The sequence below is a fragment of the Phyllobates terribilis genome, unplaced genomic scaffold (assembly GCF_046119375.1).
Source record: "Phyllobates terribilis strain yellow unplaced genomic scaffold, ASM4611937v1 Scaffold_5__5_contigs__length_657084704, whole genome shotgun sequence".
Classification (NCBI taxonomy): domain Eukaryota; kingdom Metazoa; phylum Chordata; class Amphibia; order Anura; family Dendrobatidae; genus Phyllobates; species Phyllobates terribilis.
The window spans coordinates 638,561,927-638,706,105 of NW_027362765.1; the positions used below are offsets into that span (position 1 = coordinate 638,561,927).

Here is a 144,179-nt window from a genome sequence, read left to right on the forward strand (position 1 = left end):
GGGCCCCCCGGAGCCCCGGGCGGTAGCCCAGATTGCCCTCATTATAATCCGCCTATGGTGGAGAGGCACACAATCCAAGCTGCTTGAGGTCTAGTGTGAAGTTTCCACAATCAGTGATGGTTTGAGGAGCAATTTCATCTGCTGGTGTAGGTTATTTTGTCCCCATGGCTGTGGCTGTGATATAGGGTGCTGTTGAGACGCTGTCTCTTCACCTTTCTTACATGGAAGCGATGGTTGCAGATAGCTTTAACCCCTTCGCAACCCTGGGATTTTCAGTTTTTGCATTTTTGTTTTTTGCTCCCCTTGTTCCCAGAGCCATAGCGTTTTTATTTTTTGGTCAATATGGCCGTGTGAGCACTTATTTTTTGCAGGATGAGTTGTACTTTTCAACGTCATTACTAGTTTTACCATTTCGTGTACGGGAAAACGGGAAAAAAATTCCAAGTGCGGTGAAATTGCAAAAAAAGTGCAATACCACAGATGTTTTTTTTTTATTTTTTTTTACCACGTTCACGGAATGCTAAAACTGACCTGCCATTCTTATTCTCCAGGTCATTATGAGTTCGTAGACACTAAACATGTACAGGTCCTTTTTTATTTAAGTGGTGAAAAAAAATTCCAAAGTTTGCTAAAAAAAAAAAAAAATGGCGCTACTTTCCAAGACCCGTAGCGTCTCCATTTTTCGGGATCTGGGGCCGGTTGAGAGTTTATTTTTTGCGCGCCGAGCTGAAGTTTTTATTGATACCATTTTGGGGTAGATCCGATGTTTTGATCGCCCGTTATTGCATTTTATTGCAATGTTGCGGTGACCAAAAAACGTAATTCTGGCGTTTAGAATTTTTTTCTCATTATGCTGTTTACCGATCGGATTAGTTTTTTTTTATATTGATAGATCGGGCGATTCTGAACGCGGCGATACCAAATATGTGTATGTGATTTTTTTTTATTATTTTATTTTGAATGGGGCGAAAGGGGGGTGATTTAAACTTTTATATTGTTTTTATATTTTTAAAAACATTTTTTTTTTCATTTTTTGCTTGCTTCTATAGTCTTCATAGGAGACTAGAAGCAGCACCTGTATGATCGCCTCTGCTACATAGAGGTGATCAGCAGATCACCTGTATGTAGCAGAAATGGTCCTGTGCTATGAGCGCCGACCACTAGGTGGCGCTCATAGCGATTAGCTCATGACAACCACTGGAGTCTACTGCAGACCCAGGCTTGTCATGCCCACGCATCGGTGACCCGCGATCACGTGACGGGGTCACCGATGGGTGGGGTAAGTGACGCGCTTCCGGCGCTGTGATGTTAAATGCCGCTGTCAGAGATTGACAGCGGCATTTAACATGTTAACAGCCGTGGGTGGATCGCGATTCCACCCGCGGCTGTTGCGGGCACATGTCAGCAGTATAAATCAGCTGACATGTGCACGGTTCAGTGTGGGCTCAGCGCCGGAGCCCTCACTGAACCGGGGTTTAATGCCTGGTGCGTACTAATACGTCCCAGGCTGTTAAGTGGTTAACTCTGCTACAAGCAGGCACGTTGTGAAGAATCCAGAAGAGTCTTTATTTTATTTAAGAATTCTTGTTATAATGCATACAGGAGCAGGTAAAAAGGAACTTTCCTCTGACAGGCTGAAAGCACATGAGCTTCTGATGGAGCAAAGATGGAGAATGAGGAAAGACGAAAAGGAAGTGAGGGGTTAGCTGCATTAGAGTCACATGAGAGGGAGACCGGGAGAAAGAGAAGGGACAAACTTAAGGAAGGTGAACATTACAGCAATGCAATAAAACAGCAGTGCATATCAATTGTAAGAAATCCAAACATAGTCCATAAATTTCCTATTCATGGGACATGACATTGGTCTTGATAAAACACAGTGGACCTAACTCAGCACAGCCGTCTACCAGGAAATTTTAGAGCACTTCATGCTTCCCTCTGCCGACAAGCTTTTTGGAGATGGAAATTTAATTCTCCAGCAGGACTTGGCACCTGTCCACACTGCAAAAAGTACCAATACCTGGTTTATAAACGACAGTATCACTGTGCTTGATTGGCCAGCAAACTCGCCTGACCTTAACCCCATAGACAATCTATGGGGTATTGTCAAGAGGAAGATGAGACACCAGACCCAACAATGCAGACGAGCTGAATGCTGTTATCAAAGCAACCTGGGCTTCCATAACCCCTCAGCAGTGCCACAGGCTGATCACCTCCATGCCACGCTGCCGCATTGATGCAGTAATTGATGCAAAAGGAGCCCCGACCAAGTATTAAGGGCATTTACTGAACATACATTTCAATAGGCCAACATTTCGGATTTTAAAAACAATTTTCAAGCTGTTATAAAGTATTCTAATTTACTGAGATACTGACTTTTGTGTTTTCATTGGCTGTAAGCCATCATCATCAACATTAACAGAAATAAACACTTGAAATAGATCACTCTGTGTGTAATGACTCTATATAATATATGTGTTTCACTTTTTGTATTGAAGAACTGAAATAATTAACTTTTTGATGATATTCTAATGTAGGTCTAAAGTATGCTGGGATTCATAAGCATCTTGAGGTGCAATAGGGCCATTAAGTAGGCTTCCAGCTGCCATGGAAAGTCATCGGCAACCCCGCAATAGTTTTGAATGGGGAGGGGATGGAGTTTGTGATTGGAGCCCAGCACATGTACAACGGAATCATTTAAATGCCCGATGACTGACCCCCCCACCGATTGGATATTGATTACCTATCCTAACCATAGGTCAACAATATAGAATTTCTAGACAACCCCTTTATGGACCAGGCCTATTTGGGTTTTAAAGACCAAGTATATGTATAAAACATTTCCACTATTTAAGGAGATTTACTCTGTGGGTCAGTACAATTTATAGTTTTAGGGCAAGTTTAAGTCACCATTTTCTGAGAACCACAAGTTTTACCTTTTATGGCCTTTGCAACACTGAGACAGCATAGATGTGCTTGTAGTGCAGACCCACATCACCCTCCGGCCCAGCCATGTCACCAGCACCACAGTTCATTAAATGGGAACTGTACTTTCAATAGACTTTGCATAAAGCAATAGTACAAGAGAATAAAAGAAACTATGCAATATATCTTATCAGAGAAATCAGCTTTTTTCTCTACTTATGAACGACGTCTTCCCATCCTCTCAGGGTATGTTCCCACGGTCAGAAGCCACTGCGGGTTTGACGCTGCGTCAAACCTGCAGCGTCCAGCTGTTACAGTGGGCATGGGATTTGTAGAAATCCCATGCCCACTGTCTGTGCACCTGCGGATCACCTGCGGACATGGACATGTGGTGCGTCTTTCCAGACGGCAGCATGTCAATCTCTCTTGCGGAGTCGCTAGTCTCCACAAGAGAAATTAGATCACTACAATGTACTGAATGCGGTGAATCCGCAAGGTTCAATGAACACATGTGGATTCACCTGCGTTCATATAACGTGTGCACATACCCTTAAGAACAGCAATTCTGGCATTTGCCCTTTTTTTTCCCTTTCTTTCACTTTACGGCTTTGACTGTGTGGATTAAACTTTATATTTTCATAGAAGGGACTTATACAAATGTAATTATACCAAACAGGTTTATTTTGTTGCTTCTTTATTCATGAATCTCACGTCACTAGCACACTCTGTTGCTTCCACCCACCAGAGAAAAGCTAGTGAGGAGGATGCATGAGGTTAGCACAGGGCCTGATCCTGCATGATGTCAGCGGTTGCTCTGAGGCACAGTATAATTTATTTACCGTATTTTTCGCACTATAAGACGCACCCCAAATTTTGGGGTGGAAAATAGAAAAAAAAATATTTTTTATAAGATGGGGGTCCATCTTATAGTCTGAATAGGTATGGTATCTTACCTGGGGGGCAGTAGAGCGAGGGTCACAGGAGGCAGGGTCCCTCAGGAAGTCGGCGGCTGCAGCAGAAGAGGTCAGATGCTGTGGAGCCTGTGCTAGGGGCTGTGGCTGAGGCCTCTGGCTGGAGCCTGTGGCCTCTGGCTAGGGCCTGTGGCCTCTGGCTGGGGCCTGTACCGGGCTGAAGCCGGGGCCTGAGGCCTGTACTGGGCTGAGGCTGGTGCCGAGCTGTGAGCTGCGTCGGGCGGCCTGCGCAGGTTTCCAGTGTGCGCGGCCATCTTCCTAGAGCTGTGATCTACAGGAAAATAGCCGCCGGAGCTACCAGTCTGCGCATGAGCCGGCTCGGGCGGCCATTGTCCTGTAGATCACAGCTCTAGGAAGATGGCCGCGCACACCGGAAACCTGCGCAGGCCGCACTACTTTGCCGCCCGAAGCCACTCACAGCCCGACAACGGCCCTAGCCCCAGTACCGGCCAGGCACAGGTCCCGACCCCAGCCGCTCTGCCTCACCTCTGCTGCTGCCGCTACCACCTGGAGGGCCCTGCGATCCCACTAAACCACCACCGCAGGTAACTTTCGGACCATAAGACGCACCCCCCATTTTCCTCCTAAATATTGGGGGAAAAAAGTGCGCTTTATGGTCTGAAAAATATGGTAGGTTTCAACCTCCTCACAGAACAGGTTGTGCCGACAGAGGGAGTCATAGGCTCCAGCGACACCCAATCTGCAGGAAAGTTCACGTTGCAGCAATAACTCACAGTGAACCTCAGAGCAACAGCAGATACCAGTATACAGCATCTACAGTAGGGGTGCACAACATTTCTTAGTCTAAGAGCCACATTGTCATACCGAACCAAGCTGTGGGCCACACTAAAAATTAAAGGGGTATTACCTTCTGTGACATTTATGTTTAACCGTATTTTGACAACATTTTTCAAACTCAACAATATAGATGCAATAACACAGAGAAGAATGAATACAAGGCCACACAGGGTCCAATGGAAAGAAAAACATATAGAAGAGAAGAAGAAAATGACGTACCAAGCTCACTATGGGTGTGTGAGAAAGTTAGATCTACTGCATTGGGGGTAAGAACAAAGAAAATACTATACCATGACCAGCAAGGTATAGATCTCCTGTGTAACGGGCTTTCCACAGAGAGAGCCTCCCTCTAAGCCGAATCAACATCATCTAATAAAACAAATTAAGGCTACGTTCCCACGATGAGTTTTTGGTGAGTTTTTTTAAGCTGTGTATTTTCGAAAAAAATGTAAGTAACCTTCTGGTTTCCGTTAAGTAGGGCATGCTCATCTCCTTGGAACCTATTCGATAAAGAAGGCTAGTCCGAGACTGTGACCGAGGGGATATGTAGTGCAGCTATGAAAGTGGGTATACCTCTTGGGTGATTGAGAATATGCATTCTTGATGAACCCTTAAGCAAAAGAGGAAAGCCCCAGGTGTAAGAAATATTGTGAAGTAATAGTTACATAGTTTATAAGGCCGAAAAAAGACAAGCGTCCATCCAGTTCAGCCTATTTCTTGTGCACTGCAGCTATTCCGGAGCGTTGATCCAGGGGAAGGCAACAAAAAACCATGCGGTATAGGCCAATTTATATCACTGAGGAAAAATTCACTTCCCGACACCAATCTGGCAGTCAGATTAAATCCCTGGATTAATTAACTAAGCATAAGATGTAATTTTATTGTTCTCAAGAAAGGCGTCCAGGCCTCTCTTGAACTCATTAAGTGAGTTGGACATCAGCACTTCCTCTCCCAGAGAGTTCCAGAGTCTCACGGCTCTGACCGTAAAGAATCCCCTTCTATGCTGGTGCAGGAACCTCCTTTCCTCCAGACGCATAGTGTGCCCCCTCGTCTTTGTCACCATCCTTGGTATAAACAGGTCATGGGAGAGATCTCTGTACTGCCCCCTGATGCATTTATACATGTTTATGAGGTCTCCCCTAAGCTTTCTCTTTTCCAATGTAAATAGGCCTAATTTTGACAACCTCTCTGGGTATTCTAGTCCCTCCATTCCCTTTATTACCTTAGTCGCCCTCCTTTGTACCCTCTCTAGCTCCAATATGTCTTTCCTGAGCACCGGAGCCCAGAACTGTGCACAATATTCTAAGTGCGGCCTTACCAGCGCTTTATACAGAGGAAGAACAATGTTCTCATCATATGCCCCTATTCCTCTTCTGATGCATGCCATGATTCTATTTGCCTTCGCAGCTGCTGCCTGACACTGGGCACTCCAATTTAATTTGCTATTAACCAAGACGCCCAGGTCCTTCTCCATGTAAGATTTCCCCAACGGTTTCCCATTTAATATGAATGGGTGACTGCTGTTTTTCTTTCCCACGTGCATGACCTTACATTTATCGGCATTGAACCCCATTTGCCATTTTTTAGCCCAACTCCCCAATTTATCTAAATCCTCCTGTAGATGTGCCCTATCCTCATCTGTATTAACTACTTTACAAAGTTTAGTATCATCTGCAAATATTGCTATTTTACTATGCAACCCTTCCACTAGATCATTAATAAATATATTAAATAATATAGGGCCCAAGACAGACCCTTGAGGCCCCCCGCTAGTAACCCTGACACCCCCTGAGCTTACTCCATTGATAACCACCCTCTGCTTTCTATCACTCAGCCAGCTATTTACCCACTTGCACACATTATCCCCCAGACCAAGCATTCTCATTTTATATACCAACCTTTTGTGTGGCACGGTATCAAACGCTTTGGAGAAGTCAAGGTATACAACATCCCATGTTTCTATAGGGGATGTCTGTGCCTTTCTCTTTTGTAAGGTCCATCTAGATAAATCTGTATTTGTATTGTTTTACCCTGCTGCTCTGTATGGTCTGCCTTACGTGCCTGTGATATTATGACATCCCTTTTGTTGGTATCTATGTACTCGGCCTATCAAATCTCTTGGGTTGTCAGGATCCAAAGGTTTAGGTCTCAATGATCTATGTGCTGTCAAGCTCCAAGGGAGAATCTAGAGGAACATTCAGTATAAAGTTGAAAAGGTGGCAGTGCTTTTTGTCCATTAATTCAATTGTTTCAGGGAGATCTGAAATTCTGATCTTATTTAATCGGAGAGTCTATTTTGACAGACATAGTAGACATTTTTACTGCTGTAACCATTTCACCCCATTGTTGCACTTCATCTCTCAGGGATGCTAGTTCAGGTGTGTAATAATTCTCTAGGCGTGAAAAGTAACATTCCGTGTCATCCTTTGTAGGAATTGCCTAAGGGTTTGCTCACATCTGTGTATATAAAGTAACAAAGATTCTCAACCAGAACAGTTGGAGTTTGCCAGGCGAGTGTCATGCATTTTTTCCCTCACCTAGCATCCGTATGACATGCTTATGCAATCTGTTTTTAACATCAGCTTTTACCTACAGTAATTCTCTGTCATTTCAATCTATCAGCTGAGGGCTGATATTAAAAGGCTGGGAAGGGGCCATGGATCTTGGCCCCCTCCAGGACAAAATAATACCAGCCTTCAGCCATCCCAGAAATGGCGCATCCATTAGATGCGCCAATTCTGGCGCTTAGCCTTGGCTCTTACAGATTGCCAAGGCATCGGGGTAATAGTCTTGGGGTTGACGTCAGCTGTCTAATGTCCACTGACATCATGCCCAGGGGTTAGTAATGGAGAGGTTTCTATAAGACACCTCCATTATTAATTTTGAGTACGGGGTTAGTAAACACACACATAGGGAAAAGTCTTTTAATTGTAAAATGTACTTTCTGGTACGCTTTTACCCATTTATTACCTTTAAAAAATAAAATACTCCAAACGGGTCTGCCGTAAATCCATAATTAGAGCGTCCCACGACGATCCCAGACTTTGCTACAAACTCACAAACAAGCAACAACTGAAGTCAGCTGCAGCAAAGGCCTGGCAAAATATGACAAAGGACCAAACCCACAGCGTTTGGTGATGTCCATGGCGTTGCTACATCCAAAATATTCTCTACAAAGTATTAAAAATGAACATTTATGGTAAAAGTTAAATTTGACCAATTACTTCTGAGCCCCTGAAATGAGGAGGCTTTGTAGAAAAATGGTGGCAATTCCTAAACGTTTCACAGGATATTTTTGTTCAATCCCTTTAAACCTGAAAATCTATACTTCAATTGTATCTTAATTATTTCATTTTAAATAAAAAATGTTGGCACGCAGAGCCAACATCTCGAAGATTCGGTCACTGTCCAAGTATTTCTAGACCTTATTGAATATATTATCCAGTATACTGTACGTAATATACTAGGGGCACAGACCGATGTAATATACAAGATAATATGACTGGTAGAATAGCTGATGTCTGTAGTAATAGTATAACAGTAGTAGTAGTAGTAGTAGAACAGTCACATATAAAAAGAAAAAAATAATAATTACATACAATCAGATGTTATACATAGTAATATGCACCTGGTGTAATATCTGATGTTCTGTAGTCGCAGTGTATCATATACCAGCCATGTATTCTCCTGTATACTGTATGTGCTATACTATATATACACAGACGCTTAGGTTTTAAGCCAAACCAGAATCTCAATTTGCAGACACAGTGTTGCCCCTTGTCAATGCAAAGTATGAAATCTAATTTGGTGGGGGGAGAAGCTTAGAGTTTGCAGAATCCTTTTTCCATTGATGACCTATCCTTATGTCATCAATGTCTGATCGGTCCAACACACGGTACCCCTGCTGATCAGCTGTTTTTGGTGTCGGCAGCCACAACTGCTCGATTGTGGAGCTGCTCAGTCTTCTGATAGTACCCTGTCAAGGCCACTATCAGAAGACTGAGCAAATCCGCAATCCAGCAGTTCTGGACAGTGACCGCCGACATCGAAAGCAGCTGATCAGCGGGGCTACCGGGTGTCGGACCGATCAGACATTAATGACCAAGCCAATGAAAAAGTATTCGAGAACCTCTAAGCCTCTCACTCCGCCAAATCAGATCTCATACTTTGCACTGACGAGATGCAGCACCCTGAAACACCAGCATCTGCAAATTGAGATTTTGGTACAGCTTTTATCCCAAGACATATGGCAAAGCTCGTTAAAGGGTCAATATTGAATTTTATGATTGTTACTTTCAATAGGTGGCACTAGAGTTCAAGTCCTCTTCATCTTTGATGAGGCAATTTGTACGTGTTAATATAGTCACTTATCGTTGCCTTTTCTGGTATCCAGCATATTCCTCTCCTTTACAGAGTGATGTCACCGATTTTCTGACTTTCTGGGTAACACTGTGCTCTATAAGTGAGCTGGAAGTGGCTTTTACAATGTAAGTCTATGGAGCCTCATCCTGACACTCCATAGACTTACATTGTATGGGTAAGTTCACACGAGAATATTTATATAAAAAAAAAAAAAGTCAGCGATTCATCAAGAAAAGTGGGACAATTTGTTTTCTCCCTTGTGATCTGTATTCAATCAGCAGCAATTATTAATCATTTACAGTTTCCTATGTTACAGAATTACAATGTGTTCAACTCCTACCCTTTCCTATTATTTTGCGTACGCTATATTGGTTAAAACTTTAGGACATTTTAAAATGCTAGTGACATTAGTTGTACCAGTAAGAATTTTATATATCAGACATGACAATCCCTCATTCTACAACACCATCTCTTCTTTCGTGAGTGGCCTAATGTTTTCATAGTAGAGACCTTCTTTGAAAACGTTTTTCACATTGTGTACAAGTATATGGCTTTTACTTTGTATGAACAATTTTGTGTTTAGCCAAGGCAGAGCTACTTTTAAAACTTTTCTCACATTCCACACATGAATATGGTTTATCTTCCCTGTGAAGTCTTCGATGTTTGGCGAGGTCAGAAGTATTGGTGAAACATTTCCCACAAGTTAAACATGAATACGGCTTCTCCCCTGTGTGAGTTCTTTTGTGTATGACAAGATGGGAGCTACTAATAAACTTTTTCCCACACTTGAAACAAGAATATGGCTTCTCTCCAGTGTGACACCTATTGTGAGCAATTAGGTTTGATCGACACAGAAAATATTTCCCGCATTCTGTGCAACAAAATGGTTTCTCTCCTGTGTGAATTCTTTTATGTTTCACAAGAGTTGACGTGTTGGTGAAACTCTTCCCGCACTCTGAGCAGGAATATGGTTTCTCTCCGGTGTGAATTCTTTGGTGCCTGTTCAGATTTGAGCCATTAGCAAACCTTTTTCCACAAACAGAGCACGAATACGGCTTTTCCCCCGTATGGATTCTTAAGTGGAGGGAAAGCTTAGCATTACATTTGAAACTTTTGCCACATTCAGAGCACATAAAAGTTTTTTGTTTGGGTGAATGGGTCTCGCAATTCTTTTTATGTTTCTTCACGGTAGCAACTGTATTTTGAAAGTGTTTGAACAGGGGAAAAGAGTTTGATCCAATGAGATCTACTTCTTTATAGAGCACCATATCTTCCTTACTGTATGTAGGTATATAATCCCTTTGAAAGATATTTGTATGCTTGTGCTTGTCAGCATTGACCAGGTTCTCTTCTACATACGAGATGGAGTTTAATGCAATATGAGGTGCTTTATAAGGTTCTGTATTATTTACAAAGGTATCAGTATCTGATTCGGTGATATCTTTCTTACATGAAACAGATTCTCCCTTCCTTTGTGTTGTGCCATGAGATATACGATCAGTAGGCAAATCAAAGCTTCTGAGATTCTGCGGCATATTAGGGTCTGTTACATTTCCTCCATTACATGACACCGGTTCTTCATTAATAGTGAAGGTCCATTTACCATTTGCATCTTTACAGAAAAGGGAAAAAAAGATAAAAAAAAAAAGTAGGAACAAATTGGTTACTGTAACTATTTCAAACAATTAGAGATGGTCAAATTTATTTGAGCGGAATTGAAGTCCTCTCCAATTTTACAAACATCTGCATTCTGGAAAATATGTAATTTTATTATTTTTTTTAAATCTGGTCAGAGGGAATTAAACAAAATAGTGGCCAGCTGTGACCACTATCCTGCTGAACAGTAGAGAGCAGGCAACACACACACACACACACACACTATCCTCTCACACCCTGCTGCTCCCTGTCCACTGTCTGTTTCGCATTTCTGGTCCCATGTTCACGCTGGGGCCTATTATAGTGAACACAGGGGTGCAACTTCTGGCCACAGGCCCCAGTAGTAACTGCGCATTGGTAGTTAAGTCTGCTCACGCCCGGTAGCCCTGACCCAAAGATGTGATGCAACGGAAGCATGGGGTAAGGGACAACGAGCACCTGAAGAGAGGAGTATAAGTATTTTTTTGAAATTTTTACATTAACGTCCCTTATGCTCTGGAGTCTCTTCAGATCCCGGAGCATAATAAATGTATAAATTCACGGAGAAAAACTTCTCACAAATTGAATTTCCTGTGAAAATCCGAGTGAACAGGCAAATTTGAATTTTGTTTGACTCCCTCATCTCTAGTTCCAATTTATTAGAATAAAATAATTATTCTAATATAACAATAATTCCAAAAGTGGAAACAGATATCTCTAACTGTCTGCATTACGGCTCTATACAGTGGTGACCAAAAGTTTTGCCTTTTTTCTAAAAAGTGTGATTACATTTTCCCGGTGATTTTAGTAAACCGGAAGCAAATTGTTGTCAGCTATGTGGATGAAAATGGTGTTTGACATTGTTTTATCCCTTTGTGTGTTAGTTTTCAGCATTTGCTGGGCCAAATGTTTTGCATATTTTGTCATGGGTAGTTAAATTTTGCCTAAATTTTATTATTTTTGTATGTGTTTTTTTAGGTTAAAACATGGCAAAGACCAAGCCAAATTTATCACCAGATGTTAGGAAGTTTATTATTCTGAGAGTGAAGTCACGCAAAAGCCAAAAAGAGGTATCTATGGAATTCAACTGTTCTCAGAATCAAGTGTCACATATATTAAAGATAGAAGAAGGTTATGGAACAACTGACAAACCTAGAAGTGGGCGACCACGGAAAACTTCCTCCAGAGTTGATCACATTAAGTGCTCAGTGATGTTCATAAAAGTGCTGTACAGATTTTGCACAAAATATGGGGTCAAAGTGAGTCACCAAACTGCGGTGCGACGGCTAAGAGCAGTAGGGCTGAATGCACAAGTTCAAGTCAAGAAGCCTTTCTTCTCAGCAAAGAACCGGAAGGTCCAACTTGAGTTTGCCAAAGAACACAGCCAATGGAAAAGGACAGACGTAATGATGTAAGGTACCAAACACCTACAGGGAAACATGGTGGTGGCAATGTCATGGTTTGGGACTGCTTTTCTGCATCTGCCATTGGCCCTCTGCATAGAATTGATGGAAATATGAAAGCTACCATGTACATGGATATACTGGTGAATGTAATGCTGCCACATGGTAAAACCAAAGTAGGCAGAGGATGGAAATTCCAGCAAGACGATGATCCCAAGCACACATCCAATTTAGTCAAAAATTGGTTAGTAAAGAAGAAAGGTTCGCCTGTTGCAATGGCCAAGCCAATCATCCGATTTAAACCCTATAGAGCACTTTTGGGATGAGTTACATCCCTCAAGATGTCTTGAATACCCTAGTGGCTTCAATGCCCCGTCGGTGTGGTGCAGTAATTAAAGCAAGAGAATATGCTGCAAAATACTAAGTTATGGCATTGTAAACAATGAATTACTCTCCATGTTGTGATCAATAAATAGTATATGCAAAACTTTTGGCAGTCAGTTTTCTGTAATAAAATGACCAGACCTATATTCAAGAGCATATCTGTTAAAATTAAGGTCTTTCATGATGACAACTTCATGCACTTTCAATTCATCACCAGAAAAATGATATCACAACAACCAGACAGAAGCAATCACACATTAAAAAAATAAATGCAAACTTTTGGTCGCCGCTGTATATATTGGCATTCGGATTTTTATTCTCCATCCACCTGTGTCTACCTTGATATACATGAATTGGCACTAAACTCTTTACTCTCAAAACAGACACCGGCTTATATGTATGTGCATGCTAAACTAAAAGATGGTCTTTCAACCTATTTGATAACCTGGTTTTGGTGAGGGATCTCTGTGTTCTACATTCTCTTTTACTATATCTTATTTTATCATCTTTGCCATTAGGTCAACTAGTTAATAAAGTTTATGACTTTTTTGTATTTGGGCCTTTTTGCTTCACGTCTTCTTTGGATTTAATACCAATGCTTGTCTATGGAGATTGCATGGCTGTGTGCTTGACTGTATACACTTGAATCACTTGAACGCAAAAAAGTGGAAAAATGAAAGTCGTCCCCACATGATATTGCTTTGCTTATGTCAGATATAATAACTGAGTGCTAAAATATTTGAAATATCCATTACCTGCCAATGTGAGAGGCTGGCAATTCTCCATCGCAATGTCATTGTACAGATTCTTGTGTTCTTCTAAATACTCCCACTCCTCCAAGGAGAAATAGACGGCGATATCCTGACACCTTATAGGAACCTGATATATACAATGATACAGTCATTATCCACATACATTATCCCTTGTGTTACAGTGTAATGCAGCCAGGTGGGAATTAATGAAACTTAACTTTTACTAGTGTATATATATGTATATATATATATATTTTTTTTTTTTTCATTAAAACAGCTAGGCAATATAAAATGAAAATACCTCCGTTTTCTTAGATACAGATTAAATGAAACAGACAGCCACACTCTTGGATGAAAAAATGGAAATCTCTCACCCAGTGTTGTCCGCAATGCAACAAGAAAGATTCCTCCTCATCCAGTGGATCAGGTCTGAAAAAGGGCAGAGACGGGAGCATTAGCCCTATTACTCCTGCCCTTACAATAGCAGTCCACAGCTTTCCCTCAGCTGGAGATAGCCCTGCCGTCGCGTTTCTCCGAATAGGTCATCAGGGGGACCTATGCACATATTATATAGGATCAAGGATAAATGTCCACTGCCCACCCTGCTGTTTGTCAGAATAGTGTGGCAAGAAAAAGGTTCATCTAAATACCTGGTTAGGAGTCCCCTCTGTTGCCTGTCCCTATACAACAACTAGCAAAACCTTTTTTAGTAGTGTCACACATAAGGAATTTGTGATCAGTGACTAAACTGTAGCACCAAGGGACTCGTGTACAAGGCCACTTGTATTAGCGGCCTCGAAGGGAGGCACGCAGGGCTATTTAGGGCAAGTCCTGCTGAGGGAAAGCAGTGGAGATTTCCATTTTTTTCATCCAAGAGTGTAAATGTTGGTATTTTCTCGCGTACCTCCATGTGTACTGTATATGACCACTCATTTCCAGATATTCTTCTGTGGAGTATGCTCTCACAGGTCTATTTCATATACAGTTATTTTGTCCACCACTGGCTGTTTGTTTCATTTAATCTACAGTATATCTAAGAAAACAGAGGTATTTTCATTTTATATTACCTGGCTGTTGTAATAATTATACTAGTAAAAGTTAAGTTTTGTTAATTCTCAAGTGGCTGAATTAAAGGATTGGGGGCCTGACAGCCCTTGCCATCTTGTGGCATTTTTGTATTTTTGCAGTATAATGTCCCAGCAGCGCTCACCTCTCCAGTCAGCAGCTCAATGATCTTACTGGTGAGATCCAGGATCTTCTGCATTGGAGGGTGAAGAAGAGGAAGCGCTTGCATTGCACTTTGTGTATTGGTCTGTTCTTTCGGAATATAAGAGGCACAGCTGGTCCCAGGCTTATCAAATACTCTGGTCTCAATGAATTCCTATATATATGAAAATAAAAAAAAATTCCACTAAGCCATATGTCATCTCTATAAATATCTTGATTAAGGCTTTAAAGTGCATATGCTAAATGGATCCACGTTTTTTTCCCAAAGCTGTAATTATCCCTTAATCACTGCGATCTTAGCATTGAAAGAACAGACAAGGAGATACATTGATGCCTGAGTCCTCAAACCTCTAACAATTCCAAATGACAAAGAGCTGTGTAATCTGGAGTTACACTACTTGGGGGCATTTTTCAGGAAGAGCATTAAAAAAAACAAAGGAAAAAAAAAAAAAAAACACTATTGTGATCATGAATCAGACAAAGCTTTAAATCAGAATCGGAGTCGGTATAAAATGGACCAACTCCAACAATGTACACTGTTCAAAAAAATAAAGGGAACACTCAAATAACACATCCTAGATCTGAATGAATGAAATATTCTCATTGAATATTTTCAACTTTGCACAGAACAATGTGCTGACAACAAAATCATCAATGGAAATCAAATTTATTAACCAATGGAGGCCTGGATTTGGAGTCACCCCCAAAATTAAAGTGGAAAAACACACTACAGACTGATCCAACTTTGATGTAATGTCCTTAAAACAAGTCAAAATGAGGCTCAGTATTGTGTGTGGCCTCCACATGCCTGTATGACCTCCCTACAATGCCTGGGCATGCTCCTGATGAGGCTCAGTATTGTGTGTGGCCTCCACATGCCTGTATGACCTCCCTACAACACCTGGGCATGCTCCTGATGAGGCTGAGTATTGTGTGTGGCCTCCACGTGCCTGTATGACCTCCCTACAACACCTGGGCATGCTCCTGATGAGGCTGAGTATTGTGTGTGGCCTCCACGTGCCTGTATGACCTCCCTACAACACCTGGGCATGCTCCTGATGAGGCTCAGTATTGTGTGTGGCCTCCACGTGCCTGTATGACCTCCCTACAACGCCTGGGCATGCTCCTGATGAGGCTCAGTATTGTGTGTGGCCTCCACGTGCCTGTATGACCTCCCTACAACACCTGGGCATGCTCCTGATGAGGCTCAGTATTGTGTGAGGCCTCCACGTGCCTGTATGACCTCCCTACAATGCCTGGGCATGATCCTGATGAGGCTCAGTATTGTGTGAGGCCTCCACGTGCCTGTATGACCTCCCTACAATGCCTGGGCATGATCCTGATGAGGCTCAGTATTGTGTGTGGCCTCCACGTGCCTGTATGACCTCCCTACAATGCCTGGGCATGCTGCTGATGAGGCTGAGTATTGTGTGTGGCCTCCACGTGCCTGTATGACCTCCCTACAATGCCTGGGCATGCTCCTGATGAGGCTCAGTATTGTGTGAGGCCTCCACGTGCCTGTATGAACTCCCTACAACGCCTGGGCATGCTCCTGATGAGGTTGCGGATGGTCTCCTGTGGGATCTCCTCCCAGACCTGGACTAAAGCATCCGCCAACTCCTGGACAGTCTGTGGTGCAACGCGACGTTGGTGGATGGAGCGAGACATGATGTCCCAGATGTGCTCAATCGGATTCAGGTCTGGGGAACGGGCGGGCCAGTCTATAGCTTCAATGCCATCTTGCAGGAACTGCTGACACTCCAGCCACATGAGGTCTGGCATTGTCCTGCATTAGGAGGAACCCAGGGCCAACCGCACCAGCATATGGTCTCACAAGGGGTCTGAGGATCTCATCTCGGTACCTAATGGCAGTCAGGCTACCTCTGGGAAGCACATGAAGGCTGTGCGGCCCTTCAAAGAAATGCCACCCCACACCATTACTGACCCACTGCCAAACCGGTCATGCTGAAGGATGTTGCAGGCAGCAGATCACTCTCCACGGCGTCTCCAGACTCTGTCACATGTGCTCAGTGTGAACCTGCTTTCATCTGTGAAGAGCACAGGGCGCCAGTGGCGACTTTGCCAATCCTGGTGTTGTGTGGCAAATGCCAAGCGTCCTGCACGGTGTTGGGCTGTGAGCACAACCCCCATCTGTGGACGTCGGGCCCTCATACCACCCTCATGGAGTCGGTTTCTAACAGTTTGTGCAGACACATGCACATTTGTGGCCTGCTGGAGGTCATTTTGCAGGGCTCTGGCAGTGCTCCTCCTGTTCCTCCTTGCACAAAGGCAGAGGTAGCGGTCCTGCTGCTGGGTTGTTGCCCTCCTATGGCCCCCTCCACGTCTCCTGGTGTACTAGCCTGTCTCCTGGCAGCGCCTCCAGCCTCTGGCCACTACGCTGACAGACACAGCAAACCTTCTTGCCACAGATCGCATTGATGTGCCATCCTGGATGAGCTGCACTACCTGAGCAACTTCTGTGGGTTGTAGAGTCCGTCTCATACTACCACGAGTGTGAAAGCACAACCAACATTCAAAAGTGACCAAAACATCAGCCTGAAAGCATTGGTACTGAGATGTGGTCTGTGGTCCCCACCTGCAGAACTACTCCTTTGAGTGTGTATTGATAATTGCCAATAATTTCCATCTATTGTCTATTCCAATTGCACAACAGCATGTGAAATTGATTGTCAGTGTTCTTTCTAAGTTGACAGTTTGATTTCACAGAAGTTTGATTCACTTGGAGTTATATTCTGTTGTTTAAGTGTTCCCTTTATTTTTTTGAGCAGTGTATAATAAATTGGGTACAGTAGTTCAATGCAGTTTGTGGGGAATATTTTTCATAAGAATTTGGGAAAGTTATGAAATGTCCTATAAATGTCTGTCCTATTCCTGATCTAAGGGTCTGGACTTTTAGCTGAGATGAATCTGTGCTACAGTAAATTTATCACTTAAACATGAGCCATGTATGAGGGAGTCGGTGTCATGGAAATTGAGGAGGTTTGGCTTACCGACTTCACAGCCCTGGAAGATATGACATCAGTGAATTGTCGTCACATCTCCAGTGTCAATGTGGCTGTCAGTTTAGGTCAGGAGACACATTTTCAGTCTGGGTATTTTGGTTTGTACACGGACGCCCATCTAAACCCATGTTCCCATCAAATCTGACCAGCTTCACGGTCCCTAATGAAGGAAACCATCCCCACAGCATCATATTACCACCACCACGTTTGAGGGTGGGAATGGCGTTTTCAGAGTAATGTGCAGGATTAGTCTTCCACCACACAGTGTTTTTTATTTATCCCAAAAAAGTTCTACTTCGGTCTCATCAGACCAGAGCACCTTCTTCCACATGCTAGCAGTGCACCCTACCTGGCTTTTTGCCAAACGGGACTTCTTATGGCTTGCTTTCAAAAATGGCTTTCTTCTTGCCACTGTTCCATAAATGCCAGATTTGTAGAATATACGACTAATAGTTATCTTGTGGACAGATTCTCCCACCTGAGCTGTGGGTCTCTGCAGCTCCTTCAGAGTGACCATGGGCCTCTAGGCTGTTCCTCTTATCAGTGCTCTCCTTGCTTGGGTTGTCCATTTAGGTGTGTTGCCATGTCTTGGTAGGTTTGCACTTGTGCCATACTCATTCCATTTTTGGATGATGGATTGAACAATGCTCCGTGAGATGTTAAGAGCTTGGGCTATACATTTTTTTTTCATAGCCTAACCTTGCTTTACTGTTCTCCACAACTTTATCCCTGACCTATCGGGTGTGTTCCTTGGTTTTCATGAAGCGGTTTGCTCGCTAATGTTCTCAAACCTCTGAGGCCTTCACAGAACAGCTCTGGTTATACTGAGAATAAATCACACACAGGTGGAATCAAATTACTAACTATAACTTCTGGAGGCAATTGGTCACTCAGGATTTTATTTAGCAATATCAGACTACAGGGGGCTGAGTACAAATGCATGACACAATTTTCAGATTTATATTTTTCTAAATAATTAGAAAACATGTATCATTTCCCTTTACACTTCATAAATACTTGCTACTTTATGTTGGTATATCACATAAAATCCCCCCAAAATACATTTAAGTTTGTGATTGTACCATGAAAAATATATGTGGAAAAGTTCACAGGGTATGAATACTATTTCAAGGCAGTGTATATGCCAATAAGGCTGTCAAGTTCAGGCCAGGATTCCCGTAGCCGGTCCAGGGATCATGGTCCGTGCACAACAGCTTCTTTAGACCTTTCCATTTGAATAGCGCAAACATACAGTACAGACCAAAAGTTTGGACACACCTTCTCATTGAAAGATTTTTCTGTATTTTCATGACTATGAAAATTGTACATTCACACTGAATGCATCAAAACTATGAATTACCACATGTGGAATTATAGACTTAACAAAAAAGTGTGAAACAACTGAAAATATGTCTTATATTCTAGGTTCTTCAAAGTAGCCGCCTTTTGCTTTGATGACTGCTTTGCACACTCTTGGCATTCTCTTGATGAGCTTCAAGAGGTAGTCACCGGAAATGGTCTTCCAACAATCTTGAAGGAGTTCCCAGAGATGCTTAGCATTTGTTGGCCCTTTTGCCTTCACTGTGCGGTCCAGCTCACCCCAAACCATCTCGATTGGGTTCAGGTCTGGTGACTGTGGAGGCCAGGTCATCTGGCGTAGCACCCCATCACTCTCCTTCTTGGTCAAATAGCCCTTACACAGCCTGGAGGTGTGTTTGGGGTCATTGTCCTGTTGAAAAATAAATGGATGGTCCAACTAAACGCAAACCGGATGGAATAGCATGCCGCTGCAAGATGCTGTGGTAGCCATGCTGGTTCAGTATGCCTTCAATTTTGAATAAATCCCCAACAGTGTCACCAGCAAAGCCCCCCCACACTATCACACCTCCTCCTCCATGCTTCACGGTGGGGACCAGGCATGTAGAGTCCATCCGTTCACCTTTTCTGCGTCGCACAAAGACACGGTGGTCGGAACCAAAGATCTCAAATTTGGACTCATCAGACCAAAGCACAGATTTCCACTGGTCTAATATCCATTCCTTGTGTTCTTCAGCCCAAACAAGTCTCTTCTGCTTGTTACCTGTCCTTAGCAGTGGTTTCCTAGCAGCTATTTTACCATGAAGGCCTGCTGCACAAAGTCTCCTCTTAACAGTTGTTGTAGAGATGTGTCTGCTGCTTGAACTCTGTGTGGCATTGACCTGGTCTCTAATCTGAGCTGCTGTTAACCTGCGATTTCTGAGGCTGGTGACTCGGATAAACTTATCCTCAGAAGCAGAGGTGACTCTTGGTCTTCCTTTCCTGGGGTGGTCCTCATGTGAGCCAGTTTCTTTGTAGCGCTTGATGGTTTTTGCAACTGCACTTGGGGACACATTCAAAGTTTTCCCAATTTTTCGGACTGACTGACCTTCATTTCTTAAAGTAATGATGGCCACTCTTTTCTTTACTTAGAATTTGTATTATGGCAAGAAAAAAGCAGCTAACAGTCTATTCAGTAGGACTATCAGCTGTGTATCCACCAGACTTCTGCACAACACAACTGATGGTCCCAACCCCATTTATAAGGCAAGAAATCCCACTTATTAAACCTGACAGGGCACACCTGTGAAGTGAAAACCATTTCCGGTGACTACCTCTTGAAGCTCATCAAGAGAATGCCAAGAGTGTGCAAAGCAATCATCAAAGCAAAAGGTGGCTACTTTGAAGAACCTAGAATATAAGACATATTTTCAGTTGTTTCACACTTTTTTGTTAAGTATATAATTCCACATGTGGTAATTCATAGTTTTGATGTCTTCAGTGTGAATGTACAATTTTCATAGTCATGAAAATACAGAAAAATCTTTAAATGAGAAGGTGTGTCCAAACTTTTGGTCTGTACTGTACATGTGCCTGCTGCAGAAATGACCCTATTCAGATGAATGGGATGGATTTCCACAAAAAAACTGACGCATGTGAATATTTCCATAGACCTCTTTCAGATGGGTGTATTTGTAATTCGGATTTCCACTAATTTATGATCCAACAAATACATATTTTTCATTATCTGTGTGTCTTACAGACATAATGCTCATGTGAAACACGCCATGCTGCTCCTTACATCTAATAGGAACTGTAAGTAAAAAGTAATGGCATGGGAAATAATTCTCAAAATCCCTCACCTTTCCAGTCAATAAGCAGATGATCTCCAGGGTAAGATTTAAGATCCTTTCAGTTCTGGTCTTCCTGTCATTTTCCATCTTCAGGAATAATTCTGGTCAGAGAGGTGACAAAATGTTAAAACATTTTAAGGGAATTTCCATTTTTATTATTTGTAGAGCTTAGGCTGGCTCCGTTTAACAATAAGTAACTTGTAACATCTGTGTTTCTACTTTGGCCACTAGGTGGCGCTGCACCTTTGTTGTGGGCAATCCTGTATTATTCCTGGAATTTGTGTTTCTGGCCGGGGTTAATCCTTTTGGTGTCAGCACTTGGCGGGGCGGTTACCATATAAACCCCAGTTCCCTGTCAGTCAATAGTTCAGCTGTCCTGGTTTATACCGCTGTGCTCCTGCGTTTTGTCCAGATTATAAGGGTATGTGCTCACTGTCTGGAGCCGGCTCCGGCCCTAACGCTGCGGAATAGCCGGCGGCGGCTTCGCTCATTATGCAAATGAGCGGCGCCAGTTTTTGTTTTTTTTTCACCTCCAGACTTTGCTCATAGAGGTTAGGTCTATGGGGAAAGCCCGCATGTGGACCCACCGGAGAAATTGACATGCTGCGGTCTGGAAAGACACGTCACATGTCAGTTTCCACGGGTGATCCGCAGAAGCACGGAGACGAAGAGTGGACATGAGATTCCTAGAAATCCCATCCATTATGTTGTAACATCTCGCCGCTGCGGGTGACGCATAGTTATGCAGTGTGAAACCCGCAGCGGCTCCTGATCGTCGGCACATACCCTTAGAGTTCTTTGACCTTGGCTTGACATTTGACTACCCACTTGTTCTAGGCTTCTGCTCCTGACGTGATCTTCTGAATCTGACCTAGCTACCTGAACACCCTTCTTGCCAGCTTGCGCCACTGAACAGCAGCTGACTGTGGCCCTTACCCTGACACTCCTGTATAAGTCCAGATCCTAGTACAGGGGTTAAAGGGTGAAGGCCAGGGCAAACCCTGGGCAACGGAGGAGCTTGTACCAACCCTTTGTGGTAGCCATTTTGGAGCTGCCAGGTGACTACGAACAGTGCTCGCATGACATAAATCAACCTTACATGCCCACTTCCACACCGCTTCTCTGCTGCCACCTGTCTTTGTTTATATGGCAGCAGCGATGTCACAAATACAGCATGTGACCGCTGCAGCCCCTCATAGGGCTCATCAGGCTTGTGCCATCTACCTCAGCACAGCTGAGCTCAGTGTTTGGCTGCTATACAAGCAATGGCTGACGGCAATAGCTTTGAGGAACTGCTGGAGAAGCAGAAGATAAGGAAGAGCGATTTGCTTATTTCTTACATAGAGCAGGCTGCGCGCTAAAAAAATAAAAACCTGGAAAATAGAAATAATTTGGAATTAAAAAAAAAAAAAAAAAAAAAAAATTGGAGCACACTCACACAGCCCATGGCTCAGCTCCATTGACTATGGTTAAAAAGGGATTAGTCTACAGGTTTTACTATTCAAACTGTATACATTTTTAATTAGATTTCTTAGACCTTATGAGTCTGGTGGATTTACTTTGAAAATCCACTTCAGAATGACCGTATAATCCTGATAGTAAGCATTTTATGGCTCCAACTACAGAATGAAATATTAAATGAGTTCAAGTATATTTAGTCTTCTACTGAGCAGCAGGAGAGACACTAAGGAGACAACAGACTAGACGGGAAGATCTTCAGCTACATTTTCATAGGATTATACAGCCATTCTGACATGGATTTTCAAAATAAATACACCAAACTAATCTGGTGTAAGATCTATTTAGTGGTGTATAATAATAATTTTTATTTATATAGCGCCAACATATGTCGCAGCACTTTACAGTTAAATCGGGGACATGTACAGACAATAAAAACAATACAATGTAACATATTTCAACAGTTACAGGAGGAGTGAGGGCACTGCTCGCAGCTTACAATCTATAAGCAAATAGGGGGACAAAGTAGGTAGAACGTACTCGTTATGTACGGTCCAGCCATCATTATAATAAATAAGGGTATTCATATTAAGCTGCATGATCCGGTCATCCGCCAGTATCGGTCTAAGACCACAGCCCCACTATCAGTATCTGGTCAGTATTTTTTCTCAGGAGTGGGAGCCAAAACCAGGTGAGGAACAATCAGAGAAAAGGTATAATAGAAACAAGTCACCAATTCTGCATTTATCACCCACTCCTGGTTTGGGCTCCCACTCCTGAGAAAAAATACTGACCGAATACTGATAGTGGGGCCGTGGCCTAACTGCAGTTATGGTGCATGGAGGATGTGGACACAGATGAATAGGCAGGAACAGATTCTGATTAACATTTAGGAGGGAACAGAGGAGAGTTAGGTTAGTGAGTTGACATGATATCTGTTTAGACAAGCCTGTGTTTTTAAAGCAAGCTTAAAAATATGGGTGCTAGATATTAGTCCGATTGTTTGGGGTAGAGCATTCCAGAAAACTGGTGCAGCACGAGAGAAGTCTTGGAGACGGAGATGCGATGTTCGGATTATGGTGGAGATTAGCCTTCAATCAGTTGCAGAACTGAGGGCTCGGGAAGAGTGATCAAAAGAAATGAGGGATGAGATATAGGTTGGTGCGAAAGAGGAGTTTGTATTGTATTCTGTAGCGAATGGGTAACCAGTGCAATGACTTGCACAGGGTAGAGAAGTCGGTGAAGTGGCCTGTTTGAAATACGACCCTAGATGCTGCATTCAGTACGGATTGGAGAGGAGAAAATTTGGTTAGAGGGAGACCGATTGGACGAGAGTAGCAGTAGTCCAGATGAGAGTGAATAAGAGCGACAGTAAGTTTTTGCAGTTTCACAACTGAGAAAAGGTCGGACTCTGGAGAGGTTTTTAAGGTGCAGGTGAAAAGAACAAATGAGTGATTTGATATGGGGAATAAAGGAAAGTTCTGTGTCAAATATGACCCCAAGACAACGAGCTTGCTGTTTGGGAGTTACGGTTGCACCACTCAAGGAAATTGCAAAGTTGGGTATAGATAGGTTAGTACAGGGAGGAAACACAAGGAGTTCAGTTTTGGAGAGATTCAATTTAAGATAGAGGTAGGACATGAAAGTCAGCAGGCAGACAATCCCTGGTATTTTGTATTAAAGTGGGGGTGATGTCAGGTGAAGAGGTGTCATCAGCATAGAGATGCTTGAAATCAAATCTGCACTTGGTTTGTCCAGGGGCAGTGTATAAGAAGAAGAGGCGGCCTAGGACTCAGCCTTGCAGGAGATTTTTCTGCACCAAATACCAGAGTCTTGGCAGGAAAAAGTAAACTACGTGCGTTTTTTTCCCCCATTGATTTGAACAGGTGAAAAATGCTGCAAAAAACGCTGAAAGTATTGACACGCTGAAGATTAGGAATAAATGAGGGTTCAAATCTGCAAGGAAAAATTGAACAGCACGTGCATGACATTTCAGAAATCTCATTCACTTTGTGTTTTTTTTCCCTTGGCAAAAATACATTGGGTGAACAAGCCCTAAAAACTCAAATTGCAATGTATGAAAAGAGGTTGAAAAATTAAGTGTAGGGGTTAACAGAAAAGCACAAGCATTACTTCAGGTCTAGGGGACATATTTCAGTTATGCAAAATTACCATTTACTCTGACTCCAAAATTAATGCAAAGGAACAGCCGAATCATGTACTAAATAGATGTAGCAGAGCTGTGCGACATGAAATCTACATCTTGTGGTACAGCAGACTACATAGATACAAGTGGGGGGGGGGGGGATCAGCTCACTGAGTGGGCTCTCAGACTACATGAGCACACAGCAGGGAAGGTCTGACACGGCAGTGGGCGCGGAGAGCTGTCGCCTGACTATAAGACGCAGGCACATTTCAGCATGATTTTTTTGGCTGAAAAGTGAGTCTTAGGTTAAGTGCCCACGATGCAGAAATGCTGCGGAGCGTTTCTGCATCTCACTGGCAGAAAAAACACATGAGGATTTAACATGCATTTTTTCTGCCAGGTAGAAGCGTTTGTGAAGCATTTTGATCATGCGATTTCACATGCTGGTTGTCAAGCGATTTTAGCATCACTTGGAAAAGTGCTTGACAACTTGGTCACACTATATAAATCCATGCAAACAGCATGAATTTATATAGTGTGACCAAGTTACGGTGCTGCAAATGCAGCATCAATAGTAAAAAAAACCAAGGAAAAAAAAAAAAAAAGAATAAAAAGGTTGAAAAATAAAAAAAATTATTATACTCACCTTCCAATAGCTTCGGTCTCCACTACGGTGCGTCCGGCGTCTTCGGCGGCTCGCGGTGCTCTAAAAAGGAACTTCCATTACATCATTTAGTCATGTGACATGTCACGCGACCGTCGATGTCAGCGGTCGCGTAACCTGTCACATGACTAAATGACGTCAGGGAAGGTCCTTTTACACCACCGCGAGCAGCCGAAGAGCCAGTAGCGCCGTCGGAAGCAGACAGGGGGACATCAGAAGGTAAGTATATGTTTGTTTTTTTTTATTTTAATTCTTTTTTAACTACAGGTACTATGGTACCCAAGAGTCTCCTCTTCTCCAGACCCGGGTACCATCCGCGCATTGAATCGCATGTGTACGTGTAGTCATGCGGATGTTATGCAGTCCAATGGCGGAGATTTCGCAAAATTAACCCTTTTAACCCCGAGGGTGTTTTGCACGTTAATGACCGGGTCAATTTTTACAATTCTGACCACTGTCACTTTATGAAGTAATTACTCTGGAACGCTTCAACGGATCCCCCTGATTCTGAGATTGTTTTTTCGTAACATATTGTACTTCATGATTGTGGTAAACAATCTGCAATAGGCAAGCAGCTTGATGTGAAGAAATCAACTGTGGGAGCAATAATTAGAAAATGGAAGACATACAAGACCGATGATAATCTCCCTCGATCTGGGGCTCTACACAAGATCTCACCCCGTGGGGTCAAAATGATCTCCAGAATGGTGAGCAAAAATCCCAGAACCACACGGGGGGACCTTGTGAATGACCTGCAGACAGCTGGGACCAACGTTACAGAGGCTACCATCAGTAACACTACGCCGCCAGGGACTCAGATCCTGAAGTGCCAGACGTGTCCCCCTGCTTAAGCCGTTACATGTCTGGGCCCGTCTGAAGTTCGCTAGAGAGCATCTGGATGATCCAGAAGAGTATTGGGAGAATGTCATATGGTCAGATGAAGCCAAAGTAGAACTGTTTGGTAGAAACACAACTCGGCGTGTTTGGAGGAGAAAAAAAAAAAATGCTGAATTGCATCCAAAGAACACCATGCCTACTGTGAAGCATGGGGGTGGCAACATCATGCTTTGGGGCTGTTTCTCTGCCAAGGGACCAGGACAACTGATCTGTGTACATGAAAGAATGAATGGGGCCATGTATCATGAGATTTTGAGTGCAAACCTCCTTCCATCAGCAAGGGCATTGAAGATGTGACTGGGTCTTTCAGCATGACAATGATCCCAAGCACACCACCAGGGCAACGAAGGAGTGGCTTCATAAGAAGCATTTCAAGGTCCTGGAGTGGCCTATCCAGTCTCCAGATCGAAACCCTATAGAAAACCTTTGGAGGGAGTTGAAAGTCCTTGTTGCCCAGCGGCAGCCCCAAAACATCACTGCTCTAGAGGAGATCTGCATGGAGGAATGGGCCAACATACCAGCAACAGTGCGTTCCAACCATGTGAAGACTTACAGAAAACGTTTGACCTCTTTCATTGCCAACAAAGGATCTCTCATCTTTTTAAGTGGGAGAACTTGCACAATTGGTGGCTGACTAAATACTTTTTTTCCCCACTGTATTTATTGATCACAACATAGAGAGTAATTAATTGTTTACAATACTATAACTTAGTATTTTGTGGCATAACTTCTTGCTTTAATTACTGCACCACACCGACAGGGCATTGAAGCCACTCGGGTATTCAAGACATCTTGAGGGATCTTGCTCTATTCCATTTGCAAATCTGCAAACAATTCGTCTTTATTGCTATGGGTACGGGCCCTAACTCGTCGCCCTAACTCATCCCAAAGGTGCTCTATAGGGTGTAAATCAGGTGATTGGCTTGGCCATTGCAACAGGTGAACCATTTTCTTTGCTAACCAATTTTTGACTAAATTGGATGTGTGCTTGGGATCATTGTCTTGCTGGAATTTCCATCCCCTGCCTACTTTGGTTTTACCATGTTGCAGCATTACATTCTCCAGTATATCCATGTACATGGTAGCTTTCATATTTCCATCAATTCTATGCAGAGGGCCAATGGCAGATGCAGAAAAGCAGTCCCAAACCATGACATTGCCACCACCATGTTTCCCTGTAGGTGTTTGGTACCTTACATCATTACGTTTTCCAATTGGGCGATATATATAATGCTTGCCATCACTACCAAACAGATTAAACTTGGATTCATCTGACCACAACACCTTAGACCAATCTGTCCCTTTCCATTGGCTGTGTTCTTTGGCAAACTCAAGTTGGACCTTCTGGTGCTTTGTTGAGATGAAAGGCTCCTTGACTGGAACTCATGCATTTAGCCCTACTGCTCTTAGCCGTTGCGCCACAGTTAGGTGACTCACTTTGACCCAATATTCTTCATTCATTTCGTGCAAAATCTGTACAGCACTTTTATGGACATCAGATACGGACTTTTTCTTAATAATGTGATTATCGTCCACTTCTAGGTTTGTCAGTTGTTCCATAACCTTCTTCTATCTTTAATATATGTGACACTTGATTCTGAGAACAGTTGAATTCCATAGATACCTCTTTTTTGGCTTTTGCGTGACTTCACTCTCAGAATAATAAGCTTCCTGACATCTGGTGATAAATTTGGCTTGGTCTTTGCCATGTTTTAACCTAAAAAAACACATACAAAAATAATAAAATTTAGGCAAAATTCGACTACCCATGACAAATTATGCAAAACATTTGGCCCAGCAAATGCTGAAAACTAACACACAAAGGGATAAAACAATGTCAAACACCATTTTCATCCACATAGCTGACAACAATTTGCTTCCGGTTTACTAAAATCACCGGGAAAATGTAATCACACTTTTTAGAAAAAAGGCTAAACTTTTGGTCACCACTGTATAGAGCCGTAATGCAGACAGTTAGAGATATCTGTTTCCACTTTTGGAATTATTATTATATTAGAATAATTATTTTATTCTAATAAATTGGAACTAGAGATGAGGGAGTCAAACAAAATTCAAATTTGCCTGTTCACTCGGATTTTCACAGGAAATTTTAATCTAAAAACACACTAAAAAATAAAAAACATTTTAGGCAAAATTCGACTACCCATGACAAAATATGCAAAACCGTTTTTAACGTTTGCTGGGCCAGATAACACAAAGGGATAAAACAATGTCAAACAATTCTCATTCTCATAGCTAACAACAATTTGCTTCAGGTTTACTAAAATCACCAGGAAAATGGCATCAAAACAACCAGACAGAGGTAAATCACACTTAAAAAAAAAAAAACTTTTGGTCGCTACTGTATGCCTGTAATCACAGCGACTGAAGCTTACTTTGATTGCAACATTTAAATGGTTAAACTGCAGCAGTCAGTCGCCGACAACTGCGTGTACATAAAGTCATTGCTGGTGCATGCACACAGGCTTCAGTAACAGAGGCTTTACTATAGTAAGAAGGGCCTTCTGGAGGCACCCAGTAGCACCCAAGTTAGTCCTCCTGTGAAGCTGGGCTTCATAGGAGAACCGCAGTTTCACAATATAAAGTTATCAAATGCTTGCAAGTTCACGTTCCCTAGGAGTACATACATCTATATTATAAATTAAACAGTCCAACGCTGTTTATAAGAGACTTCTTTGCATAGTCTGCACCTTGGTTCTTGTCTTGTATAGTAGATCCCTACTTCTATGGATCTGGTACTTAGGCACTGATCATAGCGGTACAAGAACAGGCGCTCAGTAGTGTATTGGAGTCCAGCTTTCTCCAGCCATTGGTAGGATTTTCTCATATCAATCATCCCCGTTATCTGTTGATGGTACATCCCATGCGGTTTATCTTGCCATGATATTTCATGTTCCTTTTCTTCCTTCCAGGATTGTCGTTGCTGCTGCTGCCTTAGGCTCTCTCTCAGCATCTCATCCTTTGATGCCATTTTTCTGATATATTCCTGGACACTCTTTGTTTCGTTCGTGATGGTGGGTTGGACACTTATCAAGCCTCGACCACCTGCTTTTCTGTTGGTATACGATCTTTGTGTGTTCAACTTGGGGTGGAAACCTCCATGCATTGTAAGGAGCTTCAGGGTCTTCACATTTGCAGCTTCCATCTCTTCTTTTGACCAGCATACTATGCAAGCCAGGTATCTAATGACTGGCAGGGCATATGTTTTGATGGCACAGATCTTATTCTTCCCATTGAGCTGGGATCTGTCTTACCCTTTGATGGTATTTGGATGTTGCCACTTTCCTTTCCTCTTCATCATGGTTACCGTATCCCTGTGGGATGCCAAGGTACTTGTAGCAGGTCTGTACATCTGCTGTATGCCCTTGCTGGTAGTTCCACTCCATCAGTCTTGACTACCTTGCCTCTCTATTACCAACCAGCCAAACGTCTCAGTCCAAAGGACATCCTGATGTCTTCGCTGTAGATCCGTGAATCAATATCTAGTTCATTTTTTGCATACAGCTTGATGTCATCCATGTAGAGGAGGTGACTGATTGTACTTCCACTCTTGAATTTGTAACCATAGCCAGATTATGTGCTAGTTGTCTTGACTTCCAGTGTTGTCCTCTATAGCCCCATTGAGTTTTTAAGGAAAGTTCTTAATTTCATGTTGACATTGTAGAGCATCAAGCATTTACAGATCTATGTGTGTGGCACGGAGTCATAGGCTTTCCTATAGTCAATCCAGGCTGTGCTGAGGTTGATCTGTCTGGTTCGTGAGTCTTGAGCGACTGCTCTATCCACAAGCAGCTGGTACTTGGAGCCTCTGTTGTCGTTCCCAATGCCTTCTGAACTGGGTTCATGTACGGATTCATATGGTTCTGTAGCTTTGTGGCTATGAAGCCTGACCGGAGTTTCCATGTTGTAGTAAAACAGGTTATTGGGCGGTAGAGTTCCATTGTGAGGATTCTTCATGATCAGCATTGTTCTTCCTTGTGTTAGCCAAGCTGGGTGATGGCCTGCCTCTAACAGCTGGTTCATCTGTTTTGCCAGCCGTTCATGTACTGCGGTTAACTTCTTTAGCCAGTAGATGTGGATCATGTCTGGGCCAGGTGTAGTTCAGCTTTTCATGTTCTTGACACGCTGTTGGATGTCTGCTTCTGTAATGGTGACTGGTTCGTTCATGTTCTAGGTTATGGTGTTTCAGTCTCAGATCTTGCAGCCACTTTGCGCTGGTGTTGTGTAATTTTTCCTTCTCCCAGTATTGTGCAGTCTCTGCTATTGATTGAGTTGCTGCCTCTGTGCTGTTGCTTTGCAGTTGGGAGAGATTATTACATATACACACATATATAAGAGTCATAACCCTTATTTTTCCATCGATATAACCTTATGAGCAGGGCTGTGGAGTTGGAGTCGTGGAGTCTGAGTCGGTATAAAATGGACCAACTCCGACTCTTAAAATATATAATAAATTGGGTACAGTAGTTCAATGCATTTTGTGGGGAATATTTTTTCATAAGAATTTGGGAAAGTTATGAACTGTCCTATAAACGTCTGTCCTATTCCTGATCTAAGGGTCTAGACTTTTAGCTTATATGAATCTGTGCTACAGTAAGTTTATCACTTAACCCCTTTCCAACCCATGACGTCTTAGTACGCACTGTTATGCACACGCCCGGGCTAAGCGGCGTGTGCGTGTGATTGGTAGTGATTCCACTGGACCGTGCCGGAGAGTGAATGCCTGGAGGGGCGTGACTAAGTATTCACCCGATCCGACCAGGGTCGCACGACGGCATACGACGCCAGTGCACCAAGGAGGAACCGAGCAGAGGGACCAGGTGCTACTCCAGGACAGACCCCGGACACGGCTGTTGACCCACACAGGGGAATACAGGAACAGGCTGGTAGGCTGGCACACAGACTGGAGGGTATAGGCAGGCACGACTGGTATGCAGGCAGGCGGGTATGCAGGCAGGGGGGTAAAGGCAAGCACAACTAGAGTGCAGACAGGGAGGCACTAGCAGGTAGGAACACAGGCGGGATAGGACCCAGTACACACCGGGACTCAGGAACAATACAGGCAGAGGGTTACAGGCAAGCACAGCTAGAGTGCAGACAAGGCTGAGCAGGGAGGACAGGGCTCTGTTCACACGGAACAGACAGGAAGGGAAAGACAGAGCCAGATACTCACACAGTACTTGCAGAGACAACAAGCAGGAGTTAGGTACGAGTTCAGACTCTGCAGAAAAAGGAAGGGAACGGACATAGAGGCAAAACAGGTAAAGGACAGGAGAGAGTTCAGACTGGAACTGAGTGTACGGAGGAGACCGACACTGCAGAGGGATACAGGAGCGAGTCTGGGAATACGGCCCCCAGAGAGGCGGAACGAACAGGCAAGGAGCGTGTTCAGACAGGACAGACCAGACACAGGAGCGGGTCTAGGAAATCGGCCACTAGAAGGCGGAACGAACAGGCAAGGAGCGTGTTCAGACAGGACAGACCAGACACAGGAGCGGGTCTAGGAAATCGGCCACTAAAAGGCGGAACGAACAGGCAAGGAGCGTGTTCAGACAGGACAGACCAGACACAGGAGCGGGTCTAGGAAATCGGCCCCTAGAAGGCAGGAGGAACAGGCTGGGAGCGTGTTCAGACAGGACAGACAAGAGAACACAGAAAGGACTCAGTTCAGACACGGGAGCTGATACCGCAAAGCAGGAGACATACAGGACTCAGTTCAGACACGGGAGCTGATACCGCAAAGCAGGAGACATACAGGACACAGTTCAGACACGGGAGCTGATACCGCAAAGCAGGAGACATACAGGACTCAGTTCAGACACGGGAACTGATACAAAAAGCAGGAGACAAGAGACGGGACCTGGCACCTTCAGAGTGCAAGCACACACTGAAGGAAACACTATGCTCAGGCAGGGATAGAAGGGAGCTGCTGAGCTATATACCAAGTGACAGACAGCAATAGGCTGAGGACGCACAAGGGGTGTGACCCACAGCAGGTACAAAAGGCAGGAAGTGATCGGGCGCCGCCCTTAAGCAGCAGAAACAGACACAAACAGACAGCATGGAGGGAAGCCAGAGAGACATTCTGGACAGGAGATCAAGTGCGCCCTCTTGCACAGTGGGAGATGGACCACCATGCAAGGACGCCGCCAGGTATGTTACACGCACATCTGCGTACCCCTGGTTCAGTGAGGGCTGCTGCACTGACCCCTCACTGAATCGAGCACATGTCAGCTGATTCTTACAGCTGACATGTGCCCGCAACAGCCGCGGGTGGAATCGCGATCCACCCGTGGCTGTTAACATATTAAATGCCGCTGTCAATCTCTGACAGCGACATTTAACGCACGCTTCCGGGTTGCGCGTCATAAGCCCCGCCCATCGGCGACCCCGTCACGTGATCGCGGGTCACCGATGGGTGGGCATGACAACCCAGGGTCTGCAGCAGACGCCTGTGGTTGTCATGATCTGGTCGCTATGAGCGCCACCTAGTGGTCGGCGCTCATAGCACAGGACCATTTCTGCTGCATGCAGGGGATCTGCTCGTCCCCTGTATGTAGCAGAGGCGATCGGATAGTTGCTGCTTCTAGTCTCCTATGGAGACTATTGAAGCATGCAGTAAGTGAAAAAAAATGTTTTTAAAAATATAAAAAAAATATAAAAGTTTAAATCACCCCCCTTTCGCCGCATTCAAAATAAAATATAAAAAAAACCCCCCACATACACATATTTGGTAGCGCCACGTTCAGAATCGCCCGATCTATCAATAAAAAAAAAAGAATTAATCCGATCGGTAAACGGTGTAACGAGAAAAAAATTCTAAATGCCAGAATTACGTTTTTTGGTCGCCGCAAAATTGCAATAAAATGCAATAACGGGCGATCAAAACATCGGATCTACCCCAAAATGTTATCAATAAAAACGTCAGCCCGGCGCGCAAAAAATAAGCCCTCACCCAGCCCCGGATCACGAAAAATGGAGACACTACAGGTCTCGGAAAATGGCGCTATTTTTTTTTAGTTTTTTTACCAAATTTTGGAATTTTTTTTCACCACTTAAATATAAAATAACCTATACATGTTTGGTGTCTACGAACTCGTAATGACCTGGAGAATAAGAATGGCAGGTCAGTTTTAGCATTCAGTGAACATGGTAAAAAAAATAAATAAAAAACAACTGTGGTATTGCACTTTTTTTGCAATTTTACCGCACTTGGAATTTTTTTCCCGTTTTCCCGTACATGATATGGTAAAACTAGTAATGGCGTTGAAAAGTACAACTTGTCCCGCAAAAAATAAGCCCTCACACGGCCATATTGTCCAAAAAATAAAAACGCTATGGCTCTGGGAACAAGGGGAGCAAAAAACGAAAATGCAAAAACGACAAAACCCAAGGTTGCGAAAGGGTTAATCATGAGCCGTGTATGAGGGAGTCGGAGTTGGAGTCAGTGTCATGGAAGTTGAGGCGTTGGGAGTTGGAGGTTTGGCTTACCGACTCCACAGCCCTGCTTATGAGGGCTTATTCTTTGTGGGTAGAGTTGTAGTTTTGAACACCATTCATTTTACTATAAAATCTACTGCAAAAATGGAAAAAAAATCCAAGTACAGTGAAATTCGCTAAAACAACTTCACAATCGTTTTAATGCATTTATTGTGTTGTAAAACTGATGTTTATTTTTTTCAATTAGAGGGAAATCCAAATTTTTTTTTTTTACTTTATTTTCGTCCCCAGCTGAACCCTGCGATTGCTTATACTGCTCTACAGTATTGCAGTAAATTGTGAAAAAGACATTCTTTTATGAAGTTCACCCACAGGCTGGGCTTTACAAGAGGACCAAGAAGGGAGCAATGGGGGTCCTTCAGCACGTCCCCGGCAGCGTGGATTGTAGAGAGCTGGTGACTGTGCAGCGGAACAGATATCATTTAAATGCAACTGGCAGAGATTGACAGCGGCATATAGGTGGTTTAACTACAGCAATGAGAGTGTACTCTGGCCTCTGCAGTCACAGGCAGATGTCAGCTGTAATGACAGCTTAGCTGAGCCTGCTCTACACACCGGCACCCAACATAAGACGCATTAATATGTTTTATGTCGGGTGCCAGTGTGTATATAGTATATGCAAAAAAAATTAAAACACCATAACTGCCATTTTTTTGGTCTCCACATTTACCCCCAAAAATGCAATAAAAAGTGATCAAAACGTACCCCAAAAATTGTATCAATCAAAATGTCAGCTCAGGGTGCAAAAAACAAGCAGTTACCTAGCTCCCCCGATAGAGAAAAAAAAATAAAAATATGGTGCCAATTTTTATAAATCACAAAATTTCAGAATTTGTTTTCACCACCAAAAAAAAAAAAAAAAAAAAGAAGAAGTGCAAAAACAAAAAATGTCCAGGTCCGTAAGGTGGAAACAAGTTAAAATTCCAAGGATAGCAGAAAACTTATTGTTTGGTGGAGGTCCAACTTCTGGGACCAGCACCAACTGGCAGAATGGGGAATTTTTATCCCATCAGTCCCACAGGAATGAATGGAGTAGTGGTTAAGTATGTGCTCCGACTGCTACTCTATTTTAGCGAGGATAAAAGTTCATCATTCTGATCCAAGTACAGGCGCATCATGGCGAGGTCAATCTATATACACCTTCCACCTGCTCGTTTTCCCTGTATCTCTACCCTTCTCTGGCTCTATGAAGCCAGAGCTGTCAATCAAAGAGAGGTCCTGCCTGACTGAAGTCTTCTAAATCCTGACAGGGTGCAGTGTTCTCACTAGGAATAACAGGGAGCAGTTACAGACTGTCACAATTCAGAAGTCTGCAGTCATAGAGCAACTGCAGACATTTATCAGAAGCCCAGACAACTCCTTTAAAACGGAATGTGTAATCAAACATTTTTATGAAACCATTAAAAAAAAAACAGCATTAATGTTTATTAAAAAAATACACTTTTTATGGTATAAAATATGAAAAATCATTTTAAAAGTTTTCAACTTTTGAACACTGTTGAAGGGAGGGGAAGCAGCTGCTGATATTTGCCAACAAAACCTAGTGTACAACTAGCTCACATTACGACTGCAGTAAACGTGGGCTGGATCTAAATAAAAAACACGCCAAATATGTCACTTTTTCATCATACTGACTCACAAAAAAGTGAATAAAAAGCCATCAAAAAGTTGTATGTTAAAAAAAAAAAAATAAAAAAATTATTATATAAAGACGGCAAACCGTCCCGCAAAAAACAAGCCCTACTATGGATCATTCGGCAAAAAAAGTAAAAAAAAAGTTACAGCTCTCAGAATGTGACAATGCAAAAACAAATTTGTTTGTGGAAAATATTGTTTAGTCTGTAAAAATAGCAAAGCATAAAAAAACTATATAAATCTGGTATCACTGTAATCGTACCGACCCAATGAACGTCGCAAAAAATAAAAACAACTGAATTGTTGGTTTTTGATCATTCTCTGTCTGAAAAATCTAAATAAAAAGCAATCAAAAATTACTATATGTCCCAAAAGAATCTGCAACTTGTCCCGCAAAAATGAGCCCTCAGAGTGCTGTTCGCCAAAAAAAGAAAGTTACAGCTCAGAATATGATGACGAAAAAAAACTACTTTTTATAAAAAAAAGTATTTTTACTGTGTGATAGCAGCAAAACCTAAAAAAAAAAAAAAAAAAAAAGACCCAAAAAACATAAATATAACCGCACGTCCCAAAGAATAAATCCGCCTCATCACTTACACCACAGTGAACCGCACAAAAATAAAATTCCGAACTATTCCGGCACTGCTGTCTATTTGTTCATTCTACCTCCCAAAAATCGGAATAAGGCTCGGCTCACATTTATCCTGCACTCTGCGCTGAGCGCTTACGTCGGGGTTTCCGTATAAATTCCCCAAAACCACAATTCAGACAAAACCCTCGACAGAACCACTCACTTATGAGGCAGATGGAGTCACTATGGACTGGTCTCAGTTCCGACGGCATCCCATCATTTTAGGCTTTTTTTTTAGTGCATGCCTAAAAAGATGGACACCACCGAAGCAGAAGCCAAACGGAGTACGAAGTGTCTCTATCTGCCTCATTATGGTGGGTGGTTCCATGAGCGGTTTTGTCTGAATTGCATTTTTGTGGTATTTACACAGAAACCCTGACGTAAGTGCTCAGCATAGAACACAAGAATGTGATCCAGTCTTATTCTGGAAGCGATCGAAAAATATTATGTACCCCAAAATGTTATCAATAAAACCCCTAATCTATCCCACACAAAACCAGCCTCACTTAGGTCCATCATCTGTCACTGGATCTATAGGGGGTCCCACGTTACTGGTAGAACAAAGACTTTGGAGAAGCGACAGCATCCACCTCCTCAAATACAATCCAGTGAATTCTGCGCTCCCAAATCCAAATGCCTCCTCCTTCTGAGCTCCACTAAAACACAGTAAGCGGCCGCATGTTTGGCATTATTGTATCGGGGAGAGCGCACTTAATTTACAGGGTGTGTGTCACCAGCAGAAATGTATGGGGGCACTACACATTATGGGGCCACAATGTATGGGCACTAAACTGGCATATTTGCAATTCTCCAGAATAAAGCCTGGCGTGGATATTACATAATAGTCACTGCAGCAGTAGACTAATTCATTGAGATGTGTAATTTATACAATGGGATCACTTTTGGGGTTTTTCTGCTGTTCTGGCACCTTTGGGGCTCCGAAAAATGTCACCCACAAACTACAAAAATCTATGCTCCAAAAGCCAAACAGTGCTCCTTCCTTCTCAGCCCTGACGTGTGGCCTAACCTTAATTTCTGATGACATCTGGGGCATCGTCACGTTCGGGAGAAATTGCATAAATTATGGGGTTGGTTTCTCTTATTATCCATTGTAAAAATTACAAATTTGGGGCTAAAACTACATTTTTCGTGAAAAAAAAAAAGAAAAATTTCAATAGGACGACCTAATGTTATCAAATTCTGTGTAGTGCCTGTGGGTTGAAAATGCTCACTATACCACTGGATAAAATCCTTGAGGGGTTTCCACTGCTTAGGCACATCAGGAGCTCTCCAAACGTAACATTGCATCCAGTCTCAATTCCAGCCATTTTTGCATTCAAAAAGTCAAACTGTGCTCCTTCCCTTCCGAATCCTGCCGTGCACCAAAACAATGGTTTTTCCCCCACATGTTGGGTATCGGCATACTCAGGATCAATTGCACAACAAATTTTGTGGTCCATTTTCTCTCGTTACCCTTGGGGTAATGAAAAAAATTGGGTCTGAAGTAAACATTTTGTGAATAATGTTAAAATGTTTATTTTTTCCTTCCACGTTGCTTCAGCTCCTGTGAAGCACATGAAGGGTTAATAAACTTCTTGAATGTGGTTTTGAGCACCTTGAGGTGTGCAGTTTTTAGAATGGTGTCACTTTTGAGTATTTTCTATGATGTGAAACTCGGCACTCAAGGTAAATTTTCAAAGATTTAATAAGCCAGTGAATTACGAGTGTTTAAACAGCAACGTTTCGGTCATATAGACCTTCATCAGTACACTCTACAATAATAGAATCAAAAGAAAACAAATAAATAAAAATATACAAGAAAATTACATTTCAGTCATGCATATTTTTTGATACAGCAAAAAAATGTATATTTGAGAGGTGGAATACATAAAATAAACTAAACCTAAATTCAATTCATGGGAGGTCACAGTAACAAAGCTGTAGTAAGCTCCCATATAGATACTTTTCATGACTAGTAACATGGAGAGTCAACTATCTTTGGCGTGCGCGGCTAATGAATTTACCGATCTAAAGAATAAGATAAAATCCACTATCGGCCAACATCGAAGTGACACAGAGCAGAAGAAAAGAGTTCAATTTACTAGGGACGCTGAGGACTATGAACTAGACATGGTGTATAAATGGCAGGACAAATTTACTCCCAGAAGAAATTTCTACAGATTAGACAATTTTCATCCGAACGATCCACTTCAGATTCGGACTTGGAACGCAGACATCCTTTTACCAATCCTTCTCTTTTTTTTAGGACAGCGCAAACGCCAGCCCAGGCGAAGAGGACCTGGAGGGGCGTCCAGCACAAGAGGACATATGGAGTTGTCCCGAGTGACTCGATCCCAGGTACATCACTGCTGATGAATATTTCCTCCCGTTCCCTAGGCATAGTGGAATTATCTATTAGAAAAGGGATTGAATTTTTGTCCGATGTATAGGTATGAGGTTCCGTGCCCATGATGCGTTTTTCAAGCGTTTATGTTGCGGAATTTTTGCTGCGTAAACGATTGTAAAATGCTTGGTAATCCTTCCCCCATGGTCCCCAATGAAATTCCACAATTTCAATGCCCATGCTGCGGAATTTTCCGCAGCGTTTTTGATGTGCGGAAAATTCCGCAGCATGTCCATTATTTGTGCGTTTACGCATGCGGAATTGCCATCTCAGTGCATTAGAAAACTCAAGGCAATTCTGCATGTGCAAAACGCTTAAAAAAAACGTGCAAAAAACGCATGTCAAATTCCGCCCGCGTTTTTCCAGGAAAGGACATGCAGAAATGAAGAGGAAATTTTCCGCTTCATTTCTGCATCGTGGGCACATAGCCTAAGACCTTCTCTTTGGATATGGACCTACAGAGGTTCTTTCGTACACTCAGATTGAAGGTCCACTTCTCTGATTCTCCTCCTTCCATCCAGGCCCCTGTCACCCCTGCCCATACACTGTGCATCATGGCAGGCCAACTAGGCCTCTTTTCCAAAAGCACCCATCGCCCCCCTCGGGGGAACCCTGCCCTAGAAACATTCATCAGCTTCATTGATAGATTCTTTCAAGATCTCAGCAATAAAGTTAGGAGAGGCAAACTCCATTCTAACCATAATTTTACTCCCTTGGACAGGCAAGCCCTTAGATCTTTGAAAGAGGATAAATCCATCATTATCAAACCAGCCGACAAAGGCGGGGCAATTGTAGTAATGGACAAAGTGGATTATGAGAAAGAAGTCATGAGACAGTTAGGGGATAGATCAGTATACACCAAACTCCCACAGTAGAGTTTAGCTCTCAGATTTTGGTTATTTTGGAGAGGTACACTAGAAATGGTACCATTTATCAAAAAACAAAAGGATTACCTAACAAATAAGCATCCCATGATTCCATTGTTTTACATCTTACCCAAAATCCATAAGTCACTAGTGAATCCTCCCGGTCGCCCGATAGTGGCGTCGACGGAATACATATTTTCCCCACTGTCCAAATTCATTGAGAAAATTCTTACCCAAATTACCAAGACTTCCTCCTTCTTGCTGGATACTGGTGATTTCCTCCATCATATCTATGACCTACAACATATCCCTGCCGATGCTATCCTGGTTACCATGGATGCAAAAGATTTATATACATCTATCCCACATATCAAGGGAATAGAATCGATGAAGGATTTACTTGAGCACTCACAAATTGACCCCAAGGTCAGTGAACTCTGTATCGAGCTCCTGACAGTGATTCTTACAAAAAATTATTTTGTTTCAAGATTCCTTCTACCTTCAGAACAGGGGTACTGCTATGGGCTCAAGTGTGCCCCCCCCCCCCATATGCTAATTGTTTCATGGCTTCCTTTGAGGAACAGGTGGTGTATCCAAACACGCTCTTTCAGGAAAATGCCATCCTGTGGAAGCGCTATGTAGATGATATTTTTTGCATATGGAGGGGGGGGGGGCACATTGGAGTCCTTAAAAATGTTCTTCTCTACCCTTGACTCTACCTGGCCTTTGTTACGGTTTGTTATGTCACATGACAACCAGCGGATGAATGTTCTAGATACCATAGTAATCAAAGATACCAGGGGTCCCTTATCCACAGACCTATATTCAAAACCTACTATGGTCTTCTACATTACACAAGCCTTCATCCACCTGCAATGACTAAGTCCATTCACAGATCTCAATTTAAGAGTGTACAACGGATCATTAAAGATCCTGATCTGTGTGCAACCAGACTTGAGGAAATGCAGTCCAAATTCAGGAGAAGAGGATATCCGGATAGGATACTAAAACCGATCATCTCCACACGCCCTCCAGTGACAGATAGACTTCCATTTGTACATACATACCATCCCTTTGCTTATATTATACATCGCTCTATTTGTAAACACTGGAGTATTCTGAGCACCGCATTACCCCATATTAGAGGAATTTTCACATCCTTTCCTCCCATGTTTCAAAAGGGCTCCTCGTGCACGCGGATTTTGGCACTACACAAAGCAGAAGACAGAGGGTCCTACAGACACAGAGGACGGGAACTTTTCCATGTCTACAATGTAGACAGTGTAATAACATACAAAGGGGCAACCAGATTAATCATCCCCACACGGGTAAAAAATATCTGATTAGGGACGATACGTCCTACGTGGTATACCTTATTAAATGCCCATGCGGCCTCTTGTACGTAGGGGAGACCACGCTACCTCTGAAGGAAAGGATTTCAAAACATAAATCCACAATCAGATGCAAGAACACCCTGCTACCAGTCCCACACCATTTTATTTCATCAGGCCATAATGTTTCATAATTGAAATTTGTGTACCACTGCTGCCGGCAGCCGGGACCGAGCGAAACAAGCCAGCGCGGGCCATCGGAGGGTAAGTATATATTTATTTTTTTATTTTTAACCACTCTCTCGGTCACACTATATAAATCCATGCCGTTTGCATGGATTTATATAGTGTGACCTAGTTGTCACAAGCACTTTCCAAGTGATGCTAAAATAGCTTGGAAAGTGCTTGACAACCCGCATGCGGAAATGCCAGTGAATAAACGCTCCATTTCCGCATGTCCCTGGCAGGAAAACGCATGTACAATCCGCATGTACAATCCGCATGCGGAAATGCATGTGAAGAACGCTTCACATCCGCTTGTCCCTGGCAGGAAAACGCATGTACAATCCGCATGCGTTTTTTTCTGCCAGGGAGATGCAGAAACGCTCAGGAAAAAATCCTGAGCATTTCTGCATCGTGGGCACATAGCCTTATAGACCCAGAATTAATATTCTTTTGTTCTCCACCCTACTCCCCACTTTTGGGGATCATCATATGTTTTTCCTGTTGGTCCCATTGATGAGGAACTTCTCTTTACCTCACTCCGCCTTTTATATCCGCCTATATCCACATCCCTAGTTGTATATAGCCTTGGAACGCAGGCACTGACATCGGTGGCACGCATACAGACTTGGAGCGCACACTTCCGCATGTGTGGAACGCAACACAGTGATCACCTGACCTAACCAATTTACCTAGCAACTAACTGCGTCACTTCCGCTGCGGGCGCGATTTTACCGCGTTAGGACGCTGGACATCTAATAGGCACCTCAACTTAAACTTTCTGGTAGGTGTTTACCTCTCACTTCTCTGGGGCAGTCAACAACACCTTGGATACTTACCTGGTATCACATTACTTTGCAGAATAACTTCATGTTTGTGAGGCACTGACTCCCACATTTATTCCTCTCACCACACAGCCATACAGGTACGCTCCTCCTACTCCTATGTCTCTCTTTTTCCCCTTTTTTTCCCCCTCTTTTTCTTATGGGCCCTCCTTTTCTTTAGCCATGAAAAGTATCTATATGGGAGCTTACTACAGCTTTGTTACTGTGACCTCCATGAATTGAACTTATGATTAGTTTATTTTACGTATTCCACCTCTCAAATATATATTTTCTGCTGTATCAAAAAATATGCATGACTGAAATGTAATTTTCTTATTTATTTGTTTTCTTTTGATTCTATTATTGTAGAGTGTACTGATGAAGGTCTATATGACCGAAACGTTGCTGTTTAAACACTCATAATTCACTGGCTTATTAAATCTTTGAAAATTTACATCGAGTGCAGAGTTTCACATCATATACCTACTGGCGTTGGACCCTGCTCGAGCACCACGTAAAGGAAGTGCAGCGATTTATTACTTTATTTTGAGTATTTTCTGTCATATAGACCCCTCAAAGTAACGTCACCTAAAAAAAATGGTTTTGTAAATTTTGTTGAAAAAATGAGAAATCGCTGCTCAACTTTTAACCTCAACTTTCTAACAAAAAAATTTTGTTTCAAAAATTGTGCTGATGTAAAGTAGACATGTGGGAAATGTTATTTATTAATTATTTTGTGTGACATATCTCTGATTAAAGGACATGAAAATTCAAAGTTTGAAAATTGCAAAATTTGTCAGATTTCCGTTTTTTTTCCACAAATAAATATAAGTCATATCGAAGAAATCTTACCACTATTATGAAGTACAATAAATCACGAAAAAACAATCTCAGAATCAGGGGGATCCGTTGAAACATTCGAGTTATTACCTCAAAAAGTGACAGTGATCAGAATTGTAAAAATTAGCCTGGTCACTAAGGGTACCAAGACAGCACTGTAGACTAGTCAGACAACCACTGTGAGTCACACATATCTCTCACAGACAATATAGCTAGTGCCTGATACATGCTCATCAGATCACGGTCAGCATGTATCAGATCAGAGCCGGCTCCAGGTTTTTGTGGGCCCCGGGCGAAAGAGTCTCAGTGGGCCCCTTTAACACTTGCCACGATTCAAGATGAACCGATACAGCAGAGAAATATATATATATATATATATATATATATATATATATATATATATATATATATATATATATATATATATATATATATATATATATATATATATATATATATATATATATATATATATATATATATATATATATATATATAGTACAATGCCGAAGATTTCACTTCTTACATTAGCAATATCTATTGTAAATTCTACAATAGCTCAGAAACCGGCGAATCTCTCCATACAGGATACTGGCCCGCACATAACGCCCCATGCAGGCTGTCACCTCTTCCCCTCCATATAACGCCCCATGCAGGCTGTCACCTCTGCCCCTCCATATAACGCCCCATGCAAGCTGTCACCTCTCCCCCTCCACATAACGCCCCATGCAGGCTGTCACCTCTGCCCCTCCATATAACGCCCCATACAGGCTGTCACCTCTACCCCTCCATATAACGCCACATGCAGGCTGTCACCTCTGCCCCTCCATATAACGCCACATGCAGGCTGTCACCTCTGCCCCTCCATATAACGCCCCATGCAGGCTGTCACCTCTTCCCCTCCATATAACGCCCCATGCAGGCTGTCACCTCTGCCCCTCCATATAACGCCCCATGCAAGCTGTCACCTCTCCCCCTCCATATAACGCCCCATGCAGGCTGTCACCTCTGCCCCTCCATATAATGCCCCATACAGGCTGTCACCTCTTCCCCTCCATATAACGCCCCATGCAGGCTGTCACCTCTCCCCCTCCATATAACGCCCCATGCAGGCTGTCACCTCTCCCCCTCCATATAACGCCCCATGCAGGCTGTCACCTCTCCCCCTCCATATAACGCCCCATGCAGGCTGTCACCTCTCCCCCTCCATATAACGCCCCATGCAGGCTGTCACCTCTCCCCCTCCATATAACGCCACATGCAGGCTGTCACCTCTGCCCCTCCATATAACGCCCCATGCAGGCTGTCAACTCTGCCCCTCCATATAACGCCCCATGCAGGCTGTCACCTCTCCCCCTCCCTTACAATGCCCCATGCAGGCTGTCACCTCTCCCCCTCCCTTATAATGCCCCATGCAGGCTGTCACCTCTCCCCCTCCCTTATAATGCCCCATGCAGGATGTCACCTCTCCCCCTCCCTTATAAGCCCCATGCAGGATGTCACCTCTCCCCCTCCCTTATAATGCCCCATGCAGGATGTCACCCCCCCTCCCTTATAGTGCCCCATGCAGGAGGTCACTCCCCCCTCCCTTATAATGCCCCATGCAGGAGGTCACTCCCCCCTCCCTTATAGTGCCCCATGCCTCCATACATAAAAAAAATAAAAAAATCAAATACCTCACTTCTCACCTGCTGCCACTGCTCCAGACTCCTCAGCGTCACCGGCGTCTTCCCGCTCTGCACTGTGACGGCTCAGGAGAGAGCGCGGTGGAAAGACGTCACCGCACCCTCTGAGCTGATACATCACAGTGCAGCAGCCGCAGAAGAGACCGGCGCTGCTGCGGAGGCACAGGGAGAGTTAAGTATTGTGCCGGGGCTCTGAGCAAGCAGGGGGGGAGTGGGCGCTGACACCGCTCTCCTCCGTTCATGGGTCCCATAGCGTGGCAGGGTGCCCGATGGTGAGTGGGCCCCCCCCCCCCCCCCCCCCGTCTGCTCAGGGCCCTAGCACTTGCCCAGGTGTGCCAGGCCTGTATCAGATGGCAGGTTCCTTTTACCAGGCTGCTTTCTGCAGTTTTGATTAAAAACTTATAACTGCTGCAGACCTACCAGTTCTCTGAACACTGAGCTCTGCCTAACTCTGCCCACACTTCTCAAGTGTTCTGTGTACACTGTGCATAGGCAGAAAGCTGCCAATTAGTGGTGGGGGCGTGGTTGGACTACATAGCAGCAGGTTTACTAGTCCTCTAGTGAAAATCTGCTGATAAAAGTGCTGTTATAAAAACTGCAGCAAGCAGCTCAGTAAGTGCCACATTGCTGGAATCAAGTTCTCTGTCTCTACAGCATGCTGCTCTCAGATTAGGTGGGCAAAATCCTGGAGACAGGTTCCCTTTGAAGGGAATCTATCACAACCCCAAACACTATTAACCTGCAGATATGAGGTTAATAGTGTTCTAAAACGGTACGGCCGCTGCACTTAAAGCACAACTATCTTGAGAAAATGAAATTTATACTGTTTAGCAGCTTCTGATTTTCAGCCATAGAGGCGCAACCAGCATGGCATCAGTCACGGAGCAGTAAATGAGCGGCAACTGTAAGGACACCCTGGTACTGACAGCCGGCTCTGTACCAGTGCACTGCTGAGCCGGCCCTCAGTCAGTGATGGGACAAGGTTACAGCGGCTGCTCACCATGTACTGAGTGGCGACTGAATCCGCGCTGGCCTGGCTAAAGTCCATTGCATCAAGGAAGCAGGGATTTCACTGTGGCGGCCGGGCAGCTTTGGAACACTTAACCTAAAGTTTAAACCCATAGCTGCTGGTTAAGTGTTTAGGGACGTGACAGGTTCCTTTAAGAAAGCAGCCATGTTTTTCTAAACTTGGGTAATCTAAACCAGGGTTCCCCAACTCCAGTCCTCAAGGCCCACCAACAGGTCATGTTTTCAGGATTTCCTTAGTATTGCACAGGTGATGGAATTATTGCCTGTGCAGGTGATGGAATTATCACCTGTGTAATACTAAGGAAATCCTGAAAACATGACCTGTTGGTGGGCCTTGAGGACTGGAGTTGGGGAACCCTGATCTAAACAGTTATTCATTCTGATCAGCGATGAGTGAGCATGCTCGCCACTGCTCAATACAGCATTGAGGTGGCCGGTGCTCGATCGCCATGCTCGAATACCCGCCCCACATTTTGCATCTGTTAGTCAATAAACATGCGGCAATTGCCTGCCATACATGGTAATGGCCGGCTGCATCGCGTCATCAGGTCTTAAACAAGACCCGGTGATGTGAGGCTTCGCGCACTCCTCTGGAAGCAATTCAGGGAGAGTTGATCTAGGAGGGAGAGCTTAGATTAGAGCTGGAATAGGCAATGTTTAATTGCTATTGCAGAACTCATACCACTGCTGCACAACTAAGACAAAAGTTATTTTCAGGGCTACATACTGTCCTTTCTCTATTTAAACGCTGTTCCCTGCATTCAGTGTAGGGATAGGGTGGAGAAGGGATAGTTTTGACTAAGGCTGTGTGCCCACAATGCGTTTTTTAAGCGTTTCCGCGGCAGCAAAAATGCTGCAGAAAGGTTTAAAAAACGCATGTTAGAAGGCCTGCCATGTTCCCCAATGATAATCCGCATGTGCTGTGCACATGCTGCGGAAATGTCCGCTGCGGATTATCATTGCGGAAAAAAAGCAGCACTACCAATTATTTTGCGGAAGTGCTGCGTTTTTGCCGCCATTGACTTGCATTAGAATGCGCCAATTCCGCAAGACTGCATCTGTACTTGCGTAATTGTCGCGTTCTAATGTGCGGATGGTACCCGGGTGTGGAGGACAGGAGAGACTCCTCCACACCCAGGTACCATTAAAAGCTGTAAAAAAAAAATAAAATAAAAAATAAAGATTATATCCACCTTCCGACGGCCCCCGGACTCCTTCCCTGTGCTGGCTGCCGACAGATCGCGCAGGACTGAAGGACCTGCGGTGACGTCACAGTCATGTGACGGCAGGTTCTTCAGTACAGCGTACCGCGATCTGCCGGCAGCCAGCATAGGAGCGCAGCAAGACTGCAGGGGCCATCAGAAGGTAAGTATAAGTTTATTTTTTTTATCTTTAACCATTCTCTCGGGTCACACTATATAAATCCTTGCCGGTTGCATGGATTTATATAGTGTGACCAAGTTGTCAAGCAGTTTCCAAGTGATGCTAAAATCGCTTGGAAAGCGCTTGTCAACCCACATGCGGAAATGCATGTGACGAACGCTTCACATCCGCATGTCCCTGGCAGGAAAAACGCATGTACAATCCGCATGTACAATCCGCATGCATTTTTTCTGCCAGGGAGATGCAGAAATGCTCAGGAAAAAATCCGGAGCATCTCTGCATCGTGGGCACTTAGCCTAAGAGAGTTATTCCCATGCAACCCTTCTCACCCCAAAAAGGGTTAATGGTTTCTTCTTTTTCTTGTCCTCCACCATATCAACAGGGTCATCATGCAGCCTTCGATCAACTTTTAGAGCGTCATTATGAGACCCTCGCTCTTAAATTTTGACAGGATGTGTATGAGGCCCTCCTTCCTACCTCTACAATTCTCTAACATGCATATATGTATACCCCCAGTGTGTCTGTGTCTATCTATCTATATATACACACACACACATACATACATAGTACAGACCAAAAGTTTGGACGCACCTTCTCATTTAAAGCTTTTTCTGTATTTTCATGACTATGAAAATTGTACATTCACACTGAAGGCATCAAAACTATGAATTAACACATGTGGAATTATATACTTAACAAAAAAGTGTGAAACAATGTAGCATCGGCGTCCGGGCGCCGTCCCCCTTACCGCCGCGGTCCTACTCCGGCATCTTCTGGCCTCCCTGCAGCTGCTGCACGCAGCTTCCCTGGCTCTGTGCTTAGGGCACACGCGCGCTCCCTCCCTCTTAAAGGGGCCGCGCGCGCCGTCCTAAAAAGTCCCCGGCTAATGGCCGGAGGACTTCCCCTATAAAAGGCACCTTCTCCAATATGGAGGTGCCCGTGCAAGGTTGTAGCTTTGTGTGTTTTACTCTGCTTCAGCCCTCAGGTCCCGCTGCTAGCCTGACTACAAGGCCAGCCCGCTTACCTGGAAGCACCTACCCGTTACCTGCCGTGTGTTATGAACAGCTACAAGCACTAAGGAAAGATAGGAAAACTGTCCCTACAATAGGACTAAGCTGAATCCCTACGATGCAGCCAAAGTCCTCGGCTAGTCTGAACGCAGACCTATAGATATAAGGAAGGGGTCCCTACAAGAACTAAGGACTGGGATATAGATGGACACCTCCTAGCAGAAATTGTAGCAGAGCAAAGACAAACAAACAAAAAGTACTAGTGGTCCAAGGACCAAGCAAACTACAGAGTTAGGTACAAAGGCACCTGGCTAGCTTGAGAGTAAATGAAACACTGAAGTCCAGCAAGGCCAGAAGGGCGGAGCTGGATTATATAGGCAGAAAGTCATGTGACCAACAAAATAGAAAAAAGACTAACAGGAGGGTTCTAACACCGTGCCTGCCAGCCCGCTTACCTGGAAGCGACTGCCTGTTACCTGCCGTGCCTACCAGCCAGCCTACCTGGAGGCTCCTGCTTGTTACCTGCCGTGCCTGCCAGTCCGTCTGCCGTGTTCATCTGCTGTACCGGTCAGTCCCTGCCTTCTGACCCGTGGGAGTCACCTGCTCTCATACAAGGTCAGTCCCCAGAGTAGCACCTGGTCCCTCTGCTCGGTCCTTCCCTGGTCATGGAGTCGATTGAGCCGCCGTACGACCTTGGTCGGTCCGAGTTGATACCTGGTCCCTCCTTGCACCGCAGCACAGAGCTTCCACGACCCGGATCCGTAACAGTTTGCACGGGCCATGGAACCCGGTGGCCCCCAGGCCCCTTCGCTTACTGCCCAGTACCAGGAGGTTTCTCGTCAGAGATCCCAACAGGAAACCATCCTGACCTACCTGCAGTCTGTCAACTCTCGCCTGGACACGCTGTCTGTCCCACCTGTGTCCGCCTCAAGTCAAGCGACACCCGCTCCGGCAGTGCCGCTACCTACCAATACCACGGCATCCAGCCTAGGACCCGGGGCTTTCTGAGCCAGTGCACGCTGCAATTTGAACTTCTGCCACATCAGTTTCCCTCCGACCGGGCCAAGGTGGCGTTCATCATGTCTCACTTCACCGGGGAAGCATTGGCATGACTTAACCCTCTATGGGAGAGAGGGGATTCCCTGGTGTCCGATCTTCCGGCTTTCCTCACTGCCTTCCGGAAGGTCTTCGATGAACCCGAGCGAAGGATCTCTACTGCCTCCTCATTGCTCCGTCTCCGCCAAGGGAGTCTCACCGTGGCCCAGTATGCCATAAGGTTCCGTACCCTCGCTTCTGAACTTGCCTGGGACAACGAGGCCCTTGTGTTCACCTTCTGGGAGGGCCTTTCCAGTCGGATTAACGACGAGTTAGCCGGCCGGGACATTCCTACCACCCTGGATGACCTGGTGTCACTAGCAACCCGGATTGACATCCGTTTCCTAGAACGTGCTAAGGAGACTACCCGGCAGAGAAGATTTCCTCGTCTTGCTCCTGCTTTCCAGAGACCTGCTTCCCAACCTGCAACTCCCCGGGCACGCTCGCCCGAACCTATGCAGATCGACCAAACCAAGATGGTCAAATCTCGCCAAGAGACACGCCGAGCTGAGGGGAGCTGTTTCTACTGTGGCAGTAAGGAGCACCTGATTCGTTCCTGCCCGGTGAAGCCGGGAAACTCCAGTGTCTAGGACCGCTCGGAGAGGTCGTCCTAGGCAAAAGTAAATCCTCTCCGTTCTTGACTTTATCAGTCTCTATTTCCTGTGGCGAGAACCGCTTCTTTGAAACCGCACATCTGGATTCCGGAGCCGCTGGGAATCTCATATCCTAGTCCCTTGTAGAGAAGTATCAGGTTCCTACCAAACCTCTGGCCGAACCATTGGCAGTCGCTTCCATGGATGGTAGACTCCTTCCGCTGACCATCTTACTCGTCACAGAGCCCGTAACCCTGCAGGTGGGAATGCTGCACTCAGAGAGGATTTCCTTCCATGTGCTTTCCGGACTCTCTCACCCCCTTTCGCTAGGTCTACCCTGGCTACAGAAACATGAACCCGTTCTGAACTGGCAATCCGGTGAGGTGCTCCGTTGGGGGCAGGATTGCCATGAGACCTGCCTGGTTCCGGTTCACCCGGCTCGACCCCCCATCTACTCCGACTAATTTACCCGGTCTACCGGCACCCTACTGGCCCAATGCTGATGTCTTCGACAAGAAGGAGGCAGAGACTCTGCCACACCATAGGCCATATGACTGCCCTATCGACCTGATACCAGGTGCTACTCGTGGGCGTATCTACCCGTTGTCGTTGGCCAAAACCCGGGCTATGTCGGAGTACATCGAAGAAAATCTGGCTAGGGGATTCATCCGGAAATCTTCCTCCCCGGCTGGAGCCGGATTCTTCTTCGTTAAAAAGAAAGACGGTTCTCTACGTCCATGTATCGACTATAGAGGACTCAACCAAAATCACTGTCAAAAACAAATACCCCCTGCCGCTCATCTCTGAGCTGTTCGACCGCCTTAAAGGCGCGAAGGTCTTCACCAATTTCGATCTTCGTGGGGCGTATAACCTGGTCCGGATCCGCCAAGGAGACGAGTGGAAGACGGCATTCAATACCCGGGACGGTCATTATGAATACCGTGTGGTGCCCTTCGGTCTCTAATGTTCCCGCCGTCTTCCAAGAATTAGTTAATGACATCTTCCATGACCTCTTATATTCTTGCGTGGTGGTGTACCTGGACGACATCTTAGTCTTTTTCTGGATCTTCCCTCACATCGGAGGGATGTTCGTCAGGTCCTGCTTAGACTCAGGCAGAATCACCTATATGCAAAATTTGAGAAATGCCTCTCCCAGCAGTCCTCTCTTCCTGGGCTATATTATCTCTAAGACAGGTCTACGAATGGACCCCCGAGAAGGTCTCTGCCATCTTAAAGTGGCGCCGTCCGGAGGGGTTGAAGGCGATTCAGCGATTCCTGGGCTCCGCCAACTATTACCGTCTCTTCATCCCGCATTTCTCTTCCCGGACTGCTCCCATCTCTGCGCTCACCTGAAAGGGAGCAAATCCTAAGGAATGGCCGGCCGAAGCGGAGGAGGCCTTCCTCTCTTTAAAACAAGCCTTCTCTTCTGCCCCTGTGCTGCACCGTCCGGATAACAAGAAAATTCTTTCTGGAGGTTGATGCTTCCTCTTCCGGAGCGGTGCTCACCCAGAAATCTCCATCCGGGAGAATAGTAACCTGTGGCTTCTTCTCCTCGTCTGAGCGCAAATACTCCATAGGAGACTGAGAACTGCTAGCCATCAAATTGGCGCTGGAGGAGTGGCGTTACCTGCTCGAGGGGACTCTGCACCCGGTGGTCATCTATACTGACCACAAAAACTTGGCTTATCTTCAGAACGCCCAAAGACTCAATCCGCGTCAGGCCCGGTGGTCTTTGTTCTTCGCCCGCTTTAACTTTACCCTACATTACCGCCCGGCGGACAAGAACGTTAAAGCAGACGCCTTGTCCCGATCCTTCCTGTGTTCCGATCAAGAGGAGGAGCCTATGCATATCATCGATCCCTACAAAGTGATGAATGTGGCCCCCTTGGATCTGTCTCGTCTCCCACCCGGTAAGACGTTCGTAGCGGTTCCGGATCGTAAGAAGGTTCTTCACTGGGGTCATTCATCCAAACTAGCCGGCCATAAGAAGACCTTCCTGCTCATTACCCGGTGTAACATACCTGGCGGCGTCCTTGCATAGTGGTCCATCTCCCACTGTGCAAGAGCGCGCACTTGATCTCCAGTCCAGTCTGCTTGCCTCTGTTTCTGCTGCTTAAGGGCGGCGCCCAATCACTTCCTGTTTCTTGTACCTGCTGCAGACACACCCCTGATGCATCCTCAGCCTATTGCTGTCTGTCACCTGGTATTTAACCCAGCTCCTCCCAAGAAACCCTGCCTGAGCATTGTGTTTTGTCAGTTGGCTTCTGTCACTGATGTGCCAGGTCCTGTCTATGTTTCCTGCCTTGCGGTATAAGTTCCTGTGTCTGAACTATCTTCTAGCCTGTTGTCTTCTGCCTATCCTGGAGGCTGTATTTCCAGGCCAGTGTGAACACGCTCCTAGCCTTCTAGGGGCCACATACCAAGACCCGTTCCTGTATCTTGCCTGTTCCTGTCTGAACACGCTCCTAGCCTGTTCATTCCACCTTCTAGGGGCCGCATACCTAGACCCGCTCCTGTATCTTGCTGCGGTGTCTGTTCTTGTCTGAATTCTCTCCTAGCCTGTTACCTGTTTTTCTCTATGTCCGTACCTTCCCTTTTCCTGCAGTATCTGATCCCGTACCTAACTCCTACTCGTTGTCCCTGTACTCCTGTTTGTGAGTTTAGAGTCCACTCGCTACTTCATTGCTAGTATCCGGTGTGTACCTGGTTCTGCTTTTCCCTTCCAGTCTGTTCCGTGGAACAGAGCCCTGTCCCCTCTGCTCTGCTCTGACCCTTTGCTTGCTGCTCCGGCAGTCTCGCTCTGCTCTGACCCTTTGCTCGCTGCTCCGGCAGTCTCGCTCTGCTCTGACCCTTTGCTCGCTGCTCCGGCAGTCTCGCTCTGCTCTGACCCTTTGCTCGCTGCTCCGGCAGTCTCGCTCTGCTCCTCTCTCGCTCACCGCTCCAGGCAGCCTTGTCCTGCTCTTCTCTCGCTCACCGCTCCAGGCGGTCTCGTCTTGTTCTGCTCTTGCTCGCCGCTCTGGGCGGCCTCACTCTGCTGTTTGTCCACCGCGTCTGCGGTTCTGTTCCTGAGTCCCAGTCTGTACTGGGTCCTATCCACTCGGTGCTCCAACCTGTCGTACCTGCCAGTACCTCCCTGCCTGCATACCAGTCGTGCTTACCAGCATCCGCCAGTCTGCATACCAGCTGTGTCTGCCTATACCCAGCAGTCTGTGTGCCAGCCTAACCTGCCTGTTCCTGTATTCCCCTGTGTGGGTCAACAGCCGTGTCCGGGGTCTGTCCTGGAGTAGCACCTGGTCCCTCTGCTCGGTTCCTCCTTGGTGCACTGGCGTCGTATGCAGTCGTGCACCCTGGTCGGATCGGGTGGATACTTAGTTACGCCCCTCCAGGCATTCACTCTCCGGCACGGTCCAGTGGAATGACTACATATACACGCACACACCACTCAGCGTGTGCATTACAGCCGGCATTACTGGTGGCCTACCCTGCGCCAGGATGTGGTAGACTTAGTCACGGCCTGTTCGTCCTGTGCTCGCAACAAGGTTCCCAGACATCTTCCTGCCGGCCGTCTCCTGCCTCTTCCCTTACCTGCTGCCCCGTGGCAACACATTGCTATGGACTTTATTACGGATCTCCCCGTTTCTGCCGGTTGTACGATCATTTGGGTGGTCGCTGACAGCTTTTCTAAAATGGCCCACTTTATCCCTCTGCCTGGTCTCCCGTCTGCATCTGTGCTGGCTAAGGACTTCATCCATCAAATCTTTAGTCTCCACAGCCTACCCCTCCACTTTGTGTCTGATCGGGGGTCCAGTTCACTTCGCGCTTCTGGAGAGCTACGTGTAAGCTGCTGGATGTCACCCTGGATTTCTCCTCCGCTTACCATCTGCATACCAATGGCCAAGTGGAGCGCATCAACCAGATCCTTACCAGCTACCTCCGGCACTTCGTCAATGCTCACCATACCGATTGGGTGGAGCTCCTACCTTGGGCCGAGTTCTCCTACAACAACCATGAGAGGGAATCTTCTTCCAAGTCCCCGTTCTTTGTGGTCTACGGTCAACATCCCCGGATTCCGTTTCTGTGGACAACCCGGCCGCGGAGTCTCTGGTCAGCGAATTTTCCACTATTTGGGAGGACACTAGATCCGCACTTCTTCAATCCTCCGAGCGGATGAAGAAGCATGCCGATAAGACGTCTGGATCCACCTCAATTCCGTCCAGGAGACAAGGTTTGGCTCTCCTCCAAACATGTTCGTCTCAAAATACCCTCCTATAAGTTGGATCCACGGTTCACCGGGCCATTTGAAGTCCTGAAGCAAATCAACCCAGTAGCCTACAAGTTAAATCTCCCGGCCACCTTATGGATTCCCAACTCCTTCCACGTATCTCTCCTCAAACCAGTCATGCGTAATTCTTTTTCCGATGATCCAGGTACCTCCCCAGCTCCGGTCTCCGCTGAGGACGTCTATGAGGTAGAGAACATTCTGACCACCAAGAGGGTAAGAGGAAAAAACTTTTTTTCTGGTGGATTGGAAGGGGTTTGGCCCAGAGGAGAGAACTTGGGAACCCAGGGAGAACATCCACGCCCCGCTTCTCCTTAAAAAAATTTCTTGCTGGCCTGAAAAAGAGGGAGCATAAAGAGGGGGGGGGGAGGTGTACTGTAGCATCGGCGTCTCTGCCTCCTGCCCGGCAGAGACGCCGCCCCACTTACCGCCGCGGTCCTGCTCCGGCATCTTCTGGCCTCCCTGTAGCTGGTGCACGCAGCTTCCCTGGCTCTGTGCTTAGGGCGCGCTCCCTCCCTCTTAAAGGGGCCACGGGCGCCGTCCTAAAAAGTCCCCGGCCAATGGCCAGAGGACTTCCCCTATAAAAGGCACCTCCTCCAATATGGAGGTGCCTGTGCAAGATTGTAGCTTTGTGTGTTTTACTCTGCTTCAGCCCTCAGGTCCTGCTGCTAGCCTGACTACCAGTCCAGCCCGCCAGCCAGACTACAAGGCCAGCCCGCTTACCTGGAAGCACCTGCCCGTTACCTGCCAGCCCGCTTACCTGGAAGCACCTGCCTGTTACCTGCTGTACCTGCCAGCTTGCTTACCTAGAAGCGACTGCCTGTTACCTGCCGTGCCTACCAGCCAGCCTACCTGGAGGCTCCTGCTTGTTACCTGCCGTGCCTGCCAGTCCGTCTGCCCGGATCACCCGTCAGCCTGCCTGCCGTGCTCATCTGCTGTACCGGTCAGTCCCTGCCTTCTGACCAGTGGGAGTCACCTGCTCTCAAGCAAGGTCGGTCCCCAGAGTAGCACCTGGTCCCTCTGCTCGGTCCTTCCCTGGTCACAGAGTTGATTGAGCCACCGTACGACCTTGGTCGGTCCGAGTTGATACCTAGTTACGCCCCTCTGGTCCCTCCTTGCACCGCAGCACAGAGGTTCCACCACCCGGATCCGTAACAAACAACTGAAAATATATGTCTTATATTCTAGGTTCTTCAGAGTAGCCACCTTTTGCTTGGATGACTGCTTTGCACACTCATGGCATTCTCTTGATGAGCTTCAAGAGGTAGTCACCGGAAATGGTCTTCCAACAATCTTGAAGGAGTTCCCTGAGATGCTTAGCACTTGATATCCCTTTTGCCTTCACTGTGCGGTCCAGCTCACCCTAAACCATCTCGATTGGGTTCAGGTCTGGTGACTGTGGAGGCCAGGTCATCTGGCGTAGCACCCCATCACTCTCCTTGGTCAAATAGCCCTTACACAGCCTGGAGGTGTGCTTGGGGTCATTGTCCTGTTGAAAAATAAATGATGGTCCAACTAAACGCAAACCGGATGGAATAGCATGCCGCTGTAAGATGCTGTGGTAGCCATGCTGGTTCAGTATGCCATCAATTTTGAATAAATCCCCAACAGTGTCACCAGCAAAGCACCACCACACCATCCCACCTCCTCCTCCATGCTTCACGGTGGGAACCAGGCATGTAGAGTTCATCCGTTCACCTTTTCTGCGTTGCACAAATACACCGTGGTTGGAACCAAAGATCTCAAATTTGGACTCATCAGACCAAAGCACAGATTTCCACTGGTCTAATGTCTATTCCTTGTGTTCTTTAGCCCAAACAAGTCTCTTCTGCTTGTTGCCTGTCCTTAGCAGTGGTTTCCTAGCAGCTATTTTACCATGAAGGCCGGCTGCACAAAGTCTCCTCTTAACAGTTGTTGAAGAGATGTGTCTGCTGCTAGAACTCTGTGTGGCATTGACCTGGTCTCTAATCTGAGCTGCTGTTAACCTGCGATTTCTGAGGCTGGTGACTCGGATAAACTTATCCTCAGAAGCAGAGGTGACTCTTGGTCTTCCTTTCCTGGGACGGTCCTCATGTGAGTCAGTTTCTTTGTAGCGCTTGATGGTTTTTGCAACTGCACTTGGGGACACTTTCAAAGTTTGCCCAATTTTTCGGACTGACTGACCTTCATTTCTTAAAGTAATGATGGCCACTCGTTTTTCTTTACTTAGAATTTGTATTATGGCAAGAAAAAAGCAGCTAACAGTCTATTCAGTAGGACTATCAGCTGTGTATCCACATGACTTCTGCACAACACAACTGATGGTCCCAACCCCATTTATAAGGCAAGAAATCCCACTTATTAAACCTGACGGGGCACACCTGTGAAGTGAAAACCATTTCCGGTGACTACCTCTTGAAGCTCATCAAGAGAATGCCAAGAGTGTGCAAAGCAGTCATCAAAGCCAAAGGTGGCTACTTTGAAGAACCTAGAATATAAGACATACTTTCAGTTGTTTCACACTTTTTTGTTAAGTGTATAATTCCACATGTGTTAATTCATAGTTTTGATGCCTTCAGTGTGAATGTACAATTTTCATAGTCATGAAAATACAGAAAAATCTTTAAATGAGAAGGTGTGTCCAAACTTTTGGTCTGTACTGTAATATATAAATTTATATATATATATATATATTTTACACATATACACACACACAGGGTGGTCCAAAAGTAGGTGGACAGAAAGTGTAATAAGGTTATGAAGGGGGAGATTTATCAAACATGGTGTAAAGTGAAACTGGCTCAGTTGCCCTTAGCAACCAATCAGATTCCACTTTTCATTCCTCACAGACTCTTTGGAAAATGAAAGGCGGAATCTGATTGGTTGCTAAGGGCAACTGGGCCAGTTTCACAGATCTAGTTTTCACAGATAGATCTCCCCCAAATGTTTTCTTTTCAGATAATTCAGAGAACACATAATTTAAATACAGATCAAAGAAGATGGATTTTAACAGAGTATTGGAAATCTCAAAATGCAGAAACCGTTAGAGCAAATTGGGTTGAAACATTGGGTACCCAAGCCCCAAAGAGACAAACCATTTACCGCATTCGTGACAAATTCAATGCCACTGGCTCAATCCTTAAAGCTCCAAAAATGGTCGACCCAAAACAGTCTGTACAGAAGATAATAAACAACTTGTTACTGAAACATTTGTTCAGAGTCCAAAAAAGTCCCCAGAAGATCCTCTGTGGAAAAGGGGATTTCACGAGCTTCTATCATGCGAATCCTGAAATCTATTGGGTGGAAAGCTTATCGTCCACGTCTAATTCATGGTTTATTGGAGGATGATCCAGACAGGCGGCTGCAATTTAGTGAGATTATGCTTAACGAAATTGAAGAAAATCCAGCAATTTTAGATAACATTATGTGGAGTGATGAAGCTTCTTTCAAATTATCCAGCCATATTAACAGATATACAGTGGTGGCCAAAAGTATTGGCACCCCTGCAATTCTGTCAGATAATACTCAGTTTCTTCCTGAAAATGATTGCAATCACAAATTCTTTGGTATTATTCTCTTCATTTAAGTTGCTTGCAAGGAAAAAACACAAAAGAGAATGAAGAAAAAAATCAAATCATTGATCATTTCACACAAAACTGCAAAAACGGCCAGACAAAAGTATTGGCACCCTCAGCCTAATACTTGGTTTCACAACCTTTAGCCAAAATAACTGCGAACAACCGCTTCCGGTAACCATCAATGAGTTTCTTACAATGCTCTGCTGGAATTGTAGACCATTCTTCTTTGGCAAACTGCTCCAGGTCCATGATATTTGAAGGGTGCCTTCTCCAAACTGCCATTTTGAGATCTCTCCACAGGTGTTCTATGGGATTCAGGTCTGGACTCATTGCTGGCCACCTTAGAAGTCTCCAGTGCTTTCTCTCAAACCATTTTATAGTGCTTTTGGAAGTGTGTTTTGGGTCATTGTCCTGCTGGAAGACCCATGACCTCTGAGGGAGACCCAGCTTTCTCACACTGGGCCCTACATTATGCTGCAAAATTTGTTGGTAGTCTTCAGACTTCATAATGCCATGCACACGGTCAAGCAGTCCAGTGCCAGAGGCAGCAAAGCAACCCCAAAACATCAGGGAACCTCCACCATGTTTGACTGTAGGGACCGTGTTCTTTTCTTTGAATGCCTCTTTTTTTTCCCTGTACACTCTATGTTGATGCTTATTCCCAAAAAGAGACAGCATAGCCAGAACAATAGACAGAATTTTTAGAAAATAGCAAAAGGCAATGGTACTCACCAGCCAAGGTTTCAAGAAAAAATGCACACCAGGACACGGCCGGCCCCCTTTTGTTAGAAGGAGGTAACACAGGTGCAGAATGCTAATGAACAATCGCCCTCACTCACTCTCACTGGAGGGGCGACTACCCAGCATTAAAACTGCACACAGATGAAACTTGCAGTAGGGTGCAATTCACACACTCGCGGCACTGTGCCTAGCCAGCATCCTATTACACGCCCCTACTATTCGACTAGGCGGGATGCCCGGCACCCTATCCGTGCATCGCAGAGTTGTGAAGCCCCCACTCACAAGGGCGATTGTTCATTAGCATTCTGCTTTTGTCTCATCTGACCAGAGAACATTCTTCCAAAACGTTTTAGGCTTTCTCAGGTAAGTTTTGGCAAACTCCAGCCTGGCTTTTTTATGTCTCGGGGTAAGAAGTTGGGTCTTCCTGGGTATCCTACCATACCAGTCCCTTTTCATTCAGACGCCGACGGATAGTACGGGTTGACACTGTTGTACCCTCGGACTGCAGGGCAGCTTGAACTTGTTTGGATGTTAGTCGAGGTTCTTTATCCACCATCCACACAATCTTGCGTTGAAATCTCTTGTCAATTTTTCTTTTCCGTCCACATCTAGGGAGGTTAGCCACAGTGCCATGGGCTTTACACTTCTTGATGACACTGCGCACGGAGGACACAGGAACATTCAGGTCTTTGGAGATGGACTTGTAGCCTTGAGATTGCTCATGCTTCCTCACTATTTGGTTTCTCAAGTCCTCAGACAGTTCTTTGGTCTTCTTTCTTTTCTCCATGCTCAATGTGGTACACACAAGGACAGAGGTTGAGTCAACTTTAATCCATGTTAACTGGCTGCAAGTGTGATTTAGTTATTGCCAACACCTGTTAGGTGCCACAGGTAAGTTACAGGTGCTGTTAATTACACGAATTAGAGAAGCATCACATGATTTTTCAAACAGTGCCAATACTTTTGTCCACCCCCTTTTTTAGGTTTGGTGTGGAATTATATCCAATTTGGCTTTAGGACAATTCTTTTTGTGTTTTTTCATTGAAGACAAATTTAATGAAGATAATACCAAAGAATTTGTGATTGCAATCATTTTCAGGAAGAAACTGAGTATTATCTGACAGAATTGCAGGGGTGCCAATACTTTTGGCCACCACTGTAATTGTATTTACTGGTAGAATGAGAAAATGCATTTAACATAAGAGCAACAACTAAATGAGCCTGGTGTCAATGTTTGGGGTGGTATTTCAAGTTTTGGTGTTTTAGGATCAATACTTTTTGATGGAACAGTCACAGGAGATAAGTATCTCGAAATTCTAATGAATCAAGTTGTTCCCCAGTTACAGCAACAGCCTAATTCAAATGACCTTTATTTCCAACAAGATGGGGCCCCTCCACATTATTCAAGAGTAGTCCGCGAGTAACTTGACGAAACATTTCCTGATAAATGGATTGGCCGAAGAGGCCCACTTGATTGGCCGGCACGTTCACCAGACTTGACCCCAATGGATTGTTTCTTTTGGGGAGTACTCAAGGACAAAGTTTATAGTCGAAAACCAAAAAGTGTCAGTGATTTGAAAAATTACATGAGAGATGTGTTTCAAGAAATTAATACCCAAAGAGACTTGTGCAAAAAAGTTTGTTGAAGCGTTAGAGGCAGACTTCAAAGCTGTGCAAATTGTAATGGAAAACAGTTTGAGCCCCTGCATTGATAACATTTAAGGGCTTTCGTATTATTGTTCAGAATATTTAATTGTCAATGTTATGCTTGTGTTAGTAAATATCATTTGATATATAAATCAAAATAAATGTTATTATTTGCAGCCCACCTACTTTTGGACCACCATGTGTGTAAGGCCGGGGTCCCACTAGCGAATCACATGGGATGTGAGATGCTAATGACATTCGGCTCCAGCTCTGCTGTGAGCGGGAGCCGAGTGTTAGTGCTCTGTGCCCCGATCCTCTCGCATCAGAGAAGCACAGCACAGATGCGGAGGAGACGGAGAAAGGAACTTCTCCATCTCCTTTGCTGCTGGAGTCCCCGGGAACTGCACTGCACTCGGGTGATATCCGAGTGCAGTGCGATATTTCACATGCAATCATAGACTTGTATGGGTGCGTGTGATCTGAATCCAGCATGCAATCACATCATGCTGCGTTTTTTGCTTTTCAGTCCAATCATGATTCGATCGGAGCTAAAAAACAAAAGAACAAAACAAACCTGATATGGGCACACACTCATGGAGAAACATGGCGCTGGGAGTCGGAGATGCGGCATCGCCCTATGGTATTTCGGCGGTTTCCATCCAGTTCAGGGATTCTCCTGCCCTTCTGTTAGGGTCTGCCGGAATGCTTGAGTTTCCCATTGACTTCCATCATACTCGGGTAGAGCCCGTCCCAGAGTCCGACCTGCTGGATGCCAGCACCGGCCACTGAGCATTTCAGCGCTCATCATCCCCAGCTCTGACGCCAGGAGGGTGAGCATTGTTCACACTGTCCTGCCAGGTCACCCATAACAACATATGAGAAGGAAGCAATGGTCCCTGCAGGCAGTGAGGGCAGCCAGGAGTCCACAGCAGCCCCCTTCACATGGCCCCACTCCCCCACACTCACCCGCAGAAGACCAGGGCTAGTACCGTGTCCGTGCGGAGGGGGACACCGATGACACTACACATCCTTTGGGAGGCCAGCGCCATTACACCGGCACCGGTAGGCCCCGCCCACCGCGGTGATTGGCTGACACTGTCTTATGTTGCGACCATTAGCATTACCTTCTTTAGTTTCCTCCGACGGTTGCCATTTTCCTGGAGCCGCCGCCTGACAGCACAGAGAGCTGCGATCTGATATCATTGTAGGGCTGTGACCACGATAAATAAATCATAAGTAACGTCTCACTATAAATATGTCATTACCACGGATAACCACGAGAGGGCGCTGTGAGACCACCGGATCTCATATGCTCACTGCGCCGTGTAAGTTAACGTTACTTCTAGGGGCCACAAAGAGCGAATCCAGTGTGACCCCGGGATCATAGAGACTGACGAGAGCAGGAATCCAGGGGCAGGAACAGCAGAGACCCCCGAGCAGCAACATCCTGTCCGAGCAGCCGGCACATGTATGAGGAATCAGGAGAGGTAACTACTCAGCGTGGGCTCATCATCCATGTCTCCCCCTACTCATATGTCCTACATACATGTATGTCTCCTCTCCTCCTGTGCCATCATCCATGTCTCCCCCTACTCATATGTCCTACATACATGTATGTCTCCTCCTGTGCCATCATCCATGTCTCCCCCTACTCATATGTCCTACATACATGTATGTCTCCTCCTGTGCCATCATCCATGTCTCCCCCTACTCATATGTCCTACATACATGTATGTCTCCTCCTGTGCCATCATCCATGTCTCCCCCTACTCATATGTCCTACATACATGTATGTCTCCTCTCCTCCTGTGCCATCATCCATGTCTCCCCCTACTCATATGTCCTACATACATGTATGTCTCCTCCTGTGCCATCATCCATGTCTCCCCCTACTCATATGTCCTACATACATGTATGTCTCCCTCCTCCTGTGCCATCATCCGTGTCTCCTCCTAGTCCTGTGTTATACATGTATGATTACTGGGAACTTTATTCCCCTCCTCCTGTGCCATCATCCGTGTCTCCTCCTAGTCCTGTGTTATACATGTATGATTACTGGGAACTTTATTCCTCTCCTCCTGTGCCATCATCCGTGTCTCCTCCTAGTCCAGTGTTATACATGTATGATTACTGGGAACTTTATTCCCCTCCTCCTGTGCCATCATCCGTGTCTCCTCCTAGTCCTGTGTTATACATGTATGATTACTGGGAACTTTATTCCCCTCCTCCTGTGCCATCATCCGTGTCTCCTCCTAGTCCTGTGTTATACATGTATGATTACTGGGAACTTTATTCCCCTCCTCCTGTGCCATCATCCGTGTCTCCTCCTAGTCCTGTGTTATACATGTATGATTACTGGGAACTTTATTCCCCTCCTCCTGTGCCATCATCCGTGTCTCCTCCTAGTCCAGTGTTATACATGTATGATTACTGGGAACTTTATTCCCCTCCTCCTGTGCCATCATCCGTGTCTCCTCCTAGTCCTGTGTTATACATGTATGATTACTGGGAACTTTATTCCTCTCCTCCTGTGCCATCATCCGTGTCTCCTCCTAGTCCTGTGTTATACATGTATGATTACTGGGAACTTTATTCCCCTCCTCCTGTGCCATCATCCGTGTCTCCTCCTAGTCCAGTGTTATACATGTATGATTACTGGGAACTTTATTCCCCTCCTCCTGTGCCATCATCCGTGTCTCCTCCTAGTCCTGTGTTATACATGTATGATTACTGGGAACTTTATTCCCCTCCTCCTGTGCCATCATCCGTGTCTCCTCCTTGTCCAGTGTTATACATGTATGATTACTGGGAACTTTATTCCCCTCCTCCTGTGCCATCATCCGTGTCTCCTCCTAGTCCAGTGTTATACATGTATGATTAGTGGGAACTTTATTCCTCTCCTCCTGTGCCATCATCCGTGTCTCCTCCTAGTCCTGTGTTATACATGTATGATTACTGGGAACTTTATTCCCCTCCTCCTGTGCCATCATCAATGGCTCCTCCTAGTCCAGTGTTATACATGTATGATTACTGGGAACTTTATTCCTCTCCTCCTGTGCCATCATCCGTGTCTCCTCCTAGTCCTGTGTTATACATGTATGATTACTGGGAACTTTATTCCCCTCCTCCTGTGCCATCATCCGTGTCTCCTCCTAGTCCTGTGTTATACATGTATGATTACTGGGAACTTTATTCCCCTCCTCCTGTGCCATCATCCGTGTCTCCTCCTAGTCCTGTGTTATACATGTATGATTACTGGGAACTTTATTCCTCTCCTCCTGTGCCATCATCCGTGTCTCCTCCTAGTCCTGTGTTATACATGTATGATTACTGGGAACTTTATTCCCCTCCTCCTGTGCCATCATCCGTGTCTCCTCCTAGTCCAGTGTTATACATGTATGATTACTGGGAACTTTATTCCCCTCCTCCTGTGCCATCATCCGTGTCTCCTCCTAGTCCTGTGTTATACATGTATGATTACTGGGAACTTTATTCCCCTCCTCCTGTGCCATCATCCGTGTCTCCTCCTTGTCCAGTGTTATACATGTATGATTACTGGGAACTTTATTCCCCTCCTCCTGTGCCATCATCCGTGTCTCCTCCTAGTCCAGTGTTATACATGTATGATTAGTGGGAACTTTATTCCTCTCCTCCTGTGCCATCATCCGTGTCTCCTCCTAGTCCTGTGTTATACATGTATGATTACTGGGAACTTTATTCCCCTCCTCCTGTGCCATCATCAATGGCTCCTCCTAGTCCAGTGTTATACATGTATGATTACTGGGAACTTTATTCCCCTCCTCCTGTGCCATCATCCGTGTCTCCTCCTAGTCCAGTGTTATACATGTATGATTACTGGGAACTTTATTCCCCTCCTCCTGTGCCATCATCCGTGTCTCCTCCTAGTCCAGTGTTATACATGTATGATTACTGGGAACTTTATTCCCCTCCTCCTGTGCCATCATCCGTGTCTCCTCCTAGTCCAGTGTTATACATGTATGATTACTGGGAACTTTATTCCCCTCCTCCTGTGCCATCATCCGTGTCTCCTCCTAGTCCAGTGTTATACATGTATGATTACTGGGAACTTTATTCCCCTCCTTCTGTGCCATCATCCGTGTCTCCTCCTAGTCCAGTGTTATACATGTATGATTACTGGGAACTTTATTCCCCTCCTCCTGTGCCATCATCAATGGCTCCTCCTAGTCCTAGTCATTTTATTTTCCTTCTGTGTCAATATTCAGGTATTTTCCTTTAAACCAGGGGTGTCAAACTCAAATACACAGAGGGCCAAAATTAAAAGCTTGGACAAAGTTGTGGGCCAACCTTGATATTTAAAAAAAAAATGTCTACAAAGAAGTTTTTCCTTATCGTCAAATATGATGACAAACTTTTTCATAGGGAAACAAAATTAAAGGGGTTGTCCTAAAAACAAAGTACATTTTAATTAATTGATCACAGAATATAATATTGGAATGATATAATTTATGTAAGAGCAGTAAAAAGCATATGACCCAATGGCGTACTTTAAATACGTAATAACAAAGGATAAAAAACCTTGAATGGTGCAGATAATAAAGTATGATGCAAACAAAAGTTGCCACAATCACTGTATGATACACCCACAGTGAAATGCTCCATAGTACCCTCCACACGTATACCCCTCCCTCATCCCACAGACAATGAATGGTGATCCCATCACAGTATGATTCTCCAACTGTAATCCCCACACAGCCTCCATACAGTATAATGGCCGAACATAGTCCTCCATACAGTATAATGGCCCCACATAGTGCTTCATGCAGTATAATGGCCCCACATAGTGCTCCTTATAGGATAATGGCCCCACATAGTCCTCCATACAGTATAATGGCCGCACATAGTCCTCCATACAGTTTAATGCGCCCCACATAGTGCTCCATATAGTGTAATGGCCCCACATAGTGCTCCATATAGTGTAATGGCTCCATATAGTGTAATGGCCCCACATAGTCCTCCATACAGTATAATGGGGCCCACATAGTCCTCCATACAGTATAATGGGGCCCACATAGTCCTCCATACAGTATAATGGGGCCCACATAGTCCTCCATACAGTATAATGGGGCCCACATAGTCCTCCATACAGTATAATGGGGTCCACATAGTCCTCCACACAGCATAATGGGGCCCACATAGTCCTCCACACAGCATAATGGGGCCCACATAGTCCTCCATACAGTATAATGGGGCCCACATTGTGCTCCATACAGTTTAAAGTGCCCTACATAGTGCTCCATACAGTATAATGGGCCCCACATAGTGCTCCTTATAGTATAATGGCCCGACATCGTGCTCCATAGAGTTTAAAGTGCCCTACATAGTGCTCTATACAGAATAATTGCCCCACATTGAAAAATAATAAATAAATGCCTCTGCCTGTTTCCCCGCTGCTCCGGCCTCTTCATGGTGTCCTCAGATCCTCTGCACATCTCGGTACAGTGGGCGCATTGTAATGACATCATCCCACCTGCTGCACTGAGACGTAAGACACAGAGGGGGAATGATGGGAGAGGGAGCGGCAGCTGACGCTCCCTCCTCCATCGTTGCTATCAACTGTATCAGCATCCAGGATGCCGATATAGTTGAAAGTGCGATGCCGGGTGAAAGTGCTATGCTGGACGGGAGACCCACCCCAGCGTTGCGGGCTAAATATATTCACTTTGTGGACTAGAGCTCACATTGTGTGCCTTAATTAAAATGTAACTTTCATTTTGCTTTTTATTCCATAAATCAATAGTACACGTAAAAATAACCAACTTTGTAATATATTTTAGCAGAGAAATCTGCTTCTTTCTCTTCTAGAATTGATCAGTCATCAAGATTCTCAGTTCTGAGGTAAAATCTGTATTCAATGGAGACAGACCTTCCCATTACTGAGATAGGAGATGGCAGGTGCTAGGGATACGATTCTATGTAGATATGAGGGGATGAGCTACAGACAGAGCTCCTCCTGTTTACATAGTCTTATCAGTAGCAGCTGCCATCTCCTATCTCCGTAATGGGAAGGTCTGTCTCCATTGAATACAGATTTTACCTCAGAACTGAGAATCTTGATGACTGATCAATTCTAGAAGAGAAAGAAGCAGATTTCTCTGCTAAAATATATTACAAAGTTGCTTATATTTACGTGTACTATTGATTTCTGAAATAATTATTAAACGACAGTTACTCATTAAACCATTGACCATCGATAACAGTTAAATGCCGCTGTTAATCACTTACAGCGGCATTTAACACTTAGACAGGAATCACTTCATTGGTCCCTCCCATCAAGTGATCGCGGGGCCCCGATGGGTTGTCATATTAGCCAGGGGTCTGTTGAAGACCACCGTGCCTGTCACCACGATCTTCCTGTGTGCTCGTGGCTGACGTTCATAGGAGATCATGATTTATGCTACACATGACAGTGCTGAAGCCCTGCTATGTGTAACACAGGCGATCGGACAATTGCTGCTTGAAGTCTCCTAAGGGGACTATTAAATACAGTAAAAAGTAAAAAAGTTTTAAAAATTAATAAACACAAGTTCAAATCACCCACCTTTTGCCTCATTAAGAATCCACATATTTGGTACCTCTGCGTTCAGAAACATCCAATCTATCAAGATATAAAATAAATGAATCAGATCGGTAAACGGCGTAATGGGGAAAAAAAATCAAAACCCCAGAATTACACTTTTTTGGTTGCCACAACATTGCAATAAAATGAAGCAACAGGCGATCAAAACATCGGATCTACCCCAAAATTGTATCGGTAAAAACAAAAGCTCAGGATGCAAAAAATAATCCCTCACCCAGCCCCAGATCCCGGAAAATGAGAACATTACTGGTGTCGGAAAATGGTGACAATTGCAAATAAAAATGTCACCACTTAAATGAAAAAAAACAAAACATACTATTGGTACCTGCGTACTGGTACTTACCCGGGGAATCATATTGCCAGTTCAGTTTTACCATATATTGAACATGGTAAATAAAAAAAAATACATTTTTTTTTTTGTTGAATTGCACTGTTTTTGCAGTTTCACCGGACTTGGAATTTTTTCCCCGTTTTCCAGTACACTATATGGTTTAATCAATGATGTTGTTCAAATGTACAACTCGTCCCGCAAAAAGACAAGCCCTCATACAGTTATTTTGAAGGAAAAATAAAAAAAAAAAGTTATGGCTTCTGGAAGAAGGGGGGGGGGAATGGAAACTAACCCAAGGGTCACCATGAATTCACTGATTGAGGACCTTAAAGAAGTTGTCCACTACTTCATATGAACCCCCCAATGTATCCCCCCGGGGCCCAGAAGTGTTTTTGTAAATACCTTGCGGTACCTTTTCTGCCTCTGAGCCGCGCTATAGCTGGCCGCTCACAGGCATCACGTGACCCATCACTGATGTCACGTCAAGTGAGGCTTGACATCAGTGACGCGCTCCCCGCGGTGGACACTGGGTTGTGGGCGGGGTTACCCCGTGCGTCACACCCACCATCCACTGCGCGCTTTCCCAGTGAATGAGGACAGGGAGAGCGTGCGGTGGATGCCGGGTGTAATGCAGGGGGTAACCCCGTCCACAGCCCAGCAGCCTCCGGTGGAACGCGGAAGAGACAGACCCCCCTTTGCAGCCGGAACTTGACGTGACGTCAGCGGATGTCGGAGCCGGCTGCAGCCGGGGGTCACGTGCTGCCTGTGAGCGGCCAGCGATAGCGCCCCTCACAGGCAGAAAAGGCACCACAAGGTATTTAGAGAAACACTTATGGACCCTGGGGGAATACATTGGGGGATCATATAAAGTAGTGGACAACCCCTTTAAGACTCCAAATAATGAAGTCCACTAATTAATAAATTCTCTTAATTCTCTGAAAGCATTCAAAACCACCGTACTTGTATGCAGTCATTATCTGATCTGACCAATTGATTATTCAGACCAAGATACTAATAATAAAACAACATGCCATGAATACACACTGATAGGCATGTCCCTTTAATTATCAGCGGTATTAGGTGACTCCGCTGCACTAACAGATTTTCCTTCTTTAATAGCTTATACTCACTATTTCTTAATATTTGAATAGTGATATATAATTGCACTTTACTCTTTAAAGCCTTTCTGTTCCTACTGTTTAATTAATGAGGGAACAAATCCTTTGAGGGAAATTACAGTGGGTACGGAAAGTATTTAGACCCCTTTAAATGTTTCACTCTTTGTTTCATTGCAGCCATTTGGTAAATTCTAAAAAGTTAATTTTTTTCTCATTAAAGGGGTTGCAGAGTGTACTTTAAAGGGGTTGTCTGGTACTTTAAAAAAATGCCAGTATGTTTTAATGATAAATACAACCTTCTTTCTAATTACCTTGTGCTGCTGATACTGCCTGTGAGCGGCGCTATCACTGGCCGCTCACAGGCAGCATGTGACCCCCTGCTGCAGCTGGCACTGACATCCGCTGATGTCACGACAAGTTGCGGCTGCAGCCGGGGGTCCCTCTTCCGCGTTCCACCAGTGGCTGCTGGGTTGTAATTCTAATTAGTGTATTATCCTTTTGCACCCAGTTGGCACCATTTAGGAGTAGCGTATTCCCTTCTCCATATTAGGGTTGTGGGCGGGGTTATTCCCCTGCGTCACACGCGGCATTCACCGCGCGCTCTCCCTGTCCTCATTCACTGGGAAAGCGCTCGGTGGATGCTGGGTGAGACGCAGAGGAATATCCCCGCACATATCCCAGCAGCCACCGCGGGGACCCCAGCACGCCGAGTCACGCCTCACTTATCGTGAGGTCACGTGCTGCCTGTGAGCTGCCACCAATAGCGCCGCTCACAGGCATTATCTGCAACACAAGGTAATTAAAAAGAAGGTTGTATTTATCATTAAAACATACTTGCATTTATTTTAAAGTACCGGACAACCCCTTTAAAGTACACTCTGCAACCCCTTTAATGAGAAAAAAAATTAACTTTTTAGAATTTACCAAATGGCTGCAATGAAACAAAGTGAAAAATTTTAAAGGGGTCTGAATACTTTCCGTACCCACTATAATTTCCCTCAAAGGATTTGTTCCCTCATTAAACAGTAGGAACAGAAAGGCTTTAAAGAGTAAAGTGCAATTATATATCACTATTCAAATATTAAGAAATAGTGAGTATAAGCTATTAAAGAAGGAAAATCTGTTAGTGCAGCGGAGTCACTTTTTTTAAAAGTACCGGACAACCCCTTTAAAGTACATTCTGCACCCTATCTTGACTGAAAAAAAACAGAAATGTAGAATTTTTTGCAAATTTATTAAAAAAGAAAAACTGAAATGTCACATAGTCATAAGTATTTGGGGATCCTCTGCCATTCTTCTTTGCAGATCCTCTCCAGTTCCGTCAGGTTGGATTGGGAACGTTGGTGGACAGCCATTTTCAGGTCTCTCCAGAGATGCTCAATTGGGTTTAGGTCAGGGCTCTGGTTGGGCCAGTCAAGAATGGTCACAGAGTTGTTCTGAAGCCACTCCTTTGTTATTTTAGCGGTGTGCTTAGGGTCATTGTCTTGTTGGAAGGTGAACCTTCGGCCAAGTCTGAGGTCCAGAGCACTATGGAAGAGGTTTTCATCCAGGATATCTCTGTACTTGGCCGCATTCATGTTTCCTTCAATTGCAACCAGTTGTCCTGTCCCTGCAGCTGAAAAACACCCCCATAGCATGATGCTGCCACCACCATGTTTCACTGTTGGGATTGTATTGGGCAGGTGATGAGCAATGCCTGGTTTTCTCCACACATACCGCTTAGAATTATCACCAAAAAGTTCTATCTTCATCTCATCAGACCAGAGAATCTTATTTCTCATAGTCTGGGAGTCCTTCATGTGTTTTTGAGCAAACTCTATGCGGGCTTTCCTATGTCTTGCACTGAGGAGAGGCTTCTGTCGGGCCACTCTGCTATAAAGGCCCGACTGGTGGAGGGCTGCAGTGATAGTTGACTTTGTGGAAATTTCTCCCATCTCCGTGCTCCATCTCTGGAGCTCAGCCACAGTGATCTTGGGGTTCTTCTTTACCTCTCTCATCAAGGCTTTTCTCCCACGATTCCTCAGTTTGGCTGGACGGCCAGGTCTAGGAAGACTTCTAGTGGTCCCAAACTTCTTCCATTTAAGGATTATGGAGGCCACTGTGCTCTTAGGAACCATGAGTAATGCAGAAATTTTTTTGTAACCTTGGCCAGATCTGTACCTTGCCACAATTCTGTCTCTGAGCTCCTTGGGTAGTTCTTTTGAGCTCATGATTCTCATTTGGTCTGACATGCACTGTGAGCTGTGAGCTCTTATATAGACAGGCGTGTGCCTTTCCAAATCAAGTCCTATCAGTTTAATTAAACACAGCTGGACTCCAATGAAAGAGTAGAACCATCTCAAGGAGGATCACAAGGAAATGGACAGCATGTGACTTAAATATGTGTGTCTGAGCAAAGGGTCTGAATACTTATGACCATGAGATATTTCATTTTTTCTTTTTTAATTAAATTTGCAAAAATTTCTACGTTTGTTTTTTTTCAGTCAAGATGGGGTGCAGAGTGTACTTTATTGAGAAAAAAATGAACTTTTTAGAATTTACCAAATGGCTGCAAAGAAACTAAGAGTGAAAAATTTAAAGGGGTCTGAATACTTTCCGTACCCACTGTATATAGACTTATTCCTCTATATAGGACTTTCAATTATTTAGCCCAGTATTCTAAGCAGGCTGCTCTAGCAATGGCTCCTGATCCAGACTATGAGTTCAGTATGTAATCTGCCAGCTACTGTAATACATTGTGTCACTGGATTGTACGATCAGTCAGGTGAACACTCAGTCACCCATATTTAGTATAACTCCATTATACACGGTGTTCTTCTTTATTTCAGCTTACTGCCCTGAACTCCTTTCCTAGCAGCTGTCAGAAGTGTAGAATTCTATCAGCCTATAACGCCTACACTAAACTATCCACTCTAATCTACCTCCACGCGTTTCACCCAATATTTTCATGGGCACATCAGGAGCTTTATTTCGTTTTTAAACACAATGTCTCTTTTTCATACTGTGCTGTCTCTCTATCACACGCACAGGAGCTACTTCCGGGCATTGCTGATAGCCGCGTTCAGCTGCACGGATGCCGAGCCTCTATAGACTACACTCCGCCCCTCTTCCTCTGATGCGCCCTCTCTCCAGCCAATCGGTGATTCTCTCTCTCTCTGAGCCAATCAGACGTGGCCACGTCAGCAGGGAATGCCGTAACGTCCCGAGAGTTGCGGAGGTATCCTGGATACATGACACTACAGAAATGCTTCGGAGGATTTTAACCACTGATAGCTTGGTCAGTTTACATTGAAAGCTCCATATACAGCTCATATTCTCCTACGGGGGGAAGCTTCCATCACTGTTTATGAGCAGCATGCTCTCAGGATAACCATCATATCTCCATATGCATCATCCATTTGTCTCATACCCTGATTTAATCCTAGAAAAACATAAGGATTTTCACCTCCTTAGTTTTTACAATTTTAAAGCCAACAGGCTATATAGGGTTATACTAATCCTTCAATATGATTCACCAAGGGTCACCATCCAACAATATTGTTGTCTTCTCCTCAGTGCCATGTCCTAGATTTACGTCATATTATATCATGATGTCCACCAACGTCATTCCTCCTGTCCTGTTGATTGATACACTTTCTTTTCGCAAATCACGCAGGGACATTAGATCCCAGGAAAGAAATTCACAAAGTCCATCCAATAAATGGAAGATGAAGACCGACATGAGGCAGATGACCAGGAGTATATTAAGCCTCACTCTGGAGATCATCTACCTGCTGACTGGAGAGGTGCAGTATTTAGGGAATTACTTCTCTTGATCTCTGTAATATATGGTTTTAGTTTTGCAGGTTTTTGCCCGTCTATCTGCACTAGGTTAACTGCCTAAAGGTTTTGCGCCAAGACCTGTCAATCACGTCTAGCAGCGCTGCGCAGAGCCGGCCAGTCTACACTGGTTCACAGCTATGTTCCCTGGCCGGATCTTTAAGATTTATGTTCTCTAAAATGCTCTGCCTTTTTTGAGGGACCAGTTGTAGTTTTGAATTAGATCATTAAATTGTACATATACCGTAATGTACTGAAAAATGAGAAACCAAATCTAAGTGAGGTTAAACGGTGAAGAAAATCTAAATTTCAGAATTGTTTTTGAGATTTGACTTTACTGCAGTTATTTTACGATTCACAATTATGGTGATACCAAATTTATATACCGTAGTTTTTATTATTTTAGTGGTGTAAAAAAAAAAAAAAAGTCCCCTTTTTCCAAAACCCATGCCTTTTTATTTTTCTAATGTTGGAGCTGTGTGTGGGCTTGTAATTTGTCTGCAAAACGTTTAGGTTTCATTGGTATAATCTTTGGGGTATATCCAACATTTTTATCCAATTGCATTGCAGTTTTTTTTAGGGGTGGGGTGGGTGGCTATCGAAAAACAGCTACCTAGACAATACTGTCATCCAGCAATGGGGCTGCAGCTACAGCACATAAGGTTTCTACAGGTATTCTGTCCTTACACATCCCTTATAGATGAGCGCTACCATCACCCTCACCACCATTGTGTTAGTTACGGTACTGCCCTATCTATGCTCATCTGTCCCAGATCTTCCAAAGCCAACTATGATGACTTTTAGGTTCTCTGATTGGATTATCATCAATTGATTATTATCAAAGATCCAATTACGGGACTATCTTTCAGATGGGTAGCCTGTTCACATGGGCTGGAGACTGGGAAGCAACACTCTTATGATTGCTTGTTTGGCTCATTATCAACCTGGTTGAATAGGTTCAGTCCGGCCTCTAAATTTATGTGACAAATCATCTTTTCTTGTAGGATTATGTTCCTGCCAAAAATTCCAGAAAGTCTGTAGCAACCACCATCCATACCAAGGTGCGACATGGACGAAGCAGGACTCATAGGCGAAAAACTGAACAAAAAATTCTAGACCTCACTAACAAGATCATTGAGCTGCTGACTGGAGAGGTGAGCGCTGCTGGGAATACTGGGACCTTATATCTGAGGGGGCAAATAGATAATGACCCTATCATTATGTGTCAGGTTACTGTAAGGTGTCAGGATGTCGCCGTGTATTTCTCCATGGAGGAGTGGGAGTACATAGAAGGACATAAGGATCTGTATAAGAACGTCATGAAGGAGGATCACCAGCCCCTCACATCTTCATCAGGTAGACAGAGATTAGATAATTGTGTGTGAACATGTATTTACATGTGTGTATGGTGGAGATGGCTGATCTGAGAGTGACTGAGAAATTGACTGAAATTGGACTTCCGGTTAAATTTTGTTACTACCTAAAGCATCAAGATTACTTACTCTTTGCCACTAAAGCGCTGACACTATGCTTCCTTTTTACATGTGACTGCTGCAGCCATTCACAGGGGTCATGCCAATGTAGATGGCATTAGAATCCTGTGCCCAGTCATTGACTTCAGTGGTCACGTGCTGTAGTCGTGATTGCTTGGTTGACATGGCAGCAGTGGAGAGACAGTCTGCAATATGCGTCTTTCTTACCTCCATACTTATCTGATCAGAAGCATATCTACCTGGGTAGCAGAGGGGGCGGCTGCCATGGTTACACTCATGTAGGGGTCACAGGCCTGGCTCGCTACAGAAGCATAACGCAGTTGTACTGTTAAATCATCACCTGCTGCTGCGCTCCGCACATTGAACAATTATTGAGCTCAACTTTCTTTGTCAGTATAACTCCAGTCTCTGCAGAACGCAGCAGTCAAAGTCCTTTTATAACTCACGTCTGTACATTGGAATTGAATATGCAAAGCTCAGGAGACGATAACAAAGTCAGTTTGACGGATGCGTTCAGCTGAGACAGCAGTTGAACTTCAAAAATTGAACTGTATAAGAATTCAATTTGCAGAGTGCAGCAGCCGATTATGATATAACTGCTGCGCTCTGCATATGCAGTGGTTGAAATGATAAAGGAGAGTGAGTTTAATAAGACTATAGTCACATACTGCAGCTTGGTTTTCCTATCACCCATGACAGCACCACAACGAGAGAGGGGATCCACCCTTCCAGGACAGGAAACCTACAGAATAAAAGGGCGGCGCCTCTCCACCACCTCAGTTGGTTTCCTGTCCTTGAGGGGGAACCTTGTTAAAATGGCGCCAGAAGAAAGAAGAGAAGATTATTCTCAGACCTGGGCCGGTCGGTTTCCAAAAAGGCACAGTCTCTGCTGCGGCCGGCGCCAGGGACCTGAAAGCGCCAAGGTGGGTCCAAGGGGGGCCTGTTCCGTCGCACTGGTGCGAGCCGCAGCTGCACCATTACCTTATGGTGGCCTGGCAGCCGCGCATCCCGGTTGCGCAGGCGCAGGACTCTATCCAGGAAATCGCAGCGGTGAAAAAAGAAGTAGCGGAGACCCAATGTCTTCTAACATGTTTCCGGCTAATGTTTTGTACCAGCCTGCGGCCCTGATGACAAGCGTACCGGAGGGTCCTTGATGGGAGAACCTTAGACAGGCTTACCTGTTGAAGATCCGGATACGACTGAGCGGCGCCCCTGCCTGGGGTCGGCAGCTCCAGCTCCATGCATCAGTGGAGAAGCTGCTGTGGAACTGCGCTCCTGCCTGGGGTCGGCTGCTCTAGCCCCGTGCATCAGTGGAGAAGCTGCTTGTGGTGCGGCGCACCTGTCTCGGGTCAGCAGCTCTGCACGTCAGTGACAGAGCAGCTGTGGAACTGCGTTCCTGTCTAGGGTCAGCAGCTCCAGCTCCGTGCATCAGTGGAGAAGCTGCTGTGGAACTGCGTCCCTGTCTGGGGTCAGCAGCTCCAGCTTTGATCAGCGCACTATTGGAGGCGCCCCTGCCTGGGGTTGACCACCCCAGTATTGCTCAGGCACTGCCGGATGGAGAGGAACAGACCTGTGACTCGGTCCAGCCTCCGAATCCGTACACCTGGTGGTGAGTGATCTTCGTGAATGTTTACCTTGTTTATGGGGCCCTTTCCTTGTTATGGTTACTAGGAAAGGCTGAAGGAAGTTAGCGCAAAACTCAAAAATGGGTGTGTGTGCTCTGTAAGACCCCATCTGGGCCAAGGGCCTCGTGCTTTAAATTTGGCTTCAGGATGGGAGCTGGACCTTAGACCTCTAGGCTAAAGTTAGCCACATGTCTGGGCCGCACAGAGCCTCATGATTGGCCTTCAGAATTTACCACAAAAATGAGCCTCAATCTGCTCAGTAAATGTTAAAGTAACACTCTGAGGTTTTTACTGTTGTCCTCCAGTCTGTTTACTCCATCCATAGGACGGCACATGGTGTTAATACTGCACATGGTCTCTGTGAAGGTCTGCTGTCCAGCTGCGTCTCATCAGTTGGCTCCTTCGGGTGGGGCTAGTCTGATAATTGAGATTTACCACCCAAAGGAAAGGTTTATCCATGAGCACAGTGCCTCATAAAGCCTCTTTGCGCTTCACAAAGAGCACATCATAGTGCATCATAGCATAGCGCTTCATAGCACATCATAGTGCCTCATGGCACATCATTGTGCGTCATAGCATAGCGCCTCATAGCATATCATAGCACTTCATAGCACATCCTGGTGCCTCATGGCACATCCTAGTGCCTCATGGCACATCATAGTGTCTCATGGCACATCATAGTGTCTCATGGCACATTATAGTGTCTCATGGCACATCATAGTGCGTCATATCATAGTGCCTCATAGCACATCTTAGTACCTCATAGCCTAGCGCCTCATGGCACATCATAGCCTAGCGCCTCATGGCACATCATAGCCTAGCGCCTCATGGCACATCATAGCCTAGCGCCTCATGGCACATCATAGCCTAGCGCCTCATGGCACATCATAGCCTAGCGCCTCATGGCACATCATAGCCTAGCGCCTCATGGCACATCATAGCATAGCGCCTCATGGCACATCATAGCATAGCGCCTCATGGCACATCATAGCATAGCGCCTCATGGCACATCATAGCACAGTGCCTCATAGCACATCTCTTCATAGCACATAATAGTGCCTCATAGCACATTATAGTGCCTCATATTACTTCACAGTGCCTCATAACGCATCATAGTGTCTCATAGCACATCATAGTGCCGTATAGCATCTCATAGTGCTTTATAGCTCCTCATGGCATGGTGCCTCATAGCACTTCATAGCGCCTTATTTCTCTTCATAGCGCCTCATAGCATAACAAATCATAGTGCCTTATGGTGCATTCATAGTGCCGTATAGCGTCTGTTAGTACCTCATAGTGCCTCATAGCGCTTCACAGTGCCTGTTAGTACCTCATGGGGCCTCGTAGTGTCTCTCGGTGCTTCAGGGTGCCCCTGTGCCTTGTAGTCCTTTATAGGGTGTCTATGCCTTGTAGCGCCCCTGTGCCTCATAGTCCCTCTTTGTAAAGGTACCGGTTGCACAACTAAGTTTATGTCTGACAAAACCAAGTTCAGCGACTGTAAACTGTGCATGGCAAGCTTACCGAATTCAGGGTGAAAAATATCCTAGCCTCTATTTTGAGACCGAGGGTGGCGATATTCCTGGCTGGTGCTCAGCTGGCTTGGTGGATTGCCGATTGGAGGCAGGTGACAATAAGAGCGCTTCCTTAGTTTTGCAGGTTAATAATAAACCTTGTAGGGTTTCACTCTTAAAGGTAAGAGGCATCATGTAGTGCTCATACAGCCATTGTGGGTTTGGTCCAATCAAGCGCAGTTTTATTGCTTTTTACAGGTTGCACAGAAGTCATAAACATTTAATATTTCTGGTCTTTTCCAAGCTCTGACTAAATAGGACAGACCCTGACTACTTATATAAAGCTCAGCTAACCCAGCTTGATCAAACAAAACAATATTTATCCAGGGCAACCACTGATACTTGTGGAGTCTGGCCTGTGTCTCTGATTAGCTCCAAGACACATACAGTCTGCTCTGCTTTCCAGCAGTCTGACTAAGGTGAATGCCTAGCCTGCTCTGGTGCTTAGCTCTCCAGGTGCCCTAATCAAGACCTGTAAAGCTATTATTTAACCCAGTCCTACCTGGGTTTGCTACAGCCCGAAGAGGCTGTACAGATTCCTTAGGGTTAGATCATTGGAAATGGACTCTAGAAGACCTGCTAGTAAATCTGCAGTTCTAGATTGCTGTATAGTAGTATATGGGTTTAAGGAGGTATACAATCCGGTTCCAATTCACATGAAACATCAAATTTCCTGAGAATAGTTCTTGGCATAAAATGAGGATTTAGGCTTTCAATTTGTCTCCTTCCATTCAGATGTTAATGAGCCTTAAGGCTTTATGGAGAATTATAGTAGTTAGGACAACTCTCATATCGAAGGAAGAGGCATTGACAATAGTTTTACCTCAACTATTTTGGGATTATGGGCAGATCCATCGAGCGCTGCAGAACTCACTGGGCAGTTAGTAAGAGTTGTGGTCTCCCAAGGTAGAATAAGGAGTCCTGCTATATGTCAAAATTAATAAGCAGTCTGGCCACAACTCTGAACAAGGCGATATTGCTGTTAATAACTCTAATCTCCTACATTCCAGTAGTAACATGGTCATGGGTACACACCCGGGGGCTGCCTCTAAAGACCCGGTTCCTCTAACCTAAAGAAGCTTTAGGCAGTATATAAGAAAGCTCCATTCATCTATACATGGTCACCATGTAAAGGTCTTGTCATACAATAGAGTAGCTTTATCTTACATAAACCATTATGGAGGAACTCTGCCAAGATCCCTAATGACACTTATGTCTAATCAGTTCAGATGGCGAAGTCTCACCTTTTATCTTTAACAGCACCTCATATAAAGAGGAAGAGAATTGCAAATGGACCTTTTTAGCCATAGACTATTGGAACAGTGTCCAACCTTCATTGAATAAGCAAGGAATGTGAAAGTGAGCTTTGGATCTAGGCCCATTTTCAGTCCAAAGATGGCACCCTGGGATGTGAATCCAGTGCTTACGGCTCTAACAAGCCTTCACTTTCACCCATGAATTCAGCGTCTTCACATTAAAGACTATTATCCCGGTGGCCCTGACTTCAGCATGGTAAGTTAGTGACATTCAAGCTTTGTCGGTTGATCCTTTGTTTATACAGATCCTAGAAGATGGGCCTGTTCTGGAGCTACCTGATCTTCTGAAGATAGCTTCCAATTTCCATAGAATTCAGGAAATTGTGCACCCTACTTTTTGTGCTAATCCGGGGAATCCATGGTAGAACAATAAGAAAGCGGATGTCCCCATCAAGCATTATGTAAGGTTGCGATTCAGTCTTCACCTTGCACCTTCTATAGACACTATAGGCTTGATCTGGGAACTTCTGCTGTCCTTTCCTTTAAGAAAACTGTTCTACAGGCTGTGGTCCCACCCTAACTTTAAAGTTTTTTCTCTGTAAATCTCTTGTTGTGGTGCTGTCATGGGTGATAGGAAAACACTAAATTACTTACTGGTAATGTGATTTTCCTGAGCCCATGACAGCACCCTTATATTACCTCCCATCACTGGTAGAAGTTGATCACTTCATTTCCTTTGTGGTGTTTGATTCACGTGGTGTGTAGAAGGAAAAATCATGGGATATATAACTATTAAGTAGTGTCCTCTCATACTCTGTAAACAACTGAGGTGGTGGAGAGGCGCCGCCCTTTTATTCTGTAGTTCCTGTCCTGGAAGGGCGGATCCCCTCTCTCGTTGTGGTGCTGTCATGGGCTCAGGAAAATCACATTACCGGTAAGTAATTTAGTGTTTTTCACCACAAACTTGGAAAATCCACAACATGTCTGCTGCGAAAAAAAACGCACCGTGTCTTAAATGTGATGAAAAAAAAATTAATGTTTCTCACAGCTGACACCTGGTACTATGATTCTCACAGCTGACACCCGGTACTATGTGCCAGGAGCAGTCCTGCACCGCTGCCGGCACATTAACTCCCGAAATGCCTGCAATCAAAGTCGATCGCAACATTCTGGGAGCAAGGAGAGGAGAAACAGCCCCTCTTACCTTGCATCGGAGACTCTGCGCGGGGTCCCGATCGTTGCCATGGTGACCCGATGGAAGATAGATCGTGCACTGCACATGATCTATCTAACTTGTGTCTGCAGGGGCTGACAGTCTGCATAGCACAGGGATGGCGGCTGGTAAGTGTAATACAAAATGAGTTGCACCACTCCAGCACTGAAATAAAACAAAAAAATGCTGGACTTGTGCTTTAATTTAGGGAAAAGGCGTAAACAACCTCGATATCACCCTCAGGAAGACCGCCTAGTATATTTAAAGTGGTTGTCCGGTCAAAATCGAGTCTGCAGTCACTCTGTGTGACTTCTAGTCGGCCATGCCCACTGGACGGCCGCGACACTAGTCTGAGCACGGGCTCAGTGTATGACAAGAGTATAACGCATACATACCCCTCTGGTCCTGGCTCAGAAACCGGCGAATCCCCGCAGTGCACAGTGCGTGCGCTCCCCAGATTCATAAGCCTGCAGTCACACAGAGTGACTGCAGACATCGATTTGGACCAGTCAACCCCTTTTAAGGGAATCTGTCAGCAGAATTTCACACCCCAAACTATTTATATGCACATGTAGCTCTTTCAAAGACAAGTCCAGCAATACCTTTTAGATGTCCAGTCACATTCCTCCACTACTAATCAGCCTTTGAATTAATATGTGAATGAGGCTGACAAACTATTTATAGATCTGAAGCCTCTGTCACTCCAGCTCTATTCCCAGCTCTGCCTCCTCCAGTTGCTTTGTCTGCAGTGACAAGAGGCTTCAGATCTACAAATAGTTTTGTCAGCCTCATTCACATATTAATATAGTTTTTATCGGTCGACCATGACAGCACCACCAGAGAGGGGATCCGCCCACCAAGGACAGGAAACCTACAGGCTTAATAGGTAGGGGCGGCCCTCTCTCTCGCCTCGTCTCAGTTTGGTTTCCTGTCCTTCATGGAGGGAACCTATAGCAGGCTCATGGAAGATCTCCGTATGAAGCTGAATGTGGCGACGGCTGTCGAGCAGCGCCCCTATCTGGGATCGGCAGCTTCAGCGTCAGCTATGCAAAGGCACCCCTATCTGGGGAATGCCCAGCATCTTTTTGCACCGGATAGCAGTGGGAGCTGCGCCCCTATCTAGGGTGGCAAGCCCTAACATCGCTTGCTACAGCCAGGTCTGCGCCCCTATCTGAGGGGGGCTGCCCCTGGACAGGTCCGGACTGCAGTGGGACTGCGCCCCTATCTGGGGTTGCAAGCCCACCAACCCCCTGAGGATGATGGCGGGGTTGCGTGGGGTGCCATTCCCATTGACACCCGGCAGAGGATGGCGCTCTGGATATTCCGGGGGGGCTGCGCCCCTGTCTGGGGTGGCAGCCCCGTCGGTTCAGTGGTGGCTGCGACCTGGGGAAACAGGCCGATCATCCCCCTGGAGCCTACCTGGAGTGGCGGCTGTAGCATCTCTGCGTCCTCTGGGCTCGCGCAGGCACGCACTTCCGGCCTCCTCCTGTGAGTCGCGGCTTGATGACGTCACCGCGCCTCTCGGCGGTCACGTGACCGGAGCCGAAAGTTCCGGTCATGTGCATCTGGAACGCAAGTATAGTGCGGTACTAACCGCGGCGGCGTCCCGGTGGTAAAAATATATATATATATATATATATATATATATATATATATATATATATATATATATATCAGTTAATTAAAATTGATGTAAGGGTGGAACAGGTGCTACTATTTAACTGCCCAAGCACCGCTGTTCCGGGCTTCCCAGCTTCACTTCTCCCTATCATGGAGACAAAGTGAGCAGAAGCAAGTTCAGCAGCCGCCATCTTTACCATCTCAGTGGCTGTTTGGGGAGCTTCAAAAGGTACTCTCCAGCTACTGGTAATGCCCGGTTTTCAGGAAAGCAAGGTTCGGCGTCTAGGTCCAGTCATTGGCTCCAGCAGGATGGACGAATCTGCAGCCTCCAGGGAAGATCCCCCGGCTGAGAAAGGTCCTTCCTCCAAACCGGTACCAGCCCTTTGAGCCTCCTGGGTAAGTGATCTTCGAGAAAGTTCACTTAGTAATGGGGCATCCCTTCTCCTCTTCTATTTTTTAATGTGCCTCCAAGACCAAGCATTTTTCCTTCCAGACTCCTATTCCAAAAAATTGTCAATCCTGTATCAATCAGATGCTAGCAGAAGAGACCCCTAGTTTTGCCTCGGGATTGAATACCTTAGTCAAGTCTGAAATTAGTAAAATCCTCTCTAAAAAAAGCTAAGAGAAAGGTGGATACAGACTGTGAGATATCTCCTGCCCCTGATGACTCCCTGTCGTCGGCTTATGAGTTGGACTCTGACAACTCAACCTCTTCATCATCCACTTCCTCAGATAGTGGTGCGGGTCAGCATTGTTTTCCCCTTAATGAAATTGATAGTTTGGTTAAAGCGGTTCGCTCAACTATGGGCATTACAGATGCCAGACCAGAGAAATCGGTCCTGGATGTAGTGTTCAGGGGGCTGGGGCAAAGGAAAAGAAGAAGTTTTCCTTTTAATGATAAACTTCAGGATCTGATACGTAGAGAATGGAAAAGACCGGAGAGAAAGGGTGTTCCCCCTCCATTCTTTAACAGGAAATACCCCTTTGAAGACTCGACTTCTTCCTCCTGGGAGAAAGCCCCAAAAATAGATGTGGACATACTGTAGCTAAGGCATCTAGCCTATTGTCTCTTCCTTTTGATGATATTGGGGCCCTTAAGGACCCTTTGGACAGAAAAGCTGACACCTTTCTCAAAGGAACCTGGGAAACGACTGCTGGGGCTTTAAAGCCTAATGATATGGCTGGACCAGCTTGAATCCCATCAGAAGAATAACACACCCAGGAAAGAGATTTTATCAGATATGTCACTTTTACAGGGGGCAGCAGCTTTCTTGGCGGATGCCTCCGCGGATTCAGTCAGGTTGGCAGCAAAGTCGGCCTCCGTGTCCAACGCAGCCCGTAGATGGAGCCCTGTGGCGTAAATGTTGGCTAGGTGATATTCAGACAAGAATGAGACTCTGTACTATACCGTGTGAAGGGGAACATCTTTTTGGGCCTGTTCTGGATGAGATTCTGGAATAAGCTAGTGACAAAAAGAAAGGGTTCACTAGCTTGCCCGTTCCCACTTATAAACGTCCTTTCCATAGAAGAAGATTTCTACGAAAAAGACCGCAGAAGGGTCAGGAGAAGTGGGAAGACCGCAGGCCGAAAGGTAGAGGGCTCCTATTTGGCTCTTCTTCTTCTACTCGAGGGCCCCAGAAACCGAGTCAATGACTCGTAGCCCAGGTAGGGGGGAGGCTGTTGGGCTTCTTACCTGCCTGGACAAAAATTTCTGCCAGTAACTGGATCCTTGATCTGGTAGGTTCGGGTCTGTGGTTCGAGTTTCGGGAGATTCCTCGTGGGAGATTCATCTTGACCCCAGTCCGTTCATCAGTGTTAGAGCAGACGGCCCTACAAGTGGAAGTCCTGGACTTGGTTCGTAAAGCAGTCCTTGTGGAAGTCCCGGCATCGGAAAGGGGGCTAGGATTCTACTCGCATCTCTCTCTGGTTTCTAAACCTGACGGTTCATTTAGGTGTATCATTAACTTGAAAGCCCTTAATAAGTTTTTGATAGTCCCCACCTTTAACCCCTTTACCCCCGAGGGTGTTTTGCACGTTAATGACCAGGCCAATTTTTACAATTCTGACCACTGTCACTTTATGAGGTAATTACTCTGAAACGCTTCAACAGATCCCGCTGATTCTGAGATTGTTTTTCGTGACATATTGTACTTCATGATAGTGGTAAAATTTCTTCGATATCACTTGCGTTTATTTGTGAAAAAATTGAAAATTTGGCGAAAATTTAGAAAATTTCACAATTTTCAAAATTTGAATTTTTATTCTGTTAAATCAGAGAGATATGTTACACAAAATAGTTAATAAATAACATTTCCCACATGTCTACTTTACATCAGCACAATTTTGGAACCAAAATTTTTTTTTTATTAGTGCGCTATGAGGGTTAAAAGTTGATCAGCGATTTCTCATTTTTCCAACAAAATTTACAAAACCATTTTTTTACGGACCACATCACATTTGAAGTGACTTGAAGGGGCCTTTATGACAGAAAATACCCAAAAGTGACACCATTCTAAAAACTGCACCCCTCAAGGTGCTCAAAACCACATTCAAGAAGTTTATTACCCTTCACGTGCTTCACAGGAATTTTTTGGAATGGGGAAGAAAAAAACTTTTAACTTTTTTTAACTTTTTTCACAAAAATGTTACTTTAGATCCCATTTTTTTTATTTTTGCAGGGGTAACAGGAAAAAATGGACCCCAAAATTTGTTGTGCAATTTCCCCTGAGTAAGCAGATACCCCATATGTGGGGGAAAACCACTGTTTGGGCGCACGGCAGGGTTCGGAAGGGAAGGAGCGCCATTTGACTTTTTGAATGTAAAATTTGCTTGAATAATTAGCGGACGCCATGTTGCGTTTGGAGAGCCCCTGATGTGCCTAAACAGTGGAAACCCCCCACAAGTGACACCATTTTGGAAACTAGACCCCTCAGGGAACTTTTCTAGATGTGTGGTGAGCATCTTGAACCCCCAGGTACTTTACAGAAGTTTATAACATGGAGCCGTGAAAATAAAATGTTCACATTTTCCCCACAAAAATGTTTTTCAGCCCCCAGTTTTGCATTTTCATAAGGGTAACAGGAGAAATTTACTATGCAACTTGTTGTGCAATCTCTCCTGAGTAAGCCGATACCCCATATGTGGGGGAAAACCACTGTTTGGGCGCACGGCAGCGTTCGGAAGGGAAGGAGCGCCATTTGACTTTTTGAATGTAAAATTTGCTTAAATAATTAGCGGATGTGCCTAAACAGTGGAAAACCCCCACAAGTGACACCATTTTGGAAACTAGACCCCTGAGGGAACTTATCTAGATGTGTGGTGAGCACCCTTGACCCCCAGGTGCTTCACAGAAGTTTAGAACATGAAGCCGTGAAAATAAAAAAATCTAACTTTTTCCACAAAAATGATCTTTTTGCCCCAATTTTTTTAGTTTCACAAGGGTAAGAGGAGATAATGGAACCTAAAAACTGTTGTGCAATTTCTCCTGAGTACGCCCATACCCCATATGTAGGGAAAATACACTGTTTGGGCGCACGTCAGGGTTCAGAAGGGAAGGAGCACTGTGTGACTTTTTGAACGCAAAATTGCCTGGAATCAAGAGCGGACGCCATGTCGCATTTCGGGAGCCCCTGATGTGCCGAAATAATGGAAACTCCCCACAATTGACTCCATTTTGGAAACTAGACCCCTCAAGAATTTTATCAAGGGGTATAGTGTACATTTTGAACCCAAAGGTACGACAGAAATTGATAACATTAGGTCATAATATTGAATGAGTTGTCATTAGTCTTGAGCGCAAGTGCTCGCTGCTTGAGTTTGCATCGGGTGCTCGGATATGCACCATGTATCGCGGGTGCTCGAGTGACATGCTCGAGTCCCCGCCTGCATGTTTCACGGTTGTTAGACACCAAAAAAAAAACATGCGGAGATCGCTCGTGCATGGCAGGCAATCCCAGCAACGTTTTTTTTTGGCCGCTTAGCATATAGGGCAGAGACTCGAGCACCCACGATACTCAGTGCATACCCAAGCACCCAATGCAAACTCAAGTAGCGAGCACTTGCTCTCAACACTGGTCGCCATATTGTCATCATTTATTTTTTTTTCTTTACTTTTGAAAAAACCCTAACCCTAGAGTTTATTATTTTACACCGTTCCTCGTGTGGTATAAGTGATTAGACGACTTTATTCTTCGGGTCGGTGCGATTACAGCAATACCAGATTTATATTGGGTTTTTATGATTGACAGCTGTCACACACTAAAAGACGCTTTTTTTTGCAAAGACTAGTATTTGCATCACCATATTTTGAGAGCTAGAATTTTTCCATATTTTGGCCGACAGAGTCATGTGACGGCTTGTTTTTTGGGGGACAAGTTGACGTTTTTATTGGTACCATTTTCGGGCACGTGACCTTTTTTGATCGCTTTCTCTTCAGATTTTTGGGAGGCAGAATAAACAAAAACCAACAATTCAGGAATTGTTTTTTTTTTTTTTTATGCTGTTCCGCGTGTGGTAAAATTGATAATGCAGCGTTATTCTTCGGGTCAGTGCATTTACAGCGGTACCGCATTTATATATTTTTTTTATGTTTTGGCGCTTTTGCACAATAAAAAAGATTTTCTAGAGAAAATATTTTTTTTTATATCTCTTTATTCTGAGAGCTATAACTTTTTTTTTTTTCCGGATGATGGAGCTGTATGGCGGCTTGTTTTTTGCAGGACAAGATGACGTTTTCAGCGGTACCATTTTTATTTACATTCGTTTTTTGATCGCATGTTATTCCATTTTTTGTTTGGCGGTATGATGATAAAGCATTGTTTTTTGCTTCTTTTTTTTAAATTTTTTTACAGTGTTCACTAAATGGGTTAACTGGTGGGACAGTTTTATAGGTCAGGTCATTCCAGATGTGGCGATACCAAATATGTGTACTTTTATTGGTTTATTTATTTTTTCATAATAAATAAATATTATGGGTTCAATATATTTTTATTTTTTGGGGATTATTTTTTTTCATTTTTTTTTATTTTTATATTTTTACTTTTTTTTTTTTCATTTTTACACATTGACCCACTATGGGACTTTCACTTTTTGCAGCCTGATCTGCTGCATGGCATAGAGAGCAGCAGCTCCCTATGTCATGCAGCCTCTCAGCGCTGCACACAGGGGAGACATTACTTTGGTCGCGCACTGCGCATGACCAAAGTAACGTCCTGCCTCCTGGTGACCCGGATGTTGTCATGGCGACATCGGGTCGTCATGGCAACATCCGAAAGCCGTCGCAGACATCGCTGGACACCGGCAGGAGAGGTGAGTATAACGATCACCTCCTCCCTTGCCACCGCAATGCTGCGATCGACTTCGATCGCAGCATTGTGGGGGTTAATGTGCCGGGAGCGGTGCGGGACTGCTCCCTGCACATAGTAACGGGTATCAGCTGACACCCGGCGGCGATTGCCCCGCACTGCTTGTGTGCGGGCACGATCGCAGCGCGCGTAATAGTACGTAGCTGGCCCATAAGTCCCAGGGCACAGCTACGTACTATTACTGACCTGGTCGGAAAGGGGTTAAGATGGAATCCGTAAAATCAACAATAAAGTTGCTTTTTTCAGGCTGTTACATGGTAGTGTTAGATTTAAAAGATGCTTATTACCATGTACCTATACATAAGGATTACCAGAAATACCTTAGGGTAGCTTAGATCATGGATGGAGAAATTAAACATTTCCAGTTTCGGGCCCTGCTGTTCGGTCTGGCCATAGCTCCCCGGGTATTTACTAAGGTTATAGCAGAAGTCATGGCTCATGTCAGGGAACATGATATTTTAATTATCCCTTACCTGGATGATTTCTTTATAGTTGGAGACTCGGCCTCCCAATGTGATAAACACCTGAAATTAGTAACCTCCATCTTAGAGAATCTGGGCTGGATCCTGAATCTGGAAAAATCTAGGGTAGTGCCTTCAAAAATTCAGCAGTTTTTGGGTATTATGCTGGATTCAGATCTTCAAGTGTGTTACCTCCCGGAAGCCAAAAAACAAAAGGTTAAGATTCTGGTAGGAAAAGCATTATCAAACCTGTTCATGTCCCTTAGAGCAGCAATGTCCTTGTTGGGTACCCTGTCATCTTGCCTTCCCGGGGTTCTGTTGGCACAATACCACTCCAGGGTTCTACAGTGGGACGTTCTACATAATGAAGTTTTGTTAAATGGGCACTTAGAAGGACGAATATTCTTGTCACCCCGGTCAGTTGAGTTCTTTACAGTGGTAGGTTCGCCTCATTCACCCATCTCGAGGGTTTCCCTGGGTATTTAGAGTCACTAAGATAATTACCACGGATGTAAGCTCCCGTGGGTGGGGAGGTCCATCTGGGGGATATGGTAGCCCAGGGGTACTGGTCAGATACTGAAAAGGATCTTTACTCCAACACTAAAGAACTGTTAGCAGTGGACATAGCAATTTAATCATTTTTTGTCTTTTCTTCAAGCTAAAAACGTTAAGATCCTTTCAGATAATAGGATTGCGGCAGCTTACGTGAATCACCAAGGGGGTACACGTTCAAGATCGCTGATGAGAGTGACGGATCATCTTTTTCAGATTTCGGAATGTCATCTCCTTTCCTTAACGGCCCTCCACATCAAAGGAAAATAAAACATAAAAGTAGACTAATTAAGCCGCTATTCTCTGAGGCAGGGAGAATGGGAACTAAAACAGGACATTTTCTCCTAAATAGTCCAAAGATGGGGGCCTCCGGTGATAGATCTCTTTGCCACGAGTCTAAACCGAAAGAGAGAGCTCTATTGTTCCCTAAATCCCAGAGAAAACCCCCTGGCAGTGGACGCCCTCCAAGTAACTTGGGATTTCAGCCTGGCCTATGCCTTTACCCCATTGAATCTTCTTCCCATGGTCCTAAGAAAGATCAGAGCAGACAAGGTGAGGGTTCTTCTGGTCGCACCCTTTTTGGCCCAGGAGGCCCTGGTTCTCATGCCTGAGGAACATGTCCATCTCCGAGCCTTGGGTCCTGCCCGAGATTCTGGATCTCCTCGTCCAGGGTCCAATAGTCCATCCTCAAGCTCCTGGCCTCCACTTGACGGTGTGGAACTTGAGAGGTCACTGTTAGAACGCAAAGGATTCTCTCGGGACCTAGTAGCTACACTAATGCGTAACACCATGACACAGTAAAACAGTCGTATAATGCGTAGTAGAAAACCTATCACTACTAGAATTTATGCTAGAACTTGGAAGAAATTTTTATCTTTTTTCCCGTTCTACAGTTGGTGAGGGGGCGCCAATCAAAGCCGTGTTTAGATCCAGGCCTGTTATCAAAACCAATTTAGTACCCTGGGATCTAAATTTGGCTCTAAAAGCACTAACTAGTTCACCCTTTGAACCAATAGATTCAGCATCCCTTAAGTCCATCTCCCTTAAAACAGCTCTTCTAATAGCTCTAACATCAGCTGGGAGGATCAGTGATATCCAGGCTCTGTCTTCAGCTTCACCTTTCACTTAGATCCTGGACGATAGAATAATTCTTAGAACTGACCCAGCATATCTCCCTAAAGTAGCTTCCCGTTTCCATAGACTCCAAGAAATAATCCTACCCTCGTTCTACCCTAATCCGAGTAACCAAAAAGAGGCAGAATTTCATACTTTAGATGTAAGAAGATGTGTGATTAGGTACCTTTAGGTCACCCAGGCTTTCAGGAAACCTAGTTCTTTGTTTATCTCCTGCCAAGGGGTTAGAAAGGGGCTTAAGGTTGCTAAGTCCACCATAGCTAGATGGATCAGGGAAGCTATTACTCTAGCTTATGCTTCCAGCGGTGAGGAAGCATCACAGGGGTTGAAGGCTCACTCTACCCGGGCTGTGGCGACCTCGTGGGCGGAGAACATGGGTGTCTCGATAGAAGACATATGTAAGGTTGCTACCTGGTCTTCTCCGTCTACTTTCTATGGGCACTATAGACTGGATTTGGGTGTTTCATCTGACCTCACATTTGGGAGAAGGTTGCTCCAGGCTGTGGTCCCTCCCAAGACTTCTTCATCTCTGCAATTCTCTCGTGGTGCTGTCATGGTCGACCGATGAAGTCATAAGTTACTTACCGGTAACGGGATTTTTCGGAGGCCATAACAGCACCCTTATATTCCCTCCCTTCACATTGTGGGAGCACTCCTTATTTATTAATTAGAGATTTCACGCTTAGTTGGTGTTTTATAAAAATATTATTTTTTATGGTTGTATGCTATGTCTACTAACCTGGTTGTCCTCTCAATGCTTTGTAATCCAAACTGAGGCGAGAGAGAGGGCCGCCCCTTTTAAGCCTGTAGGTTTCCTGTCCTTGGTGGGCGGATCCCCTCTCTCGTGGTGCTGTCATGGTCGCCAAAAAATCCTGTTACCGGTAAGTAACTTATGACTTTCAGCTGCATTTCGCTGTAACTGTGGACCAAACTGGCCATGTAAAGGTATTTATGGACTTGTCTTTGAAAGTGCTTATAGTTTGGAGGAGTGGGGTGAAAACCTGATGACAGATCCCCCATTAAAGTGCATGGACACCTTCAGGGACGTGCTTTTTTTTTATTTAAATGCATGTACTTTGGGTTACAAATACTTTTTGCTGGATTTAATTGCACATGTTTCACTGTTTTCCTTCTGTAGCCTCTTTGTGCTTTCCTGTATATTGGTGGGTGCAGAATGAGTTATCTAATCAGTCAGCTCATCCTGACAGAGACTGTAACTCTTGTGAGCGCCTCTGTGTTGAGTTATCACCACAGATGACATCAAAGATGAAGAGCTTAAAAAATAAAAGATAAAATAATTCCAAACTCCCAATCAGGAAGACTGACACATTCTCAGTTATAGAAGTTTCAGCATAACGTTTATTCGGTAATCCCTCCTAATTACCGTATTTTTCGGTCTAAAAGACGCACCGGACCATAAGACGCACCTAGGTTTTAGAGGGAAATAGAAAAAAAATTGAAGTAAAAAATGTAGTCATGATGCACTGTTATGGGGGAAGGATCTGCTGCTGACGCTGTTATAGGGGTAATGTCCCCATACTGGTATGTATGCCCCCCCATCCTGATATATATATGATCCCCATCCTGGTATATATGTGCTGCCCATCTTAGTATATATGGTCCCCCGAATCCCATCCTGGTACACATGGCCTGCATCCCAACCCCATTCCGGTATACATGGCCTCCATCCCATCCCCATTCCGATATACATGGCCTCCATCCCATCCCCATTCCGGTATACATGGCCTCCATCCCATCCCCATTCCGATATACATGGCCTCCATCCCATCCCCATTCCGGTATACATGGCCTCCATCCCATCCCCATTCCGGTATACATGGCCTGCATCCCAACCCCATTCCGGTATACATGGCCTGCATCCCAACCCCATTCCGGTATACATGGCCTCCATCCCATCCCCATTCCGGTATACATGGCCTCCATCCCATCCCCATTCCGGTATACATGGCCTCCATCCCATCCCCATTCCGGTATACATGGCCTCCATCCCATCCCCATTCCGGTATACATGGCCTCCATCCCATCCCCATTCCGATATACATGGCCTCCATCCCATCCCCATTCCGGTATACATGGCCTCCATCCCATCCCCATTCTGGTATACATGTCCTCCATTCCCATCCCCATACTGTTATACATGGCCCCCATACCCATCCAGGTATACAGAGCCCCCATCCTGGTATATATGAACCCTATCACGCCGCACACATTAAAAAAATAATTCTCCCCTTCCTTCCCTCACAGCGCTGCGTCCTGTTCTGATGCCAGCAGGTGATCTCAACGTGTAAGCAGTGCATGACAACACTGCCGTGCGCCCCCACACGCTGAGGTCAGCTGGCGGAATATTCACTGTTCCCCACTCCCGGCACTATGGGACTGGAGAGCAATGAATATTCATTCTCTTTATTAGCGGGCACACTGTTAGCCGCAGCCGCTGGCTCCTGCAGCTGCTGGGCAATCACGTGAATATGAATGAATATTCACTGCTCTCCAGTCCCATAGTCCCACCCACCTCTAGGCGCTGGCTTCAATGCAGAGGTGGGCCGGACTATGGGTGTTGGGAGCATTGAATATTCATGTTCTTTAATAGCGGGCATAGGGTTAACTGCAGCCGCCGGCTCCTGCCTCCTGTGACCCGCTTTTCCCCCGCTGCCACTCCCCCCTTCCAATCCACAGCCGGACTGTATAGATAACTTTTATAAAAGTGAGGAAGATGTTTAGAGCCAATTTCCACATGATGGTTGGAAGTCTTGATGACATCCCATGTCTGGCCACACATCTTCAGGCTATAAATAGACCTCATTCAGGAGTAATGTATCTGCGATCCTTTGGTATTGCTCAGGGTCAACTAATAGTAGACAAGTCATGCGACCTTGTAGGAACTGAACCATCTGGGCCCAGTATCCCTTAATCTCTGTGCAGTCCCACAGGAGGGGACAAAACATTGCCAGGTGCCTGTGACATTTGGGGCACTCATCTGGGAATTCAGGTGGTGTCCTGTTCATTCTGGATGTGGTGTAATACGTACGGTGAAGAATATATAATTGTGCGAGAATGTTGAGGGGCTTTCAAGGCCAGCTCCCAGTGCTCAATGCTTATCTGTCCAAATCTGTCTCCCACTTGCTTCTCGGCAGGTCTTATAGTGGTTTCACACTCCCTGTAAGCAAAGGTCATGTAAATGGATATAAGCACAGATCCAGGTCGATACAGTAGTACCCTGGGACAAGGGAAAGTCTCGCCGGATGGAGGGTTGACCTAGAAACAAGGTCTGAAGAGCATGTCATAGTTGTAGATGGCACAGAAGTGGATTTTTTTAAAGCAGAAACCCAATCCTGTAAAATCTGCGCAAATAATGAATATGTGGAGGAATTTAAAATTGTGCTGATTTTTGCATTCGCTGCAGAATGTTGACAAATCTTGACTGACTCCTAAATGTGAACATGGCTTAATAATATATTAATACATAATATACATAACTTATACATATGTTTACAGGTAGACCTAGTATCTTAATGACTTCTTTTTTGTTTATTCCAGATGACACTGAAACCATAAATCTATCTGTAGGGTCTTACAACTTGAATTCACCGATGGACTCTATGAATGATCACAGTAATTCTATTAATATACCGTCTGCAAACCGTTCTTTATATTCATCTAAAGTGATCCGTTATTTGGAGAATGTTCCTGAGGCACCACATTTGTGTGAAGAAGCAAAAGTCATTAACTCTACTCTTAATAGGAACATGGACCATCCAGAGGATTCATCTGTTCACGATAGTCAGACTCTCCCCAATGCTGACACTTCTACCCATGCAGATTATACACCACAAGATTCACCACCTCATATTAAGGAGCAATCCCAATCATGCACTGAAGAAAATCTCTTCATCGTGAAAACTCCCTCTGATCTTACTTATACACTTACACAAATTAAGGAAGAATCTGTGTCATGTGATGAAGATAATAATGAAGCGACAGATGCTGACCTCACGCCAGCAGATCATCCACAAAAAGATCGATCAACTAATATAAGGAAGAAACCAGCTTCTCGTGTACAAAATATAAGTGCATTATCCTCTAATGTCGATATTGTACGTCATATATCCTCTACTGGGGAGTACGTCACATATTACCGTAAAAATAAGCCGGCAGAGAAACTCTTCTTTTGTTCAGAATGTGGCAAAAGCTTCAATCGGAATTCCCACCTCATAAGCCATCAAAGAAGTCACACAGGAGAAAAGCCATACTCTTGTCCTGAATGTGGTAAACGCTTTATGAGGAGCTCACATTTGGTCAGACACAAGAGGATTCACACTGGGGAAAAACCACATTCATGTTCAGAGTGTGGGAAACGTTTCATCACAACTTCAGATCTTGTGATACATCGGAGAACCCATACCGGAGAAAGACCATATCATTGCTCAGAATGTGGGAAGAGCTTTATCTGTAATTCTGTTCTCATCAAACATCTGAGAACTCACACGGGAGAGAAGCGACATTGCTGTCCTGATTGTGGCAAGTATTTTACCACTAATGCATATCTCGTCGTCCACCAGAGAATCCATACAGGAGAGAAACCCTATTTATGTACTGAATGTGGAAAGACTTTTACTTGTAACTCTGTTCTTACCAAACATCAAAAGATTCACTCAGAAAGGAACAGCGAATCCGGTCTTGTGAGAAATAATAGACGTCGGGCAAAGCGGCAACCTTATTCTTGCAGTCAATGTGGGGACATTTTTGCAAATAACACCCATTTTTTAAGCCACCAGGAATGTCACTTAAGAGAAGCACATACTAAATTACAATGTGATGAACATCCGATCAATCTTGAAGAAGAAAAACATATTTGTTGGGACTGTGGTAAAAGTTTTTCCAATAAAAAATACCTTGTTCTGCATCAGAGAAATCATACCGGAGAGAAGCCATATTACTGTTCGGAGTGTGGGGAGTGTTTTACTGAAAGTGGACATCTTGCAAGTCATCTAGCAAGTCACCGTAGATAATGTTAGCCTTCCCCTATACTTTACACTATGGTTTAATGTTTTTGTACTGATACAGTTATGTTTCTCTATATATTTTTACTGTTTTATAAACTTTATAACTAGAAGAACGTATTATTTTAATGGAAAATGTTTTTTAATCTGTGTATAATTGCTGTTTTATTGCTGAGTATCTGACTGCTGGCACCACCAACTATGACCAGCACAGTGGTTGTCTCTCTCTAGTTGCCTTGTACTGAGCTGGCTTTAATATCAGATCATTTCATTGAACCACTTGACGACTTTTTCCACTTTTTCTCACATATAAAAGACATTTTAAATAATAATGTTTATTGTCTGCCCTACTTCCCAGGAACAAATCCATTCATGATGATTATCTGCAGTGAAGTGTTCCTGCAGACAGAGTTTGGTGATATCACAAAAGAGATTAGTCGTAGATAGTTCATGTTGGGACAGTTTTTCAAAACTGAACATTAGTATACCAAAGTGTGGAAAAATTATGGCAGCAACATGGTCTTTGTTCATCCACAGTGCGGACGATCACATGGAGTTGCACAAGGACCAGTGAAGACAATATTGGCCTGAGAATTCAAATATTCTTGTGAACTTGGCCTTTAAGGGAATTTTGTGAGCAGGATTTTGCTTTGTACTCTGAGAGCAGCAAGGTGTAGGGACAGAAACCCTGATTCCACTGGTGTCACTTACTAGGCTGTTTTTTTGCTGTTTCAAGACAAACGCATCTCTCGTTTCCAGGCTCTGCTCCCTTCACATTTGTCCGCTGCCCTCTGTTGTGCTTCACGTCAGGCTTTGCAGTTTGCCCAGCGTGTGACATCTCCCTAGTAGTGATGGGCGAGCACTAAATTGCTCAGGTGCTTGTTGCTCGGGTCGAGCACATTGGAATACTCGGGTGCTTGACCCGAGCAAGGACCCCAATGTAAGTCTATGGGAAACTCGAGCATTTTTCAGGCGGCTCCCCCCCCGGCGGTCTGCAGAGGGCCTAAAAATTGCCCAAATCGATGGGAACAGTGCTCAAATGGCATGGGAACCGCATGGGGAAGACCCCTGGAAGCATGTCTGACTCCCAGGTCACTGCTGTCAACAATGTTGTCAGAGGTATTACGCTACTTTTACGGACTCACAACAAAACATACGAAAACGAAACCAAAATGGATTTTCATGTTAAGGAACATCCTTTCCAGGGTAATGACTTGTATATAAGGCAAAATAAATAACCAAAAACAAAAATATTCCTTCACACCATAGGCTATGTTCACATGTAGCGTTTTTGATGCATTTTTGCACTTTTGTATTGCTTTCAACCGTGACAAATGCATTCACTGGGAAATGTCATTTTAACATTTTACAACTTTATCTGGTCATGTGCTGTGTGAGACATGATCAGACACATCCTGTTTCATTTAAGAAGGAGGGACTCTGAAAGTCACAAAACCTATTTTTATCGGGCCATCAGGCGGAATTTACTATTCTTAAAGGGCCAGCAGTCCGCCCTCACTATTCTTAGAGAGCCATCAGCCGGCCATGCTTTGTTGTTCCCATTACTAAAGAGTGGGTCTCCTATACTGTTATTGCTTATGCAGTGAGTAGCACGGCTGCCCAAAATTTGAACATACCCCTTTGAAAATTTGGACACACCCCAATACCCCATTGTTTTCAGGAGGCCCTCCTCTAAGTCTCTTCAATGTTCCCATTATTAGGAAGTGGGTCTCCCATACTGTTTGCCTATGCAGTGAATACAAGGGTTGCCAAAAATTGGGAGGCACTCCAATGCCTCTTGGAGGAGACGTAGAGGGCCTCATAAAAAAATGTTCCCATTATTAAGAAGTGGGTCTGCCATAGTGTTGGCCTATGCAGTGAATGCAAGGGCTGCCAAAAATTGGGAGGCACTCCAATGCCCCGTGGAAGAGACGTGGAGGAGGGCCTCATAAAAAAATGTTCCCATTAGAAAGGAGCGGGTCTCCTATACTTGTAATGCCCATGCACTAAGTGTATGGGCTGACAAACATTTACCCCTGGGGGGTATACATGAACATACTGTGTCAATTTTTTTTACAGGCATCATAAACACCCTTTAAAAAAATTATGTGGGTGTTGCATCACGGACCACGGTCACCCTGGTGATAAGGTGGTGGAGGATGAGGAGAAGGAGGAAGACGAGAGCAAATATCCAAAATTAGGAAGCGTATACCCATGTGTGGGTGTGAAAAGTTGCATGGGAATACACCTCCCAAAAAAAGACACTGGATTTGAGTTTGTTACGCTATCATTCGGTGGTGTTGAGAAGTCTGGCCCAATCCAGCCTTTGTTCATTTTTATGAGATGGCACAAGACATGGAAAAGTGGGGTGGATAATAAATTTAACCCAAATTGGCAACACCTCAAGGTAGGACTTATAAATCCACATAATAGGGACAACCGAAGCAAAATAGAACTGAAAAACAAAGCGAGCAAAAAACTTTGAAGAAACGTCCCAAGTCATGAAAATGCAAAATCTTTATTGAAAAATATTAATTAAATGTGAACAATGAGGATCACTCAGAAGCACACAATATAAAAACGATGGAAGAGCATGACAACGAAGGAGCGATATCCATTCATCATTTAGAGAAAATATGCACTGCCCGATATGAATAAATTACCTATGAGCACAATAGAGCACCATAATGTAAATCTTAAAAGGGTAACTCATAAGGAGGTTAATGGAAAACCCACATAGTTCTGAAAGCTCTATCCAGTGTGGAAATTAGTATAGAGGCATGTGCCCAGAGCAACAAGTTAATGTAGACATGACACCTCGACTATGAGCAGAGACACTCACTCTAGATAATGAGGTCTCCAAACGACAGCTCATACAGTAAGTGATGTATCCGAATCATGTACTTACACCCACAGTGGCCGGATAGCAGCTCCTCGCTCGTGCTCTGCCCGACGTGCGTTTCGGCACAGCTGCCTTCGTCAGGGGGTGTCGTTTGGAGACCTCATTATCTAGAGTGAGTGTCTCTGCTCATAGTCGAGGTGTCATGTCTACATTAACTTGTTGCTCTGGGCACATGCCTCTATACTAATTTCCACACTGGATAGAGCTTTCAGAACTATGTGGGTTTTCCATTAACCTCCTTATGAGTTACCCTTTTAAGATTTGCATTATGGTGCTCTGTTGTGCTCATAGGTAATTTATTCATATCGGGCAGTGCATATTTTCTCTAAATGATGAATGGATATCGCTCCTTCGTTGTCATGCTCTTCCATCGTTTTTATATTGTGTGCTTCTGAGTGATCCTCATTGTTCACATTTAATTAATATTTTTCAATAAAGATTTTGTATTTTCATGATTTGGGACGTTTCTTCGAAGTTTTTTGACTGTCACCCAAAATTTTGAGAACGCGAGGGTCATGGGAAAGGCAGCATAATATAAACTCAGCCATGCGTGCCAGACTGCTAACAGGCAAGACTTCAGTATCCTCACCAAGTGGACGACTGACCATGCTCTCCTCCTCCTTTCTGTCCTCAGGCCATCCACGGTGAACAGACTGTATGACAGTTGTGCAGGTAGTACCGTCTATAGCGCATGAAACTAGCTCCTGTTCTTCCTCATTGTCACCCAATTCATGTTGGGATGAGATGAGGCTGGGCTGTGTGTAATCACCCTATATGGTTCCTTGCTCCATCTCGTCGTGCTCCGCCTGCAATGCATCCTCTTGATTGTGAGCAGAGAGCATTTCAGAAGACAGAGAAGAGGGATGGTGACGCTAATTATGGCGTCATCGCCGCTCACCATCTTGGTGGAGTCCTCAAAGTTTTGGAGGATGGTACATATGTCTGACATCCATGTCCACTCGTGAGGTCTTATGTGTGAAGTCTGAACTGAAGACCGACGGCCTTGTTGATGCTGGTACTCAACAGCTGCCCTCTTCTGCTCACAAATCCTTCCCAACATCTGCAGTGTAGAGTTCCAACGCGTGGGGACATCACATACCAGTCTGTGAGCCAGAAGCTGCAAACGCTGCTGAAACATGGCAAGGGCGGCGGAAGCTGTAGGTGACTTTCTAAAAAGGGCACACAGGCGGCGCACTTTAACAAGCAGATCCGGCAGCTCCGGGTAGGAGTTGAGAAATGGCTGAACCACGAGGTTAAGCACATGGGCCAGGCATGGTACATGTGTGAGCTCGCCTCAGAGCCGCCACCAGGTTCACACACGACCATGCCTGGCTGTAAGTTTAGCGGTGTGAGCCACAGATCTGCCTGCTCTTTCAGAGCTGTCCACAACTCTTCAGTATTGTGCAGTTTGTTACCTAAGCATATTAGCTTCAGCATAGCCTGTTGCCACTTGGCCAAGGCAGTGCTGCAGTGCTTCCAGCTTGTGACCGATGTGGTCATTTCGAAGATGGAGGCTGAAGAGGAGGAAGAGGATGAGGTGCAGGAGCTGTAGACTGTGGGGGCATCCCTGATTGACCTAGGGCCCGCAATCCTTGGCGTTGGGAGGATGTGTTCAGTCCCAAGGTCCAACTGGGTCCCGGCTTCCACTATGTTAACCCAGTGTGCCGTCAGCGAGATGTACTGTCCCTGCCCACAAGCACGTGTCCGTGGTTAGGTGGACTTTACCGGTAACTGCGTTGTTGAGGGCCGGCTAATGTTTTGGGATACGTGCTTGTGTAATGCGGGGATGGCACACGGGGAGAAATAGTAGCAGCTGAGGACTGAGTACCAAGGGACAGCCAGTGCCATTAGGTTGTGGAATGCTTCCATCTCCACGAGCCTAAAAGGCAACAGTTCAAGCGCAAGCAGTCACGAAATGTGGGAATTTAGTAGTGTGGCCTGTGGAGTGTTGGCTGCGTATTTGCGCTTGCGTTCCAAAGACTGGGGTATGGACAACTGAACGCTGCGCTGGGACAATGACGAGGACGTGCTTCCTGATGCGGCTACTTGAGAGAGTGCAACGACAGGTGCAGGGCAGGAGGCATCTTCGCATGCACCATGGACAGGGGATTGGCTTGCATGCACAACAGTGGAAGAAGCAGTGGTGCCACCCGCAGACATTGTTCTGGACCCTGGGGTTCGGCCCACAAAGTCGGGTGCTTTGCTGCCATGTGCCTGATCATGCTGGTGATGGTCAGGCTGGTAGTTTTGCCACCCCTACTGATGCTGGCCTGGCAGGTGGTGCAAATGGCCTTTTTGTGGTTATCGGCAGAGTCTTTAAAAAACAACCAGACTCGGGAAGATCTAACAGTTGTACTGGCAACTTCCTTCGTGTTGATGTTATGGGGAACGGTTGCCTGCCTTCTGTCTGCGGCCACCACACTGCTTCTTCCTGCCTTTTAGGGGGATGGAGGCAGAGCACCTCGTGTGCTGCTGTCCTCGCTCTGCATGTCCTCCTGCCATTTTGAGACAGTTACTATATCATCGACCACCTCGTCTTCCACTTCCGCACCCTGGTCCTCCTCCTGACTTTCTCGCAATTGTGTCTCATCATCGTCCACCTCTTGTGACATTTTCCCACCGTCGCATTCGTGTGGCCGTGGCTGCTCAAATATTTGGGCATCACTACATGCGATCTCCTCTTTCCCCGCTTCAAGTGGACCGGGCGAGAGGCCCAAATCTATAAATGGAACAGTGAACAGCTCTTCAGAGTGTCCAAGTGTGGGATCAGTTGTCTCCGGGCACTCGGCATGGTGGGAGGAAGGAGGATTTGACCGTGTGGAAGACAGGGTGGTGGTGGCAAAGTGACTGGAAGCATTATCCGCTATCCAACCAACAACCTTTTGACACTGCTCTGGGTTCAATAGTGGTGTGCTGCGGTCCCCTAGGAATTGGGACAAGAAGGTCGGGCGAGAAGATGTGGGTTTTTGTTGTGGCACAATTTCAGCTTGCCCACGGCCTTGGCCTCTGCATGCACAATCACCATCATGTCCAGTTCCCCGTCCCTTGCCACATGCCTTGCCCATTTTAAATGGAGGACAATATCTAGCTAACTTATATGTGATCCTTGTGACGGAGAAACCACAGTTTTAAATATTTGGCCTATAGTTAACTATTTTAAACAGCAAACTGGTTTCAAAAACTTCGCTGACACACTGAAACAATTTTTTAATGGAGGCCAGAAATGTCAGTATTTTCTGAAAACGTATATGTGATCCGTGTGACAGAGAAAACACAGTTTTAAATAGCTGGATTTTTAGTGCTGTAATATGGAAAGGACCTGGCTGTATTCTGCAGTGCCAACAAACAAATGGCGCAGAAAAACAACACCGTTTTTGGATTGCTTTTTAAGCAAATAATGAGGATTAAGATCCAAAAAAAATTATTCCTGGCCCCTGAGACCTTGGCCTTTGTCTAGAAATGTCTAACAGCAGCAGCAGCAGACAGAACTGGAATGGAGCCTCTTGTGCTATGTGCACTGCAGTCTGCTATATACACTGCCTGCCTGCCTATATACACAGCTTGCCTGATATATCTCTGCATATGGATTAGTCCTCAGAAGGACTGTTTGTTGAGATGGATATGTGTAATATACTTCTGTATTACCTAATAAACAAGCAAATCTCTCCCTAGCTCAGCAGTACCTCTCCCTACACTGCCTGATTGCAGAGTAGACTGACGAGCACAGTAGCGCCAGGTCTTATATAGACCTGATGACGCTGTGGGGCCAGCCAATCACTGTAATGCCACAACCAACATGGCTGCGGCATTACAGTGAGTGGCAGGCAATCCCTGCATGTTCATTGGCTCTGTAAAGCGCGCCAAACATGCAGGGAGGGGACCTGAGCATCCGTACTGAGATGCTCGGATGAGCACCGAGTACTTGCGAGTATGCTCGTTCATCACTACTCCCTAGGCCTTTTAAGGCCCATTAGGACACACATCTGTGTCTTCAGATTGTTATTCAAGACTTTATAGTTTGTTAATCTTCTCATTTGCACACTGTTACTTGCTTCTATCACTGCTGACTTTGCTGCATCCATCCTGCTGTTCCCAAGATTCCTGAGAGTATCTCCTCCTCCCTCCCCACGTATCATCCTGCCAGCTGCACCGATGCTCAGGGCCAGTGTACTCACCCGGAACTGGGGCTTAGTGGGTCCTCTTCACCCGATGAGCCTAGTGTTTTATCAGCAGGAGATTATCACTAGAGGACTAGGTGTCTCATACCCCTTAGTCCAAACATACCCAACCACTGATTAGCAGCTTTCTGACAATATTCAGTGTACACAGAAAGCTGTAAATCTGTGGTGTAGGTGGGTTTATACAGAGCTCTGCATTCCTGAGCTCTGTTAGAGCAGCGGAGAAAACAGTGATTCTAGCACAACTGCTGCACCCAGTAAACAAAGATGCATCACTGGAATCAGGGTCTCTGTCCCTGCATCATGCTGCTTTCAGATTACACAGCAAAAGTGGTTGACAGATTCCCATTAAACTTCACCTTCAGAGAAAGAGTTGCAATTATTTTGCAGTATGATGGAAAAAAAAATGCAATTTTCTTCGGGCGTTATTCCAGTTAATCCATCTCCCTTATATCAACTCGTCTATCCAAAGTAAGAGATCTCTTTATGATTACATAGAATTTCACATTTGCATGGTGCTACCTCCACTCATCCAGTTATAGCTGTGGGATAGATTTTGACAGATTAACAGAAGGCAAACAGGGCTATTGGAGATCTCCCTCAATTTTCACAGTTTAAACTGAAAACTGCCTGCAAAACCCCTACGGAGCGGGAGAGAAAATATAAAGGCTGCTCCTCACTTTTAGTCTGTCCGTATCAGACTCTTCTTAAAGGATTATCCAAAGCATAGATGATAACTTGCAGATCAGTGGGGGTTTGACCTTCGGTGTCCTGACTGATCCCTAGAACAGGGCTCTGCAATTCCCTATTGTAATGGAAGCATGGTGCTCGGTGGTCATTCCCTATGGAACACTATGCTGTACTCCACTATCACTATGGAGCAGTGGCAAATGTGCATCCAATGCTGTATAACAGTGCCCATTTTTTCAGAGGGGGTGAGCCAGATTTTGGTGATGGCGAGGAAGGAAAGCTTGTTAGTGATGAAAAGATCATGGATGTACAGAAGTTTGTTGCAGGCAGAACGAGCGTTCCATAGAGCTGTTAGTGGGATTGCGGAAGTGGGGGCTGGCTGGATGGGTATAAGGTTAGAGAGGTTGCGGAAATGAGTGCTAGATCTAGGCTGAAAGGTAGAAGTGACTGTAGAGATGTGGTGGGGGGCCGAGATTTGGAGAGATATCGCCAGCAGTGAGGAGGAGCAGAGAAAGTGTTAGCAGGTGGGAGCAGGAGAGAGCATGAGGTGTCTGTCTGTGCTTAGAGATGCAGGATTGTATGTTTTGAGGAATAGTTCTGAGGAGGAGGTGAGGTGGATGGGGAGGATGGAGGAAAAGGTGACCAGTTCCTTACTAGGTGTAGGGATTAGGGGGATGAGTAGAAAGTGAAGGATTATAGAAGAGAGAGTGAAAACAGACGGGAACATTGTTTACTGTAACCTTCAGTTCCCTTCAGGTTCAATTCAGGTCTAATTCAGAGCTGTATACTTCTTCAGTACACTTGTATGCTACGCTTGCAGACAACGTCCTGCAGACGTACAGCTCACAAATATATTTATATTATAAGTGCAGGCAGCTGTTAAACAGAGGGGAGTGACCTCTGATCATCTATATCAGATAATTAACACTGGGCCAGATGCAGGATATTTAAGCCAGATTAAACAAGGAGGTCGTAAATCAGGGTGGGGGTAGAACAGTGAGTACGTGAAATGCATACCAGAGACTAATGCCAGCAAAGGAAGGGAGAAATCACACCATACGAAAAGTTGGATTGCATATCAGAGACTATTGCCAGCAAAGGAAGGGGGAAATCGCAGCATAGGAAAAGATGGGAATCTCCAGCCACCATACCGCTCAGGAAGGAGACGGGTTCTATGTCCCAGAGATGAACGTGCTTTGGTCCGATATGTGCATATCAACCCAAAGACAAAAGCAAAAGACCTTGTAAAGATGATGGCGGAAGCTGGTAAGATTGTGTCAATATCCACAGTGAAAGTAGTACTGTATCAACATGGGCTGAAAGGCCACTCTGCCAGGAAGAAGCCATTACTCCAAAAGAAATATAAAAAAGCCAGATTAATGTTTGAAAATGCACACAGGAACAAAGACCTTAATTTTTGGAGATATGTCCTGTGGTCTGATGAAACTAAAATTGAACTTTTTGGGCATAATGACCATCGCTACGTTTGGAGGAAAAAGGGAGAAGCTTGGAAGCCTAAGAACACCATCCCAACTGTGAAACACGGGGGCGGCAGCATGATGTTGTGGGGTTGTTTTTCTGCAGGAGGGACTGGTGCACTTCACAAAATAGATGGCATCATGAGAAAAGAAGATTATGTGGCAATACTGAAGCAACATCTCAAGACATCAGGCAGAAAGTTAAAGCTTGGGCGGAAATGGATCTTCCACATGGACAATGACCCCATACTGCCAAAATGGTAACAAAATAGCTTAAGGATAACAAAGTCAATGTTTTGGAGTGGCCATCACAAAGCCCTGATCTCAGTTCTATTGAAAACTTATGGGCAAAGCTGAAAAGGCCGGAGCGGGCAAGGCGACCTACAAACCTGGATCAGTTACACCAGTTTTGTCAGGAGGAATGGGCCTGAATTTCGACCAACTATTGTGAGAAGCTTATGGAAGGATATCCCAAAATTTTGACCCAAGTCATTCAGTTTAAGAGCAATGGTACCAAATACTAATGAAATGTATGTAAACTTTTGACTTTGCAGGAAGTAATAAAAATGCCTTTAAAACATTCTCTCTCTCTCATTATTGTGGCATTTGGCAAATATTAAATATTATGGTAATCCTAATAGACCTAAAGTTGGAAAGGTGTATTCTGATTTCATGTCAGATATTGAGAAAAACATACAGTATATAAAGAGACACATGCATATAAACTTCTGGTTTCAACTGTATGTGTTTTACAACGCTGCTAAATGCTTGCATAGTGGATTTTCCAGAAACAAATCTGCTGCATATAGACAATGGCCCTGATTCATCAAAGCAATTTCGCCAGAATTCTGGCATAATTTTCGGCCCGAGTAATGTCCATGAAAAAAACAGCGCTCGGACCAAAGTTAATCAATGGGGCAGTGCAGATGAGCGATTTTTTTTTTTTTTTTTTTTTCCTGCCGTAGCTCTTGCACACCATTCAAGTCTATGGATGTGCAAAAATCCGATGCCATAAAGAGCCTCCGTATAGTGTCTGTTTTTTATGGAAACCCTGCAATTCTTTAACATGGGAAACTGTAAATGGTCTTGTAAATGATTAATACCTGCTGCTGTAAAAAAAAAACGGATTTTACACGGATGACAAGGGAGAACAAAATTGTCAGCGTTTTCTTAGCGAAAATCAAAATTATTTTATTTAAACCCACACTTATGTTTCTGTAAATTGAGAAGTGGATGAGAAAGCGGGTGACGGTCGTGATCACAAGGATGCAAATCACACATGAGCAATGCTGTGATTAGTGCAGGATTAGTGATTAGTGTAGGAGTTCACTGTTGGTAACAATAAGTACGTGAATATATATCAGAACACTGAACGTTGCCTCAAGGCTGTGCTCCATACATCACTGTTAGGCCTCTTTCACATGTCTGTGTCTCCAGTACATGTGGTGACCGTTTTCACACGCACTGGAGACACTGACACATGTAGACCCATTCAAATCAATGGATCTGTGCACATGTTAGTGTGTTTCCACGGACCGTGTGTCCATGGCCAAAATGCGCTGACATGTCTGTTTTTTTGCACGCCGCAAAGGCTGCAAAACATCCCACACACATGCACACTGATGACAAACGGATGACATCCCTGTGACCCCGGTGACATGTACTGACGCCAGGGAATCAGCAGTACAGTTTGCGCTATTCCCAAGCGCCAGGTGCTGTAGGCATCTCTCATCATTGTCCTCCTTCTTGAGCTGTGATCAGCGTGAGCAAAGGACAATGTTGAGTGTAATATTCTGCTCTCGCTGTCTGCAACAAGTGTAAAAATAAGAATAAAATAAAAAACACATTATACTCCCCATTACACCTAATTCCCTGAAGCCATTGTCCCCTGTAAACAAAGCAAAAATAAAAAAGAACAATATCCCTCACCTGTCCGAAGATTAAATAATTCAGTGTCCCACACAGTAATCCATCTGTGTGACAATTCTTCATCAGCATAAGCTGTGGCTTGAGGAGACCGCACACGCTGAGGAGCAGAGGAGAATGACTCGCTGCAGCGAGCAGGCTCCTGAACTGCGCTGAGCTCACTGATTGAAGGGGGAACCGCTCAGCGCGGTTCAGGGGAGTTCTCGCTGCAGCGAGTCATTCTCCTCTGCTCCTCAGCGTGTGCGGTCTCCTCAAGTCACCGCACATGCAAGCCGGGGACAATGATGAGCGATTCCTTCAGCACCCGGCACTTGGAAACAGCGCAAACTGTACCGCTGATTCCCAGGCGCCGATACGTGTGATACTGATGCGGCACATGGTTGCCACATGTATGCCACACAGGTATACACGGATATCTCCGGTACTGTTTTTTCCAGTAACAGGCCTCATACATATGGAAAGTCTTCAACCAAAGGACAGTTTAGAGACCTGGTATCTTCAAATGTCCTCTGGAGTAAAACCATTTAAAGACGACCTGTGACCAATCTAAAGTTGTCAGTATTTGCTCTTATTTCATTTCCACTGTTCCCCTGAAGATTGTGTTTTTTTAAATCCGCCATACAGTTCCACTCCACCCATGGTACATTAAATCAGCCATCATCTGCCTGGAAAGATGCAGGCTCAGCGTGCGAACCTGCATCAAAGTGAGGGACACAACATATTACATAAATGTACGTCATATGTCGTGAAGGGGTTAAAATGCCAGTTGTGTTCTTCCTGAAGAGACGACTTTGTCGCTTTTTTGGTCATTTTTCCAGTAGCTTCTATACGGAAGCCGCCTGAAGAATGGTCAGGTCACTTATTTTATCTGCTTTGCGGCTTTCAAAGCCTGAAGTGGTTAAAAGAAACTAAAAACACTTAACACATGCACAAGTTGTTTCGACTGCAGTGGACATGGTTTTTCTTTTTAGGTGCTTTTTCAAGTGAAATCTGCCTGTAAAAATTGTCTTTTGCGTATTCGCTAAATCTGTCAGCCTCCGAAGCGCCCTCATTTGCATATCAAATGTTGATTCTTAATTAAATATTAAGGTACATGTCTAGCATGATTTAAGCAGGGGCTAGGTCCCCTATAGAAGTCTTTAGGCAGCTTAATCGACATTTTGCAGGTGACAGACTCCCTTTAAGCTGCTTTCTTTTTGATACTTTCTGGTATTTGGCTGACAACTTTATTGATATCGTCATGTGAGGATTACATGGGTTTTTGACTCATTTCCACAGCAGAAATGCACTAATACTCATATGTGTTTTTTACCTGTGGAGTTTCTGCATCTGATGCAAGTCTATGGGACAATCTGCACAGAAAACTCAGCGTACCTGCAATAGAAATTGACATGATGTGGATGTGGAACCTGCACCGCAGGTAGTTTACGCTGAGATTTCTATACATCCCATCCACTTTGCTGGAACTGTAAGACGCTGCGGTTTTTTGCTCAGCGGAAATACAGAACAGAACTCATCACAGGAACTTTACCTTAGGAAACTCAGTCAAAAACTACGAGTTACCTAGTTGACATGGCTTCAGGAAACACTTCTTCCTTGAGGAGTTTTTGGAAGGGGTTTATTTCCTGATCCATTTCCTGAAGTGGTTTTGAAGAGTTTTTCAAGCATCCTTGGGGTTTGTGCACACAACGTCTTTTAGATTTTCTCAAACCCACCAGGTTTTTCAGGAGGAAGACACTTGAGGAAATGCCAGTGTCTTTCCCCCCCCCATCTTTCAGATATTTCCACAGGGCTTTTCAGTGTCTTTGGCCGCAGTGTTTGTTTTTTACTAAGTGGAAGCCGCCTGAAGAACGGTCAGGTCACTTCTTATAAACAGCAAGTGGTTTTTACAGAGAAATGTATATGTTAATTTTTTTGAGCGTTTAGGTAGCGCTTTTTCAGAGCGGTTATGAAGTGTCCCCTGAAGTGTCAAGACGTCATGTGCACAGACTCTTGAAGTGGTTTTTCACGGGAGCTTTTTTTTTCCAGCCTTTTGATTGGACGGTGCCTAGTTTGAGCAGATTCCAGCAGGAGATGCTTCCTAGAGGTGATCAGAACTTTCTTTTCTCCACCAGGCACTTTTCAACACCTGAAGCGGAAGAAAACCGCTTGAAAGACTGAACATCTGACCAGCAAAGTGTTTTTTTTTACGATAGAAATAAATAGTAAGAGACTTTCAAGAGATTTCAGAGGACCCACATGTACCTATAGGGCATTTGGAAGCTACGGTCTCTCACCTGTGGTACATATGTATTGATTAAATGAAGCTTCTTCACTTAAGCCCTGTTCACACTGCTTTTTCCTTCATCCCCCTAAAACAGGGATTAATTAAGATTAACCCCTGACCGGGCCATAGACTGCAATGACACAAACACATGTCAAATGAGCCCCATTTGTGTTTTTTTTTTTTCTAAAAGTGTCCATCTGTTCACACTGGCACAGAAATGTAGTCATCCGATGTTTTATCAGTGTGTTGGAGGGGCTGGGGGTGGGTTCTGGCCATAGAAGCTGTGCAGACTACTTTTTTGGATCCAGCTTAAAAACTGCATTGGAGCTGGGAAGGAGGCAAACAAAGGAATTGATTCTGTACTTTAAAATGGTATTTCCTTTTTATGATGCCAAAACAGAAATAACTACTGGATATCTGTGAACAGAGCCTAAGATCAGGGAATAATGTGTTACAATGTACGCATTACTGATGAACATAGCGAGGATTTTGACCCAAAATGGCGCCCCTTTTATTGCTAGACTTTGTTACCATTGTAACAGGACAGTCTGGAGCCTTTTAACTAGTGTGGAGGTCCCTGTGCCTTGTGCATATATTTACACCAGCCATGAACAAGATGGATCATGTCCTAAAGTAACCCCTTGGCTGCCTCTGTTATGGATTTCCACACCCTGCATGATACCGATTTGTTGATTCTCTTTTCTGTAAAAAATAAGTTTATGAGTTAATTCATTTAACAAATTAAAGGATTTATAGAAAAGTAGCTGTGCCCAAAGCAACCACAAGAGGGCACTGTTGCAACAACCATCTTAATAGAAATGCAGAAAGTGACCAGAATGGAGCACAACTGCACAGAGAACCAATACTAGAATAGAACAGGAGAGCACTGCGGCCTAGCAGTCATCTCAATAGGACATGTTTGAGTACCAGAATGACCACAAGAGGGCGATGCTGCATAAGAGCTTTAGCTATGATCTTAGAAAGATGCGCTGCATTGTGGGATTTATTGTCCCGACGTTCAATTTGATACTAAAAGGGACAGTACCGAGCACAATTAGATTGGAACGCAAACAAGAGAGGGTGTGGAACGCATAAACCGGAAGTGCTCCTTGCAAATTACAGTTCCCGAGTCAAGATAAACAGCTGGAGCCCTGGAATGGAAAGAAGCATCACTGCTATTGTCACTGAGCCCTGCTCAGAAGGTGACACTGTGTCCTGGGAGATGGCCTCCATTATCCTTCATTATACATATACATGGGCAGATATGCATATCATTAATGAATGTATATTTACATAGTATGTGTGTGTGTGTATATATATATGTATGTATATATATATATATATATATATATATATATATATATATAGTGAACATGTATATACATAGTCGTATCTAATATATGGTTGTCATCTGTAAATATGCTAGGGTTGCCCACTTTACTTTTTATGGACAGCTTTTCAACAAATCCCAGACAAACAATATATTTTATGGACAAATTAGAAAAGCATAATAAATCATTATGATTATAAGTGACACATGTCTATAGATCATAATTCAGATCTGAGACATCTGCTGCATTCACTGTAAAATAATGATAATTAGTCATAATAATCTGTACAAGTTTCTCCAGCTTCAAAAAAAAATCACGACCGCTTCCTTTTTTCTGGAATTTCCAGTCATTTCTGGCCGGTTGGCAACTCTGGGGTCAGCTGTGGATGTGAGTCCAGCACACTAAATAAGGACTAGGCAGTAAATAATATGCACATTTTTTTTTATGAGTTCTCAGGTCCAGTGTTAGGAGTGTGTTGATGGATCTTCATCCTAACTCACCTAGGATGGACAAGGAGGTGGAGACGCCAATGATGGAGAGAATTCTAAACTTAACCTTAAAGATTGTCTGTCTGCTAACCGGAGAGGTGAGCAATCATGGGAGCGCTGTCACATGGCAACAGTCTTATCACTGTTAAAGGGTTAAGGCACGGATACACATTTAGGCCCCCTTCACACATCCGTATAAAACCAGTACCAGAAAGAATAGTACCGGTGTCATCAGTGTGCCATCAGTGTTTTTTGAGTATGGCAAAAGAAAAAGAAATGACAAAGCTTCTCCTATATTTTTCAGTGTTAAACACACGGACTGTACACTGATGCCATCCATGTGCTGTTCGTGTTTTACACGGACTGATAGACTTGTATTGACTCTTGCCATCCATGCTTCCGGCAAAAAACGGACATGTCTCCTTATGGTTTACATAGAAACATGGTCTGTAAAAATACGGACGGACATGTACATAACACCATAGATTATATTGGGTATGTGTGGTATCTATGAAAAAACGGATAGAGCACGTACTGCAAACAAGGACATGTGATGGGGGCCTTAATAAAACAAGTGGGATCCGCCGACTGTCTACCAACAGATTATATCTGGAGACATGTCTGCTTTTGTTCGGCATAGAGATAAACCAGTGCCAGCAGCTTTCACACAGAGAACACAGGAGCGCTCGGCTAGCTGTTCATTCCTGTGTATGGAGGAGCTGGGAAATATAGCTGTAAACCAAACAATTGTTCAGCTTTATTATTTACAGTTTGTTGTCAAGCGAAAATGTCATAGCTGCTATACTACAGAGGTGGCTGATAGAACAGTGCTTACAAGCTCTTTACTATTGAGCTTGTAAGCACTGCTCTGAAGCTGGTTGGATCGCTGAAGCAAAATGTTAGCTTCTGATCCCAGCTAGCTTCAGTGTGACTGCACTTCCAATGCTGCAGAGGCAAAGCTGTCTTATATAACAGAGTAAGAAACACACAATTGTGCCTAGCAAGCAGGCTGGGGAGCTGTGCGCTCCTGCTAAAGATGACATAAACCTTTTAATAAAACAGATATAACTGAAGGTGAGAAGTGGCACTGAAACAATGAAAAAATCAAGATATTTTAAAAAAAGATAATCCTTTTGTTTCATAGTTTACATATAGTTAACTTGTCTGTCCATCCTGTGATTTCCATAATTACACAACTTTTACTTCTTAGTTCAATGGTGAGGAGCGGATACTTGTAAAACAGTGCTATGGCTGGAGAAGGGAGGGATTCGGAGAAGTGTGTCACATTGCATCACTTATTTCTATGAATAAAACACTATGAAGAATTTTGTGTAATGTGTCACCTGCTAAGGCTCATCTGTGTTAATAAAACAGTGCCGTGACTGTAAAAAAGTGGCACTCTAGAACAGGGCTGTTGAGGCGGAGTCGGTGTCCATTTTGGTGGAGTCGGAATCGGAGTCAGTATAAAATGGACCGACTCCTAAAATCTATAATAAATTGGGTACAGTAGTTCAATGCAGTTTGTGGGGAATATTTTTCATAAGAATTTGGGAAAGTTATGAAATGTCCTATAAACGTCTGTCCTATTCCTGATCTAAGGGTCTAGACTTTTAGCTGAGATGAATCTGTGCTGCAGTAAATTTATCACTTAAACATGAGCCGTGTATGAGGGAGTCGGAGTCATGGAAATTGAGGAGTCGGAGTCGGAGGTTTGGCTTATCGACTCCACAGCCCTGCTCTAGAAAGCACGTCAAATGTATCATCATCTCTTTTAGTTTCTTTTGTCTATGAATACAAGACCCACAAGTCATGAAATTGTGTGTTTGCATTATTTGTCATAACACAGGATTATGGTCCTCAGATGAAGCCCTGGGATAATTTTGCAGGTAGCAGTCATTCCTGTCTTGCAGGTAGACTGAGAAACCCTTGGAGTCCTATTAATGAGCTGAAGATCTTAGAGCTCACTAATATGATCATTGAGCTGCTGACTGGAGAGGTGAGCGCTGCTGGGAACGCAATATAATACAAATAACAATATGAAGGTTTCTGATGATGATTTTTATCATTGTGTGTCAGGTTCCTATAAGGTATCAGGATGTCGCTGTCTATTTCTCCATGGGGGAATGGGAGTATTTAGAAGGACAAGGATCACTACAAGGATGTCATGAAGGAGAATCAACAGACATTCTCATTACTTGGTAAGAGGAGACTTCATGATTTGTGCACACTGATCTAGAGAGCACAAGTCCTGAACTGGTGACCGGTCTGGATTTGGATATTCTGCTGTAGAAAGGATATTTAGGTAACCCACCAAGTTATAACTGTTTCAGTTCAACCTCATACTACTGTAGATTCTTGTGTCCATTTCAACGGTTCTTTTCTAGAATGTCCCATCCCCTCTCAATTTATTATTTTTTGATTTTTTTTCATCTTGTGTATGGTTGTCCCCTTTCTGTTGTGGACATCATGGTGTTCAGAAAAAAAAAAGCTTGGTCCTCTCACAGCATCTGCAAAATAAGATTCATTGGTCAAATCGGCATATTTTTACATGGTGTCTCTTGAATGCAACACTGCACTACAGAAAATAATATCTTCTTATGACTCAGGAAAGCAGGGTAGAGCTTTTTCCACATTTAAGCTGAATGAAGCTTTCTGCTCCATTGATCATCACTGAGAGTAATAGAGAGAGCCATAAAATGCACTGCACTAGCTTGGTCAGGCAATGAATAGATCTTGGCAGGGTGTATGACTGACCGCCCTTCCATTTAAATGGGACACGTGCCCCTTTCTTGTGATCAGTGGAGGTCTCAGCATTGGGCCGCCTTAGGTATCAGACCATTTACACCTAATCTGTGGCTAGATGATAAGTTGTAATTGTAAGATACAGTGGCATGTAAAAGTTTGGGCACCCCTGGTAAAAATAACTGTTACTGTGAACAGTTAAGCAAGTTGAAGATGAAATGATCTCTAAAAGGCCTAAGGTTGAAAAGAACACATTTCCTTTGTATTTTAGGCAAAAAAAAATTGTCATTTTTTACATTTTAAAAATTACAAAAAGGAAGATGGGCCGATGCAAAAGTTTGGGCACTCTGCATGATTAGTACCTAGTTATCCCAAAATGGTCAAAAAGGTTATTACTTCCAATCAAAATTTATCAACACAAAAACCTCAGGCTATAAACCCACGGTTACAAGGAAGCAAAAAGAGAAAAGACTCGTAAAATAACTAATTTATTTCAATATTTTTTAAAAAAATACTAGTAGAAGTTTAAAAAACAGGTACCTTCAAAACAGCCCACAACAAACATACATCCCTCTTGGCTATTACAAAAAAAATTCAATCAACACCCTATTTAAAATAATAATATATTACATCTGTAACTAATATTGCACATGCCTTTTTAGTAAAGTGCTATAGTTGCTGAACAAAGTGTGTATACACATTTAAGGAAGCCTTCAGTAATTAAAGTGCCAATGTGCACATATACACATTTAGTAAGCAGAAAAAGTGCAAAAAAGTGTACATATAAGTAGAATTCAAGGCAGTGCAGACAAATACAAATATATATGCTCTATGCAGCCTATTCACTCAAGTAGTGAAGTTAAACCTGTAAGGTGGATGCATTAGAGTAGAGACTTTTTTTCCCAAGGGTTACTTACATAATGTTTGCAAAAGAAAGAAATAGCCTGGGGGGATGTGCCGTTGTAAACCCCGACGACGCCGTTTCGCCTTCAGCTTTTTCAAAAGGGGCATGTACTCAAGTGTGGTCTAAGTGCTACTATAAATGTGTAGTGGGCAGGTGAGTTTAATTAACAATAATGAATGGGGAGACATGATAGGGTTTTCGGCGCATGCGTTAGCTACACAGGGTCCCATTTATGAATGAGAACTTCCGTACTCCAGCGCGTGACACGCAAGCGTGGAACGCATGCTGCGTCTATTGCGCAGGACCGGAAGTTCAATGGGCCCGTTCGCGCGCATGCGCACTCTCCATCTAAGGAATCCCCATATAACAGTGGCGGAGTTCAACGGAGGCGTGGAGAGCAGGAAGATAAATGTACTCTCGCGACCATCGCGTACAGAAGGTAAATATACAGGAGAGAAGTGACAGGACATTGAGAATATAATAAAGATTATAGAAAAAAGAAGAAGAAAGATTAGTGAGTGAAAACAAGAATAGGAATATATTAGTGGGTTACTAGGAATAAGTGGGTAAGAAATACCTGGCAAATAAGAAAAAATAATAAATATATCATCAAAATTAGTACAAGATAAATTAATAATGCAGACATGTGAAAATATAAAAGTGCAAGAGAATAATTTTTCGGGCAAATAGGTGGAGGTCCTTCACCACCGTGAACTGGTCTAGATATGAGGACGGGGAAAAGGTTAGACCCTTTTCTAAAACCCTCTCCTGAATCTCAGTCAAAGGAAAATTAGAGAGGTTCACTACCTTTAATTGGTCATTCTGTCTCTTTGTTGGTCTCTTGGAGAATATTTCTAGATATTTCCTTTGATGCATCCTTGTAACAGGTCTACAAACCCATAGAGAATCATAATGGGTAATTTGGCTCGTATACTTATTAATTATCATTTATGCATTTTTATTCGTTTCTAGATTTACATGTATATTTATTAGTTGGCATGGGTTGTCCCTCCATTCTTTCTATCCATAATTTAATACTGCTATTATCTACTGACATCCCTTTTTCTTGTTTTTCTTTTCCTTTTCCCTGTTCTATTCTCACTTTAATTATATTTATGTCAATAATATTTATGCTAATATTCCCTTTAATTAGTGAAGCACCCTCTTTTATTTTATATTTTTTATTCTGTTATTGATTTTAACAATTTATCGTTATTCAGTTATCTTACCTTTGTGCGGGTCTTGTGCCATGTGGATCTGGTGGCGGTCGCTGGTGGATCTCGTTTTGGATGTCTTCCCCTCCTGTGTGTGTGGCATCCTGGAAGCTGCGTGCGTTGGGAGATAGCTTTTGGTCTCCAAATTCGCAGGAAATGAAGGGACAATGGCATCCCTCTTTGGATCCCCATTCAACCATAGGGACTCTTATCTTTATATTAGGAGAAGGAAAAGGAAAGAAAGGAAGAAAATAGAGAAAAAAGAAATTTAAGAAATGCACCTTTTTATTAATTTTTTATCACCATTAATTTTTCATAAGTATAATTGTATGTATTTATGTTTATTCTCTTGCACTTTTATATTTTCACATGTCTGCATTATTAATTTATCTTGTACTAATTTTGATGATATATTTATTAGAGACCAACAAAGAGACAGAATGACCAATTAAAGGTAGTGAACCTCTCTAATTTTCCTTTGACTGAGATTCAGGAGAGGGTTTTAGAAAAGGGTCTAACCTTTTCCCCGTCCTCATATCTAGACCAGTTCACGGTGGTGAAGGACCTCCACCTATTTGCCCGAAAAATTATTCTCTTGCACTTTTATATTTTCACATGTCTGCATTATTAATTTATCTTGTACTAATTTTGATGATATATTTATTATTTTTTCTTATTTGCCAGGTATTTCTTACCCACTTATTCCTAGTAACCCACTAATATATTCCTATTCTTGTTTTCACTCACTAATCTTTCTTCTTCTTTTTTCTATAATCTTTATTATATTCTCAATGTCCTGTCACTTCTCTCCTGTATATTTACCTTCTGTACGCGATGGTCGCGAGAGTACATTTATCTTCCTGCTCTCCACGCCTCCGTTGAACTCCGCCACTGTTATATGGGGATTCCTTAGATGGAGAGTGCGCATGCGCGCGAACGGGCCCATTGAACTTCCGGTCCTGCGCAATAGACGCAGCATGCGTTCCACGCTTGCGTGTCACGCGCTGGAGTACGGAAGTTCTCATTCATAAATGGGACCCTGTGTAGCTAACGCATGCGCCGAAAACCCTATCATGTCTCCCCATTTATTATTGTTAATTAAACTCACCTGCCCACTACACATTTATAGTGGCACTTAGACCACACTTGAGTACATGCCCCTTTTGAAAAAGCTGAAGGCGAAACGGTGTCGTCGGGGTTTACAACGGCACATCCCCCCAGGCTATTTCTTTCTTTTGCAAACATTATGTAAGTAACCCTTGGGAAAAAAAGTCTCTACTCTAATGCATCCACCTTACAGGTTTAACTTCACTACTTGAGTGAATAGGCTGCATAGAGCATATATATTTGTATTTGTCTGCACTGCCTTGAATTCTACTTATATGTACACTTTTTTGCACTTTTTCTGCTTACTAAATGTGTATATGTGCACATTGGCACTTTAATTACTGAAGGCTTCCTTAAATGTGTATACACACTTTGTTCAGCAACTATAGCACTTTACTAAAAAGGCATGTGCAATATTAGTTACAGATGTAATATATTATTATTTTAAATAGGGTGTTGATTGAATTTTTTTGTAATAGCCAAGAGGGATGTATGTTTGTTGTGGGCTGTTTTGAAGGTACCTGTTTTTTAAACTTCTACCAGTATTTTAAAAAAAAATATTGAAATAAATTATTTATTTTACGAGTCTTTTCTCTTTTTGCTTCCTTGTAACCGTGGGTTTATAGCCTGAGGTTTTTGTGTTGATGATTAGTACCTAATAGCACCCCCTTTTGCAAGTATCACAGTTTGTAAACATTTTTTATAGCCAGACAAGAGTCTTTCAGTTCTTGTTTGAGGGATTTTCATCCATTCTTTCTTGGTAAATTTTTCCAGTTCTGTGAGATTTCTGGATCCTCTTGCATGCACTGCTATTTTGAGGTCTAGCCACAGATTTTCAATGATGTTCAGATCAGGGGCCTGTGAGGGACATTATAAAACCTTCAGCTTGCACCTTTTGAGGTAGTTTATTGTGGATTTTGATATGTGTTTAGGATCATTATTGATTTGTAGAAGCTATCCTCTATTCAACTTCAGCTTTTTTACAGATGGTGTTTTGTTTACATGAAGAATTTGCTGAAATGTTATTAAACCATTCTTCCCTCTACCCATGAAATGTCCCCTGTGCCATTGGCTGCAACACAACCGCAAAGCATGATTGATCCACCCCCATGCTTAATGGTTGGCGAGATGTTCTTTTCCTGCCTTTTTTTGTCCACACGTACCTTTGATCATTGTGGCCAAAGAGTTCTATTTTAACCTCATCAGTTAAAAAGACTTGTTTCCAAAATGCATAAGGCTTGTTTGGATGTTCTTTTGTATACTTCTGACCCTGAATTTTATGGTGAGGACGCAGGATATGTTTTCTTCTGATGACTCTTGCATGAAGGCCATGAAGGTCTTTTGCAGTCAAGCAGGGCTTCTGATTTGCCTCTCTAGCAATCCTACTCGCAGCTCTCACTGAAATTTTGCTTGGTTTTCCAGACCTTATCTTGACCTTCACTGTTCCTATTAACTGCCATTTCTTAATTACATTTCGGAGGGAAGGCCAACTTGAAAACACTTTGCTATCTTCTTATAGCCTTCTCCTGCTTTGTGGGCCTCCACGATTTTGATTTTCAGTGCTAGGCAGCAGCTTAGAAGAACCCATGGCTGCTGTTTTTTGACACAAGGTTAGAGGAGGCTGAGTTTTTATAAAGCTGGGAAATTTGCATCACCTGGCCTTTCCTAACAATGATCGTGAACAAGCCATAACCCTAACAGGCGAATTAAGGGCTGAAACCTTATTGTTCACAATAACAGTAATTTTGACCAGGGGTGCCCAAACTTTTACATGCCACTGTAACACCTTTAACAGCTGGTTACAATGATTAGTGTAATAAAGTTGTAAAGTTCTGTTTACATTTCTGTTTTTAATTTATCATTTACATGATTGTTTTAATACATTCTTTTATTTTTGGAGGCTCAACTGCACTTTACATGTAGATTAGGTGAACATGTCTTGAAGAACAAACTGCTCCTTTCTTTTGATAAAGTAAAAACAATGATTCGTGTAATAAAGTTGGTTGGAAATATGGAAGAGTCCAGAATTTACTGCTTCACAGATGCTGAGCAATATCAGTTGCAAGTCTTATAAACTCCAATTGTAAAAAAAAATATATACAGCCTGTTATTACTATTTTTTTGGCACTAGACCTCCAACTATACCACCTCACTGAGGACACTTTTTGGCAGTTGTCTGATGAATGTAGATCTACTGTATGTATATGTTTTAACTTTTAAACTTTTCGTCGGGCACCTAGGCAGGATAGAACACTGTACACACACAAGGCGAGGTATGCAGCCCCACTTCCAAACTTGGCCTACGGAGAAAGGGTCCGTGCTCTGTCTCTTCCTAAATACGGTATTAGTCTTTTAACTAGTCTTATTCCATTGACCCTGTGCTGACATGTGACATACACATACATCAAATGTCAGGTGTGGGTATATAAAGCAGGTTCAGGAACAGTGACTGCGTCATAAGCAACAGTTAGGCAAGTATGATTTTGTTGTAATAGTTTGGTCTATTGTGACACTATTGTCTAGTTATTCTTTATGCTTGCCTATGTAACTTATTTTGCAGATCATTTCATACACTGTCATCACTTCCTGCCCCATTGGGACTCAAAGTCTAAATTCCCTATCAGTATGTCTTGTGTGTATATTGCTATTGTTCCATTAGTCTTCTCACCCCATAGGCCTATAATGTTAGCAGTTGGTACAGCCTCCTTCTACCCAATCTCCTGCATTAATTGCCTTTCTCTAAACCTTTTCTACACTTTGGTCATGTCTTATGTTACTTACCAAGATTCAGTCCTATGCTTTTGGTTGCTCTATTTAAGAGCAGAATAAAATAGGGACAGAGACCTGATTCCAGTGGTTTATCATATACTGGGCTTCTTGCTGTAGTTTTGATAAGACACTTTTGTATCTCCTGCAGCTCTGCTAGTCCTCTCAGTGATAAGTTTCCGCTATGTTGTTTTGATATCATTGAGCTCTCGCTAGCTCTGCACCGCACAGTTTAATTGCTGTGTTTTTTGCCTATAAATCGTGTAAACAGAAAGCTGTCAATCAAATGTGTGTGAGGGCTTAGACAGAGTTTATTATTGGGAAGAATAGTGGATAAAACCGTGCTATTATCAGAACTACAGTAAGGAGCCCAATATGTGATCTAGGCCTGGAATTGTATCTCTGCCCCTCTTTTATACTGCCATCAGCTTGGAAGCATTAGTCTGGTCTAACATTTCCTTTAATTATTAATATTCTTTAACCACTACTTTTTTCTTTTCTACCAGATACCAGTGAAACTGCAAATATGTCTAAAAGATCCCACAACCCTGTCTGTTTACTAGATTTTTGGACTGACAATTTTCTGAATATTCAGCCTGTGAAATGCAAATCAGCATATGTTACTAAGGAGCCACCTTCATGTGAAGAAGCTTGTCCTACCAACACTGACATACACATCACAAAGGGAAATATCCATCTCCATATATTAAAGATGAATTGTTCTCAGGTGACGAAGTGATTCTCTCGACAAGTGTCATTTATACACCCACCGATCTTCTACAAAACCTATCTCATATTGAGAACTCGGTCTCGTGTGATGGGGAAATCCTCTGAGATGTTGACCTTTTTTCAACTGCAGATCATGCACAATATTTACCTACCAGTAATAAGGAGGATTTGGCTTTATCTAAGGATCACAATATTCTCACAAACAAGGCACGAACTATGAATAAAGCACAAGAATGTTTTGAATGGGACATGTGTTTTCCAAGCATGATACGATGCATAGAACATCAGTTTAATCACACAAGTGAAAAATCCTACACTTGCCCAGAATGCAAGAAATGCAAGAAATCTTTTACTACTGATCCAGATTTTGTTTCACATTTGAGGATTCACCAAGGAGAGAAAAATGTTATCTGTGGCGAATGTGGAAAGAATTTTAAGAGAAGGATGCATCTCTCCATGCATGAGAAGATCCACACAGGCGAGAAACCATACTCATGCAAGGAATGTGGAAAATGTTTTATCCGACACTCTTATTTCACCATCCACCAGAGAATCCACACTGGATAGAAGCTGTATTCTTGTTCAGAATGTCAAAAACGTTTTACCAGAAAACCAGAACTAGTGAGTCACCAGAAGATTCATACTGGAGAGAAGCCATTTCTCTGCACAGAGTGTGGAAAATGCTTTAATAGTAACAAAAGTTTGTATCGACACCACATGAGTCATACAGAGGAAAGGCCATTTCCTTGCACTGAATGTGGGAAAAGTTTTACCAGCAGAAGGAACCTTAATACGCATTTAAGAAGCCACACAGGGGGAAAACCATTTTCTTGTGACCAGTGTGGAAAGTTTAACTGTAAAAGAAATCTCCAGGCTCATCAGAGACTCCACACAGGAGAGAAACCAATCTATTGCACTGCCTGAAGGATGAGGTTTACCAATAAACCACAAGTTGTCCGTCATCAACAAGCTCATATACATCATACTGCAAGTGTTCATAAAGAGGACATTTTAATCACATTGGTGGATAATCCGTAATTTAACACAAAAAGCTTAAAAGCAGTATCATACTATCACTTGTTAGTTTGTAATAAAGCATAGTATTGAGTTACAGAACATTTGTGCCACATAGTTCATCTGCAGATATAAAAGCTGACTGTTTAAAAGATTAGTCCAGTTAAGAAATATAACATTGGTAGGGGTCCAACACTTGGCCCCCCCACCGATCATCTGTTATAAGCTCTTGCAGTAGCCTGATGCAAACACAATGAACAGAGCTGTACCGCACAGCTCCTTTCAATGTGTACAGTCATGGCCAAAAGTATTGACAATGACACCAAAATTATATTTTCACATGATCTGCTGGCCTCTGGTTTTTATTAGTGTTTGTCTGATGTTTATATCACATACAGAAATATAATTGCAATCATATTATGAGTACCAATAGGTTATATTGACAGTTAGAATGAGTTAATGCAGCAAGTCAATATTTGCAGTGTTGTCCCTTCTTCTTCAAGACCTCTGTAATTCTCCCTGGCATGCTCTCAATCAACTTTTGGACCAAATCCTGACTGATAGCAGTCCATTCTTGCATAATCAATGCTTGCATTTTTCCAGAATTTGTTGGTTTTTGTTTGTCCACCCGTCTCTTGATGATTGACCACAAGTTCTCAATGGGATTAAGATCTGGGGAGTTTCCAGGCCATGGACCCAAAATCTCTATGTTTTGTTCCATGAGCCATTTAGTTATTACCTTTACTTTATGGCAAGGTGCTCCATCATGCTGGAAAAGGCATTGTTGGGCGCCAAACTGCTCTTGGACGGTTGGGAGAAGTTGCTCTTGGAGGACATTCTGGTACCATTCTTTATTCATGGCTGTGTTTTTAGGCAAGACTGTGAGTGAGCCGATTCCCTTGGCTGAGAAGCAACCCCACACATGAATGGTTTCAGGATGCTTTACAGTTGGCATGAGACAAGACTGGTGGTAGCGCTCACCTCTTCTTCTCCGAATAAGCTGTTTTCCAGATGTCCCAAACAATCGAAAAGGGGATTCATCAGAGAAAATGACTTTGCCCCAGTCCTCAGCAGTCCACTCCCTGTACCTTTTGCAGAATATCAGTCGGTCCCTGATGTTTTTTCTGGAGAGAAGTGGCTTCTTTGCTGCCCTCCTTGAAACCAGCCCTTGCTCAAAGAGTCTCCGCCTCATAGTGCGTGCAGAAGCACTCACACCAGCCTGCTGCCATTCCTGAGCAAGCTCGGCACTGCTGGTAGTCCGATCCCGCAGCTGAAACAGTTTTAAGATACGGTCCTGGCGCTTGCTGGTCTTTCTTGGGTGCCCTGGAGCCTTTTTGACAACAATGGAAGCTCTCTCCTTGAAGTTCTTGATGATGCGATAGATTGTTGACCGAGGTGCAATCTTTGTAGCTGCGATACTCTTCCCTGTTAGGCCATTTTTGTGCAGTGCAATGATGGCTGCACGTGTTTCTTTAGATCTTTAGAGATAACCATGGTTAATTGAAGAGAAACAATGATACCAAGAACCAGCCTCCTTTTAAAGTGTCCAGTGATGTCATTCTTACTTAATCATGACTGATCGCCAGCCCTGTCCTCATCAACACCCACACCTGTGTTAATGGATCAATCACTAAAACGATGTTAGCTGCTCCTTTTAAGGCAGGACTGCAATGATGTTGATATGTGTTTTGGGGGTTAAAGTTCATTTTCTGGGCAAATATTGACTTTGCAAGTACAGTAATTGCTGTTAAGCTGATCACTCTTTGACATTCAGGAGTATATGCAAATTGCCATTACAAAAAATGAAGCAGTAAACTTTGGAAAAATTACTATTTGTCTCATTCTCAATACTTTTGGCCATGACTGTAGTGGTTGTTGCCGGATACTGTAGAACGGCTCTTTTTCTCTTGATAAGGAGTTGACATGCAGTTGTCTGTAGGAGACCCTACTCATGGAATGGAGCTGCGTGGTTCTGCTCTGTTCAATGTGCTTACATCCGGACACCCCCGGAGCTAACAACAGATATTAGTGACCCATTCTAATTTGAGATCGGTGGGGTTCCAACACCCAGCATACCCTCCGATCTTGTATTGATGACCTTTTCTAAGGATAAGTTAATGATATCTGGGCTCTGGGTAACCTCTTACACAAAGACACGCCATTAAAAACAAATGGTCAACTCAGCAATTGTATAACTTTTACAAGAAACCCACTGTGTTTTACAACATTAACTTATATTAGATTTTATTAAATATTTCTTACTCTTATTTTAAATGTGTAGAATATGTGATATATGAATGGTTTCATCTAAACACTTCTTCTCACATGGCATTTTAAGTTCAAATGGGATGTGTAATCAGAAAATGCCTTGGGCCACCGCCCCACTATCAGTATTTGGTCAGTATTTTTTCTCAGGAGTGGGAGCCAAAACCAGGAGTGGGTGATAAATACAGAATTGGTGACTTGTTTCTATTATACCTTTTCTCTGATTGTTTCTCACCTGGTTTTGGCTCCCACTCGTGAGAAAAAATACTGACCGAATACTGATAGTGGGGCCGTGGCCTTATTGTTTAACCCCTTACCGACATCTGCTGTACATGTACGCTGCAAGTCGGGAGCAGGGGTATGGAGTGGGCTCATTTGGTGAGATCACCTGATTACCAGGCAGCTAATACTTTGCACCATCCGCCATTTTTAACCTGTTAAATGCCGCTGTCAAACTTTGAGAGCGGCATTAACATTGCGCTGGCAGGGGGGGCATCATTCAATGTGAACATCCTCGCGCCCATGACATGATCATGGGTTCCTGATGGGTTGCTATTACAGCTTGAGGTTTTTGGAAGACCTCCCTGCCTGTCATTATGGCTCTCCCTTGAAACCCAGCCTGTGGCCGGACTTCAAAGGAGACCATGATTTTCACTATATACTGTGGTATTGCTGTAATTGCTGTATATAGCACAAGAGATTAGACAATTGCAGGTTAAAGTCCCCTAAGGGGACTAACAGTGAGCTAAAGTCCCCTAAGGGGCTAACAATGCCAGTGAAAAGTAAAGAAAACATTTTTTTTTAAAAGAATATAAAAAAAATATGTAAGTTCAAGTCAACCCCCTTTCTGCCATTAAAAATATAGATAATAAAAAAATACATATATGCAGTATCGCCACATTCAAAAAAGTCCGATCTATCAAAATATTTTACCCGATCGGTAAACACCGTAAACAGAAATAAGTCAAGAACGCCAAAGTTACATTTTTTTGGTCTCTGCAATACCACAAAAAATGCTGTAACAAGTGATCAAAATGTCATTATCTTCCTAAAATGATATCAATAAAAACTTTGTCTCACCCCGCAAAAAATAAGCCATCAACCTTCTGATTTTTTTTTTCACCCCTAAAATAATTTTTTTTTACATGTTTAGTATCACTGTAATCGTACTGATGAGCAGAATCATATTGCATGTTCATATTTTCCACACAATGTACGCCGTAAAAACAATTCCCAAAAAACAATGTCAGAATTGTTTCTTTTTCACAATATCACTACACTTGGAATTTTTTTCTCATTTTCCAGTACATTATGTGGTAAAATGAATGGTGTCATTCAAAAGTACAACTCGTCCCGCAAAAAAAAAAGACCTCAAACATCTATGTGGACGGAAAAGTAAAAAAAGTTATGGCTCTGGGAAGAAGGGGAAAGAAAAGCGAAAACGCAAAAACGTAAATTGGCTACTTTGGGAAGGGGTTAAAAACCATTTTTAAAATTTATTACAGAATAGAAAATATTAGGTTAGTGGCCAGAGGGAAAACTACAAGATTTCTGATCATCTTTTTAACCCCTCCCAACATGGCCAATGTACATTTTTGCATCTTTGTTTTTTCCTCCCCTTTTTCCAATAACCATAAAGTTTTTATTTTTATGTCCACATATCTGCATGAGGCCTTGTTTTTGGGATGAGTTGTACTTTTGAATGACACCATTTTACCACATAGTGTACTGGAGAACGGGAAAAAATTACAAATGCGGTGAAATTGTTAAAAAAACGCAATTCTGAGATTGTTTGTTGTTTGGAATTGTTTTTACCACGTACATTGTGTGGTAAAAATTACCTGTCATTATAAACGTCCATCAACGATTATAGCGATACCAAACTTATCTAGTTTTTTAATTATTTTAGGTCTACGGGGTAACGTTTCTCCTTGTGGAGAGTGACATACCAGCTCTGGCATGTCAAGGTAAGGAGGCTTATTCGCCGTGCAGTGCTCCTCTGGGAAATTTAATATGCAAATTGCCTCTTCAGAGAAAAAGAGGACTTGTACTCTATAGCGCCACCGATTGGAAGCAGCAATCCTAAAATTCACTATCAACCCTTTAACGAGTCGTGCAATATGACTTAGGATTAAAGCCAAATCAAAATCTCAATTTGCAGAAACGGTGTTTTGGGCTGTTGGCCCTTGTCAGCTGCTTCCAATAGGTGGCGCTATAGAGGTCAAATCCTCTTTTTCTCTGAAGAGGCAATTTGCATATTAAATTTCCCTGAGGAGCACTGCAGGGTGAATAAGCCTCCTTACCTTGACATGCCAGAGACGGTGTGTCACTCTCCACAAGGAGAAACGTTACCCCTCAGACCTCCAGAGCCTCTCACCTAGCCAAATCAGTTCTCATACTTTGCACTGACGAGGGCCAACAGCCCGAAACACCATGTCTGCAAATTGAGATTCTGATTTGGCTTTTATCCTAAGTCATATTGCACGACTCGTTAAAGGGTTGATTGTGACTTGTAGGATTGCTGCTTCCAATAGGTGGCGCTATAGAGTTCAAGTCCTCTTTTGTGGTATTGTGTTGCCATTTTCCGGGACCCATAACATTTTCATTTTTCAGTTGATAAGGGCTTAATTTTTGCAGGGCGAAACAACATTTTAAATCAGACCATTTTTGGATAGATATGACATTTTGCTTGCTTATTACAGCATTTTTTTATGATGTTGCAGCGACCAAGCAAACGCAGTTCTGGCGTTTTGATTTTTTTTTGTTTACGGTGTTTGCCGATTGGGTTAATTATTTTTATATTAGGATAGATCGGACTTTTCTGGACGCGGCGATAACACGCATGTGGATTTTTAAAATCTCTTTTTTTTTTTTTTTTAAACTGTAATTTTTATTAAAGTATAAAATATAACAAACATCACAAAACATACCGAGCATTTGAGTTAGATGGTTTCAAAACATTCTTATAACTAAGAAGACCTTCATTGTCTTTTAGCGTGAAACATATACACACATGGAAATTTCAATGAGGCCATCCGAAGAAATAAACCAAAGGAGTAAACCTTTCCTCCCATCGTCCCAAAACCACCCGGCAGTCAGTATGTGTTTTCTCCACACCATCCATCACTTTAATAGAATAAATCTTATAAACATAAAAACTATTAGACAAAAGACACAAGCAAGAGGGAGGGGAAGGAAAGGGAAAGGCAATGTAAAAGACTCCGCAATTGTGTTCTGCCCAATAATAGTCCCAAGGGGCCCAAATTGTGTAGAATAGAACCACTTTGTCATTTAATATAGCTAACATGTACTCCATCCTCCTAATGTCAGAAACTACCCAGGAGTTCCCGAAAAGATGGGAGACCGTTCCTCTTCCACTGCTATTAAGCATCTGGCTGCTGTCAACAAATGAAGAAGCAGTTTAGCAGAATTCTTGGCCATTCCCTTAGGTGTAATGTTCAACAAATATATTAATGGGTCTAACGGAATGTGAGCAAATAATACATTTTGAAGAAGAGATTTAACTGATTCCCAGAACCCTGTAATCATTTTGCAAGACCAGAAAATATGAAACTGAGAGCCCCCTAAAGAGCCACAATGTCAGCAGACATCAGGAAGACGGTGATCAATTTTATGCAATAGTTCCGGGGTGTGATGCCAGAACATCACGATTTTGTACTGGTTCTCCCTACACAAAGTGCATATGGAGGTTTTAGCGGCCTTATTCAAAATAATCTGCCAACACTGAGGTGGCAGTTTCTCCCATCTAACCATATAGGAGTGCCTGGGAAGAGAATCTTTTTTTAGGGGCATTAAGGATACTAGAAATGTTAGAAATCAGGCCCTTAGTTAAAGGACTTCTACACAGTATTTCAAATTCAGTTGGACTGGAAACTTTTGTAGAACCGTAAATGTCACTCAAGGTGAGGGAAGTCACAAGTGTACAACGACTGGAAGGGGAGGAAGGAAGCCCAACAACTAGGGGGATGTGGAGACCCCTAGACAGATCTAATATCACCCTGCCAACCCTATCGTCCCTATATAGGTTCCACACCTATCGCCGAGCAGGAACCTAAGCCCTGAATGTCTCTAGAGCTTGACCCTTGATGGGGGGGATGGGGTGAGCACTAGTGATGGGCGAGCACTAAAATGCTCGGGTGCTCAATGCTCGGGTCGAGCAAATTGGAATGCTTGACCCGAGCAACGAGCCCAATGTAAGTCTATGGGAAACTCGAGCATTTTTCAGGCGGCTCCCCCTGGCGGTCTGCAGGTGGCCTAAAAATTGCCCAAATCGATGGGAACAGTGCTTAAATGACATGGGAACAGCATAGGGAAGACCCCTGGAAGCATCTATGACTCCCAGGTCACTGCTGTCAACAACGTTGTCAGAGGTATTACGCCACTTTTATGGACTCACAATAAAACATACAAAAACGAAACCAAAATGGATTTTCCTGGGAAATATGTTCAGGAACATGCTTTCCAGGGTAATGACTTGTATATAAGGCAAAAAAATAACCAAAAACAAAAATACTCCTCCACACCTTGGGCTATGTTCACACGTAGCGTTTTTGATGCGTTTTTGCACTTTTCATTGCTTTCAACCAAGACAAATGTTATCACTGGGAAATGTAATTTTAATATTTTACAACCTTATCTGGCCAGGTGGTGTGTGACACATCATCAGACACATCCTGTTTCATTTATGATGGATTGACTCTGAAAGTCACAAAGCCTATTTTTATAGGGCCAGCAGGCGGCCCTCGTTATTGTTAGAGAGCCATCAGCCGGCTATGCTTTGTTGTTCCCATTATTAATGAGTTGGTCTCCTATACTGTTACTGCGTATGCAGTGACTGCAAGTGCTGCCAAAAATTTGGAGGCACTCCAATGCCCCTTGCAAGAGACGTAGAGGTCGGAGAGCATCCTAAAAACAATGTTCCCATTATTAGGAAGTGGGTCTCCCATAGTGTTTGCCTGTGCAGTGAAGCAACGGCTGCCAAAAATTTGGAGGCACTCTAATGCCCTTTTCAAGAGACGTAGAAGTCGGAGAGCCTCCTAAAAACAATGTTCCCATTATTAGGAAGTGGGTCTCCCATAGTGTTTGCCTATGTAGTGAAGCAACGGGTGACAAAAATTTGGAGCCACTCCAATGCCCCTTGCAAAAGATGTAGAGGTCGGAGAGCCTCCTAAAAACAATGTTCCCATTATTAGGAAGTGGGTCTCCCATAGTGTTTGCCTATGCAGTGAAGCAACGGTTGCCCAAAATTTGGAGGAACTCTAATGCCCCTTGGAAGAGACGTAGAGGTCGGAGAGCCTCCTAAAAACGACTTTGCTATTATTAAGGAGGCACTCCAATTGCCTCTTGGAAGAGACATAGAGGGCCTCATGAAAAAATGTTCCCATTACTAGGAAGTGGGTCTCCCATAGTGTTTACCTATGGAGTGAATGCAAAAGCTGCCAAAAATTTAGAGGAACTCCAATGCCCCTTGCAAGACACGTAGAGGAGGTGATATGGTAGATATGGTGGTGAATGATATGGTGGTGGAGGATGAGGAGAAGGAGGAGGACAAGAGCAAATAGACAAAATAAGGAAGCGTATACCCATGCGTAGGTGTGAAGAGGTGTATGGGAATAGACCTCCCAAAAAAAGATACTGATGTTACGCTGCTATCATTCGGTGGTGTTGAGAAGTCTGGCCCAATCCAGCCCTTGTTCATTGTGATAAGAGTCAATTTTCAGCATTTTCAATTTACAGGCGGATGTGCTTATCAGTTATAATTCCACCAGCGTCACTAAAAACCCGCTCTGACAAAATGTTAGCGGCAGGGCAAGCCAAGACCTTCATGGCGGAGAGAGCCAGTTCATGCCACGTGTCCAGCTTGGAGACCCAATAATTATAAGGCACAGAGGAATCACGGAGGACGTTGGTACGGTCGGCAAGGTACTCCCTCACTATCTTTCCAAACTTTGCACTTCTTGTGAGAGTACCCCGCGCCTCAGGGCCTGTGAGATGGGAGGGTCTGAGTAAACTGTCCCAGAACTTTGACAGTGTTCCCCTGCCTTTGCTGGATTGGAGTTGTGTCTCTCTCGCCTGTACTCCTTGGTTGTACGAAGAACTGTGACCTCTGCCGCCAGCATTTTCAGATGGGAATTTTTTAAATAATTCCACAACAAGGGCCTTCCGGTACTGCCCAATTTTAGTAGAACTGTCCGCCTCGGGAATAAGAGATAGAAAGTTCTCCTTGTAGCGTGGGTCTAGAAGTGTCACCAACCAGTAATGACTGTCACCCAAAATTTGGAGAGCGCGGGGGTCATGGTAAAGGCAGCGTAAAATAAACTCAGCCATGCCTGCCAGACTGCTAACAGGCAAGACTTCCGTGTCCTCACCAAGAGGACGACTGACCATGCTCTCCTCCTCCTCTCTGTCCTCAGGCCATCCATGCTGAACAGACAGAATGACAGTTGTGCAGGTAGTACCGTCTATAGCGCATGAAACTAGCTCCCCCTCCTCCTCCTCCTCTTCCTCATTGTCACCCAATTCATGGGATGAGATGAGGCTGGGCTGTGTGTAATCACCCTGTATGGTTCCTTGCTCCATCTCATCGTGCTCCGCCTGCAATGCATCCTCTTTGATTGTGAGCAGAGAGAGTTTCAGAAGACAGAGAAGAGGGATGGTGACGCTAATTATGGCATCATCGCCGCTCACCATCTTGGTGGAGTCCTTAAAGTTTTGGAGGATGGTACATATGTGTGACATCCATGTCCACTCCTAAGGTCTTATGTGTGGAGTCTGAACTGAATACCGATGGCCTTGTTGATGCTGGTAGTCAACAACTGCCCTCTTCTGCTCACAAATCCTTCCCAACATCTGCAAAGTACAGTTTCAACGTGTGGGGACATCACATACCAGTCGGTGAGCTGGAAGCTGCAAATGCTGCCGAAACACAGCAAGGGCGGCGGAAACTGTAGGTGACTTTCTAAAATGGACACACAGGCGGCGTACTTTGACAAGCAGACCCGGCAGCTCTGGGTAGGTTTTGAGAAACCACTGAACCACGAGGTTAAGCACATGGGCCAGACATGGTACGTGAGTGAGCTCGTCTGGCCTCAGAGCCGCCACCAGGTTCCGGCCATTGTCACACACGACCATGCCTGGCTGTAGGTTCAGTGGCGTCAGCCACAGATCTGCCTGCTCTTTCAGAGCTGTCCACAACTCTTCAGCGTTGTGTGGTTTGTCACCTAAGCCTATTAGCTTCAGCACAGCCTGTTGCTGCTTGGCCGAGGCAGTGCTGCAGTGCTTCCAGCTTGCTACTGAAGTGGTCATATCGGAGATGGATGCTGAAGAGGAGGAGTGTAACGGGTCTGGGAGGTGGAACCTCTGAGCAACTATACAAGGGGGCAGTCCTTGTAAGGAAGCGGGTGGCTCCCAGGGAAGGTGGGCAGCTAGTCACGGCTAGTGACGGGGACAGTCTCTGGGTAGAAGGGCAGGAGGACACGGCAGGTGACGGGGACAGTCTCTGGGTAGAGGGGCTGGAGGTCACGGCAAGTGACGGGGACAGTCTCTGGGTAGAAGGGCAGGAGGTCACGGCAAGTGATGGGGACAGTCTCTTGACAGGCGGGTGGTCACGGCAAGTGATGGCAGAGCCTCCAGGTAGGCTAGCAGGCAGGTAGCAGGTGGACGCTCCCAGGTGAGCGGGCAAGAGTCTCTGGACAGGCAGGTGGTCACGGCACGTGACGACAGAGGCTTCAGGTAGGCTAGCAGGCAGGTAGCAGGTGAGCGCTCCCAGGTGAGCGGGCAAGAGTCTCTGGACAGGCAGGTGGTCACAGCACGTGACGGCGGAGCCTCCAGGTAGGCGAACAGGCAGGTAGCAGGTGAGCGCTCCCAGGTGAGCGGGCAAGAGTCTCCGGACAGGCAGGTGGTCACAGCACGTGACGGCAGAGCCTCCAGGTAGGCTAACAGGCAGGTAGCAGGTGAGCGCTCCCAGGTGAGCGGGCAAGAGTCTCTGGACAGGCAGGTGGTCACAGCACGTGACGGCGGAGCCTCCAGGTAGGCTAGCAGACAGGTAGTAGGTGAGCGCTCCCAGGTGAGCGGGCAGACTGATCCATAGACAGACTGGCAGGGCTGGTAGGCAGACTGTCGGACCGCAGATAGATAAGTAACAGGCAGGAATCTGGCAGGTGACTGGCAGGTAACTGGCAGGTAACTGGTAACGGGACCTGAGGGCTGAAGCAGAGTTGAAAGGCTTTGCAACAACATTGCTCGGGCACCTCCATTTTGGAGGAGGTGCCTTATATATGGTGAGGTCCTCCGGCCATTGGCCAGGGACTCCTTAGGACGGCGCGCACAGCCCCTTTAAGAGAGGGGGAGCGCGCGCGCCCTAAGCACAGAGGCCGGGAAGCAGCGTGCGCTGCCAGCAGAGCGGGAGGAAGCCGCCGGGCACGGAGCGGAGAGGTGAGGGGAACGGCGTCCCTGCCTAGCAGGAGGCAGGGACGCCGACGCTACAAGGAGGAGGTGCAGGAGATGTAGAATGTGGGGGCAACCCTGATTGACCCAGGGCCCACAATCCTCGGCGTTGGGAGGACGTGTTCCGTCCCAAGGTCCGACTGGATCCCGGCTTCCACTATGTTAACCCGATGTACGGTCCATGCCCACAAGCACTTTTTCATGTGTCCGTGGTTAGGTGGACTTTCCCAGTAACTGCGTTGTTGAGGGCATGGCTAATGTTGTGGGACACGTGCTCGTGTAATGCGGGGATGGCACACCGGGAGAAATAGTGGCGGCTGGGGACCGAGTACCGATGGACGGCCGCAGCTGTCAGGTTGCGGAAAGCTGCCGCCTCCACGAGCCTAAAAGGCAATGTTTCAAGCGCAAGCAGTAGCGAATTGTGTGAATTTAGTAGTGTGGCCTGTGGGGTGTTGGCTGCATATTTGCACTTGCGTTCCAAGGACTGGGGTAGGGACAACTGAACGCTGCGCTGGGACAAGGACGTAGGTGTGCTTGCTGATGATGCTGTTATGATCTGCAACATGAACTAAGGAAAGATAGGGGAAAGCTGTCCCTACAGTAAGACTAGGCTGAATCCCTACGATGTAGCGGGCTCAGAAAACCCAGAGAAAAAAATAGACGACATAGGAGCCTCTAAGTATGAAAAAATACAGTAAATTTATTTTATTATAAATACATGATCAGGTACACAACAGGGGTAAGTGCAGAAAATCTGTGAGGCGAAAAGAAGAAAGATCCACCCCACATAGCGACCTCCAAAATAGATCCTACATACACATATATGAATAATATATTACAAAGGTATATATAGGGACAACAGGAACATCACCATGGAAAAGAAGGTAATAGGTAACATCTCAATATATATTCATACAGCCAATATGGCAATATCAGTTAATTGATTCAATACCATTATTGATTTCATTTAGAACATGGGATATCCACTACCGTGTCCTCATTACTTAGATGGTATAGCTGGGTAAGTACTCCAGCCACTTGTTACCTTAAGCCCATACATAGTCCCCAGCACAGCCACTGTATACATACCAGGGATGTTGGGCAGGCGTCACGTGACAGTCGCTGGGCAGTCAGAGATGCAGGAGTCTAAATGGATGGTACGCACGTGGAGCGGGGGTGCCCCGACGCGCGTTTTGGTCTTCCCTTCGTCAGGGCGCCCCACAGAGTATCCGTCTGTGTTGGGGTAAACGGGGTGTATTTGGGTGTTCTGGTATTTGTATTGTGGTCCGCCGCCTCCTCCAGAGGGGGAGGCGGAGGTGGAGGGAAATCAGCATGAGTACTGATTGTGGGGAGATCTTGAAGGTAGGGGAACACTGGAGGAGACCAGATATCGGGTTTGATTGTGGGTGGTTTGATTAATTGAGTCTTATCTCTCTCAATTTAGTTGGATGCATGGCAATATGCTGCTTTATAGCCCCGACAATTATTTTGGCCGCATCCTATTTTGGGTATCCAAAGATACCAGTGGAAATGAATGGCAGGGCTAGGGTTGGGGCCGCATGAAGCTGTGATGCGTATGCCAGGGTGTTTTGGATTGTTTCTTTAAGCAGGTGTTGTGACCTGGGTAAATCTAGGGGATCATATTTTGGTCCAACCGCATGTATAGCAAACTGACATGATAGCTGTCCGGCTCTTGTAGCCACCACCTCTCCTTCTCTTAATGGACCATGGTCACGGATGTAATCATTAGATGCAGCTTGTATTGTAGGTCCCCCAATACGACATATCTCTGCAGCTAGCCCCCACCCATGCTGCAGTTTCGCATTTGCTGCGTTTACAATGATCCCAACCTGCTGTTGCGGTATACTCCCAATGCCTATTCTCAGTATAGTGGAGAATTCTGAAGGACCATTCAGTAAAGCAGACACCACCTACCGATACTCCTGATACTCGTGTCCATGTTCTATTTCCCCAGTTTGGGAGAGGGTGAGTAGGGAAGAGTTCAGAGGACCCTGGGTCTCTCTGAATGAAGTATGGACCATGGCAGGGGTAGGTGGGGGTGGTGGTTTATAATACCCCCCGTCAACGTTAAGTAATGGGCAGGTTGGTGCTACAACACCGGGTTTACGTGCTCCACAATTATAGCACGTCCTGCGCCATCCTGGATTAGTGACCCAACACACATTACAGAGCCAACCGTCTGGGTTATATGATGGTGGCTGACTCTCAGTGGGAAGTGCAGGGTATTTAATCTCATAAGGTATAAATTGCTCAGTTTCCGGATTCAGGGGCTGGGGTACTGCTACATTTGTGGGAGAAGGGGATGCTTCTTTAGTGGCTCTAGATTCGGTTTGTGGACACATAAGTTGGGAAGGGGAATCTACTTCCCCCTGTACTTTTTCCCCATCAGCTTCATTTTGTAGCACAAAACAACCAGTTTTTGTCACAGTGCTAGATAATTTGCCTTTCTTGACATAAAAGTAATTGAAATAACCAGGCTTCATCTCCTCCTCTATTTCAACATATCCTTCATCACAAATCTCATGTGCCACTTTCCTGAACTTCTCAGCGTCTTCCAACAATCCACAGTCAACTAATCTACCCTTTTGCTGCCGGATGCCTTCATCCCACAACACCGGCTGAAGCCTCCCCTCGACAGGAAAATTTAGCACCTTAAACACTTTTGGCGCGTGCTTAAATGATCTTTTCCCTTCTCGACTGATCATGATATTCATCACCGTCTCCCCCTCCTGCGGGGAAGACAAATTCTTTTTGCTCCACGGAAACATTGATTAATCACTACTGCTACTTCACAACCAACAAAGATTCTTAATGCTTGGGCACAGCGGAGTCTGGCCAGAGCCCCCAGTTGTTCCACTATTAACTCACACCCTCCCGTCGGGGGAATTTTTTTTCACAGCACAATGAAAGGAGGAGCACCTTTTGCATCAGCTTTGCAGCTCTTAGCAACTTAACAGCGCTCCGGACACTCGATATACGTATATCTACTTGCGTGTCCTACCCAATCTTCGATCACCTGCTGCGACTGAAACTAACAATGTCCAGTCTTCTAAGAATCTTTGTTGGAAATTAAAGAAGGAAAGATTCATTCACACAATATTCACTTGTCAATCCGAGGTGATACTGCTTGGATGTTAAATAATATCGGACCCCTAATGGGACTACACCCCTTATAGTCTCACCTTTGACTATATCCAACCAGGACGTCCAAAGACACTGCAAACAACCACACACCACGTGGAAACCACGCCAAACGGTCAGTATCACTAGTAAAGAACCGGTGCACTTACCGTGGCTTTTTGTGGGGGATGATCAGTCCCAATTCCAGTGGGGGGGTAGGCTGAAAGCAGGTCTCTCTTTGTGGACGCCCAGAGGTGGACGGGCTTCCCTGGTTAGGGATCCGAGTCACGGCACCAACTGTTAAGGGAGGGCAATAACCCTTCACGGTTGACCAAGTGAGTGTCAAATTATTATGTTGATTGCAATCCACAGAAAACCAAACGTAAACAATGTTCTGTATTGGGAGGATTCAAGGAATCTCTAATCCCGTTTATTTTGCTTAGCATTTTATATTGTTTTGAGTATATGAAATAGCCAATCAACTCTACAGTCATACTACAATACTATAGGCTAATTGATGTTAGTACGATTATTACGATTGTTACGGAAAACACAGATATGGTCATATTATTATTATTAGTTTGAAGCACTCTGGAAATTTTACAAGGTCAAACCTGGCCTAAACAAGTTAGATGATAACAGGGTGTCTGACAAAATGTTCTCTTGAGAAAAAGTTAGTGTAAGATAAATTCTATGGGAAGAGAAAGAAAGAAAGAATGGAATGTATGTTATGCAAGGAGTGATAATAACATGATTTTAAATCTAGCAGACAAAATGGAGTTGCTATAGCATGAGTATCAATATGTCCTCTACACCTGCACAGCGAACTCACATTTCTCCAGCTTAGCAAAGAGTGAATTATCACTCGATAACTGCAAAACTTCATGTACACTCTGCCAATGGGACTCTAAATCTGGTGAATAAATCAAAATGTCATCCAAATACACAACCACATTCTTACCAATCAAAGGTCTCAGGATATCATTAATAAGGTTCTGAAAAAATGCAGGTGCATTGGTAAGACCAAAAGGCATCGCCAGATTCTCAAAATGACCCATCGGAGTGCTAAAAGCAGTTTTCCATTCATCACCCTCCTTCACTCGTAACAAATTGTATGCCCCCCGGAGATCAATTTTAGAGAACCACATGGCCCCCACCAACTGGTTAAACATGTCAGGAATTAACGGCAATGGGTAGCAATTGCGTACGGTAATCTTATTAATTTCACGAAAATCCAGACATTGACATAAACCCCCGTCCTTTTTTTTAACAAAGAAAAATCTAATGGCCACAGGCGACTTAGAAGGTCTAATGTGACCAGCAGCCAGGCTAGTCTCTATGTACTCCTCCAAGGCCTTTCTTTCAGGAATAGTCAGATTAAATAAGCGACTTTTGGGAAGAGTAGCACCCCAAACAAACTCAATGGCGCAATCATAATCCCTATGAGGAGGTAAAACTTGCGATTCCTCCTCTGAAAACACCCTCCAAAATTCCTGAATAGGTATAGGTAATTCCCCTTTTTCCACAGCCGCAATGCGACCATTACAACATTTATCATAGCACTTCGGACTCCAAGACTTAATCACATTAGTAGACTAGTCCAATAAAGAATTGTGCAGTCTTAACCAAGGCAATCCTAGAACAACTGGAGAGGGCAAATTATCCAAAACAACCAAGTCCAAAATTTCTTGGTGAACTCCATTGATAGTGAGGGGAAATGCAGCAGTCTTGTGAGTAATACATTTCAAAGGAGTGTTATCAATTGCAACCACAGAAATAGGTGATGACAAAGGTTTGGATTTCAATTTAAGGTTTTCCAAAAACCCTTTATCAATCACATTAAGTGTTGAACCACAATCCACAAATATCTGAAATTCAATCAAATCTCCCTGCAGAGTAGTACTCCCAGAAAGAAATACTCCTGCAGAGCGTAAACAAGCTATACGGGCGTAACCGCCCTATTTTTTTTCTTTATTTAAACGACACTCACAATACTTAATCAAATGGTCAGCTTTACCACAATAAAGACACAATCCCTTGGCGAATCTCCGGTCTCTTTCCTGAGAGTGGAGTAACATCCCCCCAACCTCCATCGGTTCCCCGCCGTCAGTGCAGATTTTCTGGGGACTAGGACCTGACATTACAGGAGTCTTTACCTCATTGAGCCTGCACCTCAGTCTCCTGTCTATACGAACAGCTAACTGCATAGCTTCCTGCAGAGTCTCAGGTGCAGGGAATGCAATTGGCAAATCCTTAACCCTTTCACTCAGACCAGCAAGAAATAAACATCTCAGCGCCGGATCATTCTACTTAACTTCTGAAGCCCATCTCCTGAAGTGTGTGCAATAATTTTCAACATCATCTGACCCCTGATTCAAACGTCTAAGTTCTGATTCAGCAGATGAGATATGATCAGGATCATCATATAATAGCCCCACAGCAGAAAAAAAATCTTCAACAGACCTTAAACACGGATCATTAGGCTGGAGAGAAAAGGCCCACCCCTGTGGTTCATTGCACAAAAGTGACATAATAAAACCAATGTGCTTTGATTCATTCCCAGAGGATCTTGGTCTCAAACAAAAATAAAACAAACAAGCATTTTTAAAGGAAAAAAAATGTTGCTGTTTACCATAAAAAACATCAGATAGCCTACCTTCGGTTCCACAAAATGCGCTCCAGGACAGTTACTCACGTGTTGCTGAAGCTCGGCCACCTCCTGAGACAATCCCTGCAGGCGTTGAGCCAAATCCTGGACGGAAACCATTCTGATCCCCGAATTTCTTTCCTTTTAGTTTTTTGGGCTGGACTTACTGTTATGATCTGCAACATGTACTAAGGAAAGATAGGGGAGAGCTGTCCCTACAGCAAGACCAAGCTGAATCTCTACGATGTAGCGGGCTGCCTGTTCCTAGTGAACAGACCCGCCTTAGTCCTCGGCTAGTCTGAACGAAGACCTATAGATTTAAGGGAGGGATCCCTAAAAGAACTAAGGACTGGGACAAAAATGGGACACCTCCTAAACAGAAGTTGTTGCAGAACACAAAAAGACAAACTGACAAAAAGTACTAGAGGTCCCAGAGGACCAAGCGAACTTGACAGAGAAAGGCACAGAAGCACCAGGCTAGAGAAACTGTAAAACACTGAAGTCAAGCACAGCCAGGAGGGCGGAGCTGGAATATAAAGGCAGATGGTCACGTGACCGCAAACCACAAGATAGAAAAAACAAACAGGAGGGTTCTAACAAGACCAGGCAGAGGGATAAAGTGAGCCATTTTAGAGAAGCGGTCAGTGACCACCCAGATGACAGTACAACCGGCAGAAACAGGGAGATCAGTCCATAGCAATGTGTTGCCACGGGGCAGCAGGTACAGGCAGAGGCAGGAGACGGCCGGCTGGAAGATGCCTGGAAACCTTGTTGCAGGCACAGGATGGACAGGCTGTGACGAAGTCTACAACATCCTTGCACAGGGAAGGCCACCAGTAATGTTGGGTAACGAGCAGGAAGATCTTCCTCTGGCCAACGTGGCCGTCTAATTTAGATGAATGACCCCGGTGAAGAATCTTCTTACGATCCGGAACCGCTACGAACATCTTACCAGGTGGGAGACGAGACAGGTCCAACGGAGCCACGTTCATCACTTTGGAGGGATCGATGATATGCAGAGGTTCCTCCTCTTGGTCGGAGGACAGAAAGGATCGGGAAAAAGCATCAGCTTTAATGTTCTTGTCCACAGGGCGGTAATGTAGAGTGAAGTTGAAACGGGCGAAGAACAAAGACCACCGGGCCTGACGCGGATTGAGTCTTTGGGCATTTTGTAGATATGCCAGATTTTTGTGGTCAGTGTAGATGACCACCGGGTGCAAAGCCCCCCTCAAGCAGGTAACGCCACTCCTCCAGCGCCAATTTAATGGCCAGCAGTTCTCGGTCTCCAATGGAGTAATTGCGCTCGGACGAGGAGAAGAACTTGGAGAAGAAGCCGCAGGTTACCATTCTCCCAGACGGGGACTTCTGAGTGAGCACCGCTCCGGCTCCGGAGGAGGACGCATCAACCTTCAGGAAGAACTGCTTGTTGCAATCCGGACGGTGCAGTACCGGGGCAGAAGAGAAGGCTTACTTCAAGGAGAGGAAGGCCTCCTCTGCTTCGGACGTTCATTCCTTAGGATTTCCTCCCTTACGGGTGAGCGCAGAGATGGGAGCAGTCCGGGAAGAGAAATGTAGGATGAAGATGTGGTAATAGTTAGCGAAGCCCAGGAATCGCTGAATCGCCTTCAACCCCTCCGGTCGGGGCCACTTTAAGACGGCAGAGACCTTCTCGGGGTCCATCCATAGACCAGTCTTAGAGATAATACAGCCCAGGAACGGAAGAGAGGTTCGCTCAAAGAGGCATTTCTCAAACTTTGCATGTAAGTGGTTCTGCCAAAGCCTAAGCAGAACCTGACGAACATCCCTCCGGTGTGTGGGTAGGTCCGGAGAGAAGACCAAGGTGTCGTCCAGGTATACCACCACGCATGAGTATAAGAGATCACGGAAGATGTCATTAACTAGCTCGTGGAAGACTGCTGGAGCATTACAGAGACCGAGGGGCATCACTCGGTATTCGTAGTGGCCGTCCCGGGTATTGAATGCCGTCTTCCACTCGTCTCCCTGACGGATCCATACCAAGTTGTACGTCCGGCGAAGATCGAGCTTGGTGAAGATCTTCGCACCTTTAAGGCGGTCGAACAGCAGCAGGGGGTACTTATTTTTGATGGTAATCAGGTTGAGTCCAAATGTTATGTTATCATATGTGTCATGTTCGAGATCTGTGTTCTGCTGCTGTGATACCGCAATTTCCTCCGGGATAAATAAAGTATATCTTATCTTATCTTATCTATCTTATAATCAATACAGGGACGCAGTGAGCCATCCTTTTTGTTATCGAAGAAAAATCCTGCTCCAGCCGGGGAGGTAGATTTCTGGATGAATCCTCTAGCAAGATTTTCTTCGATGTACTCCGACATGGCCCGAGTTTCGGCCAGCGACAAGGGGTAGATACGCCCACAGGGCGGAGAGGCACCGGGTACCAGGTCGATAGGGCAATCATATGGTCTATGAGGTGGCAGTGTCTCTGCTTCCCTTTTGTCGAAGACGTCTGCATAGGACTAGTAAGGTGCCGGTAGACCAGGTAGATTAGCTGGGGTAGATGGAGGTCGAGCTGGGCAGACCGGAACCAGGCAGGACTCATGGCATTTCTGACCCCAACGAAGCACTTCACCTGATCTCCAATTCAGGATGGGCCGATGTTTCTGAAGCCAGGGCAGACCTAGCAAGAGAACGTGAGAGAGACTGGACACCATGTGAAAGGAGATCCTCTCCGAGTGCAGCATTCCCACCTGAAGGATTACAGGCTCTGTGACAAGCAGGCTGTTTACTTGAAGAAGTCTCCCGTTCACAGAGGCGACCGACAATGGTTCAGCCAGTCGTATAGTAGGAATCTGATACTGCTCCACTACTGCCTGTGAGATGAGATTCCCGGCGGATCCAGAATCCAGGAAGGCTGTCTCAAAGAGGCTTGCCTTGCCACTGGAAATACAAACAGATAGTGTCAATGACGGAGAGGTTTTACTCTTGTCTAGGACGACCCCTCCAAGAGGTCCTAGACACTGAAGTTTCCCGGCTTCACCGGACAGGAGCGGATCAGGTGCTCCTTACTACCACAGTAGAAACAGCTCACCTCGGCTTGGCGTGTCTCTTGGCGGGACTTGACCATCTTGGTTTGGTCAGTCTGCATGGGTTCGGGCGAGCGTGCCCGGGGAGTTGCTGGTTGAGAGGCAGGTTTCTGGAAAACAGGAGCAAGACGAGGAAATCTCTTCTCCCGGGGAGTCTCCTTAACTCGTTCCAGGAAATGGATGTCCATCCGGGTAGCTAGTGACACCAGGTCATCCAGGGTGGTAGGAATGTCCCGGCCGGCTAGCTCATCCTTGATTCGTCCGGAAAGACCCTCCCAGAAGGCGGACACCAGGGCCTCGTCATTCCAGGCAAGCTCAGAGGTGAGGGTACGGAACTGTGTGGTATACTGGCCCACGGTGAGACTCCCTTGGCGGAGACGGAGAAGTGAAGAGGCAGTAGATGTCCTTCGTCCGGGCTCATCGAAGACCTTCCGGAAGGCAGTGAGGAAAGCCATAAGATCGGACACCAGGGGATCCCCTCTCTCCCATAGAGGGTTTAGCCATGCCAATGCTTCCCCGTTGAGGTGAGACATGATGAACGCCACCTTGGCCCGGTCGGAGGGAAACTGATGCGCCAAAAGTTCAAAGTGCAGCGTGCACTGGTTCAGAAAACCCCGACATAAAACGGAGTCACCCCTGAAACGAGGAGGTGCAGAGAGCTGGGGTCCAGAGCTGGATGCCATGGTATTGGTAGGCTGAGAGGCCGCCGAAGCGGGTGCCGCTCGGCTCGAAGCGGACACAGGTGGGATGGACAGCGCGTCCAGGCGGGAGTTGACATTCCGCAGCTAGGTCAGGATGGTTTCCTGTTGGGATCTCTGATGAGAAACCTCCTGGTACAGGTCAGCAAGCGAGGGAGCCTGGAGGCCACCGGGTTCCATGGCCCGTGCAAACTGTTACAGATCCGGGTGGTGGAACCTCTGTGCTACAGTGCAAGGAGGGGCCAGAGGGGCGTAACTAAGTATCAACTCGGACCGACCAAGGTCGCACGGCGGCTCAATCAACTTCGTGAACCAGGGAGGGACCGAGCAGAGGGACCAGGTGCCACTCTGGGACCAACCTTGTATGAGAGCAGGTCAGATGGCAGGGACTGACCGGTACAGCAGATGAGCACAGCAGGCAGGCTGACGGGTGATCCGGGTAGACGGACTGGCAGGCATCTCGAGTAGCTGGCAGGTAACAGGCAGGAGCCTCCAGGTTGGCAGACTGGTAAACACGGCAGATAACAGGCAAGTTCTCCGGGTAGGCAGATTTGGCCTAGCCCATAGACAGACTGGCGGGTTGGACCGTAGGCAGACCGTCGGGCTGGAGAGTATACTGGCTGGTGGAGACAGGTAGCAGGCAGAGGCTCCGGATAGGTGGACTAGCCAAGCCCATAGACAGACTGGCGGACTGGGCAGCAAGCAGACTGTCGGGCTGAACTGGTAGTCAGGCTGGCGGACTGGACTGGACTGGTAGTCAGGCTGGCGGACTGGACTGGTAGTCAGGCTGGCGGACTGGACTGGAAGTCAGGCTGGCGGTCTGGACTGGTAGTCAGGCTGACGGACTGGATTCGAATTCAGGCTGGCGGACAGGACTGGAAGTCAGGCTGGCGGACAGGACTGGTAGTCAGGCAGGCAGCGAGACCTGAGGGCTGAAGCAGAGTTTAGCACACAAAGCTACAACCTTGCATGGGCACCTCCATTTTGGAGGAGGTGCCTTTTATAAGATAGATCCTCTGGCCATTGGCAGGGGAATCCTTTGGATGGCGTGCGCGGCCCCTTTAAGAGGGGGGGAGCGTACGCACGTGCACCCTAAGCACAGTGCCCGGGAAGCTGCGCGCGCCAGCAGCAGCAGAAGCAGGAGAGCAGGAAGACGCCGGGGCTGGAGCGCGGCGGTAAGTGGGACGGCGTCTCTGCCTGTCAGGGGGCAGAGACGCCGATGCTACATATAAGAGGCTATGCGGGGCTCATACTGTATATAAGGGCTATGTGGGGTCTCACACTGTATATAGGGGGCTTATACTGTATATAGGGGGCTATGTGAGGCTTATACTGTGTATAGTGAGGCTATGTGTGTGCTCATCCAGGATATAGGGGGGGCTGTGTGTGGGCTCTTACAGTATATAGGGGGATGTCAGCATACTTAAAGAAGTTGTCCACTACTTTTTAAGAGTCCCCCAATGTATTAACCCAGTGATTATAAGACGTTTTGTAAATACCTTGCTGTATCCAGCGATAGCGCCGCTAACAGGCATCAACCCCCCACTGATGTCACATCAAGTGAGGCATGACATCAGTGACGTGGACCCCGCGGTGGATGCTGGGCTGTGGGCGGGGTTAACCCGCGCGTCACACCCAGCATCCACCGCGCGCTTTCCCATTGAATGAGGAGAGGGAAAGCGTGCGGTGGAAAAATCGCAATAGGAAACATATCGACAATATCTACCGCCTAGAACCTCCAGGGGCAAAGATATCCTGTAAGTTGGAAATCTCATAAAATTCGAAAATACCTAGCACATTGCACAACCAGCCGCCACATGAGCTGACCAAGGGGAGATATGTGGGCGTAACCTTGATCTAATAAAAATTAAAGTTTGGGTTTGGTCATTTGTCAGTCCTGGAAGGTACAGCTTGCTGTCCATTTCCCTAAGAAATACCTCCCTCCACTAATCTCTGAGCCATTTCCATGACACAGGTTTAGTAATTTTATTTTGTTATCCCTAATTTTATGTAATTGAATAAACCATGTTGTTTTATTCCCATTTTGTATCATCTTTGTATATTTTTCATAAATACTGCCTTCCTTTCTGGATTAAAAGTATAAAATTTAATAGCTCTGTTCCTTTTGCTCTGTAAACCGCACCCCTGAAGCCATTCGCTACTTTGTAATGAGTGTTCATTTGGCCTGTATAAACTATTGGTGATGGCAGCTAGTGGTTCCTTTTCGTTACTGAGCAGTTGGCAGTGACCATACCGGGGTATATATATATTCCATGCGTTGGAATAGGAGGGGTATATACTGTACACTCACTGTGAGTTCCCCAATAATCTAGTAGTGGAAGCAGCCACAGCTCCGCCCGTCACTCATCAGTCAATTGCGTAATTGTCCTGACGATTGTAGGTAGCGGAGTTGCGTCTCCTTGACAAACTGGTGACAGCAGTGGGATCTGCTTGATCATCCTTGACACTCTGCAATATATTTTTTCAGATTATCTCTTACAATGCCCTCAAATATATTGCACACCACTGATGTTATACATATCGGATGGTAGTTGCTTGGATCCACCTTCTTACCCTTCTTAAATATTAGTGCCACAACAGCCATCCTCCAATCTTGTTTCACTGGCCCTGTTTCAAGGGAACCCCAAACAACATATCCATGGGGCCAGATGACCTCATCTTTCCAACCTAGTTTCGCCAAATGTGTCCATGGGTTCTCTGATGGTCAATGGAGCTGATCTGTATCCTTCCCGCCAGGGCCGTGTAACCGTAGGCTGGAATCCTGTAGAATCCAAATCTGTGTCTCTCTGGATGGAGCCATGCTATTAAATTGCTGTCCTGAAGAGTCTCTCTGATTTTCCTTGCAGCACAATAGACATCCCTTTTTATATTTTTCTGTGGCTCAGGTCATCATTCACAGGTGAGGGAGAAAGGTGCAGGGCTCAGGTCTCATTGTTCGAGCATTTAATCAATTTACATAGTTTGTATCCCTCTGCTCTGTAAATCAACAACTAGCTGGCTTAGTACAATATGTAATTAGCATATTTTTTTAATATATAATTTTTATTAACTTTTTCAAAAAGAAACAAAACATACCAGATTAAGGTGATAATCAGATACAGTACCTGTTCACAGACAGGGTATAAAGAGATAGTTCTTACATATTTGATTGGTAAAGCAAAACAATATAATAAAAGAACTTAATAAGAATGTAACTTACATCAGTTTAATTAACATGCAATCCAGTTGATACTCTGATTTATTGAAGCCATCTTGTTAGATTAGACCACCTATGTTAGTATTATAGACCTTCACCAAATGATCCCTCCTTTCCACTCTCTCCCCTTTCCCCCTCAATCCAGGCGTAATGGACCTAGGCTATCCCCAAGATCTTCCAGAATGTACCACACTGTGGAAGTGAAGGGTTCCACCATTTTCTTTTTTTCATTTAATGAGCAGCAATTTACAATAAACTGTTTCCATTTCAGAAGAAATTTGCCAGCTTGCGTTTCCTTATTGCTAATGACGTCTTGTTGCTCTGTTTCCATAAAATGTTTAATTTGAGCTGTTAACTCTTCAATGGGGGGGGGGGAGTGTTGGGTTCTAGCCAATATTTAAGTAATTGTTTTTTGCCAGGATAAGTAGGGTGTGGAGCAATTTCGGAGGGTTTCCCCTCTTCCCCTCGGGGTTTTCTGTGTTGTTCCAAAAATGTAACAAGACTAGATAGGGGGAGAGAGTATAACCCGGACTCCATATAGTGTCGATCACAGCTGATACTTGTCCACAATATGAAACTGAAGCCAGGCGTGACCATAGGCTGCGCATGAGGTCGGATAGTGGAAGGTGGCATTTAGGGCAAGCTGTTAGCCTGTTTGAAAGCGGGTCTTTTTTAGGTATGTTAAATGCATAGATGGTGCCATGCATGATTTTATATTGCATTACTCTCCATGCTTCGTTTATAATGTGTTTTCTTATTAAATTCCAGCCTGACTTGATCTTATCAGAGATTTCCACATCCTCCAACTGTTGTCTCCAATATTTGAAAAAAGTATCTGGGTGAACTCCTAAGTAGATTGGATCTCATTACAGAATAAAGGGCAGAAATTGAAGGGGTACCCATTGGAGACAACATAATGACATCCAAGACATTTTGGGAGACCTCAAAGGTCACATCTTTTAAATTGGCCATAATAGATAGTTTGATTTGTTCATATTGGAAATAATGTTGGGGACGTAGTGAAATAGTTTATTTTCATTTCCCTGGAGGAATTCTGGGTTTTGCCATATTGGGAGGTGCTTTGAAATCCTGAAAGAAAGACCGTATTTTTTCCTGACTGCCTTCCATGCGGAAATTGTGTCCCTAAGGATTGTTGACTTTTTAACTGCCAAGGGAAGGGAGGTAAATCGAGAATGAAGGAGGGCAACTAGGTCAAGGGGGTATGCATAATCTGCTTCCAACGTGTAGTCAGAATATGTACATCTCTTATGGAACCAGTCTATTATATACTGGAAAAGGCAAGCAAGATTGTAATTTCTGATGCTTGGGAAATGAATGCCTCCGTCGTCTTTGGAAGCCATAAGTTTGCTCATACTAACCCTGGGACGTTTTCCTTTCCAAATAAAGTGACTGAAGGCTCTATTAATTATAGTTACGTCCAAGTGTTTCAGGAGTAATGGTAAGGTTTGTAGTTGATACATAATCCTGGCTGTGCTGATCATTTTTACCAAATGTGCCCTACCCATAAAAGATAAGGGAAAATCTTGCCATGACTTATTTGACGATTTTTTAATAAGAGGAGGGTAGTTTAATGTGTGAGGGTGCTAGGGATATACCATTTAAAGACCCATCTGGGCAGAGTTTTTTTCCATTTTCGGTTAATGGGAGTATTTCACATTTTTTAACATTGATTTTAAACCCTGAGTAAGAGCCAAAATTTTTAAGTAAGTTTAATACTATATGTAGATGTTAGGTGCGGTCAGATATAAATAAAACGACATCGTCAGCAAAAAAAGCCACATGAATTGATTTCCTAGTAAATTGAATGCTTGTGAAAGTGCTTGGATCAGACAAGATGTGGACTATCTCAAGCCCAAAATCACTGCAGCTTTTGGCCTTTTTTACATAAAAAACAGTAATAGTGTCTCCCTGACTATTCAGACACAAATATATCTGTTTAAAATAGTATGGTGTAGGCCAGATAACTAGAAGTTTGGTTTCGCAGTTCCACGGTTCAAATCTCTGTATTAGGCAGCTTTTGGCCTTTTTTACATAAAAAAAACAGTAATAGTGTCTCCCTGACTATTCAGACACAAATATATCTGTTTAAAATATTCTGGTGTAGGCCAGATAACTAGAAGTTTGGTTTTGCAGTTCCACGGTTCAAATCTCTGTATTATGCAGCTTTTGGCCTTTTTTACATAAAAAAAAACAGTAATAGTGTCTCCCTGACTATTCAGACACAAATATATCTGTTTAAAATATTCTGGTGTAGGCCAGATAACTAGAAGTTTGGTTTTGCAGTTCCACGGTTCAAATCTCAGTATTATGCAGCTTTTGGCCTTTTTTACAAAAAAAAAACAGTAATAGTGTCTCCCTGACTGTTCAGACATAAATATATCTGTTTAAAAAATTCTGGTGTATGCCAGATAGCTAGAAGTTTGGTTTTGCAGTTCCCCAGTTCAAATCCCACTATTATCCAGCTTTTGGCCTTTTTACATAAAAAAACAGTAATAGTGTCTCCCTGACTGTTCAGACACAAATATATCTGTTTAAAATATTCTGGTGTAGGCCAGATAACTAGAAGATTGGTTTTGCAATTCCACGGTTTAAATCTCTGTATTATCCAGCTTTTGGCCTTTTGTACATAAAAAAAAAAATA

At 44.5% G+C, this 144,179-nt stretch overlaps 3 protein-coding genes across 5 annotated transcripts; 2 read left to right on the top strand and 1 right to left on the bottom strand.

Moving 5' to 3' along the window:
- Window positions 1-8,694: 8,694 nt before the first annotated feature.
- On the bottom strand, window positions 8,695-60,185 carry LOC141273809 (gastrula zinc finger protein XlCGF66.1-like). Its single transcript, XM_073686181.1, has 6 exons — window positions 60,054-60,185; window positions 27,419-27,511; window positions 20,639-20,730; window positions 14,441-14,611; window positions 13,234-13,357; window positions 8,695-10,668 (listed from the first exon to the last, which is right to left on the bottom strand). The coding sequence occupies exons 2-6, from the start codon at window positions 27,501-27,503 to the stop codon at window positions 9,611-9,613; spliced, it is 1,530 nt and encodes a 509-aa protein (XP_073542282.1). The 5' UTR covers window positions 27,504-27,511; window positions 60,054-60,185; the 3' UTR covers window positions 8,695-9,610.
- Window positions 60,186-60,195: 10 nt separating this feature from the next.
- LOC141273808 (uncharacterized) lies at window positions 60,196-92,545 on the top strand. 2 transcript variants are annotated; one of them, XM_073686180.1, is made up of 6 exons: window positions 60,196-60,574; window positions 70,185-70,432; window positions 70,811-70,940; window positions 71,979-72,128; window positions 72,204-72,330; window positions 90,821-92,545. In XM_073686180.1, the coding sequence occupies exons 3-6, from the start codon at window positions 70,863-70,865 to the stop codon at window positions 92,290-92,292; spliced, it is 1,827 nt and encodes a 608-aa protein (XP_073542281.1). In that variant the 5' UTR covers window positions 60,196-60,574; window positions 70,185-70,432; window positions 70,811-70,862; the 3' UTR covers window positions 92,293-92,545. The 2 variants fall into 2 exon arrangements, with proteins under 2 accessions (XP_073542281.1, XP_073542280.1); XM_073686179.1 differs by lacking the exon at window positions 70,185-70,432.
- Window positions 92,546-106,720: 14,175 nt separating this feature from the next.
- On the top strand, window positions 106,721-118,326 carry LOC141273815 (gastrula zinc finger protein XlCGF66.1-like). Of its 2 annotated transcripts, none has more exons than XM_073686192.1 (5): window positions 106,721-106,925; window positions 107,511-107,640; window positions 109,389-109,538; window positions 109,619-109,740; window positions 116,782-118,326. In XM_073686192.1, coding segments are annotated over exons 2-5 (381 nt in total). In that variant the 5' UTR covers window positions 106,721-106,925; window positions 107,511-107,532; the 3' UTR covers window positions 116,783-118,326. The 2 variants fall into 2 exon arrangements, with proteins under 2 accessions (XP_073542293.1, XP_073542292.1); XM_073686191.1 differs by lacking the exon at window positions 116,782-118,326 and adding an exon at window positions 112,409-113,148.
- Window positions 118,327-144,179: the final 25,853 nt, after the last annotated feature.

What these genes read in the sequence shown, in the direction of transcription:
- LOC141273808 (XM_073686179.1), top strand. An exon ending in TTGAGCTGCTGACTGGAGAG is followed by an intron (nt 72,129 to 72,203) that starts GTGAGCGCTGCT and finishes ATTATGTGTCAG; the next exon opens with GTTACTGTAAGGTGTCAGGA. An exon ending in GCCCCTCACATCTTCATCAG is followed by an intron (nt 72,331 to 90,820) that starts GTAGACAGAGAT and finishes TGTTTATTCCAG; the next exon opens with ATGACACTGAAACCATAAAT.
- LOC141273815 (XM_073686191.1), top strand. Translation starts at nt 107,533, where the DNA reads ATGGATCTTCATCCTAACTCACCTAGGATGGACAAGGAGGTGGAGACG. An exon ending in TCTGTCTGCTAACCGGAGAG is followed by an intron (nt 107,641 to 109,388) that starts GTGAGCAATCAT and finishes GTCATAACACAG; the next exon opens with GATTATGGTCCTCAGATGAA. An exon ending in ACAGACATTCTCATTACTTG is followed by an intron (nt 109,741 to 112,408) that starts GTAAGAGGAGAC and finishes ATCGTTATTCAG; the next exon opens with TTATCTTACCTTTGTGCGGG.
- LOC141273809 (XM_073686181.1), bottom strand. Translation starts at nt 27,503, where the DNA reads ATGGCAAAGACCAAGCCAAATTTATCACCAGATGTCAGGAAGCTTATT. An exon ending in TTGAGCTGCTGACTGGAGAG is followed by an intron (nt 13,358 to 14,440) that starts GTGAGCGCTGCT and finishes TGTATATATCAG; the next exon opens with GTTCCTATAAGGTGTCAGGA. An exon ending in CCAGCCTCTCACATTGGCAG is followed by an intron (nt 10,669 to 13,233) that starts GTAATGGATATT and finishes TTTTCTGTAAAG; the next exon opens with ATGCAAATGGTAAATGGACC.